Source organism: Protomyctophum parallelum, assembly GCF_964188405.1.
Source record: "Protomyctophum parallelum genome assembly, chromosome: 14".
NCBI classification, from domain to species: Eukaryota; Metazoa; Chordata; class Actinopteri; order Myctophiformes; family Myctophidae; genus Protomyctophum; species Protomyctophum parallelum.
Window position 1 is genome coordinate 33111773 of NC_139709.1, and position 144179 is coordinate 33255951.

The 144179-nt window shown below is 40.5% G+C and overlaps 3 protein-coding genes across 4 annotated transcripts; 2 read left to right on the forward strand and 1 right to left on the reverse strand.

Moving 5' to 3' along the window:
- Positions 1-1356: 1356 nt before the first annotated feature.
- On the forward strand, positions 1357-5588 carry gata6 (GATA binding protein 6). Its single transcript, XM_083781465.1, has 6 exons — positions 1357-2384; positions 2887-3053; positions 3668-3793; positions 3895-3982; positions 4084-4181; positions 5200-5588. Exons 1-6 carry the CDS (start codon positions 1412-1414, stop codon positions 5356-5358), a joined length of 1611 nt encoding a protein of 536 aa, XP_083637591.1. The 5' UTR covers positions 1357-1411; the 3' UTR covers positions 5359-5588.
- A 47437-nt stretch (positions 5589-53025) lies between these two features.
- cables1 (Cdk5 and Abl enzyme substrate 1) lies at positions 53026-93113 on the forward strand. Of its 2 annotated transcripts, XM_083782441.1 has the most exons (10): positions 53026-53945; positions 70030-70101; positions 70613-70705; positions 72804-72881; positions 79462-79561; positions 81428-81593; positions 82165-82268; positions 86999-87105; positions 89456-89663; positions 90934-93113. In XM_083782441.1, exons 1-10 carry the CDS (start codon positions 53188-53190, stop codon positions 91072-91074), a joined length of 1827 nt encoding a protein of 608 aa, XP_083638567.1. In that variant the 5' UTR covers positions 53026-53187; the 3' UTR covers positions 91075-93113. The 2 variants fall into 2 exon arrangements, with proteins under 2 accessions (XP_083638567.1, XP_083638568.1); XM_083782442.1 differs by lacking the exon at positions 72804-72881.
- Positions 93114-99333: 6220 nt separating this feature from the next.
- Positions 99334-102435, reverse strand: LOC310871262 (sarcoplasmic/endoplasmic reticulum calcium ATPase 2-like; the record flags this gene model as incomplete). Its single annotated transcript, XM_083782750.1, has 1 exon — positions 99334-102435. The coding sequence occupies one exon, from the start codon at positions 102433-102435 to the stop codon at positions 99334-99336; it is 3102 nt and encodes a 1033-aa protein (XP_083638876.1).
- Positions 102436-144179: the final 41744 nt, after the last annotated feature.

Below are 144179 nucleotides of genomic sequence, written 5' to 3' on the forward strand. Positions count from 1 at the left end.
AGACCCAACAATTATATAACAATGTTAACCTTGCAACACACGTTCATAATACCGGTAATGTACCTAAAAACGGTTCAAATACCACATGGGTAAATTAATCAAATCATTGCTTTTAAACATAACATTGTCATCAACAACAAAAAATTGCTATAGGCCTATAGGTTTCCCATGCTGTGCCGAATTAATTAATCACTTTCGAAATCAAAAGGAGCCATGATTGCATTATTGTGATTTATTTATTTATTTTTTAGATGTGATCAAGTCTCTGTCTGTGTCTGATTGATTGATTGATTGATTGATTGATTGATCGGGAGAGCCAGCCGTGGCTGCGGCGTGGCTAGCACCCCCATCGTGTCTCGGGTGGGAGAAACACGTCCTCATGATTGGTCCAGGCGGTGCAATGCAACTTCAACCCACGACAAGCGCCTCCTCTCAAAACCCTTCGTCAGAGCCCTACAACGTTTTCAGTATCTCCAAGCAAGCAGCAGGCAGCCACGGAACACTATTGCTAAACTTTTTTTTGCTTGCTCGACCTTATGGCACAGAGCTAAAACAGGTAATGTGGGCCGTGAAACTATACTACTACTCCTCTCTTCGCTTCTTGTTGCTGCGCGGTCTCCTTTTTCTGTCGCTCAAACAGCTGCTTTTATAGAACATCTGTTTCCAGTGGTCCGCGGCGGGTGCCAGCTGCGGCAGCACCTAAATCATTTCGGGTATTGTTTTATCACCCCTTTTGCCTTGCCTCTCTTGGGCCCTTATCTGTTATGAGTCTTATCAAGCGGTTATCTCTTTTTGCTGCGAAGACATATTGCGTTTTGTTTCCTATCTGTAACGGTGTGTGTGTTTTTTGTAATTATGATGAGGCTATCGCAAGGAGGGAGGACAGGGGATTTGACACGGGATGGATCCAGACAGTGCCTCTTTTAACTTAAAGAGCGCCTGCGGCGATTATTTAGAGCGCGTTCAACATGGATGTGTTTTGCCATGAGTCGTGTAACAAAGTCCGTGACCGTGGCGTGAATTCGTTCATTTGTTTTCGTTTGGTATTTGGTATTTGTTTTAGTCATATATGAAATGAACAAGGCTTCAGAACGCTTCAAAACGAAACCGAGCCCGAGGGCGAGAGATGATCAAAAGTATAGGATAATTATTTAAGGCGTTTTTAATGTAAGCCACATCTGTTCTCTTAAATATCAGAGAAGAGCACAGATGTGGTTATTGCGATCATGGACAGATAAATGGCACTATAGCTGTCACGCTACATGTGTTTGTGTATACGGCTGCCGCCCCCCCCCCACACACACAAATCTGAACTTGGATGTCTCCATTCCCTCTTCTTCCTCTACACAGGGGTTAGACTACACCCGCAACCATTTTTCAATCATATACTGTGTATGGAAAGTGCTCCTGGATGGACCTGGGCGAAAACGGCTGGTCCTCCATGGTCAAGCGAGAAGTGTCCAGCAGCCCAGGGTCACCTGCTGAGCAACAACAACAACAACAGAGCTACTTACACGGTGACAGCAGCAGCAGGAGGGACGTCGAGCTGAGGTCACCGGCGCCGGCGAGCGAGCTCGACGCGCTGGGAGTAGGAGGAGGAGGACACCACCACCGACGAGGCTACGAGGCGGGCAGATCTCTACACTCCTACGTCCACCATCACTTCGGACACCACAACGCCGCCGCCTCCCTGCCCATCACGCCGGAGGTGGACATCCCGCTGTTCACGGATCTAGACCAGGCGGGCAACAAGCTCGTCCTCTCCTCCTCCTCCTCCGGCGGCGGAGGAGCGCACATGAAGGCGGGCCTGCTCGTCGACCCGAGCGACATGTACCAGACGCTAGCCATCGCGGCTGCCCACCAGAGCCAGACTGGATATGATTCCCCCTCCTCGCACGGCGGCTACAGCATGCACTCCAACCCCAACTCCCCCGTGTACGTGCCCAGCTCTCGCGTGGGCCCCATGATACCCAGCCTGTCGTACCTGCAGGCCAGCGCCGCCGGCTCGCAGTCGGGCCACGTCGGCGGCCACTCGGTGTGGTCGCAGTCCACTCCGGACAGCCCCGGCTCGTACAACGCCGGGAGCCCGCACGGCCACGCCGTCTCCAACCGCTTCCACTACCCGCCGAGTCCGCCGATGAACAATGGGACGCCCGGCCGGGGGGACACGGCCGGCTACGGGAACGCGCTGAACGGCATGGGCGGCAGGGACCAGTACGGCCTCTCGCGGCCTCTGAGCGGATCCTACCCGAGTCCCTACTCGCCCTACGTCCCGCCGCAGCTGTCCCAGTTGCCCTCGCCGTGGACCGGCGGGCCTTTCGACAACACCATGCTGCACACGCTGCAGAGCAGGGGCGCGCCCTTGATCCGAGCGCCCAACGGAGGTAAGATTATTTATTTTTTAAAGAAAAGAGGGAAAAAAGTGTTTTTTTTTGTGTGTGGAGATGCTCATACAATTATTTATTTATCCCAGTACCTGCTGCAATTGACTATCAATTTAATTATATTCCAAAGTTTGTTTCCCGTTCAATAAAGCGGACGCTGCTGCAATTAAGCCCAATTGCCGATAAGGCCTTAGTGTAGGCATGGGCTACTAATGTGCCATTAATATTTGCGAACAAAGGCATTGTATGATATCAAGAAACATTTTTTTTAACTCAGGGCTAGTACTCCTCAGGGCTAGTACTCACACTTTAAATAAAATTAATGAATGTCAAACGGTTTTAATAGCTTATATCTAAGTCCACATCAGCGCCCTGTAAAGAAATTAATATCACAATGAAGCCAAACAAATTATCATTATAGGCATATGATATTATGGGTGCTTAATTAACCCAATGTTTTAAATGTCACTATAAGTTGGTGTCTTGCTCTTCCCATTTCCAGATATTCTTGACGACATGGGGGAGAGTAGAGAGTGCGTCAACTGTGGCTCCATCTCCACGCCGCTGTGGAGGCGCGACGGCACGGGCCACTTTCTCTGCAACGCCTGTGGACTTTACAGCAAAATGAATGGCCTCAGCCGACCATTAATTAAACCACAGAAGCGCATGGTAAGCTGCAGGAAGACCACTTAACCACTCAATTTCCTGCCTAATTTTCAAACAATGTCTTGAGGTTATCGCTCAAAGATATATTAATAGACTACACACTCAGTTTACAATACGCAGTGTGTAGGCCTACGCACGCCCACTATACATTTTAAAATCATGGCCTTCATAAGGCCTCTATAGGAATAAGTCTGACAGGCGACAGAAAAGGAAATGCACTGAACTTTTCCATGCGGCGCCATTACGCACGGCATTACGCATGAGCGTATTTGATAGGCTCCCTGGTGCCGCATGTATCAATTCACTGACAATTAACCCCACTGAAAAATCAGCAAATATCAGTTGAATAGGCCACATGATGTGACCAATATTATGGTTAGGAAACTTGGGGTGTAGATAACTGCAGGAATTTATTATTAAATGAGCGGAATCGTGGCCCTCGTCTTAACAAACGATTTATGAAGCTCTTGGGTAACTGCCAAAGATTCCATTAGTCACGTAGGCCCGTCTGATGCATCTCGGAATACCAATTGTTTTCGCTGAAATGTTTTATTGTTAATATTATTATCTTGCCATCGTGCACATATTTCATTGCTTTCTATTATCTTTCGCCATAGTCGTCATCCAGAAGAATCGGCCTGTCCTGCGCGAACTGTCAAACGAGCACGACAACTTTGTGGCGCAGAAACGCGGAGGGAGAACCAGTGTGCAACGCTTGCGGACTCTACACAAAATTACACGGGGTGAGTCTTTTCCCTCCAATTAACGAATTGGTGTAAATTAACTCATGTTTGTTTTGTAAATGAATTAATAATAATAAAAAAATGTGTTGTCAAATCGCCAGGTACCTCGACCGCTGGCTATGAAAAAAGAGGGCATCCAGACCAGAAAACGAAAGCCGAAAACACCTAATAAACCAAAGGGATCCTCTGGTACGTAGATTACACATAATTAACATGATAATTAACAGGGGCTAACGTTTCCATTGATGTGACGCTCATGATTTTGTTTTTATTTTATCTTTTTTTAATAGGAAATAGCAACACTGTCCCCATGACTCCTACTTCTACATCTTCATCCAATTCTGAAGATTGTTCAAAAAACAGCTCTCCATCCACGCAGGTGTCTGCGGTAAGTCATTTGTCTCACAACAAGCCATGTTTCATTCATATGTCATATGTTGCATGAAATTAGCAAAAATAGTCAATTAGGCCTACAAGTTCACAAGCTTGCAAGCTTTCAGGTCTACTATTTAAAAAAAGAAAGAGGATTTTGGGGGGGAAAGTGGCTGTGAAAAACATTCTTGAAATCGGGGTATTTTCAGTGAAGATGTAAATACAGGCTTTACACCATGTGCAATGAACCTGTAAACTACAAAATATAAAATAGATCTTTGTAGACCTACATCGTATTGTAACAGAACCCAGTATTTGGTCTAGCCTATAGAAGACGTTTAGAGTGAGTTCATTAACACCATTGGCTAAATAAAATATTGGCACATTTTCCAATATATCATTTTAGATTGATTTTTTACCTGAACATTGTACAAAAGTGTGTGTGTGTGTGTGTGTGTGTGTGTGTGTGTGTGTGTGTGTGTGTGTGTGTGTGTGTGTGTGTGTGTGTGTGTGTGTGTGTGTGTGTGTGTGTGTGTGTGTGTGTGTGTGTGTGTGTGTGTGTGCGTGCGTGCGTGTGCTTGTGCGTGTGTACACCTGAAGTATAGATGTTTTGACTCATGCACTAAAGATGATGATGACTTTTATGGGAGATGTATCATTCTGATGTCATTGTGTTCTAAGCATGTGCATAAAGTTCACGGTGGTCAGATCTAAGTATAGTAACATTCTATAAAAATATATGACTCATAGTCATATCCCACTGAGATGGTGAGACGGTTAACTCATCCCCACACCCAAAAACAATAAAATCCTCAGTAATTGAGGTGGACAATATGTTTTAACATTCTCAGTGTTATACACAAAATATGTTTTGCTGCTTGAAGTTGTAACTTCATAATCCCCATGGGACCCTTGGGTATATTGTATATATATTGTAAGCTCACAGACAGAGTTAAATGAACAAAATGAGCATTGTTACCGTGTAACATTCTTCAGTATTATAATTAATAATGTGTAATAATTGTCCTTTGCAGGTCAATTCTTCTGTGCTGTCGAGCTCAGGGGAGGGAACAGGCTCCACGGTGAAGTATCCCGGCCAAGACTCTATCTACAGCAGCGTGGCTCTTTCCCAGGCGTCAGATGTAGCGTCCTCAGTGAGGGGTGAACCCTGGTGCACCATGGGCTTGGCATGAGGCATATCCACACATCTGGGGTGATGATGACGCCCTGCATCCAGCTCCTCTGTCTCTCTCTCTTTCTCTCTCTCTCTCTCTCTCTTTCTCTGGATGTCAAGCCGTGTGGAAGTATTTGGTGGCCTCGGGTGAGGTCTGCTTCCGCCTTCACGCGGAGAGTTGGACAAAGAAGATGAAGGGTGAGACGACCTTCACTGCCATTGAAAGCTTGAAACGCCTGTGGAATATTTGCGGGGGTTGCTTATACCAGCATGGCGTTTGGGGAATTTCTTTTTACAGCGTTAAAGTCATGGGAAATCCTTGGGACGAGGCCAGATCACGTTTTCCCTATACTGTGTGGCCTCATGTCGTGACGTGGATACACTCTGGACCTGTCCTGCACTCTTTTATTTCTACAGTCCATGGTGCAGAATCAAAACCTTGGTTCTTACATGACCGCCATCTTGTGCATATAATGTTGTTGGATTCCCTCCGAAGAAGAAGCTGATTGGATACCTGCAGTGCTTCATGATGAAGCACTATATCCTCAAAGGACATTTATATTCTTTATGTTTTCATTTTTTTTCCCTTTCTTTCTGCAACTGGAATCAAGCTACAACTACCAAGACAACTTTCAAGAATCAAAAGAAAGTATTTATAAATCTTCCATTGTTAAATATATGGCTATGATTGTTAATAAAGATATAAATATAGAGTAGAATTTAAAAAGAACCTTTCTGATGTCTTCTATTCTCATTATTTTTGTCTTGTTGAGTTGTTGTTAGTAGCATATAGGTTTTTTTTTTATCTGCACATTTTGCCACTGAAAGCTCTTACTGTATCTGACTGAAAACTAGTATGGTTTAAACAGGGTAATATGACAATGGCATCTTAATGCCATTTTAATTTTTTGTTGAATTATTTACTGAAATTTCCAGATAATCAACTCCTTTGGATATAATTTTGATATTAAAACATTGCCGGTTTGTTGGCTAACGTTAAGGTACTATTGTCAAAGCGATGGACGACTTAAAAATAGCTGCAATGAGCTATACAGACATTTTACATGCAAAACAGACGGATACACTGCAGGCTATATACAGTAGGACAGTTTGAACAAAGGACACCTGCAATGTATACAGGCCTCATACTGAGCATTATTTCATTAGAACAGATACCTTCTGAACGCAACTGACTGCTACTGTAAACGACATATACATCTCACAATGTAAAAAACAAAAACAAAAAACAAACATGGATTGAAATATTAATATACAATTAAGCATGAATGCAGGCAAATTAAAAATGAATTCAATGAAGTCAAATAAGATATCGAGTTGATAATATGAAAATAAGTTAAACATTTTACAATCATGTGGATAAGGTCTCTAGAGCGAGTATAAACTGAATACCCATGAAAGGCAACTGACAAACATATACTCCATTAAGGTTTCATTGACCAGAGACACTGATAAAATGTGATAAAAACAGAACTAACCCAGTGGGAGAAAAAGAAAAAAAAAACGAAACAGTGTTTTAATTTGTAGGTTAGCTGCCGTTCACATCAGAGCAGGCTACATGATATTCATCATAGTAAACAGGAGGTTATGGAGGGTCGGGTCCAAAGTCTCATGGGTTTCCACCTCTTTATAGACTGTCCATTGATGAGCTATCATGCTGTGTAATTCTCCCAGCGCTCCAGCAGGGGTGTGAGTGAGAGGCTGCTCAGTGGATCCATATCCCATAATGTTTTCTGTAGTCTGATGAATGATGATGAGTTACATTATAAAACTAAACTGGCGTATAGACGTTGTTTTTATTTTATTTCTTTCCCACAACTTGCTTCATCCAAAAAAAAAAAAAAGGGCCTGTCATGTTTCTGGATTTATTTATTTCCTTTGAAATATAATGTTTATTTTAACATTGTTTTTCCTATAATGTTTCGGTATTGTATTTTTTGTTTTCTTTTTGTTTGTTTGTTTGTTCGTTTGTTTGTTTGTTGGTTGTTTCATTTCTGAGACGGTATAAAAATAATTTTATTTAAATCTTTCAAATAAATTGTTCTTGGTGATACAAGCGAAATTTGATACCGTTGCTGTTTTAAAGACATTTAAGAACAGACAAACTGTTGTGAAATTGTTCCAAAGAGGCCAACATGTTTCCCAACAGCACTCCCCAGCATAGTTGTATACATGGCAGTTCCATCAATCGTTGTTGTAGCCTACTCCCCTGTCTCCCCAATTCCTCTATGATTTAATTCCATCTCCAGGTAGCCTACATTCTTTTGGACATTTAATTCCCTGATTGTGAGGAAAACAAGTGGGTGGGGGAAAAAAGAGTAGACCTCAAAATGCCATTCGCCGCCAGGCTGTTGAGAGAATGTGTTGATTGATCTAGCTGGAATTAGCGCATTTTCATGCCAGAAAAGGATATATACTGCATTTTCATTCATTTATTTTTCAGAAGAGGGGGTTCAGTTCAGGATTGATGCTTTACAGCCTGTTCTTTGGGTGTTTGTAGGCCTTCTTTATTTCACCAAAGTCGCCTTTTATTCACTACACGTTTAGTAGCCTACACACACTCCCACTGGACTTTTTACCCATCTCTTGAGGTCCTTGAGCAGTGAGTACACGTGCTCTCAGTCAGTTCACTTCCCTGTCCTTTTGAACCACCAGTACAAAGTAGGCTACCTGTCGCAGTGTTTGGTGTATGTAAGCGAATATGACCCGTGAGTAATAGCCCACCGCACCGCTTGTAGACGAAAAGATTTTTTAGAGATGGTGAGATTTATGTCTCAGCTTAGCGTTATCTCTCTGCTCTTTGACATATTGATTTAGCCGAGTTTATTGAGTGCTGAGGAATGCGCTCGACTGCACAGCAACTGCCAGATAGTAGCCTACGCCATTTCATTTGGAGTCAACGTTTTTGTCATTGCGCTTCTCTCTCTCTCTCTCTCGCTCCTTTTTTAAAAGCTGCAATCCGGAATTTATAGTAGGCCTGCCTAGTGTCTAATGAAGAAAACGGTATTTATCCATATAACTAGTTAGCCTACTAGCCTATTATGTTTGCAGTGCACGTGGGTGGAGGTGGGCTGAGCTCCCTGCCTAATAGTTCTCAAACCTTTTCATGTGAAGGACCCCCAAATTGTCATTTATTAGCCTGCAGACCCCCATTTGTACGGCATTTCTATCCTATAGCAAATGTTAATTTAACTCTTGAGAGTGTACAAATGGAACCAAATGAACCTGTTACGGTCGATTTGGTTCCATTATTTTGTACACTCTGAGTTACAGACCCATAAGGGTCCATTTGGTTCCTGACTATCATTTTTGCTGGGGACCCCCCTCGAACTTCCCCAAGGACCCTTGGGGGTCCCCGGGCCCCACCTTGAGAACCACTGCCCTACAGGCCTACAGTGCAATATCTCCCAAGGGTTCAACAAAGCCTGGTAAAGAAATAACTTTACGGATTGTATAGCTTTAAATTATTGCGGATTGTTTCTTTTAATAGTTTCCGTGAAATCTCTTTATTTTCACTGCGGCCCTGCATGTCATTTTATAATTACCTTTTTGTTCACAGGTCAATCTTTTCAAACATTGGCCCAAAGACCCTTGCTATTTCAAAGTTGTTAACTTAGCTCTTCACTTAGACAAATGCCAAATACTGGTATGTGTTCATTTGCGGGGCTGGTATATATACTGTTTGAGGTGTTATGTAAAACATAATTTGTATTGAGACCACCAGGCTCAAGAATTGAACAGGCTCCATGTGCTTCCAACAGGACAAATTACAAACCGACCGTAGGGATATGTAAATCCAACCGGGTGTTAAACACAAAGGACGAGCAAATATTTATAGGTTTCTGAATTTATGAGATGGGGCCCATATAGCTTGGCACGGTGTCTGACTGGTATCCATGGTGCTATGAGGGAGGAAACATAAACACGGCATCACAGAAGGTTCTCGTGATTTTAAACTAAAATAAAAATGGACGTGCAACAGGTTTGAGAGAGTCAAACGCACACAAGAACTTACACCAGACATGATCACATCACACTGGTACAGGCCGAGAGATTGTAAGTTGTTGTGTGCCATGAGCCGCTGGTGTTTGTCACTCAGTGCTTGTAGTAGTAGTAGTATACAGCAGGCAACAAATTCAAACTGCCGCCTAGATTTAGAAGAACGCAATCGCAGAGGGAGGGGTCTCTGAGAAACTGATGAGAGAGAGAGCAGAGGTGAAAGGGGTAAGAGTGCGGGAGAAACAGAGACAGAGAGAGGGACAAACGGAGCCAGAGAATGAGTAACAAGGCCTGTGACAAAGACAGAGCGATAGAGAGAGAGAGAGAGAGACGCTGCATACTGACCAGGAAAAAAGTTAAAAAGATAGGAAGTGGGTTAGATCCCAGGGTCAGCGCTATATATTGAAAGTCCTACGGACAGGGGCCAAGGTAAACAAAGTATAGGCCAACAGAGTGAGCAGACTATTATACTTTTACTTTTACTCCAATCCATCTCGGGGGAGCAAATTTTGTACTTTTACTCCACTGCTTTTATTTGAAAACCTGATTTACTGGTCACTTTGATTATTATTACAAAACAATACATTTCGTCCAACTGAAAATAGCCTAGTGAGCTTGTAGATCGGCTTGTAGATCGGCTTGTAGATCTGCCATTTTCAAAAGAGTTTTTAATACATTTGAAAACTTGACATGGGACATTCTGCATAGTGAGTATACTTTCTACTTTTGGTACTTTAAGCACATTTATTTTGCATACCTTTTGCACTTTTACTCAACTTACTGTAACGGAGTAGTTCTACGTTGCAGTATTGATAAAGTAAAACGTTTACGAGTACCTTTTCCACCACTGGCCACTATAGCAGACAGACTGACTGACTGGCTTTGGTGTGGACACGCTGCAGACCCCAGCAGTGTGTGAGCACTGGTGCAGCGAGCAGCGCAGTGTTTGAGCACTGGGCAGCGAGCAGTGCAGTACAATTTACAATTTAGGCATTTAGCAGAGCTTAATCCAGAGCGACTTACATTAAGCAAGAACAAAAAAAGCATGGGAATAGATCACATAAAAACATTCATCAAGAAACATGCGTAAGCTAAGAAAGTAACAGTGGAATATCTATATAATGAAGCTATACATATAAACTATACATCTATACTACTATGCTATACATATGTACTATGACGTGCTATGACCACATTACAATGCAATTATAGTGCTGTCTACATAACATGCCATAAGTCTGTATCAAATGCTATCTAATGTGTGAGCACTGGGCAGCGAGCAGTGCAGTGTGTGTTTGAGCACTGGTGCAGCGAGCAGCGCAGTGTTTGAGCACTGGGCAGCGAGCAGTGCAGTGTGTGAGCACTGGGCAGCGAGCAGTGCAGTGTGTGAGCACTGGGCAGCGAGCAGTCCAGTGTGTGAGCACTGGGCAGCGAGCAGTGCAGTGTGTGAGCACTGGGCAGCGAGCAGTGCAGTGTGTGAGCACTGGGCAGCGAGCAGTGCAGTGTGTGAGCACTGGGCAGCGAGCAGTGCAGCGCTGCACAGTGGCTCCCTGAGGAGATGCCCGTTGATCTTTCCACAGTGCCTTTGAAAGGGGAGCCCAGCACAGCACCGGCCCTGCCTCAGGAAGAGATGGGATCTCTGACTCAGCCCTTTTGGGTTTCCTCGACAGACAAGAGGGCACATTCTAGTAGGGGAGGGGAAAACCATTAACGTTACGCCATTGCTTCGGGGGGGTTAAATTGGAAGGACAACAAATCATTTGATGTCTTTTTTTTTGTTTGTTCAAGACTTCTATTATTATATATTTAGTTTCATTGTACTCCTGGAGTGTATTGTATGTATGTGCCTGGCCAAATCCCTAGAGAGGGCGAAGTCACGAGGAGGTGTTCTATTTTTAAATTGTTTAATTAAATTAAATTTCGCAACTGCACAATAATATGAAAAGAACATGCAATTCCTCAGAAAGGAAGTGCCTTCCTCACACCAGTCATAAAATCTTTCAGAATTACTCACAGGAAGCGCAAGTTTCCCTAAATGGTTAGTTTAAAATCCCACTTTTAGCATTTCATAGGTGACCATTACATTACATGGGATATATTATTATTATTCTGTAACTGTTTTGGAAGTGTACAAGAATAGATCGTAAACCCTGTGTTTTCAGGGGTCCGTATAAGACAACATGAATGTGCATTTGAGACAGAAATGGTGGAGTGCTTCATGCAACTTTAACCATTTAGAGATGTGACGTTTGAGATAATGATGATGAAGGCCAGTCAGCTCAGTGCAGCAGAGAGGAACGGTTCTGTAGTGTATATGCAGTGTATATGAACAGAAACGACTTGGAATGTTCTGGACAGTTGAAACGTGGTGGTCTTTTACACGGAGGGGAAAGTTTGAAGTCTTTAGTGATCACCACCACGCGTCGTCCCGGGGGTTTTAACCTCTCCAAACTCACTTCCAGGTTGGTATGGTCGACGATGAGGCTGCAAGAGTTCAACTTCTGCAATAGTAGGAGGTAGCCTGCATGGTTCCGGATGCTGGGCCCAGTTCCCCCTCCCTGTGCCTGCCAACCCAGGTAATATATTATATAACGTCACCATAGATAGTATCAGGTGGTCCAAGTAATTGTGGATGGACTCCTACAGGCTTACTTTCGCTACTTACTCTCGCTGGAGAGGCAGAAGCAGTTGTTTGTGCAAGTTAGACACACGATTGATTGATTGAAATATTTATTAACAGTTTGCAGAATTACAGTACATTTCAAGCACAAACTCAATACAAAGACTTAACTGTGAGTGGACGACCCAATTAAGCATTACACTTGTTTACAAGATGGTCCACCATGTTCAATTCATCAAAACATTTAGAGACGTACAAATAGACACTTCTATATAGTTAAAGAACAGAACAGGAATTCATCATAAAGGAAGCAAAAAGGGAAAAGAAACATATACAGTGAGGGGAAAAAGGGGTGGTGGTGGTGTGGGGGGGATTCAGATTTTACGGGGGCCAGTTTCGAATTGCAGCCGTCCGTAGGTGCCATTTGAGAGCGTTTTTGAAGGAGTCAAGGGATTCACATGTCTTAATCACTGTTGGCAGGGCGTTCCACATTTTGGTGGCATAGGAGCGAAAATAATTTAGTCCCTGTTTGTGCCCAATCTGGGTTGTACATGGTTTGTTGCGCTCCCTCTGGTGTTGTGGGTGTGGACTTCGTTAACATTACTGTCAAAGCTGCCTGAGAAAGTCACGGGTGTTCTAATAATCTGAAGTACCAACAATGCACAGTAGTCTCGGAACGTCAGGTCAGGTGTGTATTCGATACCATCCTGTCTACTGTATCAGGTGTTTTGTTCACAAACCTTTTCACTCGAGACCCAACGGGTGAATTTGGTGTCTCCCCTGGACTCAAACATAGAAATATAAATTATGAAATGAATCACTTAATTAAACCCTATTTAATAGTGAAAATAGCCAATCAACAAGCTCACAGCGAGAAATGTATTTAAACATTTCTGAACTAAAACAAAAAATCTTTTGGGAAAAAAAGGAAGAAAAAGGTTTTAGTAAATGAGAAAAGTGATACTAGTGGTCCGCAATCCACAAATGGGATACTGACCCACTTTTGTGAGTGACCGTTAAACCATTATAAAATTATATTGTAAGGTTGCGATATCTGTCCCAGTCAGTCGAATGTTGCTCATCACAAAAGCAATGTGGGAGTGAGTCCATGTACAGTAAAGTACTTGTACTTGTTTTTACACTCTTGAATGAACTGTACTATTTTACTGTGCAATGAGGCAAAGAATGAAAAGCACAGGAGTGACACGGGGCCATGGTCGTGCGGGTGCACATTGCGTACACTGCACACTACAGTATATGTGCTCCTACGCCTCTTCCAGGAAGTTGTAGGGAATGAGGCTTTATGGGAGGGGATGAGCTCGAAGGCTGAGAACGGAGGAAGGGCAAGAGAACAGAGCCGTTTTACTTGGAAAGAGGAAAAGTGAATATCAGTCACCGCTGACAACCTACCAAACCTCTGACCTGAAAGTGAGACTTACAGTTACAGTACACTGTAATGTCCTGAGTGTACATTTAGCTCTGAGACTCGCTATTACAGTAACACTCGGGGTTCTAATGTATGTAAGGCCGGTGGTGGAAAAACTACTTGATTGATTGATTGAAATTTTTATTTCACAGTATTTCAAATGAAAGTACAGGTCATTAAAAAAAAACTGTTAATAAAAAAAACAGAAAAGAGACATAAGGGTCTTCCATTTTCAATTGATCAGAACCATTTAATGACGTACACAAATGACGTACAAATATAGACTTATAGGCTACGATTATAAAGTAAAAGTACTCATTATACAGAACGTCCCATTTCAGAAGTTTTCAAATCTATATGAAATGTATACAAATCTTTTGCAAATACCCGATCTACAAGCTCACAATGCATTGCATCACGCCGCATTGTGAGCTTGTAGATCTGCTATTTGCAAATGGCTAAAATTTATATAGGGCTAAAGTGGTATAATGTATGTTTTGTAATAATAATCATGTACAAAGTAACTAATAACTAAAGATTTCAAATAATTGTAGTGGAGTAGAATTAAGTATTGAAAGTTGGAAAGTAAAGTAAAGTAAAGTAAAAAATACCCCACAGATCGTACTTATGTACAGTACTTGAGTATATGTACTTAGTTACGTTACACCACTGCCGAAAACTGTTGGCCATGAGCAAGAGCTTCATTGCAAACATGCACACCTTGTCATTCCTCAATGTTGTTGGTGAGACATTGCAGTTTATAAATAGAATGGCAACTCAACACTAACACAGGCTTGTACTACAAGTATGCACAATAATGTGACGCTTTGTACTACAAGTATGCACTATAATGTGACGCTTTGTACTACAAGTATGCACTATAATGTGACGCTTTGTACTACAAGTATGCACTATAATGTGACGCTTTGTACTACAAGTATGCACTATAATGTGACGCTTTGTACTACAAGTATGCACTATAATGTGACGCTTTGTACTACAAGTATGCACTATAATGTGACGCTTTGTACTACAAGTATGCACTATAATGTGAAGCTTTGTACTACAAGTATGCACTATAATGTGAAGCTTTGTACTACAAGTATGCACTATAATGTGACGCTTTGTACTACAAGTATGCACTATAATGTGAAGCTTTGTACTACAAGTATGCACTATAATGTGAAGCTTAAGTAAACTTAACTGTTATCACATGTAACATGCTTAAAGGGCCACTTAATTCACCCCTTGTTCAACCAGATCTTATTTTAAGGATGTTTGGGAGACAAGAAACACTTTCCTGAGGTTTTTATGTGGATTTGATGTGTTTTTAGATATTTTTAAGATATTTTAAAGATTATAAGTATCTGTGATGTCACAGACACTGGTCTCACTTCCTTCCTGGACTATATGTTGTCTCAGTAAGCCCTCCGCCCTCTCCCTCTCCACAGGAGGGGGGGGGGGGGGGGGGGGGCAGTGCACCAAAGCATTATGGCCATTGTAGTAATTCAGCAATCCAGACAAAGCCTAGTAGTCAAACACACATTATTTTTCTGGCCACAGGGTGCAAATTTGCTACTAAATTGTGCTACTCTTGTCTACAAATACTATTATTGGAAATTGGAGTCCCTATTCATTACAATGGAGGGGGTGGACCGGTGCGGAGCACTTCCTGCTCCGTTCTGTTGTTGTGGTCGGCACTTTGGAACACTTTTCAACACTACAACAAAGCGATTACACCGTTTTTAAAGTGGATTTTCATGACGAGCAACTCAGTGGGCGGTGCAGTGGCTGTTCAAAGGTCACTTTAAACGTAGGCAGCCTAGCCTAAAAGACGGCCGTAAACGGTCCGCAGTTAACCTGTTAACATCAGAGCTGTCGCTATACGCGCACTGCGCGTACTACGCGTAGGGCAACACACGCACTGCGCGTAGGGCAACACACTGAGGGGGGCAACAAATAGTGCCAAGCCGACTTTTTTTTCTCCGCGGCTCCGCCGAGTAATGACAAGCGGCCGTGTGTGCGTCCGCGTAATAACAAGCGGCCGTGTGTGCGTCCGCGTAATAACAAGCGGCCGTGTGTGCGTCATCGCAAACGGCAAAAGTAGCCGATCTATATGAGGAATTGTAGCACTCTCGTCGGGAGTAGGGAAACCAACTGACTAAATTTGACTGAGGGACTGCCATTGGATTTTTTTGAATTTTCAGTTTTCTCATGCCATATTATGAAAGCACAGAATCATAGCTTCAAATTGTTTAGTTTGACCCACCAGTTTTGGAGATATGGCTTTTATAGAGTAATGTCTTGCAGAAAACGGCGAGTTGAGAAAACAGACTTGAAAGGTTCACTTCTGTGGTCTCTAACATTACACATATAGCTACATGTTTAAGCATTTATTTCATATTTACATGTCAATTTCAGCTCTGACACTTATTTCAGACATGCTCTAGTACAGGGGTACTCAGGGGTACTTTCAAAATGAGTTAATAGCACAGGCAGACTCTTCACATACTAGAGTCTAGTATGTGAAGAGTCTGCCTGTGCTATTAACTCATAAAAAAAAGAAAAAACATTTTTCTCCTCTGGTGAAAAGCTGGAATTTGCGCGATGGCAGTCTCTCAGTCAATTCTGTTCACAAATGGTCAGCGATGTCCCTGATTAACATTGAGTGACTGGAGTTTCTTCCAGTGGTGACATTTTTATGTACTTGGAACATTTTCCCCATCACTGAGATACTACCATTGTAATAAACACTTTAAACTACTGCTTTGTTTGCATGCCAAAGGGGGTTAGTGGACTAATTTAATTTCCTGACAGACCTGACAGAGTAATGTTTTTTAGATTAACATAGCACTGGTACAAATATACTGACCGGTCAGTCAATCAAAGTGTCCAGTAGAACTGACTGACCTTTATACCAAGACCCCAGGCATCTGTATCTATTTGGCATGTTTTTGTTTTGCCGTCTGCCATTTTGAAATATCTGGGCCATGGCGTCTCTTCTTCTAAAAGGCCATTTTGGTTGGTGCGTCGCACCTGTCTTGACTGGATTCATTATTTGTGTTGTATTTGGATCACATGCCACAAATCGAAGACGCGTGCGTGCGTGTGTGCGTGGGGGGTTATCCTCTCATGCAAAGGAAGTGCTCTAAACATTCTTGCTGTAAATGAGGAAGTATTAGAGAGACAAATGAAAGTATTCCAGGAGTAACCCAGCCTACCAATGAAGAGACTGTTTGTTTAATGCTTTGTTCCCTCAAACACAGAGGGAACTTTTTGCACTCGATACACACACACACACACACACGCACACACCAGGTGAGTGCAAATGGTGCAGCCACTTCCTTTTTTTGATTATTAATCACACAATAAATCATGACCAAAATAACAAATTACTCCGCTACTGTACAATTATAACTGACTGGTTGTTTGATTTGCATGTGTAGAGCGTCGCAGCATTCCCCTCCCTAGCATTACATGAAAGTCTTACCTTGTGGCATTGTACTAGCTCTGGTCCATAGCTCTATGCCGTTGCCGTTTTAAAGCTATGTTACAGATGACTTCCGGGGCTCGCATAAATGAAGACCAGCCTCTCGTCTTTAGCGTAAATAAAAATAACGTTTTTTTCCCCCCACCACACGGGGAAGCCCCCCACCACACGTATAAAAGGTACTGTTTGGCCAAAAAGCGATTATCTTTCCACCGAAAACCCCCCCCAACTTTGTTACTCCACTGCGCCCTCTACCGATATTGCCAAGAGAAAACCCTCATACAGAATATTTTTCCTCCGGTGGAAGAAAAATACCTTTCTGGCCAAAAAGTACCTTTTTATACGTGTGGTGGGGGGCTCAGAGTGCTGCCACTAAGGAATAACGTGTTCCTTCCCCGCGCTACGTCCAACCAGGGAAACTCCCCCCTGTCAGGTGTAAAGGAGCAACTTGGACACTCAGGCATGAAGGAAGCATGAGTTCAAGTCCGTTGCTCTCCCCTTGTCCCCCATATATGGGGACTAGGTTGGTGGAGGGTGTGTAGAGCCCAGGATCACATTAGATGATTGACACAGGGGTGAAAAATGGGTTACAAAATCGTGGGATAAAAAAATAAATATATATATATATATATATATAAAAAAAAGAGTGCTTCCACTAAACGTTATTTAACGTGCATTTATGCGAGCCCCGGAAGTCATCGGTAACATAGCTCTAAACGGCAACGGCATAGAGCTATGGACCAGAGCTAGCTGCATTGTACAAGCTGTATAGATTCAAAATGTATTTTGCCCCCCCGACTCACGCCAGTGGTATAAGGTCCACACAGACCCTCCTTTTCTGCATAGCGCCCCTTCTCTCTCCCCCCTTTCACTCCCAATGTTATCACCTGAGCTTATCTACAATCCGGGGGAAACATGTTTCCATCTTCGGTAAAGCAAATCGCTTATCGTTATTATCAAGTTTTGAAACAACATGGTGGTACTATGTCGTTTGTGTTATCACTAAAGGGTGAGCTGAGGCCATTCATGTTATATTTTTTTTTTTATATAAATCAGAAAGTGACATGTTTAGAGCCATTCTACAACCCAACAACATATTCTGAAAAAAATCGTGGGATAAAAAATAAAATAAAACATTGTGAATTTTTAAACTACTATACAAAACGGTACTACTCCAGTAAGTAACCTCGGTACCACACGTCCATGGGCCATGGTCACCTCACATCAACTCACCAGAATCACTATTAAATACCCCCCCCCCCACCAGGCATTGTTACTGATCAACCAAACTTTGCATTTCACTTTGTCTCTCAACCGTAGAAAATATCTACCCGTGCATTTTTACCACGATTTGACTATCAAATGGGTTTCAGGCAACAATGTCAAGTTTTTGTCAGCGAGCGCTCTGTTCCTCTGTGCTGGAAAAGCCTTTAATATCACCGAGCTTTTTTTGTCTGCGAGCCTGTCCTTTGAAACCCAGCCACTAAATCACGCAACTCATTTAAGTATGTTTCTGCGGCGTCGATCCAAGGAATACTCGGTGAGTCTTGTTGAGAGTTCAGAGCGAGGTTACCGCTATCTCTCCTCTCGTTTGCTATAGCTCAACGGGCAGCCCCTGCAGTGTCCGAGGCGTTTTTCAATTCAACTCAGAGCGTGCATGAGAACCTGTGCTCGCCGCCAAACGCAATACTTCCCCGAGTATTTCTGTCAGAGCCCCCGGCCTTCTAAAAACAAAACAATAAGTGAAATCACGGCAGGGCCCTGTTTAAAGCAATTAAACGTATGTCAACAAAAGAAAATGCTATAGGCATTCTCTCATCTATGGGAGATCATGTTCTAGACTGATGATGTGCTGAGGTGTCAATCATGTTTGTGGAAACACTTTCAGTGTGATGTGATGTCATGATCTTCCATTTCAGGGTTTCAATTTATCCTGAAGTTGTTCATGGCTGGTTTTTATGGACCTGTGGGCCACTGCACTGTGTCTGCAGTGTCTTTATGGACCTGTGGGCCACTGCACTGTGTCTGCAGTGTCTTTATGGACCCGTGGGCCACTGCACTGTGTCTGCAGTGTTTTTATGGACCTGTGGGCCACTGCACTGTCTGCAGTGTCTTTATGGACCTGTGGGCCACTGCACTGTCTGCAGTGTCTTTATGGACCCGTGGGCCACTGCACTGTGTCTGCAGTGTTTTTATGGACCTGTGGGCCACTGCACTGTGTCTGCAGTGTTTTTATGGACCACTGCACTGTGTCTGCAGTGTCTTTATGGACCTGTGGGCCACTGCACTGTGTCTGCAGTGTCTTTATGAACCTGTGGGCCACTGCACTGTGTCTGCAGTGTCTTTATGGACCTGTGGGCCACTGCACTGTGTCTGCAGTGTCTTTATGAACCTGTGGGCCACTGCACTGTGTCTGCAGTGTTTTTATGGACCCGTGGGCCACTGCACTGTGTCTGCAGTGTCTTTATGGACCTGTGGGCCACTGCACTGTGTCTGCAGTGTCTTTATGGACCCGTGGGCCACTGCACTGTGTCTGCAGTGTCTTTATGGACCACTGCACTGTGTCTGCAGTGTCTTTATGGACCTGTGGGCCACTGCACTGTGTCTGCAGTGTCTTTATGGACCTGTGGGCCACTGCACTGTGTCTGCAGTGTCTTTATGGACCCGTGGGCCACTGCACTGTGTCTGCAGTGTCTTTCCTCGCTATCTCCCTTTGCTACGGTCACAACTTTCACTGCTCCCATTCAAAAACACCGCTTATCTGCAAGGGTCTCGCGGCACACACAGGCACACACACACACACACACACTGGTGTGTTAGGCGAGATAGAGTGTACAATGAAACTATGATGAGTCAGAGAGGGATGGTGTGTGTGCGTGCATACATACATACAAGCTATATATCTGTGTACTGTATATGCGTACATGCTTGTCCATGCAACAAGCGTGTGTGTGTGTGTGTGTGTGTGTGTGTGTGTGTGTGTGTGTGTGTGTGTGTGTGTCGGTGTGTGTGCGCGCACGCTCGTGCACGCACGCGTGTGTGTGTCTTCTTGGCTGGTATCAGTCCTCTGTACAATCCACATGGAGTCATAGCTTGAGTCATTTGGGTCAAGTACAGGCTATGAGGTCTGGTGGGATTTAACTGGCCCCTCCTTCCTGCCCCAGAATGCAACGCTGCGTCCCAGACTCTAGGCCCACACTCTCTTCAGAGCGAGGTATGCCTGTGTAAACATCATTTGGCTCAGCTAGTTGAAGGATAGAAATGCAATAAATTTTCATCTAGCGCTCCCAGATAGCCACGTATAGTGGGGATGGGTGGATAAGACGCGGGACGCTGTGTCCAGTGATCTGGGAGTGTATACCGGCGGTCGGTATATAAGAAGACCCCAATGAGAGCTGTCCAGGGGCCAGCCCAGATTGCTGATTGGATGGGCCCCCTCTCTCTTCTGAGACCTCATATTAAGGGCCCCTGATAACAAAACGAGCAAGCGGAATAAATCAAGTCTGACGCATGGCAAGCTCCCAACCAGAAGATAGCACCACTAGCAAAAAAACAAAAAAAAAGAAAGAAAGAAAAAACACCGGCCACGTGTTTTATTTTTTATCACAACCTTTCTTCAAATGTTCAAACGATGCCTTCTGACGAAGCTGCTTTTAATGTAAATCATCAGTGTGGTTACTTATCAAACGAGCATATCACGGGTTTGAAGTATTTACTATATTTATAATAAAAGATTGAAATGTCTGCATTTCGAGTCGTCGTAAGTCTTGAATCCAAGCTTTATAATGCTTCATTTATAATGCATGAATCCTGTGAATACGGCGCCTTATACAAAATGTATATATATATATCGGCTATTTTTGGGGGGCCGCAACACCGACAAACAAACTAAATATAAATCAGGCCGTTAGTGTGGCAGCCTATCTCCTTCCTTTAAGATCCCTCCCTACCCTCAGACTGACTGACCACGGCAGACCCTTTGGCTGAGGCCACCAATTAATTATAGACATGACTTTAAAACTTCCTGTTTTTCCCCGCTTAATTAAGCCAATCTGCGCTGCAGCCCCGCTCGGACGAGAGGAAATACCTCAAAATAGTTCCCTAAATTTCAGCACGTTCAATTATTTTGTGCCCGCATGTGGCGGCAGATTGCATCGCGGCCCGGGTTAGTGTTCATGTGAGGATCAACAATGTTTGATCACGGGGGGATATTGTGTCCGTCATTTCTTCCTGTTTCTCTCGCGGTATAACGCATTGAGGACGGGAACCCCTTTTGGTGTTCTAAGCATTATGTGATGCTTTAGCTATTGGAAAATAGCAGACGGCTACGATCTTGTAGATCTGCTATTTTTGAAGAATTGTGAAAATGTGTCGCAAAGCTTTGAATATATATTCTTCCAGAGCAAGTGTTTTTAACTCAAATCTTCTCCTTTGGGTGGGGGGGTCCTTGACATGAAAATGGTTGAGCACCATTGACATTGTTTTTTTTTCCCTCAGAAAACTCTTCAGAATTTGGTGTCCGGTCTAAGTGGCATAATGTGGGAACTGTGAGGAGAGCTGGTGTCCGAGGTGGGCACGGCCTGTGCATGGGTAAGTAAGTACGTGCCCTGAGTCAGGCCCATCCGACATCAATCTCCGCCTACGATGTTTATTATTACACTCATACGGTCACTTATTCAGAGGAGAGAGATAGAGAGAGAGAGAGAGAGAGAGAGAAACCCCTCTGATTTATGCCATCGCTCTAACCCTTTCCCGTGCTCATTTATGAACACAAAATTCCAGTGGACTTTCGCAGTATTAACACTGAACAGTTACGAGGACAGGCTTTTAGTTCTTTTTTTTACTTGCATGGCCCAATCGTCTGGCTACAGTTCAAGCCCAAAAAGATGCAGTGGTATTTTGCAGCAACTTTTGCTCCGTGTGTAGGAGCTGCGTTTCTTTGTGCCAAGTATGTTAGAACAGAGCACGACTGTAAAATACGGAGTGTTAACTCCGGGAGACATTAGAAAATGAAATAAATTAACACTCCCGATTCTCACAGTGCACTCAAGCTGACAAACTGACCTTGACACGGCAGACACACACTTCATCTCTCGCTCTCTCTCTCTCTCTCTCTCTCTCTCTCTCTCTCCCCCCCCCCCCCCTTTTTTTTTTCGCTCCGTGTTCCTAATTGCACAGAATCTACAGCCAAACGCTTCGGAGCAACAAGTCAAACTGACTGTTATCATAAAATGTGCCTTACTCGTTGAATACCTGCCAGTGTTTTCGAATGGTGCCCTTTTCAACTTTGAACTGAAACTCGCCTCCTATATAGGCCTCACCCTGTGTTTTTCACGGGGGAAACAGGAAGAAGGAGGAGAAGAAAGTGAAGACTTTTAAAGAGTGCACCACCACCACCAACAAGGGCTGGAACATTTTGGGAAAAGGGGTTTTATGGGGGGAATTTTGAGCAAAACAACAAATAAAAACAATAAGCTGTAACAGGTCGGCCTGATTTTTAGAACGAAGTACAGTAGGAGGTGACAAATTCTTTCACGAGCCATATCCGATGAATACTTTCTATTGTTCTCTCTAGTAGCGGTTATCTGCGCCTCGGATAGTTTTTGGTGGTTGTGGGGCATTTGCTGTGAGCACACAACACACATTGGAGTATATAGTACCAACACAGAGACGCTCTGGCTCACACAGTATTAGAATTAGTTGGAACCATGTTAGGCATGTCATTCTATAGTGAAACCTTTCCGAAAGTCTTCTGAAATCTTCAGAGATTTTCCCGAACCTTTTCAAAATAGCCACGATGTGGGCTTGTATATCGCCTATTTTCGCTATAATTTCTTTTTGTAATTGTCAATAGCTTCAAAGCTTGCATTTCTCTGTTCCTACGCTGTAAAACCCGGAGTGCTCATTTCTCATCTAGGCTAGATATACTGCGTAGACCGTATAGGTAGACCTGCGTGATTGTTTAATAGCGCGCTACACGTCTAAAAGGGTTTACATTGTCTCCTGAGGAGTTCTCCTCAAAGGTCACCCTTTTAGAGTGCAGCTCACAAGCTTGTTGATGGTGCAAGAAGTGATGGAGAAGAGCAGTGTGTGTGTGTGTGTGTGTGTGTGTGTGTGTGTGTGTGTCAGCGTGCGCGTGTGTCAGCGTTGCGCGCGGTGGTTGACGGGTTGATATGACATCATCAGAGAGGAAACCCCGGCAGCCCTCCTAGCTGTGTGTGCTGCTGCCGGCCTCCCCCCCTCAATAAACAGGCTGGTTATCACATCACTAACATTTATTTAACCCCTCTCCCCAGAGCAGAGGATGAGAAAAAGAAGGTGTTGTGTTGGTGGTGGTGGGGCTTGCATGGGGCGGAGGCTGTTCCACAGTCTCTTTGGCTGCATGGACTGTGTCACGTTTCCGGTACCCTGGCGTCTCTCTTAAACACGCACGGAGGGACACACAAGTATGCAGGTATGTGGCGTACGTGTACAAAAACCCCCCATGCCCCCTGGCCGACTTGACGCGTGCGTGCGGGCACGTGTAAACACACGGAATCGTGATATATATATATATATTTTTATTTTGCAGTGTACACATGTGACAATGCATACAGACACGCACATGCACACACACGTTGCATTTGGCAGCAGTAGCTGCTGTCGTGATCAAAATGTAACCGATCTACAAGCTCACAATGTGTCGCATCGCTATACGCATTGTGCGCTTGTGTAGGTCGGCTATTTTCAAAAGCTGTTCAAAATACATTTGAATACTTGAAATGGGACGAGTACATTCTATACTTTTGGTTGGCCTATACTTAAAGTACGGTTAATACTCGATGCCAATACTTTTGTACTTTTGGTCAACTTTGGTACATTTTGAATTCCGGACTATTACTTGTAACTTGAGTAGTTGTTACTGAAGTAAAAAAAAGTACTTCCCCCCCCCCCCAATCAATGGATGAATGTATGATAGGATGAGCTCTTCCTATCCCTGGACACCTCGACATCCCCCAACCCCTCTCCTACTATGGGACGGCGGAGTGCAGCTCTCTCCCACACATCCCCACATCCCCACTGCAGGCCCTATGTTTTCCTAATTCATTATTCAAAGCAAAAAGAAATGGAAGCCCCTACCAAAATAAATACTCTCTCTCTCTCTCTCTCTCTCTCTCTCATTCTCGGATCAGACCGGCATGTTTCGTAGAGCGATAGCTCCTCGGGAAAAAAAAGGGGCTGTTGTTGTTTTAACCAGAGGAGGATGGGACTCCTTTGGTTCTGGAGTGTGTCTGTCACTCTGTTCTCTGTCTCCCTCTCTCACTCTCTCACACACACACACACACACACACACACACACACACACACACACACACACACACACACACACACACACACACACACACACACACACACAGCCCAGGGCAGGGTCCCGTTAACATTACAGCACTCTTATCGTATGATTTAGACCCCGAAATATGCTCTGTATACCGCCTGGCGGCTCCGGTCGTTAAAGCCGTGACGTTGGATTCATTTGATGTCACTCTCGTGTTGAAAAGTGAGTCGTTAATCACGATGGAACTTTTGCACGTTTTGTCACTATATGCGTTTTTGGTCTTTGCGGTTTTGAAGGGTCATAGGCACATTCGTATTCAAGATGTGTAAAATATATTTTTGTAATGTCAATTCACATGCGCTTGAATTACACACACACACACACACAAAACAGCAGGTCTACAAGCCCACAATGCGTTGCAGTGCAATGCATTGTGACCGTGTAGAGCAGGTATTTGTGTTACGACGACACTAGATCATATATCAAAGTGTATATATATATATATATAATGAGGTTTAGATCGTCGTCACTGCTGGTGGGGAGAGCTGCATCAGTCTTGGTATAGCGGTGACGTGACCAGGCTGAATGTGTCGCCAGCGTCAAGAGTTTGCACATAATTTTCTTTTCAAATGAAAGCCATTTTGTCATTGCCTGTATAGAAGAATGTCATGTAACAATACATGGAGGGGGCTATACGGAAATGTATCGGAGGAAATGGAATGACCGTTTTGTGAGTGAAAGTAGGCTCAACTAAAACGTATTTAAGTAATGTGCACGTATCCTTAAGTTACCATGCTGGTCGATCGTTAATAATTATCACACTGCTAACGCCATAGTACTCTTGTCTATACGCAACACTTTAATTGAATCATTCTGATCTGACGTCAATCAATATTCTTCTTCCTTCAAGGCGGAACCCAAGCCCTTGTCATTTGAGCCTGAAGCTAACTTGATGCTGTCTGACTCTGACCGTGGGCGAGTGATGCTAAACGGCCAATTGAATGTTCTGTCAAGCAGAACCTTCCTGTGACCCTAACACACACACACACACACACACACGCACACGTGCGCACATCCACTGCACTGGCACGGTCTAGCACAGGCTTCTGCTAGAGCTAGGACATCAATAGTTTGTTTATAATTAGCCCTGGCACCTCTTGACTACTTAGAGAGAGTGATTGTTTTTGAAAATGGTCCCTGGGGTCCTGTTGACTGATTGGCCCGAGGTGGCTGGGAAGGGGGCGGCCCGGGGGGAAGGGGGCGGGGGGTTTGGTTGGATGGTGGGTTTGGGGAAGCGTAGAGTGAGAGAGAGAGAGAGAGGGGGGGGCCCCGTTTCTGGCCCCCGCAGTTGGAGCGCATTCCACACGAGCTGCTCTGGACCCATGTCTGACAGCCACTCCGATAATAGTCCAGTGAGATAGACTCACAGGGGCAGTGTGTCTGAGCTCTGTACACAATCACTCAATTAGTCCGCCGTGGCGGAAAGTACAACCCAACTACGTTTACTGTAGGCTACTTGAGTACAATTCTGAGGTGTTTGTACTTTTACTTGAGTATTTCCCATTTCCAATACTTTTTACTCCACTACATTTATTTGAAAACTTTAGTTGCTATAGTCACTTTTGATTATTATCGGGAAACATTTCAGCTCTATTTTGGCCACTTGAAAATAGCCGATCTACAAGCTCACAATGAGCTTGTAGATCAGCTATTTTCAGAAGATTTGTATACATTTGAAACGGGATATTCTGCGTAATAACTACTTTCTACTTTTTGGTATTTAAGTCCATTTCTATGCCAATACTTTCTTACTTTTTTTTTTCCTCAAGTACATTTTGAATTCCAGGAACTTTTACTTGTAACGGAATATAGTTTTATATTGCAGTATTGATACTTTTACCTATAAGTAAAATAATTGAGTACTTTTTCCACCACTGCAATTAGTGCAACAGGGAGACAGCTGAGATGGAACGCTCTTCCTCTGCCAGCCCCCTTTTTTGGTTCTCTGCAAAACGCACAGTTCTTCTGCCTCACAAACACAAACGAGCTTCAATTAATAAGCAACGCTAATGTTTACGAGGCCAAGTGTGAGATGTAAATATACAGTTTGTGTGGTCTTGTTATATGTGGTCTCTCGCGCTGTAAAAATCACCAGTGTTGCTTTAACTCTGAGAGTGTACAAATGGAACCAAGCGGATCTTTTTGGACTATACTTTGTTCTATTTGCAGTTATACACTCTCTGAATTAGAAATGTTTAAATAATACCGAGGAGTTTACTGTATACAGCTCTCTCTCTCTCTCTCTCTGTGTGCGTGTGTGTGTGTGTGTGTGTGTGCACGCGCTTAGTTATTCCACACGCATCGAATAAGCATGGTTGGACACATGTTTCACAGCTTATTCAAAGCAAGTGTCTTTACACAGTTGGTGACCGTGCAAGTTAACCGATAACTTTGAAATGGATATATAGTCTGTTCACTTCACCCGCCCAGTGAGTCAGGCTACGGTATATCAGAAACGAGAGATCGGATTATGAATAAATCATGCAAATGCTTGCAAAAAAGAAAAGAAGCTAAGACTTATTGTAATGGCTCCATAAGGATCACTTAACATAATTACTGTTCAGGGGGGGTTCCTACGTACAATCGTACATGCACAAAAACCCCACCTCTTCAGACTCCATCTTAGCACGTAGCACTTGCCGTAGCACTTGCCCTGACGACCTTACAGGCGTACGCAAAGGCTCAACTTATGTAACTTAGATTGCACTATATATACGCATAGTTCATTATAATTATAGATATTCCACTGTTAGGTTCTTAGCATACGTATGATTCATGATGACTTTTTTTTATGTATTATTATTATTATGTCTTTTGTTCCTGCTTACTGTAAATAATTTGCATATTTAAAAAAATTAAGTTTGTAACACAATAAATCATTGTCTTCGTGTAAGTACTCAATTGGGGGAAGTTTCATGGTGATAATCTGATATAGGTTTGGTTTTTCCCATGCACTCAATTCATAATTAACGTTCCAATTGGACCAAGAACCAAAAATAACTGAACCGGTTCCCATTGGGAACCAACCGGTGGAAAAGCGGCCATTGTGTGTGTGTGCGTGCGTGCGTGTGTGCGTGCGTGCGTGCCGCATGCATGTTCTCTATCTGTTTACCATCACCTGTGGGAACTGTTCCCAAGCTCACATCACATGGGTTTGCCAACACCTGCTCTATATGGCTTCCTCACTCCACCCTGTTTGCCAACACCTGCTCTATATGGCTTCCTCACTCCACCCTGCAACATAGAAAAGAGTATGTATGTATGGGCAGAAATGAAAGCAACATTTCTGGCAATACAACAAACGGTGACATTTGTGGTGCCCGTGGAAGTAACTGGCACTGGTTCGAGCGCTTTAACCCATTCAAATCTTTCAATATATATTCTTTCAGAGTGAATGTTTTTAACTCAAATCTTTGAATATGTATTCTTTGAGAGTGAATGTTTTTAACTCAAATCTTTGAATATATATTCTTTCAGAGTGAATGTTTTTAACTCAAATCTTTGAATGTATATTCTTTCAGAGTGAATGTTTTTAACTGAAATCTTTGAATATGTATTCTTTGAGAGTGAATGTTTTTAACTAAAATCTTTGAATGTATATTCTTTCAGAGTGAATGTTTTTAACTAAAATCTTTGAATGTATATTCTTTCAGAGTGAATGTTTTCTAACTCTGTGGGGAGGTCCCTGGAACAACATATTTTCAGATGGTGGTCGGGCGGCCAATTACATATCATTTCTGGGGTTCTTCACATGAAATATTGAGCACCACTGAAATAGAAATATAAGTTTTTCAGAATACCGTCAGGATTACAAGACATTTTCTTTAAATTCGACGTCAGGCCTAAATGGATTAATATGACAATTGTATAGTCAATGGGAGTGGAATGTGTACTGAGTCACATGAGTTGTGGATAGAATAGTAGTGTGTAGTAGTGTGTTTTGAAAATCCACAAATGGGTGTGGCCTGTATGGGGAGTTGTGGCTTCATGATCCAATTATTTTACTACATATTCTTTTAATGTATAATATACATAATATACAGGCTATAACTCTTGAACTTTTAGCCATATTATGGCTAAAAGTTCAAGAGTTATAGCCTTGAGTCACATTTTAGTCACCTGAAATGTTTCAGTGTTAGTCTATTTTTAGTCGACTAAATGTCATAGGATTTTAGTCGACTAAATCTACAGTTGATTTAGTCGACTAAAATGTATTTTGGCGGACCTTGATGGTGTGGTAATGGCTGATTTGACACATGGCTGAAAATAGCCGACGTATACAAGCTCACAACTGCGACGCGTTGTCGTGCTTGTAGATCTGCTATTTTCAGCATGCAAGCAAGTGTAAAATGACGTGTCTTTTACTTATACTGGATCTCTTGTTCACTAGTCCCTTCCTAACATTTTAGTCTAGTTTTTATTTCTTGACAAAATTGTCAATATATACTACTTTTAGTCACCGTAGCTTAGTTTTCATGTAGTTTCCATTTAGTTGGTCAGTGAAATAAGGTAGTCGACGAACATTTTTCGTCATGGTATTAGTCGAGGAAATCAACACTGATATAGACCGTGTTAAGAGGTAAACCCATGTGTCAAACCCACGCAGTACTTGGGCAACCCGTTGATGTGTGCTTTGCCTACTTAATCACGTTAACGTGCCGTGGTCCTGTTTGCTCGGTCATTTCAGTTAACTGCTTGACGTTTTGCCATTATTAGCAGTTGGAGTACGTGGAGTAAAAAACCTCCGGTCCCAGAGAGAGAGAGAGAGAGACCAAGCCCCGTTCCACTCCCACACTAACCAAACCAAAAGCCCTGGCTTCTTTCCCCATTCCCCCGCTCCTCCTTTTTGCTAGACTGCCCTGGCTGTCAGCGACCCTTCACCCTTCGCTGACCTGTCACCTGCAGACACACACTCCCTGGCTGCCTTTGATGCGAGTGTTTACACGTATATGTACAGTAGGGGTTAATCACACACCTTGAGAGAGAGCGACGTGGAATTCACCAACACAATGAGCTCCACTTAGGCCCGTGTTGTCTGAGGGATTAGAGATTAAAGCACAGGGCAGTATGTGAGGTAAACAGTCCCAGAGGACAATTATTTACCTGCTCCGTGTTCGGGCCGGCGGATGTTGATGTCAACCCCTGCTTTCTTTTCTACTTCGTATTTATTAGGCTCTTTGAATGAATGAATGAATGAATGAAAGGCTGGTGGTGACTGGCTGCCCGTGTGTAAGTAGGTGTGTCCTATACATGTACGCGTCTAGAGATCTAGACCCGGGACACACCTAGAATCCACATTGCTTTGTAACCCCCGTAGTACGTGGTGCGTTTTATTGATTGTAGTATACGTTAAAGGTTTCGTGACATTAGTTTTCTTTTATTTTTATTTTCCATTTGTTTATTTGAGATTTCATGACCTCAATTACACCCACACACACACACTATACTTTTCTGTGGTCTGGGGTTTTCTCGGTGTGTTCTGAAGCCTTCTGAGCTGCAATGAAAACAGGCAAACAGGCCTCAACAACAGTGACATCTGCTGGCAAATTGTTATGTCACATATGGGATCCGTGGACTCTTACATCAAAGTCCACAGGCAAATCAGAGCACTTGTTTGAGCCCAAAAAAAAAACAGACCACAGAAACCCCCCCCCCCCCTCCCCCACACGTAGCCTATACGGTAAGCATGCACACAGCAGTAGGCTATGGCTCCAGTACTCCAGTACACAAGAATGCCTCCTCCTCCATCAAAGAACAGATTTCGCTATAGTGTGCAGTAAAGATGTTTGTCTGACTATTTTAAGTCTACTTTTGTGTTTTTGTGTGTCTAAAACGCTCTATACACTATTTAACAAGTAAGACGCGCAAACGCGGGAAGCGAACGCAGCTCGTGAATTGCAATAACAACAATTAGAATAAATTACGTACTTTTCTTTTCTTTTTAGTTAGTAATTTTTTTAAGTTTGTGTGTGTGTGTGTGTGTGTGTGTGTGTGTGTGTGTGTGTGTGTGTGTGTGTGTGTGTGTGTGTGTGTGTGTTACAGCTGCGCCCTCTGGTGGCGGGCGGGTGGTGTCACAGCGGGACAGACAGACACACACAGACATGATCTGCAGGGTCTCATAGTTAGTGCTCATTGCGTTCGCAACAATAGGCTTAGGCAGGCTATGCAGCTGTTCTGTGTGCATGCCGCAAGGCGCACATGCACACGCGTCAGTGGCGTGCACAGATGGACACTAGGGGGTGCTAGAGCACCGCCTGCCCTTGCCCTATGGACAGCAATGTGCCCTTTTTGGAGAAAAAAATTATATATTTTTGTACTACAGTGTACAGTATGTGGACCATGGTGGAATTGATCAATTCTTGATAAAACAAATCTAATATATTATTTATGCCCCAAAATCTATACATTTCACACTATTAAGGCAACCGGCCAGTTGCACAAGGTGCCCTTTTTTCACTTGAGCACCTGCCCCTCTAAATGTCTGTGCACGCCACTGCGCACGTGTGTGAGTGCGACGTTCCGTGGTACCAGAAAAAAAAAAACATGACACACAGGGCACTATACTAGGTGATTTTTCATTATTCTCTTGACTCTTGCTCAATGTCCGCCCCCCAGAATAGGGACACTATAGGGTTCACGTGGTTACACCGTCATCAACAGCAGGCCTTTTATACCCTGAACCCGGTATAAAAGGGATAGTTCAGCAGCTACGTTGAACTTGAACGTGGCCTTTGGTTGCAGCGGTAAACATTCTATCTGTCACACTGCTGTTTCTCCCAGGGTCTCGGAAGGCCAGAGGCAAATCAACATCAAGATCATTGATCATTTAATCTGGGAAATGGCCCAAAGGTTTTGTAATATTTATTCTGTCTTAAATGTCCTTTTGTAACAAAAACGCGGCCACGTTGAAAGACACGCTCGTAAGAACAGGGGGTCAGTATCCCCCATGATTGCCTCCGAGCCGTGCAAAAGGGCCTGGTATTGTGCAAATGTTAATTGAAACAAGACACTCCCTCAAGAACATGGTCATTCACTGGACTAATTGAAACTGAAATATGACTTGTGCTCATAAAAGCCCTCATTAATTTTCATGACCGGGAGAAAATAGAACAAACCAAAATAAGACGGTATAGACTTCCCCCTCACAGGAAAACATCCACGGCATAATGAATGGACGACGTTGAACGCCGTATCCCCCCCAGAAGGATCTTGTTCGGAAGATTCAAAAAGTACATCAACACTGTCATCTCGTTTTTGGACATTAGGCCCCTGAACTTCTCCCTCTGACCCCAGGCGTGCACGTACTGTTCGCTGGTGTCCAATAACGTGGCCTCCCTTCCCCCTGTGGTATAGTAGAGCTCAATACACTGTGGAACATCAGTGGCCCAGAGCCATCTAATAAGAAGAGTTACGATATTGAGGGGGCAGAAACCGAGCGCTGCTCACGCAGCCCTGGAGAACGGGACTGGAAGCTGGGAGTTTGAAATGCATTGTTTTCAACGAGGGCGGCGCAACCACGCGAATAAGGGCAATTTTAGGCACGTGTGCAACATGCCAACTGTTTTAAAAAGTATTGTACAGTAACAACTAAAGTCTCTGTAATGTTTATGTTGTACAATTTACTACAAAACAATCTCAAATAAAGGGATTTAAGATCATTAGAGCCCATGGGTTCAATGCATTTCTGCCTATACTTCCGGTCCAGGACTTATGTCCCAATTTGTTGTCCCCATTCTCAATAGAAGTCTATGTAGGAGAGCCGCCATTGGACTGAAGCCCCATGAAGTGAACAGAGTTTTCGTAACTGTCTTACTCTATGGCTCTGCAATGGCCTATAGCACACCACCACGCACTCCTGGCTCTATGAAGAAAGATATTACCGTCAGGTCTTATAGAAAGGCTCCTTATGGAACCTAAAGCAAGGTGCGTGCGTGGGTGCGCACGTGCGTGCGCGTGGTGGCGTTCAGTCATGAGCGACAAAATATTGCAGTTTGCAGTTGTTACGGAATACATTAACGTACAATACAAATGTCTGTCTCTTCAGAGAACGAGAAAGAGAGGAAAGAGTGTGTGTGTGTGTGTGTGTGTGTGTGTGTGAGAGAGGGAGAGAGAGATTTATTATTGCATTGATTTTCCACATCCAAACATTTTTCAGAGGAAAAAAACGTTTCAAATGAGACTATCAATTTCCCCACAACACAATGTTTAAGGAAGAAAGATGTAATCTTGTGAGCACTGCACTTATCATTTCTATACAGCACGTGGGCCCTGGTCTGTATCAAACGGGCTACACTTGTCTACAACTTACAGAAGGCATATATCACTACTATACATAGTTGGGTACAATTGCAGTGTTTATTCTTGTGCAGTAAGTAGGGATGAAGGGCCGTGATGGCTAATGTAAAGCTATTGTAGTTTATGGCTCGCTAAACACTTTCTCAGTGAGTGTCATTCATCAGCTGGTAATGGACAATTGCCAAGGTCATCACAGAACCATGCAGTAAAGAGGAAGTGGTTCAGGATGGCTTGGTTTGAGCACAGTTTACTAGGATATACTTGGGTCGGATAGAATTGGGCTGCAAGGCTATTTAGATTTCTAGTGTACAACGTGTTGGAGTTGCAGTTTTAATAAGGTTAATAAGGCGCAGTAAAATAATGTAAAACAAGTATAGGACATGCTGTCTCTTCTTTCCAAGCATTTACACACACTGCAGAATCCTGTCGGGAATGCAAAAAGTCAAATTCTACATTTTTACACCCTGAATCTTTGGGGGTGCAGTTACAGTATAGGGTTAGGTTAGTGTTTGGGTTAGTGTGTCGGGACTAATGACTGTCGGACTCTTGGTATGTCGGAAACAAATGTTTGGTTCTATGTCACTACTAACTACTTAAATTAATAAAAGAAACCAGACTCTTGGGATGTTGCGCAAACAAACTCCCCCGAAAACCTCTGAAAGAAAGGGAACAAAGAGCCAGAGAGAGAGCAATGAAACACGGGGTGTTTTAGAAGGGAAGTGCTTCCCTTGGAAGAGAGGCGTCGGTATAGCAGGAGGGAGGGAGTCGGATCCCCTCCGTATACGAGCCGTCCAGGGTTGCTCTTTGCACAACGTCTCCATCCCTCACTCCCACTGGAATCTGATGACAAACTAGGTTTAACCTCCCCAGCTATGAGGCGCTGGCTCCAGCTTCTTATTGCTCTGCACAGGGTGTGGGAGTCAGTTTTCCAAACCGAGAGATGAATTGTTGTATAGTGTGGGTCATGATTCAGGGAACAAGATGGTATAATATGGAGGGATGCTTCTCCCCGGTATGCTGAGTGGAGGTGACTCACCTCCACTGATCATCGGGTCATGAAGAGAGCATTATGCTGTAGTGTTGTTTACTGGTGGTTTTCAACCCTTTTCATATCGAGGCCCATTATTTATTCAGCATTTAAACCACGGACCGTCATTTGATGACATTTACTCGGACCGAAGACGTAGAATATTTTGTATGCCGTTGGGGAGGATTTATCCACAATTCCACGCTGTATTGATGTCGGGAACCATTAGGAGAGATAACAGGGCAACCGGTCAAAATAAAATAAGTCTTTATTCTCTAATTGCGTAGACTTCTTGTATATACATTTAGTAATGCAGATGTTTAACAGTAATTTAACTCTTGAGAGTGTAAAATGAAACCAAATGTCCCATTTGGTACACTCTCAAAAGTTAAAGATCTATAAGGGTCCATTTGGTTAACAAGTCTCCATCATAGCTGGGGACCAGCTGGAACCCTCTCGAGGACCACTGTTTGTTTGAAAACCACATTACATGACAATACAAAAAAAAACCAAAAACACTTTGCTAAGTGGTGTTTTAAAGATCATTCCTAATGTAAAATCTCTGTCAGGTTAATTGGCGTATGTACTGTATTTCGTGAAGACATATGCAGTCGACAATCCATGCATGACGCTGTTATTTATCTTGCATGTGTGATGTGTGCTACCGTTTGCCGATCTCTGAACGTTGCATCTTGTCCAAGAGGATCCAACTAACTCAGGCCAGGGGGAGCACATACAGTACAGGAAAAAACCCAAAAACAAGCCCAATTAGAAGCACTTCAAAGCGTTAGATATTTCAGTGGCTTTTCCCCTGGCATTTCCACTATAGCGCCAGTTCTTTCATCTCGGCCCGCACTGCAGGCCCTCGAGGGTATACAGCACTTTGGATGGAGCCAGGAAGTCATTGGTAATACCGCGTTGCCTTCTGCGATGTGGGACGAGTGGCGGCTATAAGCGTTCACCCCAAGGTGAAGGACCGCTCTCTGCATGACGGCATTATAGTCACCTTCGCCACATGGCGTTGTTTTTCTTGTCGGAGGGAATTTACATTTTCTTTACCTCTGGATTGAAGACTTGTTTATTGAAAATGAGCGGAGAAGCGAATTCCTATTATATATTGGGTTTTTTTTGGGGGGGGGGGTAACCCCCATGCTACTGTATAAAATAAACTCATCCTCTCTCTCTCTCTCTAAACCTCGCCGGCTGGTGCCACGAGCTATCCTTTCACATGACAAATCATTCATATTTCCACCCTCACAGCGTTTCCTCCAAAACCACTCCATAGACAAAAGAAAGTGAAAAGTGCTGATGCTGCGCGAAGGATGGTGTTTTCGTAAAAGGGCTTCGGCGTCTCTGTCACAAAGGCTGTCGCACACACACACACACACACACACACACACACACACACACACACACACCACTATCCATTAGCTTTCTGTGGGACAGAGGAAGTGATCTGGGGGCCTTATTGTGTGCTTGGCAGACCTGTGTGTGTGTGTGTGTGTGTGTGTGCTTGCATGCTCGCGCGCTTGTGTGTGTGTGTGTGTGTGTGTGTGTGTGGTGTCAGGGCTCTAGTCTGGCTTAAGGAGGTGTTGGGGAGCCTGTGTGGGGGTCTCGAAAGGAAAGCTTTGGCTCCATGGGGACTGTCCTACGATCTGGCCCCTGGCTGGCTGGCTGGCTGGCAGGGAAGGCAATAGGATGGGGCTGGGAGACCGGGGGAGGAGAAAGAAGCAGAGAGAGAGAGAGAGAGGAGGCGCTAGGCCCAGCTCTTGCCCTCTCGCTGACAGGATCTGGTCAATGTCCTGCTGCCGGGGGTCGCGGCCTGGCTTACGCACACAAACTTATCTCCAGTGCATCTGCCGGGCCGCCTGCGCAGTCAGGCTGTCTCCGCGGCGGGCCGCGGAGCATTTTCCTGTGCTGGGGGCGAAGGCACGGGAGGGAGGGAGGGAAGATGGTGGGAGGATTGAGGGAGGGAGGGGGAGGGAGGGGGTGGGCTAGGGGGGGGATGCACTGAGGGGGAGAGAGAGAGAGAGAGGCGGGGGGGACAAAGCATGAGGGGAGAGTGAATGGGAAACTGGCTATGTGGAGTCGCTGCCAAGTCGCTGAGCTATATGGAAAACACGAGCCGCCTCCAGGGTAACGGGACCACTTCTGAATTTTCTACAAACAAAAATAGCTCTGATAGTCTGATGGCTGCGACCTTTCTGTTTCTCTCTGGCCCCCGTCGCTCTCTCTCTCTCTCTCTCTCTCTCTCTCTCTCTCTCGCTTGTCTGTCACGAGGAATTCCCACACGAACGACGAGCCCCAATGTCCGAACCTAATACGCCTTTGCAGGATCTTTGAGCTATGATATCCTCTACTGTGTGTGTGTGTGTGTGTGGAGCACTGGGGTGAGGGGGCGGGGCGGCATCGAAATCTAATAATTGAGCGAGAAAGCTCAGTGTATTTATCATTCCTTCTCTCTTCGGACGGAGACGACCTTGTGGTGACCAATTGTGTGAACCTCGATCGAGGTCCCATTGGTGGTGAGCCATTTCATCATTGAAACAGCATGCGCTCCCAATTCTCATGACCTAATGTGTCGTAGAATGCCTGGAAGTTTTGCTGCTTGCTGTGTTTTTTATCGTTCTCTCTCCCTCTCCACTCTTTCTCATCAACAGCACACAGTGAGCCATAACAGATTCTGCTTTAGCAGAAGAGGAAGAAAAAGAAACAGACACTTTTAAGTTGTTCTGACAGCGCAGTCTTCCTACTATAAGTAATTGTGATATAACATAACGGATCATTGGATGATAAAATAAAAAAAAGAATACGTTTGATGGAAAGAAATAACATAAATGAACAAAACTAAAATAAACAAGTACATTTATTTATGAATGGTCTGTGGGTTAGTGTGGTGCAAAGTTTCACTATGGGCTCAGAATTGGCATCAGTAAAAGTGCAGAATTCAAAATATACTAAAAGTAAAAGCACCCATTATGCCGAGTGTCCCATTTCACAGGTTCCAAATGTAGGGTGCGTTCGGAAATGCGCCCTGAACGCACTGGTGTGCTCTCTTGTCGTTCGTTTATTCAGTGCACTCGGTGCGCATTTCCAAGCGCACCTGTATAATAACTTACCGGTACACTATTTTTGCCGGGGATTTTCTTTCAGAATAAAGGCGCTAGAGTGCCAAGCAGATGAGGCACGTTTTACTCTGAAAAGCTCAGCCTTCTAATCCATTTCCCCCCCAAAACCGGGATGTGAAATCTTCCATTACTACCTCGTGCTAAACAGTCTGATCTCTCTTCAGAAGCGTTAATAGTCTAAACATGATTAGATTAGATTTTAGTTTAGTCATAGTCTTTGGAATACACATACACACATTTTAGTCATCTGAAATGTTTTAGTTTTAGTCGACTAAATGACATAAGATTTTAGTCGACTAAATCTACAGTTGTTTTTGTCGACTAAAATTTATTTTGGCGGGCCTTGATCGGTGTCGTAATGGCTGATTTTGCTCAAAATAGCTGATCTACAAGCTCACAACACGGTGCAGCGTGAAGTGTTGTGTGCTTGTAGATCTTCTATTTTCAGCATGCAAGCAAGTGTAAAAATGACTTGTGTCTTACTTATACTGGATCCTTTGTCCACTAGTCCCTTCCTAACATTTTAGTTAGTTTAAATTGTCAATATATTTAGTCTTACTTTTAGTCATCGTAGCTTAGTTTTCATGTAGTTTCCATTTAGTTTTGGATGGACATTATTCGTCATAGTATTAGTCGACGAAATCAACACTGTTATGTAGGTGCATGGCGAGGCCCCAGGGAGCGCTTGTTTTACCCCACCGACTACTACGAGCAGGGCGGAGCTGGTTACAACTGATACGTTCTGCCGATTACAACTGAGGTTAAAAGACTGAGGTTAGTGTTAGATTTACTTGCTTGGTCAAGATGAACACAGCAGAGCGCTCCCTACCCCGCTGACAACCAATCACAGGCCCGCCATCAAAGAATGCAATCGCGTTTTATATCATTAAAACGTCTGAGGCACCCCGCGGTTTAATTTGAGAGGAGTCCGTGTGTATACATCCTAAATGTTAAAATAGCTCATCTATAAGTGTTGTGAGCTTGTAGATCGGCTTTTTTATGTTTTGTAATGATCCAAATCTACAAATTAACGAGTACCTAAAGTTTTCTAATAATTGTAGTGGAGTTAAAAGTTAGATGTTTGACTCTGAGATGTAGTTGAGTAAAAGTACGTATACTTTTTAATTAAAAAATAAACGAAGTAGAGGTACCTTAAAATTGTACTTGAATACAGTACTTAAGTAAATAGTAATTAGTTACTTTCCACCACTGTCCGGACCAGTGGTCCTTGAGGTGGTTCCAGGTGGTCCCCAGGTAAATGATGGAGAGTTGGTAACCAAATGGACCCTTATTAGATCTTTAACTCTTGAGAGCTTCAAATGAAACCAAATGGACCCTCTCAAGAGTTAAATTATTGTTAAACACCTGCACCAATTCATTTTCAAGAAGTCTGCACAATTAGAGAATGTAGATTTTTATGTTATTTTGATCAACGTTTGCTTGTTATCTCTCCTATAATGGTATACCACATCAATACAACATGGCATCGTGGACAAAGTCTTATCCAACGACGACAAAATATTCTCGATTGTTGCGTCTTTAGAGGCTATAAATCTCATCAAATGGAAGTCCGTGGCTCAAACGCGGAAATAAATAATGCAGGGCCTTGATGTGAAAAGGGTTGAAATCCAGCACTGTTTCATGGTAATCCCGCAGCCTCGTAGCATCATAGATTCTGCAAAGCCCTACATGACAGCATACCTGACACTGACACATGCACACACCTATACAGACCTTCTCCGTCCCAGCTCCCCTCATCTGCTCCTCATTGAGAGCACCGTTAAAGCAAAACCTTTAACACGCACCGGCCATGGAAGCTAAAACCCCATGTCTGTTTACAAGACAGTTTAGCCCATGTGACCTCGAATACTAAATATATTCTGGGAGCAGCAGAAGGTACAGTATAGCAAAGATCTGCAAGGTCGCATTGCATTTAATTTGTGACGTGTAAAATGGTTATTTTACTTCATTCGTATCCCCTTTTTCTCCCCAATTTAGTCGTTCTGCCTATTGATTTCTCCCCACACACATTTTTGTGTTGCAGTGGCGTGCGCCGACATTTAGAGGGGCAGGTGCAGAAGTGAAAAAAGGGTACCTTGTGCAGTGCGCGTGGAACCGGCCGGTTGCCTTAATAGTGTGAGATTTATAGATTTTGGGGCATAAATAATATATTAGAAGCTTTTCATCAAGAATTGATCAACGTCACCATGGTCCACACATACTGTACACTGTACAAAAAATAAGAATAAAAAAATCAAAAGGGCACATTGCTGTCCAGAGGGCAAAGGGCAGGTGCTCTAGCACCACCTAGTGTCTATCTGTGCACGCCACTGATGTGTTGTCACTGCTGTTGTATATCCTACCGACTCACCTGCCAGTCAGGAGCCCCCACCGGGAGGATGTAGAGCCTCCCTTCGTCCTACTGACAGGTGCCGCCTCAGCCCGTAGGAGTAATGCGTGGAGTGACAAATGTCACCCTCTCCTCCGCCCTACACACAGTACTTTCCTCCCCCGAACTTTGGCCATTGTGTTCGCATAATAGGCGCCACGTCCAAGACGGATGCACCACGTGGATGAGTCGGTCGTTCTCAAACATTTCCATGTCAAGGACCACCAAAAATGTAATGTAATCGGCCGCCGACCCCCCCCATCTGAAAGCAAAGATTTTAGTTAAAAAAACGTTCGCTCGGCCCAGGCGGTGGCGTAACCGTCTGGGCACCCGACTGGTAATCCAGTCGCAGTGTGCCGCGAGTTCGACTACCGAGCCCGACACGGCCTTTACTGCATGTCTTCCCCCATCTCTCTCCCGTTTCCTGTCAGCCTACTGTCTGTCCCTTAAAAAAACCCAATAAAAGGCGTAAGCCGCAAAAGAATATCTTTTGAAATAATAATAATATATACAATCAAAGATTTGGGCCACATTTTCACGATTTTTCAAAAATAGCAGATCTACAAGCTTGTGAGCTTGTAGATCTGTTCTTTTTCTATAGCCAAAGTATAACGATGCTTAAAACACCAAAAGGGGTTCCCGTCCTGAATTGAAAAGCAACGACAACATGACTTTGACAACAACACACACATACAGTGATGTTGGATTGCCGATCGCAAGTTGCGCATCTCTGCAATTACACACCGTATCAAAATGAATGGAATCCAATGGCTTCCTGAAAACCTAACAAGCCACTGTATGTTTAGTAAATGAGTCAGTCTGTATAGTGATGGTACTGTATAAGTGAGCCTCAGTGGGTGAATAGGTAGATAGACTCCTGACCTATCTATGGGCCACATGGCTCTGGAACCATTCGTTCCTAAGGCTATACTTACTATAAGGCTACTTTACTTATTATTGAATGGCTGTAAGCAATGCTAAACATGCCAGACCCAGACCACAGTAGGTTGCTTTACGAAGAATGCACAAAAGAAAGGAGTACAGGAATAAAGGAGGTGGTGACCTTTTAAATGTGTGTATTCTGTGAGTTGTGATATTATAGGCCTTTAGTGTATTGTGGATATGCGTGTGCGTGTGTCTGTGTGCGTGTGCGTGCGTGTGTGCGTGCGTGTGTGCGCGTGTGTGCGTGTGTGTGTGCCATGACATGAACAAGGTTGAGCACCAACCACTGACATAGAAACATAGGGTTTTCAGAAAACTTTTAGAATCAGCCTCAGGTCTAACGTGTCGGCCATGTCAATCTCCCTTGTTGATTGTGTTGCATTGATTTGAATTGGTGTCTGCCCTGAACAGAGCAGTAGGTCAGTGACAGGTCTGTATTGTGTGAGTGAACGTGTGTGTGTGTGTGTGTGTGTGTGTGAGTTGGTGTGTACGTGATCCTGTGAGGGTGCCATGTATTGTGTTGTGTCTGCGTGTTGACCTACAGCATACAGTAAGTGTACACCAGTGTGTGTGGGTGTGTGCGTGTGTGTGTGTGTGTGTGCAATCAGTGTGTGCACACGTTGAAATGTGTAGCCGCACCAAGCCTCGCCCAAAGTAGGAGGAGAGCACTAGTGCACAGAAAGCACAAGGCAGGGTCAACACTGTCTGAACCAGAGAACAAGCTGTGCCTGGCACCATCATCACACACACGCACGCACGTGCGCACGCACACAAACTCAAATACATGGTATGCACGCGCGCGCGCACACACACACACACACACACACACACACACACACACACACACAAGAGCAACCTTGAGAACTCCTGCCAGGACAGAACAGAATGTACATTAAGGAGGCTCTCTCTCTCTCTCTCTCTCTCTGTCTCTGTCTGTCTCTCTTTCAATCTCTCTCTATCTCTCCCTCTCTCGTCGTTACTCCTCCCATCATCATCATCATCATCTTCTTCTTCCCTATTTCCCTCCCTGCTACAGTATATATGCCCTGCTCTCCACCCTGCTATACATACACATTGCGACAGCAATACCTGGCATTCACCCACTTCTCTCTCTCGTCGTCGGCACAAAGCAGCCACAGCTGTGGCGCTGATTGGGAGGCAAATCCCAGCCCTTCCTCGTTAGGGCTATTGGCTTCCCACCATGCAGTGGCAGCTAGTGGCACTATGCTGTTTGCTGCTGCAGGGTTGTTCCCCAGTGGTACTACCAGTCCACGTACTGTACTGTACTGTAGTGTAGGCAGGACGTGAGAGCAGCCAAGTGACTGAAGTGACATTGGCACCACTTGGTTCGCTGTAATGTTTGCTCCTTTATGTCAATAACGGGTTAAGGTTGAAGAGCATGGCACACACTCTTTCGCATGCACGCACGCGCACACAGACACACGCACACAGACAAACGCACGCGCACACACACACACACACACACACACACACACACACACACACACACACACACACACACACACACACACACACACACACACACACACACACACACACACACACACACACACACACACACGCATAATATGCACAATACACTAAGGCCTATAATATCACAATGCACAGAATACACACATTTAAACCAGAATCAAAGATTTGAGTTAAAAAACGTTTGCTGGGAAAGAATATATATTCAAAGATTTGCGCCACATTTTCACGCTTTTCGAGTGCCGCGCTACGAGCTTGTAGATCTAAAGTATAACTTAATGCTTAAAATAAACTAAAATGAATTAAAACTTAGTTTAATCGCTGTTTTGACTTTGAGAGCATCGGGAGCATACTTTCCTTTTATTGTTAATGATGTTGTCAGGGAGCACTGTTGGATGCTGCGTGTATTATGAACACAGCACGGTGATTTGATGAAGAATGAGGTGTTGAACAGTCGGCACAGGACAATGACTGCTGTGGCAGAGCAGTGTTGTTTTTGGCAGCAAATTTCTATTTTAGTTTAGTCATAGTCTTTGGACTGAAAATTCATTTAGTTTTAGTCACATTTTAGTCACCTGGAATGTCTTAGTGTTAGTCTAGTTTTAGTCGACTAAATGTCATAAGATTTTAGTCGACTAAATCTACAGTTGATTTAGTCGGCTAAAATGTATTTTGGTGGGTCGTAATGAGTGTTTTTACACTTGCTGAAAATAGCCGATCTACAAGCTCACAACGCGTCGCGTTGCGACACGTTGTGAGCTTGTATTTTCAGCATGCAACCAGGTGTAAAATGACTTATACTGGATCTCTTGTCCACTAGTCCCTTCCTAACATTTTAGTCTAGTTTTTATTTGTCGACGAAATTGTCAGTATATTTAGTCTTAGTTTTAGTCATCGTAGCTTAGTTTTCATTTAGTTTCCATTTGTTTTTGTCAGTGAAAATAGGTAGTCGACGAACATTTTTCGTCTTGGTTTTAGTCGACGAAAACCACACTGTGGCAGAGACACCTTGGCTGGAATTATAATGAAATTAATGTCCTGTACCTCTCCTTGTTCATCTTCATCTCCGTCTGCTGCTGTAATAATCGTCCCACACCCTTTGCCATTGAATGCATTCACACACCCGGATGGGGTGGCCTTTCATTGCCCCCCACCCCATTGATTTCCTCAGTATGACAAACATTCATTTTGTGTGTTCAATTAATTGTTAAACAGACTGGGTAGCTATAGCTAGCTGGGTAGTATTCTCATTGGGACCAATACAAATTAAATTACGACCAAAATGTCATGTCTAGAAGAACACAGGAATTAACAAGTTAAACAAAACTCTTTGCAATATTTGAACCCAAAAAGACAAGAAAAGACTAACAAAGAATTACCAAAAAGATTAGCCAAAGATAAAATAAAATAAAAACTAAACTTGCTAATGGAAACAAATAAGGTGTCAGGTTCTCCAAGGACAACACAATAAACAAATTAAATGACTAGCACTTTAAAAGTACGTGCGTCTACCGAATCGCACAACACTTTGCTCCATAACAGGAGGGAGATGGATACAGAAACTAGCCAGTATCTGTATCAAGGTGAGGTCAACGCAGCATTTCAACAATAGAAGCAGCCCCAACCCAACACATCTTCAGACCAAAGCACTGAATGTATATACCATCAGCAGCACCAGTGAGACTGGACATGGCCCTCTATTTAGGACTGAGGATGATTCTAACAAGAATGGCTTCTAAATCCTAAACGTTTTCTGAAAAACCATGTCAGTGGGGCTCAAACTATTTCATGTCAAGGACCCCCCCCCCCCCCCCAGAAGTAAAGATTTTAGTTAAAAACTTTGCCGCGTGTCACTCCCCATCTCTCAAAAAAAAAAACCTTCGCTCTGATTTGCACCACATTTGCCCCGAATTTTCTAAAATCGCAGATCTATATGCTCGTAGCTATGAGCTTGTAGATCTGCTATTTTTCAACAGCTAAACTATCAAAGCATTCAAAGAGGTAGGAGCACGCACCAAGAGTAGAGAGGTGCTGCTGACCACAGGATATATATTTTTAAAAGGAAAGGAGAGGTCGCGCAAACTCGTATAGTCCCGATGCCAAAAAAAACCGTTTTTATTTTACCAATGTTTCGACAAACCGGTTGCCTCTGTAGGGTATGAACAGCTAAAGTATAACATAACGCTTAAGTTGGCTTAACACACCAAGACCCAAGACCAAAAACACTGAGGGATGATACTAGTCCAATCAATACCACTACGGTAGCACCAAACACAGAGCCTATATATATATACAGTATAGCTTTTAAATATACTGTGCGATGAATGAACGATGGTTCCATACCACTACAACAGGTGTACTGCATGTACAAATTACCGTGAGCCCATATAAATGTAAAAATGTTGCACTGTAAAAAGCAGCGGGCGAAGTTGCCATTTTCTTGTTTATTAGCCTGGGGGATCTGGCGAGGACAATAATTGATAGCCATATCAGGATGACTTTGACACTTCATCCTTATCTGCACTGCTATCAGGGATGGTATCCACCACTTCAGGACTGGGCAGTATAGCACTATAGCTTATCCCCAAGAAATACCATTTCACACACGATGAACTTAACCCCCTGTATAGAGGGTATGTGTGCATGCATGAAGTGAATGGTGAATCGAGTGGCAAATCGACAGGCAAAGTGAGTTTAACATTGTTTAACCCATTTTGGTGTTAGCATCATGTTATGCTTTAGCTATGGAAAAATAGCAGATCTACAAGCTCATAGCGCGCCACCGAGTGGCGCGCTACGAGCTTGTAGGTCTGCTATTTTTGAAAAATCGAAGAACCACTGACATAGAAACAGCTTTTTCAGAAAACTGTCAGGATGTAGAAGACATTTTTAGAATCTGATCTCAGGTCAAAATGGGTTAAAGTCATTTAATGCAATTACCGTAGATGGGACTTTTGTTTGAATGGGCTGTCAAGGCCAGAAATTTTTTTTGCCACTCAGTAGGCATTCCTGCATAACTTCCGGGTTTGATGCTGATGTCACGCGCATATACCCTCTATTGGAAATTAAAATGACCGGTAGAATCGGGGAGCAACATTAATGAACCCAGATATTAACGTTGAACGTGGACATGATGAAGTGGTGCTGTAGGTAGGCTATACATAACCAGATATCAATGTGTACGTATTATTGTACGATTGTTAAATTCTACCAATGACATCAACTCGTCATCACTACGATGGAAACGAGCTTTATTGTATAATACGTTTTGCCTTTGTACCTTTTTCAAACGGCTAATAAAGTCTCAATCAATCAATCACTCTTGCTGTCTGATCAACACTCTACTGTCAATAAATGCAAAAACAGCTTAATAAAATAATAGAAAATAAAATGACTTTCACCTCTGGGTGATTCGGGCACAAACGCATCTAGGTCTACTGTATAGCCAGCCAGAGAAAAGCCATTGTGAATGTGTATCTGCGATTCAACGGGTTGTCTGTCTGGGGGTGGGTCTGACTTAATTTAATTGGCAGGAACCCCTTTTTGTGTTTTAAGCCGGCCAAATACAGAAAATTCTGAGGGTCCTTGACATGAAGAACGTTGAGCACCACTGACATAGAAACATTTGGTTTTTCAGAAAACCGTTAGGATTTAGAAGCACATTTTTAGAACCGACCTCAAGTCTAAATGGATTAACAGTTCCCTGTTCCTGTGAAAAAGCCAATGTTGTTGTCCCTTTCCCCCCCCCCCTAGCCTGTTACAGTGCCTGGTGCTATCTCACCACCAGCCCACTCTGTCTGTCTTACCCACACACAACCCCCCTCCAAATGAATACAAATGAGTGTTTTCATTCTGAGCTAGACGCCAAAGTATGTTACCGAAAACACTGGTTTTTCTACTCTTAAAAGGAGCAATCTTCATCACCAAGAAGAATAAATATGGGAAACTCTCGAGGATGCAATCATGTTGTGGCCAATTTGCTTGTAATGTCTGCAATTTACAATTATTATAAAGTGCTCTAGCAGGAGTCATTATAATAACACTACAAGAAGGACCATTTTCTTTTGGTTAGAAAACAAGTCATTGGTGCAGAGCTGCTTGGGTAGTACACACAGTACACAGTATAATTATGCTCCTTGTGCAGGAGTTGCAAGGAACCAAGTTTAAATCCGACTCCCATCATGTCTCGCGTGTCTCTCCTGTCTCTCTCTCTGCCCGTGGTTTTCTGTCTCTATACTCACCTATCTAAATAAAGCGTAAAAATGCCAAATAATAATCTTGAAAAAAACGAAAACAATTCTTTGGTGACATCACTTTATTTTTTTTATTTTTTAATATAATCATTTAAATGTAACACTAAGCTTTACGTCATCAATTGCATTTGTGCAGTTCCACTTTTCTTCACGGCCTATGCCTGATGAACTAGAGATTCCAACTTGCTACTGAGAGCGAGAGAGAGAGAAAAATAGATATACAAGCAGCCAAATAGTTCCCAAACAGTGATTTCCTCATTACAGTGGAATTCTGAACAATGCCAAGAACATGTCAGAATATAAAGGAGGGTTGAATAACTTACACCCTGCCTGCCCCACAGTCTGACTGAAAGTATTTGCTAATGTGTTTATGGTTGATATTGCTGGACACTTACCTCGGTGTCAAATCCCTGACCTCTATAGGTTTACACTGCACGGTAATGGTGTGTGTGTGGAGCTATTTTATTTACAACTTTCTCTCGCTTTAAATCTTAAATAAAAATAATATGCCAAACAGTCACTTATCAAATCTGTGAGCTATTATCTTTTTTTTTTTTTCTTCTTCTTCTTTTTTTTTTAAACACATGTTGATATATTTGTTACTGTACAATACAGTGCAAGGTACCGGCATGAAAACCTGGGGGCGGGGTCCATTTAACATTCTATATATTCTGGAAGATGGCAGACATGCACGGTCAGATGGAGCCGGCCGGCGTTGTCTTGTGTGTGTGTGTTGTCTGCCTATATAATCTGAAGGCTTCAGTATAAATCTCACACACCAAAAGACCTGGGCTGACCCTCGGAGTTAGCCTTTGTTTGGCAGACGCCTTGCCCCCCTTTAATCTTGTGAAGAGATAAATCCTTTGATGGACTCTGGCCTGACTCAGTTGAAAGTGCTGCCCAGCGCTGTCCATAGATCACCGTAATACGCCATGTTTGATGTTTTGGTGGGGGGGCTGTGGCTGTGGCATGCGGGTGGGCTTCCCTCACGACCTGTATAACAGAGTCATCAATCCTCGGCCACAGCCGCAGACCCCGCCTCTCCACCCCTCTTGTCCCCCCCCCGTACTTTAGCCATGTACCCAACCACAGCAGCCCCCCAGACCCTGCCCTCTTGACCACGAGAGCTATCACACACACACAACCTGGATAAGCATAGCATATCTGTCCGTCTCAGACACGGAGACGTCAGGCTTTTCTCACACACACGCACGCACATGCGCGCACGTGCACACACACACACACACACACACACACACACACACACACAAATCTCATTTTTGCCATTATTCCATTTATTATCTATCCACTCTTTTTTCCCCCTGAAAAGGTCTTATACATCAACTGTACCTATACGTGCAATTTTACAATCCATACATTCCCCATAATTATAGATCATCAGACATTTTGACAGGTTGAACGGCACCGTTGCATTTAGGTGTCACCGTGTGCCAGGCCAGGCCAGGCCAGCATGGACAACTCCTGTTACTAAAGATAAATAACTTCATGCTGGCACGCAAACCCAAAACGAGACACACCCACACCGTTAATGTTATTACCTTCATCTGAGGTTTATTATATACCCTTTAACCCATTCTGGACACCCCTTTATGGTGTTTTTAACAATTATTTTATACTTCGCAGATCTACAAGCTCGTAGCGCGGCACTATCGTGAAAATGTGGCGCAAATCTTTGAATATATATTCTTTCAGAGCGAACATTTTTAACATTTTTTTTTGCTTTTTTTTGGGAGGGGGGAATCCCTGGAACAACATATTTTCAAATGGGGGGGGGGGGGGGGGGGTCGGTGGCCAAATACATCTAGTTCTGGGGCTCCTCGACATGAAATAGTTTGAGAACCACTGACATAGAAACATGTGTTTTTCAGAAAACTGTCAGGATTTTGAAGACATTTGAAGAATCGTCGCCAGGCCTAAACGGGTTAAAATGGCTGCTGTGAAAAAAAAGGGGGTCCATATATCACTGAGAAGTAATGAGGAGTCAAGATCCAGTGAGCACATCGTTTGGATTGCGTCCAAGTGTCATCTAAATGAGCCTGATTGAACCGAGGTGAACTTCAGGCAGCTCTTTAGATCCCACTGATAAGAACCTCACTATAGGCCCATTAAGGCAAGCGGTGGCAGAGCGAGAGAGCTCCACATTACATGCACCGGTCCCTCTCTCTCTCACTCTCTCTCTCACTCTCACACTCTTATCTAAATCCTTCATTAACACATGCCTAATCTGAACACCGGCAGCTAATTTTGATAGATTTAGGTTCTCTCCACTGCAGGGGGCCTTATATGGGAGCATAAGTAAAGTATACTCTCAGGGTCCAAAAACGGTAACAAATTAAGGCATTAATGCCTACTTGAGATCGAAATAACTCGTGTTACTTTAAAGGAGTTCACTGCAGATCTTTTCATAATGTTATGTTATAAGACGATGTGTGTGCGTGTGTGTGTGTGGTGTCGCATGCATGCATGCATAGTGTGTCCCAGCAAGACCAGCTATGGCAAGTGAGTAGTGACAATAACACCCCTGAAATAGCATCGAAGGCATTTTAATTGCTTTACCCTGCGATGACTCAAAATGTTATTGATACTGTAGTATGAAAGAAAAAACTAAAGGGTGAAAGCTTTCCCAGTACTTCCCCCACTATCAACAAAAAACATTACAATCATATCCTTTATAGTTGGGAGTGTCTGTCATTGACAACTAAATTCCATGGAAGTAGTTTTAACACACACACACACACACACACACACACACACACACACACACACACACACACACACACACACACACACACACACACACACACACACACACACACACACACAATAGAATAACACCTGAATGCCAGGGCTATAAACTTTACACACGATAACCATCCTTTCCCCCCCCACATTCATCTCTTGAATCTCCTCCTCCACTCCTTCTTTCAATCTTCTCCGGCGTGTTTAATTATCAACACCACTTATTACTATAATAGACCGCTTGTACAGCGAACCTCGTCCATTAACCGCCTCTGCCTGCCATTGTTTCTACCCCGCGGGGGTAATTTATGATTCACTACTTGACATGTTTTTCTTTAATCAATTTGAAAGTAATAGCGGAGTCATGTGCATCCAGACTCCACAATGAGGTGCCGAAGCACTTCATGTGTAGGAAGCTTCACACAAACACAGGAAGCTCCGTGTTTCTCGGCGAGGCCATGAGTCTGAACCGCAGCCAGCGCTGCTCCAGGGACTGATGGAGCGCTCAGATTAACTGCAGTTAAAGGACCTGCAGTTCCCCAATGCAGTGTTGTTGTTGTCCAGGAGCTGAATGCTTTGCAAGTTGCATCTGAGTTGTGCGCTGCAATATAAGGGGTTACCAAACTTTATAATGAATTGCATTTTTATAGCGCTTTACAATGGTTCATTCATTCATACATTGGGAGGTGAAGCGAACAGCGAACAGTCGACGCCTGCAGCGTCCTCACTTCCGACTCATTGGAGGCCATTTAGGGTTCAGTGTCTTGCCCGAGGACACTTCGACATGTGGACAGGAGGAGCCGGGATTCGAACCGCCGACCCAGGGATCTTTGGACGACCTGCTCTACTACCTCCTGAGCCACAGCCGCCCTTTATCAGCTTTAGACACCCAAAAGAAGAGAGATTTGGTGTCTCCTCCGGGACTCAAACTGAAAAGCCCCCAAACCACTGCACCAAAGGGTCGCCATGCACAACTCCTTGGGGTCCAAACGGTTGCAAGGAGTTGCATGGTGACCCTTTGGTGTGGTTTAGGGCCATTGAATTCAACCAGTTGAATCACTTGGGACGACGTGGGTCAACGTGCAACAGGACATATCACACCCTTTGGTGTGGTTAGGGCTTAAGGATTCACCACTTATTACACTAACATGACTGAGAGGTCATTTTGACCTATTTTGATATTTTGAAGTTGATTATCTTTGAGCCCATGAAGCTTTCAGAAGGTTCCCCTTCCACGAGCATCATCATTCCATCATCTCAGAAAGTTTTGACATCTGAAACATTTTCTAAATATGAATTTAAGCACATGCTACTTCTGTCACATTTTACTTCGGTCATGCTAGTGTTGGTGAATCCAAGCTAATAGAAAAAAATATATAGCCTATATATATATATATATATATATATATATATATATATATATATATATATATATATATATATATATATGCCTAACGATGATGTCACTGGAAGGCGGGTTTCTGAACTGCCCACAGCCCTCCTATGAGACACAGACCGAGTAGAAACAAATTGTGCCATTTTATCATGAACATTAGTGAGGACCAATTATATGAAGATAGGTTGAAAAGTGGTGCTTTAAGCTCTATTTAAAAATAATAATGTGAAAAACAGCCAATCTACAAGCTCAAATGTGAGCTTGGTAAAAGTTCGGAATTTCAAAATGTACTTGAGTGAAAGTTATATTATAACCAAAATTATTTATTTAAAGGTTTATTTATGGATTTATTTACTAGTTATGGGACTTTTATATATATATTTTTTGTAAAATTCTGAAATTCTTATGAAATATGGATGAATATTTCTATTTTAGAATACTTTTCCCCCTCAGGACCCATATACAAATGTGTCAGGAACCCAAAGATAGGTACCGACCCATCGTTTGGGAAGCACTGCAGTCCAGTCCATGCAGCATGACGGCTTATTTGAGTCATGCACGGCATTCTGCAGTTGGAGCAGGACTGCAGCGGTCTTCACTGCCCTTTGAGTTAGACTCCTGTTGACCAGACAGTGTGCCTTGTGGTTAGAGTGTCCGCCCTGAAACTGGGAGGTCGGGGGTTCGATCCCCGGCCGGGTCATACCAAAAACTGTAGAAATGTGGACACGGCCTCTCCTCTCGGCATCAATGGGTTGGATTGGGGGTCAAATCAACTAATGATTCCCGAGCGCGGTGCACGCTGCGGCTCACCGCTCCAAAGAGAAATGCGGAGAACATATTTCACTGCTGTAACGTGTGTGACTTTGATGATGTCAAGGGGAGCCAGTTCAGTGTAAAGATACAAGGAGGCTGAGTTGTCCGAACTCTGTGTGCTTACATCACTAGCACAACAGCTGTATACTGTGTAGGTCTTGGTGGATTGACTCATTAAACTCATTAGGGGAGGCTGTGTCATCAACCATAGGGATATTATACTGTAGGTTCAGCTGCACAAGCCACCTAATTTAGCTGTTTATGATGGGTATAGCTACTACTTTAGTTTTGTATATTGTAATGGCCTGAGGAAGGTCACAAGACCGAAACGTTGCTCAATTAATAAAATTGCTCTGAACTAGCAAGTGGCAGTGTGCGGATGTCCCTTCTTCCACATTGTATATTGTAATGGAAAATGCACTTGTTTGCCTAAAAATGAACAATTGTTATCCTTGTGCCTGTTAGAAGTCACTCACTATGACTCAACAAAGCTGAGTTCTTTGTCACCAAAAGAACGGCTGAGAGGCAGATTTGTAGTACAGCAGAGACATCAAGTGGTGAAAAAGAGAACATTAATATGAGAGATTTACATTAAAGCCATTAAATTAAAGATTTACATTAGATTTACATTAAATGTATTAAAAAAAAGTTCAGTAAGAACAGTATTTAGTGTCATTCTGAGACCCAACAAAACCGTATGGTTACAGCACTCAACCCTTTCAGTCTGTGCATAATACCCCCAAAAAGGGCTTGAACTTTCAACTGGGGACCCCCCAAAATGATCATATTTGAACTGGGGAGTGGGGACCCCCTACCCTGACAAGAACTTTGAATTGTAGGAGTTGAGGCATTACATTTAGTTTGACTCTGTTCCACAGATATTATAATATTGTGAACCATACAAGCTTTTAGCTTTTCTTATATTTGACAATTTGGCCAGTGTTTGTACTTGAGTGAAAGTATTGCTATCAAAATGTACTTGAAGTACCACAAGTAAAAGTACTTGTGCAGAATGTCCCCTTTCAAGTTTGTAAATAGCAGATCTACAAGCTCACAATGCGTCGAATCGTGACACATTGTGAGCTTGTAGATTTGCCATTTACAAATGGCCGAAATGCATATAGTGCTGAAGTGGTTAATGTATGTTTTGAAATAACAATCAAAGTCTACAAAGTGTTCAAATACATAGGAGTGGAGTAAAAGTAAAACATTTGGATCTGGAATGTAGTGCAGTAGAAGTAAAAGTAGGCTATTGGAAACACTCAAGTAAAGAATAAATACAAAATAAATACCTCAAAACCATAATTAAGTACAGTACTTAAAGGACCACGTCACCACTTTTCAACCTATCTTCATATAATAGGTCCTCACTTATTTTATCATGAACATTAGTGAGGACCAATTATATGAATATAGGTTGAAAAGTGGTGAAGTGGTCCTTTAAGTAAATGTACTTAGTTACCGGGCGGTAGTTAGTTTTTACACCACTGGGTTTTACAGCCAGGACAGATGTGAAACAGCTGGTTTGGCGTGTAGGAATTAACACGAGCCACGAGATGGCGTGTGTAATCAAATGATTGAGAAAGCGGAACGGAACACTACGCCCATCAAGCCGACAGGTGGCGCCGTTGTTTAAGACTGGCTGACTTGCATATAGGGGGGGATGTAAAAAATATAGTTTTTTTTTTTCAAAACAAACAGCCTTCCTGTCAACATTCATTGATCATTGTGCAGCATCTAACTGATGCATGTGTGAATGTTGCTGCACTACGTTGAGCTGCTTTTAAAGAATATATATATTTATCTTAAAAAGCTTTAGGTTTCAAATTAACTTCCTCATGTTGTAAAGTAAAAAAAAAAAAAACATTGTTATCCGAAATGCTGCTGCTGCTGCTGCTGCAAAAAAATACAGCTAATTGCATTGCAGCAATCGCACCACCACCAGTACTTAATTCATTTAGACTAATTAATGCCATGCATTCAAAGGGACTACGTGTGTACTGTGTTGTGTTATTATGTAAAAAATGTTGGCATACCTCGCAGGCTGTCACAGTCAGAATAGATCGAGGTGGAGGGAGGGCATGGCCAGGCAGGAAAAGAAGAAAAAAACACGTATCCCTCAGAGCCTATTGGTCCATTTTTTCACCCCTTGTGCTGCCACAATACAGCGCACCACGTGACACCCACCCCCCTCCCCTGTTTTTAGCCAGTTTTAACGCATGTGCTTTAAAAGACAACACAGCAGCAGCAGGGCCAACTGACAGCCAGTCATTCACCCAACATAACAATCACGGTTAACACAATCATGGCGTTCTTTTTCATGTCGCCACGGTCAGATAAGATCGCTTGAGGAGTCGAGGTGAGGAGGACTCGCGTTCCTTAAATCAGTGGGAAGTATAGAAGACAGACAGACACTAAAGCGGACCATGGCGGCGGCTGCCACGAGCAGCAGCAGCAGCACCGTAGTCTCCACGATCGGCGCGCTCCAGATCAAGCAGCATTCCAGCAGCATCGAGCAGCAGCAGAGGAACAACAAACAGCAGCGCATAGACCCGAGGCGGAGGCAGGCGGCGCTCTCCTTCCTCAGCAACATCTCCCTGGACGGCCGGCCGGTGCAGGATGACTCGGAACTAGTGGACAATAATCACCACGAGGACAACACGTCCTCCGTTGGCGTTGAGGCCAGTAGGACTACTGCTAGACAGAGCCTGGTTTGTTGTTCCCCGGCGGCGGCGGCGCACGGTGTTGGTGGTGGTGCCGCCCCGCCGCCGCCGCCGCCGCCCACGGCCGCCCAGGCACTCGCCGCTGCAAACCAGGCTCTCCTCGCTGGTACTACCAACACCCACCGGGCTGCTCCTTTTGGCACGGCCGGGGCCGCCCACCACTACCACCACCTCCTCCTCCACCACCACCCACCTGAGGCGGAGGGAGATGCGTTCGCCGCCGCCGGCGGCGGGCCTCTTCTTCCTCCTCCTCCTCCTCCCTCCTCCGCCTCGATCTTCAGCTCGCCTTTCTCCGCCGTGCCGCCCGCGACCAGAGGGAGGCTGCAGACCTACACTCAGGGAGTCGTGCCCGTGCCCTACTCCTCCTCCAGACAACCGGCCCAGCAACAACTGCAGAGCATCTGCTGTCTGGAGGGAGGACAGATAGCAGCCACCTCTGCCATTGAACTGCAGAGGTCAAGGTAAACGCCGTGCCCTGCCGTGACCAAGTTTATAGGCTACTGCACGGTCAAGTTTATAAAGCCTCATTTATACTTAAAGGACCACTTCACCACTTTTCCAACCGATCTTCTTCATATAATTGTTCCTCACCAATAATCATGATAAAATAGCAAAAAAAAAGGGCTGTGGGCAGTTCAGAAACCCGTCCACCAGTGACATCATCGATGGGGAATCCAAGTTAAAAAAGTTGCAATGTGAACATGGAAGCCATCATTTTCACTTAATTGCCCATGGCCCTCCTATATATAGGCTCCTACAGTATGAGACAGACTACCAAAACATTGTGGTATTTTTATCATGAACATTAGTGAGGACCAATTATATGAAGATAGGTCCTTTAAGTTGCGTGACCTGTGTCGAGCTCAGTATAAATGTCAGATCTACAAGCTCACTACCACCACCACGATCTACACGCTCACCAGCATAATATCTGCTATTTACACCATTCAACAAACATCAGCAGACAACTACGTAAGCATAAATGAGGGCGAGAGAGAGAGCGTGCATAGTAGTGCTGAATGTAATTAGCTTAAGAGCAATTCTATAACGTGATTAATGTGCACACACAGACAAATCCTCTGTGTGTTGAGGCTGCAATCCCTATGTTTTACGTCCTACCCACGATTAGAAGCATGCTCGTCTTCCCCGGCCGTGGGAGACCATAAACGAGACGACACATCGTTGCTGCTGGGAGGAAACCTCATAACTCATAATTAAATTTTCTCCAAAAATCTGTGCTATTATTGAACACCCTGTGTGTCCAATGGAAAGTAGTAAAAAAAAAAACGCATTGGACAAAACCTCTTAACTCAATTGGACCCTCAAATTGTCTGCTAAAACAGCTAACTCCACCACCTCTCTCCTTCTTCTCATGCAAGTGATTGACAATATATAAAGTCACAACAACAACTTTGATGAGGTAGTATTGCATCGTTTAATTTCCCTAGTAAAAATGTATATTTTTCATTTCCTGAAAAATGAACATTTTGGAGTTGGGTGGTTTCTTCCCGACAGCAACGAAATACAAGACGGAATCCCCACTTGGCCAGAGGGGAGGTTGCTCTCTCTCTATTGTCAAGCAGTAGGTGTCCTAACCCGACACCATGGGTCTACATTTCTTTGCAATGGAAGACAGGGGAGGCCAACTCCAACCACTGCAGATGTAGCCTATATAGTTCAGTGGTTTCTCAAACGTTTTGTGTCAAGGACCCCCAAATCGACATTTATCAGCCCCCATGTGAAAATCTATGCGAGGGACCCCCATGAGAGAAGATTTTTACGGCTCTAGCAGTGATGCTTCCATTTTAATTCAAAGGACCCCCAGTTTGACATGCATTAGGCATCTCTGGGACCTCAATTTATATTGTAAAATCAACCAAATATTTTGTACACTCCTCTCAGAGTTAGACTCATAATAGTCCATTTGGTTCCTAACTATCATTTAGCTAGGGACCCCCTGGAACTCCCTAAAGTACCCCTAGGGTTCCCCCACTTTGAGAACCAATGGCCTAGTTATAGTGTAATAACTCTACTACCATATTTTGTGTTTGTTTTGTTTATTAATATTGACTAGACCTGTACGTGCCCGTCGCAGTTGGCCACCGGCCTACTTGGGATTTGGGAACGATGCAATTTGGGAACCTAATGATATATGTTGTCATAGCACCCGTTTTAACTGTCAGCCGGTGTCCCACATGGAGATCTGTGTGTGTGTGAAGACTGCAAACTGAAAAGCGTACTTGGCAATCAACTCGGCCCACTGGCAGAGCCTGTTTGGTTGAGCCTCAATTGGCTGAGGCAGAGGCTGGAAATTGCACAGGTGAAAGGAGTTGACCTCATTAGGCCCACTGGCAGAGCCTGGCCCAGGTGAAAGGAGTTGGCCTCATTAGGCCCACTGGCAGAGCCTGGCCCAGGTGAAAGGAGTTGGCCTCATTAGGCCCGACCGACTAGGTCCGACCGACTCGATACCTGGCACTGCACTCCCTGTGGGGTTGTGGAACGCGTGTGTCGAATGTGAAGTCGGTGGGTGAAACGGTTCTCGAGTTACGTGCATTACAACCGTACACACACGTACGCACGCATTTATAGTAGGATGTCTCAAGTTTATCTGCAGAATCTGCATCTGGAAATGATTAATTAAATTTTACTCGTCCCTGATTGTATTATAGAATACCCAGGCTAGGCCGAGTTTTCCCAAGAGGATTGTCATTGCGAACGGTTTTCGAGAAAGTCTTCTAGAGACTGTAGGTGCTCACTAGTTTTGTCAAGATTTGCCGAAAATATTTCTTCAGTTGTCATATTTCATTGCAAACGAATATAGGCAAAATGACTCCTACCATCAAATGGTTCACCACCATTAGTGAGAACAAAAAGCCCATTATGCTTTGTTTTTAGTTATTCATTTTTTTGTTATTTTAGTGACTAAATGAATGAAATGATTTCGGTCTGATTAATCTGACAGCTGTCTGAAGACTTCAAGAGGAATGACATCAGCTGTTTGCGTTTGCTTATTTTCCGCATGCAGGTGCACGTGGCCTTGTGACTCAGTTGGTCCAGTAGAAAGACAAACATGATCACAAGTCTATAATAGCTGTGGAGCCGTAACCTAGTTCTTTGTCAGGCAGTTCTACTGTGTACCTCACATTCCAAAATATGCTGCATCTCTCTCTTCGTCTCCCTCTCTCTAATGCTTGGTCTTTGTCTCATAGCCTCACACATACTGTGTGCATATACAGTACGTGAGAAACACACGCACACGGTGGCAAGAGTCAATTTAAGTTGTTTTTATTTCCTACAGAGCAGATGAGACGGACGTTTCGGCTGTCCATCTTCATCAGTTCATCGGCCTTCATCACTCTGATGAAGGCTGGTTGGCCGAAGCGTCCGTCTCATCTGCTATGTAGAAAATACAAAATCATTTTAATTTACTGTTATTTTCAGCGTGGTGGTCACAAGAAAAGTTATATATACAGAAGGGCTGCACGATATGGGGGGGGAATCATATCTCAGTATTTAGGAAAACTAAACATTATTCAAAAAGTCGCATAATAACAAGTCAATATCACTCTGCAATTTGATGTGTTGTAGCAACAATGAAAACTAGCATGGATGGGATGTTGCTGGCTTTAGAAGTGGCGATACAGTTGCCTTTGCATGTTCACACCTCGATAATATTACGATAAGGATATATTGTGCAGCCCTTAATATAATATACAGCATGTGTAAATATGTATAGCACACTATATGATATATTCTAGCCTGTTAATATATGTCACTTCAAAACATGGCCCCCACACACCTGCTGTCACCTTGGCCTCATAGACAGTAAACATCCTGTAACTGTACACCTACAGATTACCCAGGCTCGTAGCACTGCAGTGTGTGTGTGAAATGTGTATTTTTGTTGTAGCTCTTTGTTTACGCTCCCCATTGGAAGCACAGGTGGACGGACACGCTCGCTATGCCACAGGGGGGGGAGGAATGTACTCGCAGTTTTCTTTTACCTAAAGTATCACTACAAGTGCAAGAGTATTGGCATCAAAATGTACGTAAAGTACCAAAAGTAGTCACTATGCAGAATGTCCCATTTAAAGTTTTCAAATGTGTAAAATAAAAATGTTTTGAAAATAGGCCAAAAAAAAATATTTGCAAAGGGCCGAAATGTGTATATAGGGCTAAGTAACTAGTAACTTAATGTTTTCAAATAAATGTAGTGGAGTAAAAGTACAATATTTGCCTCTGAGATGTAGTGGAGTAGAAGTCAAAGTATTTGGAAATTGGAAATACTCAAGTAAAGGGTTACAAATACCTCAAAATTGCACTTACAGTACTCAAGTAAATGTACTTAGTTACTTTACACCACCGACAACTCAACTGTCACTTGCAGTCAAAGCGTGGCTCCCTCACTGCCAGTACCTCATGACAAAATCCTCTCCAATCCAGTTTTCTTTTTACTGAGAGTCTATTATCTTGTCATCTCTTGTGGGGCCAGACTTCACAGGGAGTTATTGTTTCTCCATGAAGCCAATCAGGAGCATTATTTACACTGATGTAAATAATCAGTGTAAATTGAAGTCCTGCGTGTCGGTTTCGCCTCACTCCGAGAGTGTGCAAATACACTCAAGGGTCCATTTGTAGGCTCTCAGAGATGAATGTAGCACTGTGCTACCCTCCTGACTTCATGGAAATCACATTTACGTAGAATGCCTTCATAAACAATTGCCATACTTGTGAAGAATGGCGCTAATAATAATTGCAATAGAGCTTCACATATATACCATAATGTTTTTTGAATTCCACACAGTATTAATTTATCCATTTGTTTACACATTTAACCAAATGGGTCCATTGGGTTAGACTTGTACACTGTCAGAGTTCAATGAACACGCAGGATTTTACAGGGTTTATTTTAAACAGTTATTCACCATCAAGAATGTATGTTGCACCAAAAACAAAACGCAATATGATACCATGAATCCCCACCCTCCCAACCACAATGTTGCGTTCATGTCCTCTTTGCTCCTCCATGCTTGTTGTACAGTAAGGTAATACTTTTTTTACTGGTCAAATATAACATTGTCCCCGTGTTTTGGAATGTGCTTGGGGGGAGAGGACATCTATTCTATGCAAGCAGAATTCCAAAACCGTGGAAGCAAAACAACCTGTTGATGGAACGCTGCCATATTTATTCCACGGTTCACGCCGCTGCCGTTCCGGCCGCTCCGGCGCACAGTGCCCGGTCTTGTTTTCCCAGGGCAGCTGGTGGAAAACGTGTCCAGAGAGGTCCCTCGCTGGGACAAGGCAGGATGCCCAGGGCTTTCTGAGAAGCTTGCCTGGCTCTCTGCAACGGCACTCTCTGTCCTCGGCTTTCCTCTCCCAGGGGGAATCAGGGACACGCTTTCTTTCTTTTCGGGGGCCTTTTCGCCCCGCACTTCTGCTCCCCATTCAGGAAGTCGACGTGCTTCCGATGTGCTTCCAAGGGGAGCCAATACTCGCTTTGAATGAAACCATCCTCGTCTGATTCTAATGCGCTGAGATAATAGATGGTATCGCAGTTCTTTTCCACTTTAATTTATTCCACTGTGTTATTATTCTACTGTACATATGGTTGCTGTTGGGTGGAAACCTTGTATGTCCAAATTGGACAACTACCACAATCTACCAAATGCTATACAGAGTCTGGAACTACTGTATACACCTCCCGAAATCCGAGAAAGGAAGCTGCCATTTCCGTTCACCAAAATATATTTTAAAATAACTTTACATTTCTTTATTATTCTTTTCCTTTTCTGGTAAGCAACAAGCTATAGATATAGCTTAGATGATACCTATTTATATTAGGATAAATGTGCGCGACTGTAAAGACGAAACCCGAAAGTTGGGAGGAGGAGGCTCCACTTCCGCTTTATATTTTGCTCATGATAGAGCTTCCGTTGCTCCAGACTGTACGACGGAAGCATTTTGATTTTGAAATTGCAAGAGGTCTAGCAGCAGTCTAGCAACACGATACTGCATAGTCACAAGCTCTTGTTAAATAGCTTTTATTGGTTAGACATAACCACTTTGTAACTGGTGTCCCTTATTTTGGGCATGTTATTGATCACAGGCGAAGATTTTCAAACATAGCCGAAAATTGCACATCTATTACTTTTAGATCGGCTATTTTCGCTGCTTTAGTGCTTTTTAGTGAAATGGGGAGATACAAGTTTTCTGCCTGACAGCAATCGTATGTAGCACAATCTACAGTGTTCACAACTGGCCCTGTCAGACAGCAAGGTGTGTTGCTCCCATCTTTGGTTCAAACAATGGCATTCTGCGTCTCTTCACATTCTTGCATGGTTAGGTCATTTTCTTTGTTGCATCATCGTCAGGAAGCACTAAAACATGTACTGTAATTTTAACAACGCTGTTTTAGCTTGAGCCAGCAGAGTCTGAGGCTGTAAAAGCAGGCTGCGCGCAGCGCCCATTATAACGGGTCATTCTGGAGTTTTGTGCATTTGAGTCACATCCTTTCTGGTCGAGGGTTGCATGTTGTCCGCTGAAGTCATGGCTGGCACGACCACAGGATTATATAAGAATGCTTAGTGTTCCTTTTCCTGAATCGTGCAATGCCTTGAACTGTCAGTAAATGGCTTGAGACAGCCAGAGGTTATGTTTAAATGGGCCATAATCAAAACCAGACGGGCAGTTACTATTAAGATAAGATAGAGCTGCACACTTGGACTGGGCTACAGGGGGTTTGTATCGCTTTGTGCTTGTTGACTGGCTCTGTGTCTCACCCTAAACGAAACGACTTGCAGTATATGTCGCTATTTTGAGGGCGCAGTCTGTTTCTCTGTTGCCAGGAAAAATATATCGGGTTTGTTATAAGTTGCACACAACCCAAACCTGTGAGTATACTGATGTTGTTTTAGGCCTAAAAACAACCGGAGAGAGAATTGAAAATCGGTTGATTCATGGTTTCTTTTATTTTTTCCCTTTTTTTTTTTTTCCTTCTTTTTTTAACAATAATTGTATTTTTGTTGGCCCTAGCTGAGAATTGTGAGGAGAAGCTAGAACATTGGATCTTTTTTCCACTCAGCCGACTTGCCAATGAAACGGAAGACAATGTCCATGGCAAGCTGCCAACAGGGAGTGCGTGTGAAACAGTTTAATCTCCAACCTCTGAGTGGTTCACATTAATTCTTGAACTTAGAGAGGCATGGCATGCAAATCAATAGATTTTCGTTTTGATTTGAAGTGTTTTTTCAATCGACTGGAAATCGGGGTGTATATAATAAGAAGAAATGTATACACTCTGGACTTTCTGGTTGACGCGTATGATCATCATGTGTTGTGAATTTGCGCGAATCACCCGAGGCAACAATATTCACCTTGACAGATCCTTGTTGTTGTTGGTGAGGCCATTGAGGCTTTTTTCCGGGCTTCCTTTTTGGAAGCATCCGATCAACTCTCCTTATAATGTCAGACTGTTTGGACAGCGGCGGGGCTGTCTGATGATCCAAACCTCTCTGAGCTGGCAGCAATGCATCAAGCCTCTCTCTCCTCTCCTCTCCAGTCTCAATGTGTATGAGTTAGGTCTGGTCTGGTCCGTGTTATTGTTCCTGTGGTTTTCTTCTTTGCCTGGAAAACATTCTTTGCCCCCCCCCCCCCCCCCCCCCCCCCAAAAAGAGAACATGTCCTGCTGTTCTTCATCTGCAGTGGCTGAATCACAGTCCTAAACTCTTAACCCATTTTTGGCGGGAACCCCATTTGGTGTTTTTTAAGCATTATGTCTTATAGCAGATCTACAAGCTCATAGGCGCGCTACGAGCTTGTAGGTCTGCTATTTTTGAAAAGTCGTGAAAATGTGTCTCAAATCTTTGAATATATATATTCTTTCAGAGTTTCAGTTTTTTACTCCAATCATATTTTCAGATGGGGGTCGGTGGCATATTATATATATTTTTTGGGGTTCTTGACATGAAATATTGAGAACCACTGATATAGAAACATGAGGTTTTTCGGGAAAATAAATAAATTTTAAAGAGCTTTTTTTTTTTAATTTCAATGTCGGGCCAAAAAGGGTTAAGTAGCACTTAGCCAACTAGTGGCCCTGGTCGTGAATTGAAAGGCTTTCCCCACATCATGCCAGGCAGTGTCTTGTTGAACTGGAAGGTCGATCTGCCCCCCCTCCCTGTGCTGGCCAGGTCGTTTTAGTGTGGTCACTCACTGGATGAGAACGACAGCTGTCCAGTGAGGATTTAGATCTACGCCAAGATTTAGAGAATGTGAAAGTCTGAACGTTTACTTTAAATTGAAAAGGATTGATTGCTGTAATGTCGACCCCCCCCTCCTGTGTGTGCGTGTGTGTGTGTGTGTGTGTGTGTGTGTGTGTGTGTGTGTGTGTGTGTGTGTGTGTGTGTGTGTGTGTGTGTGTGTGTGTGTGTGTGTGTGTGTGTGTGTGTGTGTGTGTGTGTGTGTGTGTGTGTGTGTGTGTGTGTGTGTGTGTGTGTGTGTGTGTGTGTGTGTGTGTGTGTGTGTGTGTGTGTGTGTGTGTGTGTGTGTGTGTGTGTGTGTGTGTGTGTGTGTGTGTGCGTGCGTGCGTGCGTGCGTGCGTGCGTGCGTGCGCGCATTTTCAGATCAAACTGAATTATGTAAAAAACAATAGCTTTTGTTGTGTGTGTCATTTGTTTTAATGCAAGAACTTTCCAGGAAGATTATTATGTTGTGCCATCTTATAACAAGCATTTATGATGACCAATTATATGACGATATGTTTGAAAATTACATTTTCTAATATCTTCACTATTTCTTTTTAGATGGGGATTAAGTTAATATAAGATGGTATATGCATTTTGTGTCCTTGGAGGAGAAACCATAATTCTCTTTGAGTTTTGAGCTGAGAAGTCGAGGGTTCCCAGACATGCTCGGCTCGAAAGAGTAATTTTCTAAATCATGAACAACCTTGTCATCCGACCCGTGTTGTTGTCACTGATGGGGGGCGGGTCCATAAATCACATCACACACAATCACATCTCTCTCTCGTCTGACCTTGAGCTAGAGGTCATTCCATACACTTCCACTGGGCATTGTTTTACTACCATGCATTTCATGATTATTAAGGCTGTGATGTAGGGGGGGGGGTCTTCAATATTATAAGCCAAGGACCCCTTAGCTGAGTGAGCGATGAAGTAGGGACCCCCCACTACATATTATTGTATACAATGGTGTTGCAGATTAAACCTTTTTAATAGCTTTCATTGATAGCTTCATTTAAAAAGGGTATCTTTGAAAAACAAACTTTTTTAAGTATGCTATATTGCCCTACGCACCTGTCACTAGCCTTCTGAGGTGTGCATCGGCCTTTTGCTAAAGCATTGATAGCTTCATTGACTTGTTTGACACTATCTTCAGTGTAAATTCACGTTTTATTTGTTTTGCACGTGATCTTTCCAAGTAACATGTTCATGTAATAAAGTTGGATCATGTTAATGTGCATTTTAAGAAGTCACTTAAAACCTTAATAATACATTAAAGGACCACTTCACCACTTTTCAACCTATCTTCATATAATAGGTCCTCACTAATAATCATGAAAAAATGGCACGATTTCTTTCTACTCAGTCTGTGTCTCATAGGAGGGCTGTGGGCAGTTTAGAAACCGTCTTCCAGTGACATCATCATGAGGCAGATATTTTTTTAAACAAGGATTCGTTACAAAAATATTTAGATTTTCATTATCGTGAGAACGATGGCTTCCATTTTCGCATTGCAACTTTTCAGGACTAGTAAGCCTGCAGTTTCTATTATCTTGTATTCCCCATCGATGATGTCACTGGAAGACTGTTTCTGAACTGCCCACAGCCCTCCTATGAGACACATACCGAGTAGAAAAAAATTGCGCCATTTTCTTCATGATTATTAGTGAGAACCTATTATATGAAGATAGGTTGAAAAGTGGTGAAGTGGTCCTTTAATAGTGAACTTGACCTCAGCTCTGTACCTGGGTCTGCTCCCTTTCCCTCTAGTCTATACGCCAAACCTCTTCACCGAAAATAGCATTGCTACGAGCTCACAACGCGTGTCACCGCTAACGCGTGAGCTAATCGATCACACAAACATTTGGTGATCCCCCCCCCCCATCCCCCTCACCGTAGTAACTCTGAGGACCCCCTAGGGGCCCCGGACCTCCTGTTAAGGACCCATGCATTAGGCAAGGATATGGCCCTCTCTCTATATGCTCCTTGCTTCAGCATTGAGATTGCGCCGTCATGTGTAAAACATTATCTCATCTCATGCTGTACAATGTCCACTCAGCTAGTGTTGGTTTACCCCCCCCCCCCCCCCGGGAGATCCTCAAGGACAGTCATCTTTTGTTAATCTGTCCTCCTATCCCTGTCGATCATTAACTTCTAAGTTGCAGCAGCCTGTGGTCTTTCTTTTACCAGCTGGCATTGGCGCACTGACGAGTGGATGGCTCTGGTCACCTGTCATGACCTTTCATGTCGCAGGACAACACATATCGCTTATCATGTCATTACCGGCGACCGATTTAAACCTTTTTTCTTTTAATAATCAAGAAGCACGTGTTTATAGTAAATCCTATTTTACTTCAACGTTGCACAACATTGTTGCACAAAAATAGCACAATGTCGGTTTAACAATATTTACTCTGTAATTGAACCCATTCTGCGCGGGAACCCCTTTTTGTGTTCTAACCCTTCTGGACGGGAACCCCTCTTGGGGTTCTGTACAGTATGTACAGTATTCAAAAATGTAAAAACTTTGATGCTGATATATAAATATTTGGTTAAGTTTTTCAGAAAGCTTAGGTCAGGATTTAGAGGGCTTTTTAGAATCGGCCTCAGTCCAAAATGGGTTAAATCAATTTGTTCGGTTTATCGGTTGCACCTCTAAACACATCCAATCCATCTCAGAGTAAAAGTTGATTGACTTGACACTAATGGAGATGGAGTATTATGCGTATCGTTTTGTTTGCAACTCAGCAGCACTGACTGTACAATCATGTTGGGTTGTTGTTTCTGCAGCAGACTCATGAATTCCTTCACCAAGGTTCACTTTATTTGTCATGTAACATGTTTGCACATATCAAACGAAAGTCGTACTCGGGACCAGCAGTGCATATTTAAAACCTATCAATGAAAAAGAACAAGCATAAAATCCCAAAGTGCAGTGCATTAAAACTGAGCAGCATATTAAACAAATATAAAGCGCCGTACGAAGCCAACTCTTGTCGTGACAAATCATGACAACACACACAATGTTTCGGGCCAAACAAATAATTACAAAGAAGAAAAACAACAAAAGTAACCTGCCGTTTTTTTCTACTTTCAAATTCTTTGTTTGGCCCGAGAAATTGTGCGTGTTGTCATGATTTGTCACGGCAAGAGTTGGCTTCGTACGGCGCTTAAAAGGTCTTTAAATAAATTAAATAAGAAATGCCTATGGGAGAATGCATTGGGTTTTCATTTCCTGGGCCACTAGTTTTTCTGAAAGGGGGAGGGACTGCGACGCTCTATACCCGAGGGGAGCGGGGCAAACTGTTCATGGGCTGGGTGAGTGGGGGTCCTCCATAATGCTGGGTGGGGTCCTCCATAATGCTGGGTGAGTGGGGTCCACCGTCCTCCATAATGCTGGGTGAGTGAGGTCCACCGTCCTCCATAATGCTGGGTGAGTGAGGTCCACCGTCCTCCATAATGCTGGGTGAGTGGGGTCCACCGTCCTCCATAATGCTGGGTGAGTGGGGTCCACTGTCCTCCATAATGCTGGGTGAGTGGGGTCCACCGTCCTCCATAATGCTGGGTGAGTGGGGTCCACCGTCCTCCATAATGCTGGGTGAGTGAGGTCCACCGTCCTCCATAATGCTGGGTGAGTGAGGTCCACCGTCCTCCATAATGCTGGGTGAGTGAGGTCCACCGTCCTCCATAATGCTGGGTGAGTGAGGTCCACAGTCCTCCATAATGCTGGGTGAGTGAGGTCCACTGTCCTCCATAATGCTGGGTGGGGTCCTCCATAATGCTGGGTGAGTGGGGTCCACTGTCCTCCATAATGCTGGGTGGGGTCCTCCATAATGCTGGGTGAGTGGGGTCCACCGTCCTCCATAATGCTGGGTGAGTGAGGTCCACTGTCCTCCATAATGCTGGGTGAGTGAGGTCCACCGTCCTCCATAATGCTGGGTGAGTGAGGTCCACCGTCCTCCATAATGCTGGGTGAGTGAGGTCCACTGTCCTCCATAATGCTGGGTGAGTGAGGTCCACCGTCCTCCATAATGCTGGGTGAGTGAGGTCCACTGTCCTCCATAATGCTGGGTGAGTGAGGTCCACTGTCCTCCATAATGCTGGGTGAGTGAGGTCCACCGTCCTCCATAATGCTGGGTGAGTGAGGTCCACCGTCCTCCATAATGCTGGGTGAGTGAGGTCCACCGTCCTCCATAATGCTGGGTGAGTGAGGTCCACCGTCCTCCATAATGCTGGGTGAGTGAGGTCCACCGTCCTCCATAATGCTGGGTGAGTGAGGTCCACAGTCCTCCATAATGCTGGGTGAGTGAGGTCCACTGTCCTCCATAATGCTGGGTGGGGTCCTCCATAATGCTGGGTGAGTGGGGTCCACCGTCCTCCATAATGCTGGGTGAGTGAGGTCCACTGTCCTCCATAATGCTGGGTGAGTGAGGTCCACTGTCCTCCATAATGCTGGGTGAGTGAGGTCCACTGTCCTCCATAATGCTGGGTGAGTGAGGTCCACAGTCCTCCATAATGCTGGGTGAGTGAGGTCCACAGTCCTCCATAATGCTGGGTGAGTGGGGTCCACAGTCCTCCATAATGCTGGGTGAGTGAGGTCCACAGTCCTCCATAATGCTGGGTGAGTGAGGTCCACAGTCCTCCATAATGCTGGGTGAGTGAGGTCCACAGTCCTCCATAATGCTGGGTGAGTGAGGTCCACTGTCCTCCATAATGCTGGGTGAGTGAGGTCCACAGTCCTCCATAATGCTGGGTGAGTGAGGTCCACTGTCCTCCATAATGCTGGGTGGGGTCCTCCATAATGCTGGGTGAGTGAGGTCCACCGTCCTCCATAATGCTGGGTGAGTGAGGTCCACCGTCCTCCATAATGCTGGGTGAGTGAGGTCCACTGTCCTCCATAATGCTGGGTGGGGTCCTCCATAATGCTGGGTGAGTGGGGTCCACTGTCCTCCATAATGCTGGGTGAGTGAGGTCCACCGTCCTCCATAATGCTGGGTGAGTGAGGTCCACTGTCCTCCATAATGCTGGGTGAGTGAGGTCCACTGTCCTCCATAATGCTGGGTGAGTGGGGTCCACAGTCCTCCATAATGCTGGGTGAGTGAGGTCCACTGTCCTCCATAATGCTGGGTGAGTGAGGTCCACCGTCCTCCATAATGCTGGGTGAGTGAGGTCCACCGTCCTCCATAATGCTGGGTGAGTGAGGTCCACCGTCCTCCATAATGCTGGGTGAGTGGGGTCCACCGTCCTCCATAATGCTGGGTGAGTGAGGTCCACTGTCCTCCATAATGCTGGGTGAGTGAGGTCCACAGTCCTCCATAATGCTGGGTGAGTGAGGTCCACAGTCCTCCATAATGCTGGGTGAGTGAGGTCCACAGTCCTCCATAATGCTGGGTGAGTGAGGTCCACTGTCCTCCATAATGCTGGGTGAGTGAGGTCCACAGTCCTCCATAATGCTGGGTGAGTGAGGTCCACTGTCCTCCATAATGCTGGGTGGGGTCCTCCATAATGCTGGGTGAGTGAGGTCCACCGTCCTCCATAATGCTGGGTGAGTGAGGTCCACCGTCCTCCATAATGCTGGGTGAGTGAGGTCCACTGTCCTCCATAATGCTGGGTGGGGTCCTCCATAATGCTGGGTGAGTGGGGTCCACTGTCCTCCATAATGCTGGGTGAGTGAGGTCCACCGTCCTCCATAATGCTGGGTGAGTGAGGTCCACTGTCCTCCATAATGCTGGGTGAGTGAGGTCCACTGTCCTCCATAATGCTGGGTGAGTGGGGTCCACAGTCCTCCATAATGCTGGGTGAGTGAGGTCCACTGTCCTCCATAATGCTGGGTGAGTGAGGTCCACCGTCCTCCATAATGCTGGGTGAGTGAGGTCCACCGTCCTCCATAATGCTGGGTGAGTGAGGTCCACCGTCCTCCATAATGCTGGGTGAGTGGGGTCCACCGTCCTCCATAATGCTGGGTGAGTGGGGTCCACCGTCCTCCATAATGCTGGGTGAGTGGGGTCCACCGTCCTCCATAATGCTGGGTGAGTGGGGTCCACTGTCCTCCATAATGCTGGGTGGGGTCCTCCATAATGCTGGGTGAGTGAGGTCCACCGTCCTCCATAATGCTGGGTGAGTGAGGTCCACCGTCCTCCATAATGCTGGGTGAGTGGGGTCCACCGTCCTCCATAATGCTGGGTGAGTGGGGTCCACTGTCCTCCATAATGCTGGGTGAGTGAGGTCCACCGTCCTCCATAATGCTGGGTGAGTGAGGTCCACCGTCCTCCATAATGCTGGGTGAGTGGGGTCCACTGTCCTCCATAATGCGAGCCGCAGTGCTCATGCACCTGCTGGTGTACTGTAGATGTCCTCGATGGAAGGGAGACTGCCAGTGCCACGGTCGGAATGCGTCACAGTTTTGTCATTTGCCAATTACAAATTATGGTTCATCATCACCTGTGGTTTGTTCTATTTTGTGGCGCGTGGCTAGTAGTAGCAGTATGTCGGTTATGTTGTTATTGTGGTAATCTGAACACGTGATTACAACTTAGTTTGGAATAGTGCTATACATGTTGGGTTATTTGTGAAGCTGGTGGCTCACTATATTGAGGTGGTCTGATAGAATCATGTGTCCGATTCATCATGCAAAAGCAAGTTGAAATAAAGGGCATCAGTAAGGTAATGTCTTACTTGCACCGGAGGGAGGTGTGTGTGTGTGTGTGTGTGTGTCACACACTGAAAATAGATGATCAACACGCTTGCTCACAATGTGTCGTGGTGAGCTTGTAGATTGACAGGCGTTATTCTCCTCCGTGTCTGATTCTGGAAAATTCTCCGTGATCTTGCATAACATCGGGTGCAGCGATGTTAATTGATGGCAACCATAACTGACCCATTACTCTGTGAGACAGTCGGAGATAGAACACACAGGCAATAAAAGACCTGCACACGCTGGTGTACAATATTTACCCGTGGCCTCCTTACACACAGTTGATGAGCACAAGGTTTACTCATTGCCCACAGTGTTTGTCACTGAATCTTAAATGTCAACCCTCCATCTTGCATGAATACTTAGTTACCCAGTTAGACCTGAGGACGATTCTTTAAAAAAAAAGTCTTCTAAATCCTGACAAAACCTATGTTTCTATGTCAGTGGTTCTCAACCTTTCCATGTCAAGGACCTCCAGAATTATCTGTATTTGGCCGCGGACCCCCATCTGAAAATATGTTGTTCGAGGGACCCCCCCAGAAGCAAAGATTTGAGATAAAAAACATACAGTATATTCAAAGATTTGCGCCACATTGTCATGATTTTTCAAATGCCGCACTATGAGCTTGTAGATCAACAGCTAAAGTATAACATAATGCTTGAAACACCAAAAGGGGTTCCCGTCCTGAATGGGTCAACGGACCACTTCACCACTTTTCAACCTTCTTTCAATCTTCATATAATTGGTCCTCACTCGTAATGTTCATGATAAAATGCCACAATTAATTTTCTACTCAGTCTGTGTCTCACTGCTGTGGGGCAGTTCAGAAACCTGTCCACCAGAGACATCATCGATGGGGAATCCAAGCTAATGGAAACGGCAGGCTTTCTATTCCTGAAAAGTTGCAATGTGATAATGGAAGCCATTGTTGTCACGATAATAAAAGTCTAAATATATATATTTAAAAAATATATATACCGGTGTATATATATCTTGTTAAAAACGAAATCTGCCTAACGATGATGTCACTGGTTTCTGAACTGCCCACAGCCCTGACTGAGTTGGAAAGATATTGCTATATATTATTTCCATGAACATTAGTGAGGACCAATTATATGAAGATAGGTTGAAAAGTGGTGAAGTGGTCCTTTAATGATTTGCTAAAGTACAATGTGAAATATTATGAAGACTATTGACCTAAATAAGTAGCTGACTGGAGAGTTTGGTAGAAATTCCTTCCTTCCTTGAAATAAAAAAGAAAGAAAGAAGAATTGGTATACGATATATACCGCAGTTGTGTTCTTTCTCTTCATATTGCACTTATCTTAAGTTCAGAAGGAAATTCATGTTTTAGAGATTTTCTGTCCGAGTTGCATAGTGTTTACAGATGAAGGCTAAATTGCAACCTGACGAGCGTAATTGCTAAAGTCGTTTCTACAGTACATTGCAATTGTCTTCATGCCACATCATAGCCTTATTAGATAAAGGACTCATCATCTTATTATTTTTTCCAGATTGATAATATATTCAGCTGGATAAACAGAAAGTCCGATCATCCTTTTTGTACATTGTGGGAAAATAAAGTGCTTTGTCGATGTGTTTCTCACCAGACGAAGGCTAATCTCTCAGCGTTCATCACTGGAGACCCTGGAGGACATCGAGGAGAATGCCCCTCTACGCAGGTACTGTTTTCAACAGGATCATCTCATTAGGGTTGTTTGGCAGTCAGCGCTAGAGCCATTTCCATCACCATGGCTTTTTATCATAAACACTAATCCATTCAGGACGGGAACCCCATGTAGGTGTTTTAAGCATTATGTTATACTTTAGCAATTGAAAAATAGCACATCTACAAGGTCGTAGCGCGGCACCGAGTGCCGCGCTGCGATGGTAGGTCTGCTATTTTTTTTTAAATGGTGAAAATGTGGCGCAAATCTTTGAACATATTCTTTCACAGCAAACGTTTTTGACTCAAATCTTTGCGTCTGGGAGATCCCTGCAACAACATATTTTCAGATGGGGGTCGGTCGGCGGCCAATTACATACAATTCTGGGTGTTCTTGGCATGAAATAGTTTGAGCACTACAGAAAACGATGTAAAATGATTTAGAAGACATTTGTAGAATCTGGTCCGCAGTTCACTATGCCCTACTAACTAGTTTCTTTGTTTGTTTGTTTGGTCCACCTTAACAGATGCAGAACCCTATCGGGTTCCCCCCGACCAAAGAGCTACAAGAAGATCCACTTCATAAAGAACATGAGGCAACACGATATGCGCAATGGAAGGTATCGAATCAAACGGCGTCATCCCTCGGTCAATAAGAGCCCTCACTCAGTGGATAATGGCAGGGTGCCCTCAGTCAATGAAGTGCAGTTCGACTGTTTCTCACATTACAAGACAAATCCAATGCCAAAAGCGCTAGTCTATTTGTTGCTCAGGAGATTTGACTTGCAGTGTCAGCCAGTCTTCACGCTGTCGTCCTATTGAAAGGGGCTTTTATCACCCGTCATCCCATGGCTATCGTTCAGTAGGTCCCTATTGGCCTACCACAGGGGTGGGCAACTGGCGGCCCTAGGGGCCACATACGGCCCCCACCTTCACTTAATGCGCATGTTAATATCAGAATACTGATATAGTATTGATTTCAGCTGTTACAATTCTAAACCCGCTTTATTTATTTCATGAATAGTATTAAATGACTAGTACTTAATGACTAGTATTAAAATGTTATTGTCTTTTGTGTTCAATGTAGTTATGTTAACAGTTCATAAAGTTAACATAACTATAACTAAATGCATTTGAAATTCAATAAAACGGTTAATTTTCAGGATTCCAATTAAAAAATAGTAAAAAATTATTCAGGTTTTCAATTCAAATATAGCAAAAATAGCCGTGCGACACGTTAGTACCGTACTTAAGTTTTAGTACTTGCCGATACTGAGTACCGATAAGAGTACTTTTTATTTTCGTTGAGTAACCACTTATTTCACCCCCTTTTCTCCAATTAAATGTCATTGTCATGCCAAAATGTTCTTTATTTTGCTTATTAATAACCGAGTACTCGAGGGTGGTATCGGCCTGAGTAATCGGAAAACAACTCTATCCGCTTCTGACAGTGTACCTCCGATCTGATTCGAACACACGTTAGGACTAAAACTAAAAGTCCAATGATGTGCGGGAATGGGGGTTTCATGCCGTGTTTCAATGGGACAGCACATGCAGTAAGATTGGTCCCAACGGGCTGCCCATAGACAGGCTGATAACAGCCTACCAGACCTACTGAACCATAGCTATGGGATGACGGGTGATAACAAGTCTCCTTGCAATGGGATGATTCCTTTCCTAGGTAGTTCTAGGTGTCCGCTGCAGCGTAGACCAAGAGAGACCGCATGTTCACGGGGAATCCTGTGTGCTCCGATAGATATCCGGATACAGATTTATTTTATTAGTTTCACACAAATGTGGGATAAATGCCACGATGGCAAGAAGAAGAAGAGAACATGGTGGCCTTTCTCAGCGTTCCCACTGGTTCACTCAGAGGTCCCTCACCGCAAACACATCCGACCACGTTGGTATTGAATTCTCCCATCTTCTTCTTGTAGTCTGTCAAGTGCCGTAACGTTTTATCATTGACATTCCTACATTAGTTTATATAAATAGTTCAGTGAGCCATTTATGCAGCACATTACCCATCATTATAATTACATTATTTTAAGAATATATAATGTAATATTGCACTCTGGATGGAGATGGATAAAACTATCCCTTTGATGTACAGTAAGAGGATAGACACATTTTCTAGTCTTTTTGTTTTATCTTACAAGTATGATTGTTATTCATGTTGTGGTTGTTATGGAGCAGTTGAATTGTGTTTTTAATGTAGTACTATTGACCCAGATTGAACCTCTAAGCAGTTGATAATCAGCATGCCTGTTTGGTAGGCCTAAGTGCCATTTGTTAAATTGAACTAATTTTGATTACATTTTGTTTCGGATCGGTTTATTCCTGCATCCTGACGTGGCATAAATGCGACGGGGATTTGCCACGCCATTTAACAATTTCTCGGTTTATTGACGCTGAAACAATTTGACTTAATCCTTACCCAGGTGTTCATGCTTTGATGCAAAACAAATGCCACTGTCAAAACCACTGTCCACATAATGTACTTCTAGCCTTCTTCTAGTTAGAAGTACCACATAATGTACTTCTAACTTCTACATAATATCCTATAATTGTGAACACTGACTCACACCAGAATACACATTCTACAAGTTTCAACCTGACTCTTTAAATTCTGAATGTTTGCTGCTCACTTTCTATACCATTACCTGTAGATGTTTTTTTTTTAGATAATTAGCTTATTTGCCATGTTTTGTTTTATAGGATAGTCCTTATCAGTGGCAGAAGATCCTTCTATAGTGTATTTTCTGTCCTGCCCTATCGAGATTGTAGCCAAGCAGGGTATGTATACCACAGCATGCCAAACCGTATCTTTTTCCAGCCTGCGCTCCCTTCTTTCCCTTTGTTTCCCCTTTATTTTCTGTGGATGTCTCGTCTCCTTTACCTGGTGATAATAATAATACACTGGGAAGGATTGGTTTTGGTTCATGCATTTTTATCCTCAAGTAGACACACAAAAAAACAAACAGCAAATGGGCTGAAGCAGCCTCATAAGTTCCATTGAATGTGTATCTTGTGCAACCTTGGCTTGTAGCCTAATGCTTGTTGCTTGTATCCGTTTTCCATTTTGGCTGAGGTGGCTTCTTTTTATTGTTTGTTTTTGTTTTCAAACCCATTTTTGTCCATTGCTCCTGCTGCTGGCTTTGCTGTTCCCATTTAGGATACACGTTCTGTGAAGTTGTTGCTATCCTTCCCGGTCTGCCCCTTGTGCTTTAACTTCAAAATTTGCTACCCGATATGCTATTGTCATGTGTTGTCAACGGTTTAAGCCTGCAAACAATCCATCATGCTGGACGACTGATGTTTCTGTTTGGGGGGTTATATACAGACACGATGGCTATTCCTCATTTTTGTTTATTCCCTGCCTGGGTAGAGCGTACATTTGTCTTGGCACAAGAAGAGAAAATGTCTCTGGCTTATCTGTAGGAAGAGCTACTGTAAACTTGTTTCCTTCTTAAAGCAACCCGCGTCTGTGTTATGGGAATCTTAAATTGGTTCACAGAGCCTGCAATCTCCCACCTGGCCTGCATGGAGATGGCTCTGACCTGGCCTTGGTTGATGTAACCTCCCCTCCTCCTCCTCAGAGAGTGTATAAAGTCAAACTCCCTTCCCGGGCCTGGCCTTGCATGAACTCTGCATAGCTCTGCTCTGACCTTGCTCTGGTGTTTTTTGGAGGAAATCCGTGAACGACTGAGAAAAGGGAATGGATAAACAGCGGACGATACAATGCACAGGCATAAAAGCACCTTGCTGGGGCTTATTGAAGAAAGAGCATACTGTAGCAGGCTCGATTTGTTTTTGGAATTTCCCTAAGCAAGTCATGCAGTACAGTACAAAGTGAAGGGTTAATGAACACCTATCCAGTAGCCTCGGCCCCAGCCTTACTCATCTGCAAAGAGAAAAGCCTGGTCACAACAACCTAAGGCAGAGAGTGTGACGGTGGAAGTGTCGGGCTGTCAGATGTTGCTGACCAATCACAACACTGGCTTCATTCACGGAGAAAGTAAACAGATTTGTAAAGCGTCAAAGTAATTTCCTTGAGCAGTTCCTTCCGCCGATAGACTCTACAGCTTAGGTCTTGCACAGCGTGTCCACATTTGAATGACCATTAGTGTTATTATGACGGTCGGGTTTTTTGGCTGGCTCGGGGCAGTGTTGTGATTGCAAAATGTCATTTTATTAACAACAGTCGACTGGTTCCAATTCCAGTTTCAAATTGTATTCCAGCTGTTGATAACCAAGTTCCCAGCCGTTTTAAAGGAACATACTGGTGCCAAGACATGTCATTGTCTATTCACAGATTCCTGCAAAACATTGTACATAGACAATGTTCCTGACAATTGTTGGCTAAACATCACACATGGGGCTCTATTTTCATCCATGCTAAACCCCTTATCCCTAAACTACTTTTTTTTCTTTTTTAAAACATTTTTCTACAAGCTCACAACGTGTCAATGTAGATTGGCTAATTTAACTATTCAAAAATGTTTTTCAAAATGGTAAGAAATGGCAAGGTAGTTTAGGGATAAAGGGGTTTAGCATTGATGAGAATAGAGCCCATGGTCTTCATAAATCAATCTTTACTCCATGGACTATTTTCAGCTATACTTTTCAAATTGATCAATGCTTCGAAAAACATTATAATAACACAACTTTGACAAACAATAACTGCACAATGACATTTCGCATGTTGGATTATCTACGTGTCTCAACTAAGCATGTACAGTTTATGAAAATTGATTTTCAAATCTTAACAAAAATCAATGGCATTCAAAGGCTTCCTCGAGAAATCGAACAAACCACAAGAGAATTGGTTTGTAAAATGATTGGCGGTAAAGTGAAGGATAGAGCAATCTGGGAACGCATTAGCAAAACAAAAGAAAAACAGCGGCCAGTCTGTCTCGAGAGACTATAGCTAGAGTAGTACTATGTAATTATGTTATGAAGTGTGTATGAAAGTGTGATATTTATTCTAATTTAAGCAAATTTGGACCTGTATAATGTGTCTCTTAAATACAGTACCTCGCTACAAACATTATTATAGGGGTCCAAATAACGGCAAAAAAAAGCTAATTGTTGGTACAATACCACAAGGGAGTGGTGAGTAAACGGAAAGGTATGTCAATTAAAATGAGTCCTGATTTAATGACAGCCATCGTGCACACTCTTAGCTGCCATTAATTAGCAAAGCTGGAAAGTTTGACCTCACTTTCCCCTAGTGTGGCCTGTACGGGCAGCCATATAGGAACAAGGCTGTTTTTAGTAAACAGGAAATTTTCTCTCTGCTGCAGCAAGCAAAAATTGTTTCCATATCCACTTGTTGTGACCAATTACAATTCATGCAGAAGGAGTGAACAAGTAGCATAACAATAGCCTTTCCCCCCGGGGAGTATTAAAGAAAGTAATTTGTCACTGCTGGAAGTAATTAATGGGTTATTCAGTATGTAGTATATTACTTTTTAAAAGTAAATTGCCCAACACTTGCCCAACTACTGTAAATGGACACAACTTGTGGTCCTTTTAATAGCCACTGCTACCTCTTATGTTTCTCTGTCTGACCCCAAAATAGCAGTTCGGTTCAATTGCTAATTAGATCAGGTCTCTAGAGCATTACCTCTAGACTAGTTATGGGAACTGTTAACGGCTGCTAATTGCACATCTGTCATCCATCTATCTTTTTTTTCTTTTTAGGAAACATAGTCATCTTGTGTTTGAAGCACAGCAGGCCTAATTTTCCTTTTGGCAAGTATCGGCTAACATGGTTGACCAAAAACGGGCTCAACTTTGAGATCACCTCGATGCTTGACTTAGCCCGTAGTCCAAACCTTGGAGCACTGCGGTCACGTAGATTATAACACTACTAACAGAAACATTTGAATTCAGCTGTTCTGCATGCACTTTGGCATCGCAAGCAATTTTTTTTTTTTAAATGATTTCCTCTTCTCTTCCACCGCAATAAGCCTGAGCTCCCTGTTTTAATTTTCCTGCTGGCTTCAAAGAAAGCTTCTTCTCCCATGAACGCTTTTTGGTTTTCTGTTTTTCTCCTTCTTACTTCCTCTTGGCTGTTCTCCTGAGTCGTCCGCTGTCTGGGGATCTCGCCTCTCGTCTGTCAACAGATCGTCTCCCTAATAACACTGTTTCCATTGCAGCACTTTGACCCCCGCATAATATCATTACAACACTGGGCCTGTCATCCAAAACGCCCACTTGTTTATTTGTTTCATTCCTATAGGTGTCATTTTGAATATGAGAAATGAGACCCGGGGTGGAACCAATAAGAAGAGCTCCAACACACTTCACGGATTTCCCGTATCGTTGTTTTGTCAGTTTTATCCCAAAATGTCCCAATTGGAGGATTACATTTATTTATTCATACAACGAGGTGGAATTCACTATCGCGAATCCCCAGGATCATGCTTGAGGTTGAGGAGTTTTGTGTTAACTTATTGGTGTGTAAACTTCTGCAGCTGCTTGTTCCGTTTATTGGTTTGATTCCTCTGGTGGTAGCGTTCATGACTCCCCTGGCAACGGGCCGTGGCCAGAGGAATGATGTGTTTGGGGTTGTCTTTGTCAGTCTTCACTACATGTGAGTATAGACAGACACGGGCGTAAACGGCATGTGGTTGGCATACGACCGTGATGCAGTATTTGTAGTTATTTCTGCAGGTTTTAAAGGTCCATGCTGGCGCCATTGCATATTCACACCTTCGACCGTATAGCCTACTGTACATAAACATAGACCATTTCACGGTTTGGCCTGAGCCTTTAACAGTGTCCTTCACGTTTTGGCCCATGACTCTTGAACCGTAGGTCGCCACGGTCGTACGGTCAAAATCATTTCCCCCCCCCTGGACCGTGGATCCCTTGGATCGTGAATGCGACTCCCCATGTAAGCCCCGGGCATTTGTGCCAAACTCGATTTTCAGTCATTTTGCCCCAAATGTTTTTTTTGGTAGCTGCTGTAGTAATCTCTTAGCTACACCAATATTGTTTTTGAAGTACTTTGTTTATGCTTATTTATTAATGTGATAAAGATCAGTCGCACACTAGACATCAACTTAAATTGACATACTAATTAACTGCTGTATGGGTGTAGTGAATATTAGTTTTTAATTGGCTGTTGTAGACGGACAACTAAACCACATTCAATCTATCGCTAATCCTGCAGGCGCAAAGGAGAAGCAGAGACAAAACCCCACAGCTGGTCTCTCACAGCTTGTTTGTGAACGACCCATTCCTCTTAGCCAAAATTGTATGCCGTTTTTCCAATATTAATTAATATCACATGCTAGTTCAAATATTCATCTTCAAGAAAGTCCTATTTCTTAACCTCTATCGCGGACACAAACATTGACAGGCCGACCCCCGGTATGAGACTGTCCTCTTGGATACTGTAAAACTCATCTGTGACATGCCATGCCGCACCCTAGCTCACTGTTTTCACAGGAATCACTTGATAAGATGTGTAGAATCAACTGTCATGATTAGCCTTTACCCTAGCAAGCGTACCTGAATAACTGAGTCATTGTGGGCTCTACACATCATTGTATGGTTGATACAACGTGGACTTTTGAATTTCGTTCACGTATCAATCATTTTCCCATGCTTTAAAATGCATTGGGATGGGATGCAAAAAATAATAACCATGCAATGGTCTCTGTCTCTGGCTTATCTGTAGGAAGAGTTACTGTACAGCAAGCTGGTTTCCTTCTTAAAGTAACCTGGGCCCGTGTTATGGGAACTTAAATTTGGATCACAGAGCCTGCAATCTCCCCCCTTTTCGTTCACGTATCAATCTTTTTTCCAGGGAAAATAAATCAATCCATGCTTTAAAATGCATTTGGGATGCAACAATAAATTACCTTTGACAAAAATAATAAACCATGCAATGATATAGGATACCTATCTCAAGCAAGTCTCAAGTGTCCACATTCAAGAACACCACAGTACAGTATGCTTGGAAAACAGCCAGAAGTTATGTAAAGTGTACCGCGATAGTCAATGCACTAAACTGTCATACCACCGGTATGGTCCTATAACATGATTTTTTATTATATCGAGTCTATTATATCAGCCAGTCAGTCTGTATGGCAGGGCATTCAAATTGCACAAATGTAAAGATTAACCAACCTTTGATGTTTGTGTCTAAACCAGCAAGGAGGTCACTTAAGTTTTATCACAGTTCTAAAAAAAAAAGATGTCGAACACATCGCACAATGGCCTCATACTGAGGCTATTCAGTTACAGTAAGTACAGCAGTATGACAAACCCTTTTAGATGTTTAGTTGGCTTAGTGATGTGACGGACGCAGAGTTTGTTGACAACAGCAGACGTGGATCACGGGCACATTTGGCCCACGCTGACTTGACTCAGCAGCGTGCAACGAACGCTTTGCTCTACTGACACAGTTCTACTGCAGTGCACGCCCACATAATATACTCTTACTCAGCAAACCATATAATGACCTGTTGGAAAGCTCTCACATCAGTGTGGCATTTCAAGTACTGGTGGTGACGCAGCATCTCCTATAGCTGGAAGAGAGACTGCTGCCCTGCTTGCTGGAGTGAAACCCAACTCTCCCCTTGTCGTCGTCGTCGCCACCCCCCCTCCCCCCCCCACACACCTCCCAAGGGCGCACTTGAATTTAATTGCCCAGAAACATGACAAACGAGACTGGCAATCACTGGAGCTGTGCCAGCTGTGTGGACGAGTGCAGATCGATAGTGGGGGGGACGGGGGGGGGACGACCATCTGTTGATAAGGGAAGCGGCAGATAGCTGTGACAGGCAGCAGTGTTGATTTCGTCGACTAAAACTTAAGACGAAAAATGTTCGACTACCAAAAAAGGTAGACGACGAACATTTTTCGTCAGTGAAAAAACACTGACGAAAACTAAATGAAGCTATGATGACTAAGACTAAATATACTGACAATTTTGTCAACAAATTAAAACTAGACTAAACGCTGCGCTGCGACGCGTTGTGAGCTTGTAGATCGGCTATTTTCAGCATGTGTAAAAACAGTCATTACCACAGCATCGAGGCCCGACAAAACACATTTCACTCGACTAAATCAACCGCAGATTTAGTCGACTAAAATCGTATGATATTCAGTCGACTAAAAACCAGACTAACGTTAAAACATTCCAGGTGACTAAAATGTGACTGAAACCAAATGAAAGCTATTGAAGAGACTAAAATCAATATTTGCTGCCAGAAACGACACCGACGGGGCAGGCATCAACAGTGGGGTGGAGGAAGGGAACGTACTGTACTGTACTGTACTGTATATGAATGACACTGCAGTGTGTGCATCGCTGCATGAGAGAGAGTTGTTAAAGGGTCTTGTGCCCCCCCGACAGGGACATCAAACTGGAAGGAGGAGGACGCCAGCGCCATCCCTCGGGTGCCAAGGAGATGGTGATTGGGCTGGAAGGAGTGGAGCTGGGCGCTGACGGAAAGGTGAGATTAATTTTTACCGTCGTGCTGATTTATTTAACCCATTAAGGTGTGGCATTTTAGATTTTAGCTATAAAATCCTCAGTGCTTTCTATTTTAGTTTTAGTTTTTAAGATTTGTTTTTTTGGGGGAGGCTTTTCTGCCTTTTGTTGATGGTATCAAGTGAAGACAGACAGGAAAGAGGGAGGGTAGAGAAGGGGTTGAGACATGCAGCAACGGTCGTCATGAACACGCAACGCGCTGTCAGGCCAAAGCCTATATGTGGCATGCGCCTGGGAGGGCATTAAGCAACTAGTCGACTATTCAACTAGTCGACTAGTAAATCCACTAGTCAACCTTGTTGGTACTAACTAGTTGTTAAGAAGACGAAAAAATCCCCGATTTTGAAGGCCTCAAGATCAGGTAGATTATAGTTATAGTAGTAGTCAATGTACACAGTTTTTAAATGCACAAATATTTATTTCCTTTTTTACATAATAGGTATTTAAACCATTTTGGGTGTGAACCCCTCTTGGTGTTAGCATTATGTTATGCTTTAGCTATTGAAAAATAGCAGATCGCCACCGAGTGGCGCGCTACGAGCTTGTAGGTCTGCTATTTTTGAAAAATCGAAGAACGACTGACATAGAAACATAGCTTTTTCAGAAAACTGTCAGGATGTATCTAAGACATTTTTAGAATCTGATCCCAGATCAAAATGGGTTAAACAACTAGTCGACTAGTAAACTAGGCAACTTGTCAACTAGTAAAAATGAGTAGAAGTGAATGCCATAGCGCCATGGCCACTTGGCCAACAACGCGCCCCCCAAAATCCTCAAGAGTACCTCTTGAGAGCGTTGGTGTACAAATGTGTCCAGAGTTTACAGACCCATAAAGGTCACTCCCAACTTATCAATGGTTTAGCTTGGGGTCCCTTATGGTAACCCACCAAGGGCCCCTGGGGGGGCCCCAGACCTCATGTTGAGTGCTACTGGTCGGACACGTGTATATGGGGGGGGGGGGGGGGGGGAGTGTCCAGTGTCCAATGTTTGGATTCACTGATTTAACCCATTAAGGTGTGGCATTTTAGATTTTAGCTATATACAGTATATATATATATATATATATATATACTACTTTATATACTATTATAGCACAATGGTTGGCTATTCAAAATGTGCAGATATACGGCATAAAGTAACGCGCTTGCAAGCTTGTAGATCTGCTATTTTAGAAAAAATCATGAAAATTTGTGCAAATCTTTGAATTTATATACATAATTATATTAAAGTGAACATTTTTAACTCATTCATTTAATTCTGGGCGTCCAAAAATTCTAGGGGTCCTTGACATTAAAAAGTTTGAGCACCACTGATACTGTATATATTAACACCTTTCAGAAAACGGAAACGGAAAACGAAAATACGTTTTTTCTGTTATTTTTTTTAACCCATTTAGGCCTGAATAAAATGTCTTCTAAATCCTGACAGTTTTCTGAAATACCCATGTTTCTAGGCCTATATCACTCAATATTTCATGTCAAGGACCCCAAAAATTATCTGTAATTGGCCTCCGACCCCCATCTGAAAATATGGCGTTCCAGGGACCTCCCCAGAAGCAGAAGAGTTAAAAACGTTTGTTCTGAAAAAATATATTCCAAATTTGAGGCACATTTTCACCATCTTTCAAAAATAGCAGACCTACAAGCTCGTAGCGCGTCACTCGGTGGTGCGCTATGAGCTTGTAGATCTGCTATTTTATCAATAGCTAAATTATAACATAATGTTTGAAAACACCAAAAGGGGTTCCCGCCCAGAATGGGTTTTAATCGGCCTCAGGACTCAACGGGCTGACTTTTTTTGGCTAACAAACATACTGTATGTCTTGCAGACGGTGTCCTACACCCAGTTCCTCTATCCCACCAACGTCCTGGCCGGTCCCGGGGGGCGACGGAACACCATGGACTCCACCTCGTCCTTCTCCCAGTCACGGAACGCCAGCCACCGCAGCCTCAGCCTGGGTCGCGCCAACAGCAATCAGAGCAGCATAGACACAGGTTTGCCCCCCCCCCCCCCCCCCCCCCGCGTGAATCAACTTTCATTGTTTCATTTCATTAGATAATTGCCTGCACCTGTAATTATGGGAACTAATGACAATTCTTTTTTTGCACAATCGAAATCGTAATTGCCATTTATCTTAACGGCAGGGCATTTTGGGCATATTTGGGGGACGTTAAGTAGTACTTATTAGTACGTTAGTAGCATTTATTAGTTTAGTTGTATATTTAATCGTCAACTAAATTGTCATGATTGCGCCAGGCCCTAGTCCCCCCCCAAATCACCATGTTCAGATAATTGCGATTCATGGGACTATGCTTTCTTCTTGCTTAACACGTTGTACAGACTGAAGTTGGGAGACACTTTGCAATCACGCAGTACGTTTGCTAGTACCGTAAGCAAATGAAGTTAGCTGCTGTTTCCAATGTGTTCTCCTTCTGTGCAGTGCCACAGTGCACATTAAGAGCTGTGTACAGATTCTGAGAAGATGATGTTTTGCAGGCTGAATTTTGTTGTTGTTGCATCTGGCTCATTTGTCTTTCTCTGTTGTTGTGTTCATGGTCTCGTCAGGGAATGATCTGGGGGACTTTCGTGAGTATGACCCCAATCTGCTGGATGACCCCCAGTGGCCGTGTGGGAAGCACAAGAGAGTGCTCATCTTTCCTTCCTACATGGTGAGAGAGAGAGAGCGTTATCATTGTCAGACTCCCAATTATTTATTTTGCCAAGTATGTGTACACGCAGACAGTACAAGGAGTTTTGCTTGGAGAGGTTGGCGTTGTATAAACAACAACACATTCAAAAGTATTTACACACACAAGTTATGGACGGTTATGTTCTGGGACACTAACGCAAAATGACATCAATGACATCAATGTTTTCCCATTGAGATTAGAATGGAAAATGTGTTGTTTTGGTTGAGAAGCTCACATGCCTCTGTGAATTTAACAAGCATAACATTATTCCGTCCCTATCAAGTTCTGAGATGTTTTTCTTTTCTGTTTATTTATTTTATCATTTTTGTCTGCGGCAATAGAACAGTTATAGACAAGAACAATGTGTGTGCGTGGAAACTCCTTTAAAGAGTTAACGCTTCTGGGTGAAATTATTATTTTAATTATGTATTATTATAAAGCCACATGTGTACATGTATATGTCATTATTCTATCGCTCTCTAATCAACAAGATAATTTGTCCAAAGCCTATTTCTTTTCTCTGGTCTGGTTAAATATATTCACCATATCACCAAGCCAGTGGTCAGTAGCTATTTAATCCATTCCGGACGGGCACCCATTTTGATGTTTTAAGCATTATGTAATACTTTAGCTATTGAAAAGTAGCAGATCTACAAGCTCATGGCGCATGCCTCGCTCTGATCTTGTAGATCTGCTATTTTGTATATATTCTTTCACAGCAAACGTTTTTAACTTGAATCTTTTCTTCTGGGGGGGGGGGGGGTCCCTGGAACAACATATTTTTAGATGGGGGGTCGGCGGCCAATTTCATATCATTTTTGGGGTCCATAGTTTGAGAACCACTGATATAGAAACGTTGTTTTTTTTCCAGAGAACTGTCTTTGATTTAGAAGCCTTTTTTTTTTAATGTTTTATCTGCCTCAGGCCTCAGGTCTAAATGGGTTGTTAATCCATTCTGCGCAGGAACCCCTTTTGGTGTAAGCATTATGTTATGCTTTAGCTATTGAAAAATAGCAGATCTACAAGCTTATAGCGCGCCACCGAGTGGCGCGCTACGAGCTTGTAGGTCTGCTATTTTTGAAAAATCAAAGAGCGACTGACATTTTTAGAATCTGATCTCAGGTCAGAATGGGTTCATCAGACCAGTGTGTGTCCAGTGGAAACCTCGTATGAATCTGATCTCAGGTCAGAATGGGTTCTACTGTGGCCGCTGTACGTCCTCTCTCATGTTCTACTGTGGCCGCTGTACGTTCCTCTCTCATGTTCTACTGTGGCCGCTGTACAGTGGCATGCACAGATAGACACTAGGGGGTGCTAGAGCACCCCCTGCCCTTTTGGCAATGTGCTCTTAAAGGTATATTCAGTGATTTCACTTAATTCAAATATCACTTATTTTTTTGTTTTGTTGTGATAATCCTCCCTACTATAGAGTGTGCTGGCCATATAAGGAGTTCCTCCCTGTCCCCAGTTAACCCCTGGGGGTCAAAAAACCTTAGGTTTCGTTTTTGACTCTCTATCCTGATTGGACGAAAGGCTGGGTCCCACAGCCAAAAACGAAACCTAAGGTTTTTTGAGTGAAATCACTGAATATACCTTTAAAAAAATTGTTAATTTTTTTCTTAATTTGTAATGTGTGACATTGATCTAATCTTGATAAAAAACGCTTCTACTATATTATTTAGGCCCCCACAATCTAAAGCTATGTTTCTATGTCAGTGGTTCTTCGATAAAAAAAAATCACACCTGTGTGAACCGAGTGGTGCAACTCCCCTCTCTCCCCCCCTCCTCTCTCTCTCTCTCTCTCTCTCTCTCTCTCTCTCTCTCTCAGATTAGCTTTATTATGGATATCAATCCGCATCGCTGAGAACTATTTTTTCATTATTATTTTGGGTCGGCCTTTCCTTCTTTAGCATACCTAGACCGGATCGCGCATGCAAGCTGCCGTCCACGGGGGTCGGCCTTTCCTTCTTTAGCGTACCTAGACCGGATCGCGCATGCGAGCTGCCGTCCACGGGGGTCGGCCTTTCTTTCTTTAGCGTACCTAGACCGGATCGCGCATGCGAGCTGCCGTCCACCTCCCATTATACAGGCAGACTAAAAGCTTCAATAACTCCTAATATACGGAGCTCTCCATGGTTTGGTCAATTAGCGCGATGTTCGGAGGTCTTTGCTGATTATCCGGTGGTCTAGATGGAAACATTGGTGCTTTCTAGAGCAAGGATGGCTATATTTTAGCTCGCTAGCATTGACGCTATTTATTTAGCACAAGATGTGAGGCATGCATTGTGCAGGCACGCGCATTGTACACACACGCGCGGATATTGCTGGCCATTGCTGGTTTCACGCATGCGCACACCACTCGTGCTCATGACGGATACATGATGCATACATGAGTGGCGCGCTATGAGCTTGTAGATCTGCTATTTTTGAGTGGTGCAACCACTCCTACAACCAGGAATGTCCGTGTGTATCATGTATCAGTCAAGAGCATGAGTGGTGTGCGCATGCCTGATATTGGAACACAGGGTAATGCTGCGTGCATGCATTTATTAATACCAGTAGGGGGTGCCAGAAACAGAGAGAGGGGTAGTGCTGAGAGAGAGAGGGGGAGAGAGAGAGAGGGGGAGAGAGAGAGAGAGAGAGAGAGAGAGGAATTGCACCACTCGGTTCACACAGGTGTGATCTTCAATAGCTAAAGCACCAAAATGGGTTCTCGCCCCAAAATGCGCTGCACAAGGTGCCCTTTTTTCACTTGAGCACCTGCCCCTCTAAATGTCTGTGCACGCCACTGCCGCTGTACGTCCTCTCTCATGTTCCGGAAAGGAACGGATGCTTTATTGTGTTCGCACAGGGGGGAAAAATACCAGTCTCTGGCTGCTCTCATTCTTTACTGGGCTTCTGTTTTTGTTAACCGTGGAATGGCAGAATACACAGTGAGGGTTGAAATGTTCAGTCCAAGGCCAGACAATGTTTTCTCTTCTCTTTCCTCCAATTGCGAAACCCCAGCCCTCTCACAACAATAGCTATTGTGTTTACTATAGGATTTGAACCAGTGACTTCTGAACATTTCGCTCTGTGACCCCACGGTGCTTAGAAGCCATGACTTTTCCCGGGCTGGATTTTCAGGCTGTACAAGCAGGAGATAACACCTTTTTTTTTTTAGCTTGTCTTACAGTTAGGGACGTTTCCATATGAATCAGAGGGAAATGTTAGCTTCACTTGTTTTAAGTGATTGTAGTGTAGAAAAGTGTAGACAAGTTTTTATTTTTATTTTTTTCCTTTTGTGCCTTTAGTCTGTATGTAGATGTTTGGGAATAACATACTTTGGGTAAAGACCTGTTTTGGTGTGGTGTGTCATTAGTGTTTTAGTTTTCCTGTTTCCCAAGGCCATACAGTGTATTATACAACCGGTCGTTTCGAGGAAGCAATCTGATTGGTTGAAACGGCTTTCTAGCCGTGCTTAAACCGCGATAATAGCACGGCTAATCAAAACAAAGAATTCAGCTGTGCTTTTCTCTCAGAGCGCAGCAGACTCGGTGGCTAGGCTAGCTAGTTTATTGGGACATGTGTGGCCATAGTGGCTACATCTGTTATCGAAAAATTATCATTTTTCTGCGGTTATCTTAGTTTTAAGGCTAACTTGTATAATTGCAATATTACACTAAAGGGTGTTCTTTATCGTCATAAATGCACTTCTCCGATACCTTTCGGAACCGCAGGCGTTCATTAATGATGATAAAGAACACCCTCTCGTGTAATATTGCTTAATTAATTTCACAATGACTCAGCATTATTTCTGCTACATTTTTTTTTTTTTTTTTTTTTTTCTTTTTTTTTGCGGCTTACGCCTTTTATTGATTTTTGAAGGGACAGACAGTAGGCTGACAGGAAACGGGAGAGAGATGGGGGGATGACATGCAGTAAAGGCCGTGTCGGGTCCGGGAGTCGAACCCGCGGCACACTGCGACTGGATTACCAGTCCGGTGCCCAGACCGTTACGCTACGGCCTGGGCCCTTTCTGCTACATTTGACAGATATTTAGATATAAAAAGATCAGAGCAGATCTACACTACAAGCTCACTTGTGAAAAATCGTGAATTGTGAATAATAATAATATATACGATTTATATAGCGCTTTTCTGGGTACCCAAAGTCGCTTTACAGAAAGAAGTACAGACATATTTATTAGAAAACTATTTAAAAGGTTAAAAACTAGAAATAAAAATCAAAATATGTATATTCTTTCCCAGTGAACGCTTCTAACTCAAATCTTTGCTTCTGGTGGGGGTCCCTGGAACAACATATTTTGAGATTGGGGGTCAGCGGCCAGTTTGAGAACCACTGACAATAGAAAACATGGAGGTTTTTCCCGAAAACTGTGACTAAAATGATTTAGAAGTCATTCGTATAGAATCAGTTCTCAGGTCTGAACGGGGTTAAAAGAACAAAGGCCAGCCAAAGCGTTTCTTTTAGAGTTCCCCCGGGTACATTTTGTGTGTGTGCTTGCGAGCCGATATACTCACCACGAGCAGTGTTTATATGAGCCACTCAATGCAATGCAATCAATCAATCAATCAATCCTGTGTGGCGTTGGTCCTGCCTCAGCTTTCAGGAACCCGACACCTGTTGTGTGTGTGGGATCCAGTCACCTTTAGCGCGGCTCCCAGGGTGTCTCTCTGACACCTTTTGTCTCGTTTTCCCTTTTCTAGACCACAGTCATCGAGTACGTCAAACCCTCTGACCTCAAGAAGGACATGAACGAGACCTTTAAGGAGAAGTTCCCTCACATCAGGTTGACACTCAGCAAAATCAGGAGGTATGATTGTCACCAAGTTTGTACCATTAGAGCGTCCCCCTTTCAAAAAGACGAGGCACACGGAAAATAATTTCCCCATGCATTTTCTCCCTTAGACGTTTCAAAAAGTATTATTATTTTTAAGACCTGTAAGGTCAGCCTCAGACAAAGCCTAGGTCAGGGTCACTGGAACAACATATTTTCAGATGTGGGCTCGGTGGCCAGATACATCATCATTTTTGGAGTCCTTGACATGAAATATTGAGCACCACCGATATAGAAACATTTCTTATGGGTATATATTTTTAAAGATTTCGATGTCAGGTCTAAACGGGTTAAAGGTCTTTAAATAAATAACGTCTATGGGCAAAATGCATGGGAAATTATTTTCCGGGCCTCTCGTCGCCATGACAGGGGTGGGGACTGCGAGGCTCTATACCTCAGGTGACCTGAATCCATGCATGTCGTATCGATCCATAGGCCCACGGCAGCCACTTTGCTCTTATGTCACACTCCCTCCCTGTTGCAGAGCGGTGAACCCTTATGTCACAGTACTCCCTGTTGCAGAGCGGTGAACCCTTATGTCACAGTACTCCCTGTTGCAGAGCGGTGAACCCTTATGTCACAGTACTCCCTGTTGCAGAGCGGTGAACCCTTATGTCACAGTACTCCCTCCCTGTTGCAGAGCGGTGAACCCTTATGTCACAGTACTCCCTGTTGCAGAGCGGTGAACCCTTATGTCACAGTACTCCCTCCCTGTTGCAGAGCGGTGAACCCTTATGTCACAGTACTCCCTGTTGCAGAGCGGTGAACCCTTATGTCACAGTACTCCCTGTTGCAGAGCGGTGAACCCTTATGTCACAGTACTCCCTCCCTGTTGCAGAGCGGTGAACCCTTACGTCACAGTACTCCCTGTTGCAGAGGGGTGAACCCTTATGTCACAGTACTCCCTGTTGCAGAGCGGTGAACCCTTACGTCACAGTACTCCCTGTTGCAGAGCGGTGAACCCTTATGTCACAGTACTCCCTGTTGCAGAGCGGTGAACCCTTATGTCACAGTACTCCCTGTTGCAGAGCGGTGAACCCTTATGTCACAGTACTCCCTGTTGCAGAGGGGTGAACCCTTATGTCACAGTACTCCCTGTTGCAGAGCGGTGAACCCTTATGTCACAGTACTCCCTGTTGCAGAGCGGTGAACCCTTATGTCACAGTACTCCCTGTTGCAGAGCGGTGAACCCTTATGTCACAGTACTCCCTCCCTGTTGCAGAGCGGTGAACCCTTATGTCACAGTACTCCCTGTTGCAGAGCGGTGAACCCTTATGTCACAGTACTCCCTCCCTGTTGCAGAGCGGTGAACCCTTATGTCACAGTACTCCCTGTTGCAGAGCGGTGAACCCTTATGTCACAGTACTCCCTGTTGCAGAGCGGTGAACCCTTATGTCACAGTACTCCCTGTTGCAGAGCGGTGAACCCTTATGTCACAGTACTCCCTCCCTGTTGCAGAGCGGTGAACCCTTATGTCACAGTACTCCCTCCCTGTTGCAGAGCGGTGAACTCAACTGACCGACGGCTTCTGACATACATAATGGGGAGGGAAGCCTCGCCACCGTTGTTTTTGGCAGCAAGTTGACATTTTAGTTCAGTCATAGTCTCTGGAATAAAACTTCATTTAGTTTTAGTCACATTTTAGTCATCTGAAATGTTTTAGTGTTAGTGTAGTTTCAGTCGACTAAATGTCATAAGATTTTAGTCGACTAAATCTACAGTTGATTTAGTTGACTGAAATGTCTTTTGCCGTATTTGGCAGATTTTACACAAAATAGCCGATCTACAAGCTCACAACGCGTTGTGTATTGTATTTTGTATTTTTCACTGTGGGTGCTGGGGGCGTGCTCTCTCCTCCGCATCATCAGTGCCCATACCCGAGGCGTGGTTGGCCTCTCTGTGTGGAGTTTGCATGTTCTCCCCGTGTCCCCAATAGGGTAGGTACCCTCACAAAAACATGCAGTAATCCTGGTCTCTAAATTGCCTCCCCCTGGCCAGCCAGGGGGGCCTGATGGGAGGGGAAAGGAACTGGTTGGAATAACGTGTTCCTTCCACGCGCTATGTCCAACCAGGGAAACCCCCCCCCTGTCAGGTAAAAAGAAACGGACTGGACTCCTCATGCATTGAAGGAAGCATGAGGTCAGTCCGTTGCTCTCCCCAGGCTGGCAGAGGGATTGTGGAGCCCACGATTACATCTCAAAGTGAGGGAAGCCTCGCCACTATATGTATGTCAGAAGCCATTGGCGGCTGTGTGTGTGTGTGACACTTTTTTTGTTTTGTCTACTCTTAATTCATTTCTTTCATTTGTGTCTCTCTTGGGCCACAGCTTGAAGAGGGAGATTAGGAAGCTTGCACAGTTTGAGTGTGGCTATGAAGAGCCTACCGTGGCCATGGCCTTTGTCTACTTTGAGAAGCTGGTGCTCCAGGGCAAGCTCAACAAGCAGAACCGCAAGCTCTGCGCCGGGGCCTGTGTCCTGCTGGCGGCCAAGATCGGCGGAGACCTCAAGAAACACGACGTCAAGCATCTGATAGACGTAAGGTTCTTCAATAGCGTAACGTTGAAAATATGAAAACATTGACCCATTTTGGGTGTGGGAACCCCTTTTGGTGTTTTAAAGCATTATGTTATACTTTAGCTATTGAAATATAGTAGATCTACAAGCTCATAGCTTGTAGGTTCTGCTATTTTTGAAAAATTGTGAAAGTGTGCCTCAAATCTTTGAATACCGGTATATATTATTACAGAGTGAACATTTTAACTCAAATCATTGCTTCCGGGGAGGTCCCTGGAACAACATATTTTCAGATGGGGGCAGAGGCCAATTACATATAGTTTTTGGGGTCCTTGACATGAAATATTGAGCACCACTGAATGCTGATACAGAAACAAGGTTTTTCAGAAAACTGTCAGGATTTAGAAGACTTTTATTTATTTATTTCAACGTCAGGCCTAAATGGGTTAATCGGTAAATACAATCTGTTAATCTTCAATTCAATGAATTTCCTTTATTGCTATCCAGGTGCATGACAATTTTGAGTCCAACTCCCTTGTCAATGCATTAAAAAGATATAAATGTCAACCTACAGTATATACACATAGCAATTAGTTAACATTAATTAATGAAAGGTCATAAAGAATCTAGAAAACAAAACAAAAAATGGCTGCTGGTCGCTTAACCCATTTTGGGCGGGAACCCCCCGTTACGTTACGTTATGCTTTAGCTACTGGGCTTTAGCCACTCGGTGGCGCGCTATGAGCTTGTAGGTCTGCTATTTTTGAAAAATCAAAGAACCGCTGACGTAGAAACATAGCTTTTTCAGAAAACTGTCAGGATTTTGAAGACATTTTTAGAATCTGATCTCAGGTCAGAAACTCAGAATGGGTTAATTCTAATCAATGATTTGGTGTATTCTTTTTTGTGCCTGACAAAACGCCCTGAACGCCCTGATTTTCCCACTGCCGTGTGAGGGTTTACAATTCCCCGAAAATAAACAAAACGACGTAGCTACTCACCGAAAACAAAGCCTGCTAGACCTTGGTAAAAAGTCTATTCTCAAAGCTGGGAAGTGTCTCAGTTCCCCAGCTTCTCTCTAAAATGCACTATTTCTGTCATGAAATAAAAATTAATCCAAGTGGATCGGCGGCAGGCGCAAACCCGGAAATGCCACAGTAGAAGAGGTTTACTCTGTCCAATACATTGCTTCGTTAAAATGGCACAAAGTGCATTTTAGAGAGAAGCTGCATGGGGACCTGAAACTGAGAATAGACTTTTACCGGGGCGTCTTCTTCTTCTTCCGTTGCAGAAACTGGAGGAGCGCTTCAGGGTGAACCGCAGAGAGCTGATCGCCTTCGAGTTCCCCGTTCTGGTGGCGCTGGAGTTCAACCTGCACCTGCCGGAGCACGAGGTCATGCCCCACTACAGACGTCTGCTGCAGACCTCCTAGCATTGGTGACCCGTCAGGGGGAAGAAATAAACCCGCTTCCAGGTTTCTCCTCCTGATCTCCGGGTCTCCACCACCACCACCAACCCCTCCTTCCATCCGTCTCTCTTCCACAAGGTCAAGGTAGCCCCATGTTGTTGTCTCACAGCTGTACCTGCTCATCATCATCACAGCCAAACAACATGCTCCCTCCTCCTCCTCTCAGAGAATCCATATTGGCCAAAGTGACGCACATTTCAAAACCGTATTTTTCGAGTTTTTCCGACTTTTCTACATTTCTTCATCGCCGCGTATTCTGATGGACGTGTGTGAACGAAAGGGTTTCAGCCCCGTCCGCGCATAAGTTGATTGTTTTTTTTCCCAGTTTGTGATATTTTCGCATCTCCTATCTCACTTAACTTTTATATCTCTGAGGCCTCTTCTTATCTTTGTGGTTAAGAGGGTTGTACAAAAGATTTGTGTTTGAATACAATGGACTTTTTGTAAGGGAAGCAATCGACGATTGTACGATTTTTTTCATCACCTTTTTCATTACAATCCTTTTTCCTTATCGTGAACTTTGGCATGGTTGGTTGCCTTCTGACTTTGAAAACAAATTGATCGAAGCCGCAAAGCGGCTGCTTTTCGACTGGACTGTTATTTCTCGATTCCTCCCAGTTCTTCCTCCTGCAAGTCATTCTCCAGTTCCTCTTCACTGAAAGTGCACTTTTTGTGGCAGCCATTTTGAAACAAGTAATGTGTTTTTTTGGGGGGGAAATAACCCTGAAAAAGAAGCCGTGTTCATAAACACCAAATCAGACAAGAGATCTGATTGGAACTCGGTTGATTTATTTTTCTTTTCTCATCGCTAAATCACTCTTTTCTAGCAAACAATCCACCATCTCCATGGGAATTCGTTTTCAAATGCAAACACAGTACATTCTTTCCTACAGTGTAGTCATTACAGCTTAAAGGACCACTTCACCACTTTTCAACCTATCTTCATATAATAGGTCCTCACTAATAATCATGAAAAAATGGCACGATTTCTTTCTAGTCTGTGTCTCATAGGATGGCTGTGGGCAGTTTAGTAACCGTCTTCCATCATTAGACAGATTCTTTTTTTAAACATGATTTTTTTACAAAAATGTTTAGATTTTCATTATCGTGAGAACGATGGCTTCCATTTTCGCATTGCAACTTTTCCGGACTAGAAAGCCTGCAGTTTTTCTTAGCTTGTATTCCCCATCGATGATGACACTGGAAGACAGTTTCTGAACTGCCCACAGCCCTCCTATGAGACACAGACTGAGTAGAAAAAAAATTCACCATTTCTTTCATGATTATTAGTGAGGACCTATTATATGAAGATAGGTTGAAAAGTGGTGAAGTGGTCCTTTAAGTATTCCTTGTTTTCTACCTGTTGAATGCTTACTCCGGACATATGGAGACGGTGTGTCTTTTCCTTTGCTCTATGTTAGAGTGTATTGCTAGCACGTTTACAGTGCTATACTCTAGGGTGGGGAGGGTCGTTCCGAAGAGCTGATCACAAGAGTAAAATGCCATTCATTCACTAATGATCAGTATTTGGGTATTTAGAAATACAACTTGAATTTCATTCATTCATATTTGAATTCAATATTAATACACCAGTGTGACCAATTACAGTAATTTTCCACTACATTTATGCCTAATGTCTGGCATGTATTTTGACTTGAATTCTTTGTATAACCTTGATTGAAAGCAGATGTTATTGGACTGAATAATTTAGTATAATACGAGAATCATCTAGTATTGAGAGGCCACAAATCAGGAACATAGGCCTTCGTATGAAATTGTATTCAATGCTGCACAGATGTATTGATTGTAAAAAAAAAAAAAAAAAGAAAGACGGAAAGAAAAACAAGTCTTAATAAGAGGAAATGGACAGTTGTGACTTGAGGTGAGGTTCGGCTGAGCTACGTTCTGTTCGTAAGCCCAAAGAGTTTGCTGTATGACACATTAGAAAGCTTTGTGAAAGCTTCAAAACTGTTCAAACTGATTTCATGTCTATGTAAATAAGCTGCTTTGCTTGTTCAATAAAAACAAGATTCAGAAATGTGGAGAAAATAGGTTTTTGATCATGTCAAAGTATAGTCAATGGATGAATCAAAGTTTCTTTACCAAACTTTATTTTGATTAATTTGTCCTTCTTTACAGTTGATACTTATTGTGTTGGACAGAATTAAGTAAATTCAGTGCTTGAATTTACTAGTGGAAAGTCGATTGTGGTCTCATTCCTTTCTCTGTCTTTCATAAAAACAACACCGCAGTTCTGTTCAACAAACACAATCCGATGTGACTTTAAGGGCCACTTCACACCTTTTGCAACTTATTTTAATGATGTTTAGGACACAAGAAACTCTTTCCTGGGGGTTTTTATGTGTGTAATATGTGTTTCTTTTTAAAATATAATGTGTTTTCACTTCCTTCCTGGACTACAAAGTGAAACCTCCATGCAGCCTCCCCCATAGATATTAAAACAATAGATGCCTCATTGGCTGCTGCAGTTCGTTGGAGCCATGCGTGTCGACGGGAGGGCGGAATAATTTACACTGGCACGCCGGAAGAGCGGACGGCACACTACGTCCCGCTGCCACTCAAGTGTCTACTGGCCAATCACAGCGCATCTTTTCCGGGACTTGTGAGACCCGAACATGCGCTCTGTGACGCACGCTCATGCTTCCGCGGGCCTTCGCAAGGAATCTCGGGATTTTTTTTTTGCCCTCCCTTGAGCACATGTACGCTCCAGAGCCCGAAAGTGGCGCGTCTACCTTATACGTCTATGGCCTTCCCCCCTCTCCACAAGGAGGAGGCATTGCAGCAAAGCATTATGGTCATTGTAGGAATTCAGCAATCCAGTCAAACCCTATAGAACGACACACAGACTTCATTATTTTTCGGGCCATATAGGGTGCAAAGTTTCAAATAATGCTACTGCCATCTACTACAAATACTACTAACATTATGTGACTGCCGTTTCTAGCAGCGGTCCGTGAAATGTGTCCCTTTTTACGGAAAGCTTGACGTTCTTGCATTTTGCAGTCACTGCCTCTGGCTCTGATGCAATCTGAGAGGGCGATTTCACATAGCTTGTGTCTGTGTGTGTGTGTGTGTGTGTGTGTGTGTGTGGGGGGGGGGGGGGGGGGGGGGGGGGGGGGGGGGGGGGGGGGGGGGTTGGGGGGTACATGTATCCGATGTAAACAAGGCTGAGAGTCACGCCAGTCTCGTGCTGCCATCAAAACAAACAGACCACGCCAGAGGGAGAGCGTGGACACGGCGTCCATGGCTTAGTCCCTTCCATTGACCGCCTAATTCCCCCCTCGCAGCCCTCATAATGGGGGCTATTGATTGGCCTTCCTGAGCCCGCATGCTCACACATAAGTGACTGTCATTGTGAAAATATGTGCACGGTCGTTTGGGGGGCATGCTTCAGTCTATTGCCCTTACTTTTAAAAAATAACATTTGGCTGAAACGGCAGTTTGCCCCGATTCCCCTAGCTCACGAGACTGTGACTAAGGGCTTTTTCCTCCCGGGGTCAGGTCAGACAGACCCCATCCATCCACCACTATTTATGGCAGTTTGTAAACAAGGAAGTGTTGAGCGTTGCGTGGGTTTAGACTGAGCAGCTCCCCCGCTTTGATTTGATGTTATTTTTTTGGGGGGTCTGTTTCTCTGTATCGCCCACAATATTGCATTCCCAGATACACGATGTATACAGTTAAGCAGAGTGAGGGATGGGTGTGTGTTTATTTGGTTGACTAATAAGACTACAAGACTGAAAGATATTTAGTCGACTAAACAATTAAAAAAAACACAAGACTAAATCACAATTATGCTGTCAAAATGAACACTGGTCTGGCCAGCTGTTTAAATCAGCCGTCAACCGTCACACACAAGTCTAATATGCAAGCACAAGTCTAATACGAGCCAGCTTGTATCTATCTGGCAGAAAGCTTAGCGCCTCCTTGGAATGTTTTTTCTGCAGTAACTGCTGTCTGTTGGGTGAGGAGGTGGAAGCACTGCAGGTGGACCTGAAACTGTGATCCTCAGTCCCTGCTTGAGACGGCTATCTAATCCCATTGTTATATAAGAGTCTGAGTCAAAGACAACCGAGCACCGGAGTAACCGAAAACCAATGACGCAAGACTAGACCTTATAAATGCCTCACGCGCTTATTTATTGATGAACTTTTTAATAAACGCTCAAGTCCCGACGGTGTTTGTTTTGTTTAAGCTGATTTAAGTTTAAGTTTTAAATGTGAATGTGAACAAATGTGGGAGAAATACAGACAGTAAAAAAACAGACTGTTCCTTGATGAAATCATGTGCGTGCATTAGGGGTGTAGCGATACACTTTAACAGCGATATGATACGTATCACGATACATGGTTGACGATACGATATACGATACGATTCAATGATTTCAAATCGATACAGTAACTATTTAGCAAATACATTAAATATGTGTGAAACTTGTGGTTAGTGCATGTTTTTTAAGGGAAAAATGTATTATGGATATAAATAAGTAAACACAGTGATTCTCTGGCAAATAGATGGACATTGTATCGCCTTGACATTGAAAAATACATACATTTTTCAATTGTAAGCTATATGGAATGGAAAAGTAATTAAATCCATCTTTTTCTGTTTTCTTCTTAAAATTGCTATATACAGTACTTAGTATTGATAAAATTGATTATGTACATTGCAAGAAATAAGATACCGATTATTTCCATTGTAAAACAATATGATGCAAAGTCAAACGATACGATATTTGCTGTTTAATTATTATTTTCTTTTTAATTAAAAATCGATATTTCGATAGTTAATAACTATAATTGTTACACCCCTAGCATAAACGCTGACAAATGAGTTTTGAAGGTGTGTCCATGTATGACTTTCAGAAGTTACTTTCAGCATTCACAAGTTCAGCTTGTGAATGCTGAGAAATGTAGATTAAATCATATGAAGCCACAGTTGTGAAGTGAATGTATATATATTCATCCATGATAGTTGAACAGTACATGCTTGTACAGTAGGTACTATTTACTCCCATCTAGAGGTACAACCGCAGCAGGTGTTAAACATGCTATAATAGTTGTATATAGTGAATGGCATTTTTGTCAAATGCCAAGAGTGTTTTGAAATTAGTTTTAATTTCCTACATTGTAGGACAGTACAGGCCTTCTTCATTTGACTACGTTTAAACACATTCTTGGTGAAGCACGCCTGGACACAGAGGTCTGTCTTTGTTGGTTCAGTACTTGTTGGTGATTTGAGCCCACATGCTCATTTCCACAGGTGTATAGAGTTCCAGTTGGTGCACCTCGTCAGTGCTTCTGCTGGAAGCAAAGGAGAAGAATCACACTCCACTAATTAGGAGCTTAAATACTGTAAAATAGCTTTGTCTTGCAGAAGAAGAATCCATGGTACTGCATGCATCTTGGCACTAGAAAAGTCCAGTATACAGTAAGGCGTCTATATAATAGTGCAGTGTACAGTAGTTGTATACAATTTCATTTTCTGACAGACTTGTGCTCTTGAAATGTATTGTCATGATATTGATGATGGCTGCTATTTGTGTGACAATACTCTCTAGGCCAATTTGAGATCAATATCTGACTATAGAAGCTGACAGGTAATGTCTGGAGGAAGGCTTGAACCTCAGTTCATGACACGGGGCACTGGTTGTACAATGGCATTAGATGTATATGGTGCAATGGGTTTGGGACCAAAGCCTCTGGGCGCACACGCACGCACACACACACACACACACACACACACACACACAGAGATGGCCTGTGTGGTGAAATAAGGCATTCTCAGAAAGCTTGCCTAATGTCCCCATGGTTATGAGTTCAAATATTACTCATTTCAAAACGATATGTTTGAAAGCCAACTTCTGGATGAAACAAGTCGTAACATCACAACTTGCTGCCAAGGGACACACTACTGTGCTGTGGCGCTTGTAACAGTACTTGGTACTGACTGTCGGGTTTAAGACCACTTTAATTCTGGGATGTTTAACAATAATGTAACTCTGTAAAATGAAACCAAATGAAGAGAGAAGAGAGAAAAGATGTGAGAGGGTGGGGGTGAAGCCATACTATGCTACCATCTCACCCCCCCCCCCCCCCCCCCCCCCCCAAAAAAAAATATTGTGGCATTCAGGGTTGTGCCAACTCCACTGGGCATAAATTATCCCAGCATGAATCCAAGGGAACAGCCACAGTAGGCTGTGTATTAGTGTGAAATTGTCCTAGTTCTTTAGTAAACAAAACACTGTGTTCCGGTTGGACTCTAGACACCAATTTTATTCAATCAAGAGAGAGAACTCATAGCATAACAAAAAAAGAACTGGGAAACGATGAAACAAATGAGCGGACAAAATTGAACTTACACTACAGCTATGATTACTATCAGAATAGAGCTTTAACTTTTAAATAATAACGTTTGAAATCACTTTCAGCGGTGTATTTGAACCATGATTTGAACGTCTACTCCCAAACCTTTCATATCTATCCTGCCATATACGCTCCACATCTCTCCAACTTCCACTGGTCGGAGAAGTTGTCTTATTTGGGTTATGATGTAACCTATGACGCACTGTATCTATGATGTATGACCATATAACGTTTCAGTGCGATCCAGCCATTGTTGAAAAAACCCTGTGTGAAGTGAGGGGCGCTCTTATCATTGTACATCATCTAATGAACAACTGAATCTATGTGATTGGTTAGCCGATTTGCTCGTCTACATATGATGTACATTTTCCCTTCACTGTCAATGGCATTTCATGTTTGTGTTGCCTCAAATTGATGTCATATTTGGCGGACATTTGACCAAATTTCTCCTTTCATCGTCAATGGCAAATATTGAGGCGTGTGGGGACAAAAAAAAACATATTTGGCATTTTTCACATTTCACATTTAAAATAAAATATATAAAGGAGTATTGATAATCACACCTGTGTGAAGTGAGGGGTGCTCTTATCGTCGTACATCATCATGACGTAAAATAGACATTTGCTCAGACACTATGACATAAAATTCTCCGTTCATTGTCAATGGGAATTTAATGTTTGTGTAGGACAAAGTTTGTGCGCACACACCAAAAGCTGGATATAGGAGGGGCTATCTATCGCCCCTAGAAATAATTACACCTGTGTGAAGTGAGGGGCACTCTTATCATCGTACATCAATACATCAATTCACAAACTTCAATGTTTGTGTTACGCAATGTTTTTGTTAGCACGAACACTCAAAATTGTCCATCTATTGTCAATGGCATTTTAATGTTTGTGTAGGAGGACAACGTTTGTGCATACACACCAAAAGCTGGATATAGGAGGCCCTCAAGAAATAAAAGATTCAAGGAGTTTGGCCGCATACTGGCAGCATTTGCAACAAATGTGACAGTAGTACATAATTGCCATGATTGCCTTCAGCCTGGGGATAATGAGAAAAAAAACACATGAAATATCTCCTTCAGGTCAAGCTGCTGGTGGTCCCCTGTGGTGAGGGTCTTCAGTAGCCAAACCCCCTCCTTATATAAAGCTGCCCCCATGTCTCCCCTCCTTTAAAACTGCCCTCAAAACCCCACCTCTTCACAAATGCCCTTCCCCTCATTTTTTTAAATTAATATTTTGTCTTTATTTAAAATTATAATCAATTTAAAGCGAGTGATGATATAAATCAGATTTATTATATAAATGATGTATATCTATCTATAAATGCACCGAAGCCCCTGCCCAGGGTCCATATACGGAGCTGGCCTGTTCTGACATCTGCATATACTCCACATTCGGGCACGCCTGACAAAGAACTCCATATATGGGCATAAAAGGGACACAGGCATAATATCTGGGTGGGGCATTAATTTCCACCTTGCATCGTTCCAAGTAAGCCAGTGCCCAACGGGCACCGCTGTAGAGGCCCCACGGGCACCGCTCTAGTATAATTAATTATGTATATATTCAGTGATTTCACTTAATTCAAATATCACTTTTTTTTTTTTTTTTTGTGATAATCCTCCCTACTATAGAGTGTGCTGACCATATAAGGAGTTCCTCCCTGTCCCCAGTTAACTGCTTGGGGTTAAAAAACCTTAGGTTTAGTTTTTGGCTAGGTGGCCCAGCCTTCATCCGATCAGGATAGAGAGGGGCCTTCCGCCAATCATGATCGAGCGGGGGCGGGCCTTGGTGTGCATGTGCACATCTTGTTACAGCCAGAACCTTCCATGTTAGTGCCAGATCCAGAGCAGCAAGGGGAGGAAAATGGCTACCGAGAGCCAGGAGATTCCGTCCATACATGCAAACAAGGAGGAGCCTTTGTTGCTGGCAGGCTTCTCCAGCTCTTCACCGGGCTCCAGGTAGTTCCTGGCAATGAACTTCAGCACCTCATCCAGAAGAATTACGGGCAGCGAGAACTTCAGCACCATCCGCCACTGGGCGAGGTTCAAAGATGTGATCTGGAAGATGACAGACAGAGGCTCCACATAGAGGATGAGGAAGTGAAGGCCCATCGAGAGGCTGATGGCTCCCAGCAGCCACATGTTCTTCCAGGGAGGCATACGCAGCAGCGACTGATTCTCTGACACACTGTTGAGGGCATTGCACATCTCAATGGTGACCAGGACAGACAGGGCTATGGTCATTGGAATGGGAGACCGAAACAGACCACAGTCCACACCCGCAAACTGTGGATTTTCTGGGCTACACTTCAGGAAGTGGCTCAGCTGGTAATAGGTGATTCCGGGACCATCTTGAGCAGAAACAAACCACCAGGCAGCAGCACCAACAGTAGCAGCACCCACATAGCAGCCAATGACCATATATCTGAAAAAGAGCCATCCAGAGATGAGCGGCTCGCGGGCATTACGTGGTGGCTTGTTCATGATGTCCAGATCTGGGGGGTTGAAGCCCAGGGCTGTGGCAGGTAGACCGTCGGTCACCAGGTTGACCCACAGCAGCTGAACTGGAATCAAGGCATCGGGGAAACCCAGCGCTGCAGTCAGGAAGATACAGACAACCTCTCCTATATTCGAGGAGATGAGGTATCGGATGAACTGCTTCATGTTGTTGTAGATGGCTCGTCCTTCCTCCACGGCAGCTACGATGGAGGCGAAGTTATCATCCGCCAGCACCATCTCAGAGGAAGACTTGGCCACCGCAGTGCCTGAACCCATGGCGATGCCTATCTCCGCTTTCTTCAAGGCAGGAGCATCGTTCACTCCGTCCCCGGTCATAGCAGTAATCTCATCGTGCGACTGAAGGAACTCCACGATCTTTGACTTGTGAGAGGGCTCGACGCGGGCAAAGCAGCAGGCTTTAAGCACGGCTTCTCTTTGCGCAGCGGGCGACAGGTCGTCGAACTCGCGGCCCGTGAAGGCCACGCTCGAGAGGTCACGCAGGTCATCCCCTCCAAAGATCCCAACTCGCCTGCATATCGCCATCGCCGTACCCTTGTTGTCTCCGGTGATCATGATCACTCTGATGCCTGCCCGGCGACACAGCTTGATGGCGGCCGCCACTTCTGCCCTGGGAGGATCCAGCATGCCCACGCAGCCAACAAACGTCAGATCGGTTTCATACTCGACGAAGCGGCTCGAGTCCTCCAGCGGCAGCTCCTCTTTGCCCACGGGGTTGTCGAGCGTGGCCATGGCCAGGCAGCGTAGGCTGTCCCCGCCTGTTCCGTACTCCCTGAGCACAGACATGACCTTTTCCTTAATGGCAGTGGTCAGCGGTACCCGGTTCTGACCAACACGGATGTGAGTGCACCTGTCAATCACTCCCTCCGGGGCGCCCTTGACAAACATCTTGGAGGACCTTGTCTGACTGGCCTCGTTTGGCGTACAGTACACGGACATGGACTTCCTGTCCCGGGAGAATTCCAGGGTAAACTCCTTTTTCATCTGCTGCTTTATTACGGCGTTACAGGCGTTGGCCCTCTCAATCTTGGACAGTTCCTCGACGTCCGTGTCAAAGACGTTCATCTTCTCCACCAGACAGGTGAGAGCTGTCTCCGTGGCCTCACCAACCTTCTCATACACACCTTTGGCCTCATTGTAGTCCAGTGAGGAGTCATTGCATTGAGCACAAATAGTGGCCAGCTCCACTAAGCCGTCATACTGGGAACACTTCACTAGGACACCTTTGTGGAACACTTCTCCGTCAGGGGCATAAGTAGAGCCAGTTACGGTAAATTCTTTCAGGGTGCAGCTGTCATCTGTAACCTGGTCAACTATGAACATCTTGCAGACCGACATCTGATTGGTGGTCAGTGTTCCGGTCTTGTCAGTGCAGATGACGGAGGTGCAGCCCAGGGTCTCCACGGAGGGCAAGCTGCGGACGATGGTGTGCTTCTTGGCCATGCGGCGAGTTCCCAGAGCAAGGCAGGTGGTGATGACAGCAGGCAGACCCTCCGGGATGGCGGCCACGGCCAGGGCCACGGCGATCTTGAAGTAGTAGACGGCCCCGCGTATCCAGGAGCCCCCATGGACAGGATCGTTGAAATGGCCGATGTTGATGATCCACACCGCGATGCAGATCAGCGTGATGACCTTAGAGAGCTGCTTTCCAAACTCGTCCAGTTTCCGCTGCAGAGGCGTGCGCTCCTGTTCCGTGGACGCTATCTCGTCACAGATCTTTCCTATCTCCGTGTTGACCCCCGTGGCCACCACGATGCCTACAGCTTTGCCTGCTGTGATGTTGGTGCCGGAGAAGAGCATGTTCTTCTTGTCCTGGTTGACGGCACGTGGGTCAGGCACAGGGTCCGTGCGCTTTATCACCGACAACGACTCCCCTGTCAGAATCGACTGGTCAACTCTCAGCGTCGTGGACTTGATAGACGTAAGCCGGACGTCTGCGGGAACTTTATCACCGACAGCCACTTCCACGATGTCCCCAGGCACAATTTGACTTGCTTTGATCCACTGGATACTCTTTCTGTCCTGACGGTACACTTTAGCCATCTCTGGCTCGTACTCCTTGAGTGCCTCAATAGCGTTCTCCGCATTTCGCTCCTGCCAAACTCCGACGATGGCATTCGCCACGAGAATCAGTAGGATAACTAAAGGCTCTACAAATGCCGTGATGGTCTCTCCCTCTTCAAACCACGCCAGCGCAAACGATATGCAGGCGGCGAAAAGGAGGATCCTCACAAGTAAATCTTCGAACTGTTCAATCACCAGTTCCCAGAGAGATTTAACCGCCTCAGGTGGTAATTCGTTAGGTCCATATTTCTCTCGTTGTTTCGTCACTTGGTCTAACCCCAGACCGTTGCTTTCATCAACGTTAAAAAATCCATGAACTTCTTCCGCCGTCTTTGTATGTCCGTTGTCCATGGTCAAAGGCTTCTTGAGGACACCGCTCTCTCCTTCCCTCTGTCTTCTCTCTGCCCACCCCTTTTATTACAGCTTGAACGCTAACAGGGTATAAGCAAAATAGTTGAGATTTAGTCGTTGCTATATCCTCCGCTTCGGTGTTCTACATGCTTATTTCAGACGACATGTGTTTTAAGTTGCAAGCTGCTGTTCACAACGCCTGACATCATGTATTTCTCCCAAACGTTTGTCCAAATATGGAGTGTTTGCCCAAATATGGAGCTGACCGACTGTCATATTGGTGCAGTCAGAATACTGAATTTGTCCCAAATATGGTCTGCCTGCTGACTGCCCAGGCCATGCTGCTCCTCAAGAACCATGCTGTATGTCAAGAACCGTACGACGTACCAACGACTGCTCCCAGCGTCGAGTCGGTCCAACAGGCAGTTGTTTCCGCCGATACGACTGATACGCGATAAACAGGCATACAATTTAATTAGGGGTGCACGATTATGAAATTATGACCGATATCCGATCTACGATTATTTGCAGCGTCATATCTGCCGATACCGATTCTGACCGATTCCGATATTATACAGAGGACCACAATGGAAACAAGCCTAGTATAGGCCCTATAGGGGCTTGGCCCATGCAAAGCCTGTTAATAAAGTATTCAATCAATCAATAAATAAATAGCATAATACTTTTCCAAGTGTCTGTTTTCACAAATTAAATGTAGATTTATTTTAAAATGTATTTATTTTTGCTGTTGAAAACCGATTAAATAATCTGTATTATTTTGAGACCATTCCGATACAAATATGGTATTTTTATGGCCAATTTGGCCTATTCCGATTATGCTACCGATTAATCGTGCATCCCTCCATATATAATTATGGAGATTCAGCTGTCCAGGACGACCGATCCAACCGATATGCAATTATAGTAAGTATCACGGTTACTCACTCAAATGTAAACAATTTTCTCACCCGGTGCCAATTGCCTAAGATCAATTGTAACCCTGGGCGCTACTCTCCCGCTGCCAACCTGGGGAAAGCTTGAGATCAGTTTCCCCAGTAGGTTGTATAGTTCCTTTCCAATCCATCAGGGTGACCAGGAGGAGGCAGTATAGAGACCGGATTACTGTATGTTCCTTAATAACCTATACCTGGGCAGGGATACTTAAATAGCTGAACCTGTGGGCCACATTACAAAAATGGCAAGGGGGCGGTTGATAAAATGAGAACATTAATTATACTTAATAACTTCTATATTTTGTTTGCTTTAATGCATAAAGACAAATGCAATGTGCATTCTGGATTGTCAGATATTGTTATTTTACTAGTATATTACTATTATACTACTACTATACTACCACTACAGTATACTACTGGTTTTGAAGTTTTTGAGTTATTTCACTTAAATGGTAAATGGTGCATTTATATAGCGCCTGTATCCAAGGTGCTTTACATTCACCCATTCACACACATACACATACACCGATTGCGGCGGAAGCAATGCAAGGTACCAACCAGCACATCGGGAGCAATTTGGGGTTCAGTGTCTTGCCCAAGGACACTTCGACATGTAGACAGGAGGAGCCGGGATTCGAACCGCCGACCTATGGATCATTGGACGACCTGCTCTACCTCCTAAGTCATGTTTGCCAGAAAAGGAAACTTTGATGCTCAATGCATTCTCTATGGCAATAGCACAAACTTTGGCATGCTACTAGTCCTACATACTTACACCTATAGCAAACCCATTCTAGCCTATTTAGGTCATAGTTTTAGAAATATAGTGCTTTCAAATTTGAGACGTTTAACATGGGGCTCAATGGCAGGCATTGGCACGTCAAAAAAGCACTTTCACTTAGAAACTCCATTCACACTTTTTATTATTCAGCTTACTGTGGAGACACATGCTGGAACTTTTTACTTTGAAATGTTTTGTAGTTTCTGAGTTATTTAACTTAAACGCCCAATGCATTCTCTATGGCAATAGCACAAACTTTGGCATGCTACTAGTCCTACATATTTCCTTTATTATATATTACTGTACATACTGTACATTCTGTACATTCAACAACAAGTGTATTTATTCCCATTATTGCATTACTGTATTGCACTCTGGTTGGACGCTACTATTAATTTCATTGTCAAAGTATTTGTATACTATGTGCAGTGACAATAAATTGAATCTAATCTAATCTAATCTAATATACTTACACCTAGCAACCCCATTCTAGCCTATTTAGGTTCATGTTACGGTGGACATGTTTGCCTGAAAAGGAATCTTTGAAATGTTTCATAGTTTTAGAAATATAGTGCTTTCAAATTTACAATGGGGCTCAATTGCAAAAATGATGAAAAACGGCGTGCTATTGTATGCCGTACGATATGGTCCAAAATGATGAAAAACGAGGATACTTTTTTTTTTTTTTATTCAAAAAACTATGGGCTATAACCCATCGTTTTTTTTCATTTTTTCATTTTTTTCAAATCCTCAAAAATGATGAAAAACGGCGTGCTATATTATGCCTTACGATATGGGCTATAGCCCATGGTCCAAAATGATGAAAAACGACGAAAAAATAAAATCAAAAATTAAAAAAACGATGGGCTATAACCCATCGTTTTTTTCATTTTTTCATTTTTTTCAAATCCTCAAAAATGATGAAAAACGGCGTGCTATATTATGCCGTACGATATGGGCTATAGCCCATGGTCCAAAATGATGAAAAACGACGATAAAAAAAAATTCAAAAATTCAAAAAACTATGGGCTATAACCCATCGTTTTTTTCATTTTTTTCAAATCCTCAAAAGTGATGAAAAACGGCGTGCTATAGTATTATTAAATTATCATTACCGAAACAGACGTTCTCTCTACCGCAACATTAAAAGTATAGCGGTGTATGAGAATGGGTGTTGTGGAGGATGAGAGGAATGATCCCCAATGCATATTCTCTATGGCAATAGCACAAACTTTGGCATGCTACTAGTCCTACATACTTACACCTAGCAACCCCATTCTAGCCTACTTAGGTTCATCTTACGGTGGACATGTTTGCCTGAAAAGGAATCTTTGAAATGTTTCATAGTTTTAGAAATATAGTGCTTTCAAATTTGAGACATTTAACATGGGGCTCAATGGCAGCTCTATAGGCACGTCAAAAGTCACTTTCACCTAGAAACTCCATTCACACTTTTTATTATTCAGCTTACTGTGGAGACACATGCTGGAACTTTTTTTTATTTTTATGTTTTGTAGTTTATGAGTTATTTAACTTAAACGCCCAATGCATTCTCTATGGCAATAGCACAAACTTTGGCATGCTACTAGTCCTACATACTTACACCTAGCAACCCCATTCTAGCCTACTTAGGTTAATCTTACGGTGGACATGTTTGCCTGAAAAGGAATCTTTGAAATGTTTCATAGTTTTAGAAATATAGTGCTTTCAAATTTGAGACATTTAACATGGGGCTCAATGGCAGCTCTATAGGCACGTCAAAAGTCACTTTCACCTAGAAACTCCATTCACACTTTTTATTATTGTCTCCACCAGGCCGAAGGCATGTGGGGAGAGTATGTTTTGCACTCCGTCCGTCCGCGTGTGTGTCCGTGTGTCCGTGAACAGCTAATCTCGGCCACCGTTAACCCGTTCGATGCCATATTTTGCACACACACTCCCTGGATGCCAACCATGAACCTCTGCCCCAAACTTTCCAGAACGGCCTGTTATAGCGCCACCAGGAGGCCGCTTTGTGCAAAACAAGTTTTTCGATGCCATATTTTGCACACACACTCCCTGGATGCCAACCATGAACCTCTGCCCCAAATTTTCCAGAACGGCCTGTTATAGCGCCACCAGGAGGCCGCTTTGTGCAAAACAAGTTTTTGCACAGTACACCTACATATTTTGTCCAAACATCACGCAAATTGGTACACAGTCTCTCTAGAGCCATTCAACGAAACGGGTCTTTCAGATTTATCAGACTCCATCCTGATTGGTTAAGATTGGCTTCCAAAGTTCACAGGAGTGCTCAGTTTCAAACAAAATGCTGCAAATCATGAACACATCGCGTGATTTCCGTGAAATTGTGCACCCACATTCCCACTAGGCCGAGGACGAAATGCCACATGAACAATTTCAACTCAGCCTCAAGGTGGCGCTATAACTGGCCGAAAAGTGTTTTTTTTTCATCATTTTTGAGGATTTGAAAAAAATTCAAAATTTCAAAAAACATGGGTTATAGCCCATCGTTTTTTCAATTAAAAAAATAATTAACCTCGTTTTTCATAATTTTTGAACATGGGCTATAGCCCCTACCGTACGGCATACTATAGCACGCCGTTTTTCATCATTTTTGAGGATTTGAAAAAATTTCTAAATTTAAAAAAACATGGGTTATAGCCCAACGTTCTTTGAATTTTTGAAAAAAGAAATTAACCTCGTTTTTCATCATTTTTGAACATGGGCTATAGCCCCTACCGTACGGCATACTATAGCACGCTGTTTTTCATCATTTTTCATCATTTTTGAGGATTTTTTAAAAAATCAAAATTTCAAAAAACATGGGTTATAGCCCATCGTTTTTTGAATTTTTGAAAAAAAAAATTAACCTCGTTTTTCATCATTTTTGAACATGGGCTATAGCCCCTACCGTACGGCATACTATAGCACGCCGTTTTTCATCATTTTTGAGGATTTGAAAAAATTTCAAAATTTCAAAAAACATGGGTTATAGCCCATTGTTTTTTTAATTTTTGAAAAAAAGATTAACCTAGTTTTTCATCATTTTTGAACATGGGCTATAGCCCCTACCTTACGGCATACTATAGCACGCCGTTTTTCATCATTTTTGAGGATTTGAAAAAAATTCAAAATTAAAAAAAACATGGGTTATAGCCCATTGTTTTTTGATTTTTTGAAAAAAAAATTAACCTCGTTTTTCATCATTTTTGAACATGGGCTATAGCCCCTACCTTACGGCATACTATAGCACGCCGTTTTTCATCATTTTTGAGGATTTGAAAAAATTTCAAAATTAAAAAAAACTTGGGTTATAGCCCATTGTTTTTTGATTTTTTGAAAAAAAAATTAACCTCGTTTTTCATCATTTTTGAACATGGGCTATAGCCCCTACCGTACGGCATACTATAGCACGCCGTTTTTCATCATTTTTCATCATTTTTGAGGATTTTTTTAAAAATCTAAATTTCAAAAAACGATGGGTTATAGCCCATTGTTTTTTGATTTTTTGAAAAAAAAATTAACCTCGTTTTTCATCATTTTTGAACATGGGCTATAGCCCCTACCGTACGGCATACTATAGCACGTAGTTTTTCATCATTTTTCATCATTTTTGAGGATTTGAAAAAAAATCAAAATTTCAAAAAACATGGGTTATAGCCCATCGTTTTTTGAATAAAAAAAATAAAAAAATAACCTCGTTTTTCATCATTTTTGAACATGGGCTATAGCCCCTACCGTACGGCATACTATAGCACGCCGTTTTTCATCATTTTTGAGGATTTGAAAAAAATTCTAAATTTCAAAAAACATGGGTTATAGCCCATCGTTCTTTGAATTTTTGAAAAAAGAAATTAACCTCGTTTTTCATCATTTTTGAACATGGGCTATAGCCCCTACCGTACGGCATACTATAGCACGCCGTTTTTCATCATTTTTGAGGATTTGAAAAATAATTCAAAAAAAAAAAAAACATGGGTTATAGCCCATCGTTTTTTGATTTTTTGAAAAAAAGAATTAACCTCGTTTTTCATCATTTTTGAACATGGGCTATAGCCCCTACCGTACGGCATACTATAGCACGCCGTTTTTCATCATTTTTCATCATTTTTGAGGATTTTTAAAAAATCAAAATTTCAAAAAACATGGGTTATAGCCCATCGTTTTTTGAATTTTTGAAAAAAAAAATTAACCTCGTTTTTCATCATTTTTGAACATGGGCTATAGCCCCTACCGTACGGCATACTATAGCACGCCGTTTTTCATCATTTTTGAGGATTTGAAAAAAATTCAAAATTTCAAAAAACATGGGTTATAGCCCATTGTTTTTTTAATTTTTGAAAAAAAAATTAACCTAGTTTTTCATCATTTTTGAACATGGGCTATAGCCCCTACCTTACGGCATACTATAGCACGCCGTTTTTCATCATTTTTGAGGATTTGAAAAAAATTCAAAATAAAAAAAAACATGGGTTATAGCCCATTGTTTTTTGATTTTTTGAAAAAAAAATTAACCTCGTTTTTCATCATTTTTGAACATGGGCTATAGCCCCTACCTTACGGCATACTATAGCACGCCGTTTTTCATCATTTTTGAGGATTTGAAAAAAATTCAAAATTAAAAAAAACATGGGTTATAGCCCATTGTTTTTTGATTTTTTGAAAAAAAAATTAACCTCGTTTTTCATCATTTTTGAACATGGGCTATAGCCCCTACCGTACGGCATACTATAGCACGCCGTTTTTCATCATTTTTCATCATTTTTGAGGATTTTTAAAAAAATCTAAATTTCAAAAAACATGGGTTATAGCCCATCGTTTTTAGAATTTTTGAAAAAAAAAATTAACCTCGTTTTTCATCATTTTTGAACATGGGCTATAGCCCCTACCGTACGGCATACTATAGCACGCCGTTTTTCATCATTTTTGAGGATTTGAAAAAAATTCAAAATTTCAAAAAACATGGGTTATAGCCCATTGTTTTTTTAATTTTTGAAAAAAAAATTAACCTAGTTTTTCATCATTTTTGAACATGGGCTATAGCCCCTACCTTACGGCATACTATAGCACGCCGTTTTTCATCATTTTTGAGGATTTGAAAAAAATTCAAAATAAAAAAAAACATGGGTTATAGCCCATTGTTTTTTGATTTTTTGAAAAAAAAATTAACCTCGTTTTTCATCATTTTTGAACATGGGCTATAGCCCCTACCTTACGGCATACTATAGCACGCCGTTTTTCATCATTTTTGAGGATTTGAAAAAAATTCAAAATTAAAAAAAACATGGGTTATAGCCCATTGTTTTTTGATTTTTTGAAAAAAAAATTAACCTCGTTTTTCATCATTTTTGAACATGGGCTATAGCCCCTACCGTACGGCATACTATAGCACGCCGTTTTTCATCATTTTTCATCATTTTTGAGGATTTTTAAAAAAATCTAAATTTCAAAAAACATGGGTTATAGCCCATCGTTTTTAGAATTTTTGAAATAAAAAGTTAACCTAGTTTTTCATCATTTTTGAACATGGGCTATAGCCCCTACCTTACGGCATACTATAGCACGCCGTTTTTCATCATTTTTGAGGATTTGAAAAAAATTCAAAATAAAAAAAAACATGGGTTATAGCCCATTGTTTTTTGATTTTTTGAAAAAAAAATTAACCTCGTTTTTCATCATTTTTGAACATGGGCTATAGCCCCTACCGTACGGCATACTATAGCACGCCGTTTTTCATCATTTTTCATCATTTTTGAGGATTTTTAAAAAAATCTAAATTTAAAAAAACATGGGTTATAGCCCATCGTTTTTTTAATTAAAAAAAATAATAATAACCTCGTTTTTCATCATTTTTGAACATGGGCTATAGCCCCTACCGTACGGCATACTATAGCACGCCGTTTTTCATCATTTTTGAGGATTTGAAAAAAATTCAAAATTTCAAAAAACATGGGTTATAGCCCATTGTTCTTTTAATTTTTGAAAAAAAATTAACCTCGTTTTTCATCATTTTTGAACATGGGCTATAGCCCCTACCGTACGGCATACTATAGCACGCCGTTTTTCATCATTTTTCATCATTTTTGAGGATTTTTTAAAAAATCTAAATTTCAAAAAACATGGGTTATAGCCCATCGTTTTTTGAATTAAAAAAAAAAAAATTAACCTCGTTTTTCATCATTTTTGAACATGGGCTATAGCCCCTACCGTACGGCATACTATAGCACGCCGTTTTTCATCATTTTTGAGGATTTGAAAAAAATTCAAAATTTCAAAAAACATGGGTTATAGCCCATTGTTTTTTTAATTTTTGAAAAAAAAATTAACCTAGTTTTTCATCATTTTTGAACATGGGCTATAGCCCCTACCGTACGGCATACTATAGCACGTCGTTTTTCATCATTTTTCATCATTTTTGAGGATTTGAAAAAAAAATCAAAATTTCAAAAACATGGGTTATAGCCCATCGTTTTTTGAATTTTTGAAAAAAAAAATTAACCTTGTTTTTCATCATTTTTGAACATGGGCTATAGCCCCTACCGTACGGCATACTATAGCACGTCGTTTTTCATCATTTTTCATCATTTTTGAGGATTTGAAAAAAAATCAAAATTTCAAAAACATGGGTTATAGCCCATCGTTTTTTGAATTAAAAAAAAAAAAATTAACCTTGTTTTTCATCATTTTTGAACATGGGCTATAGCCCCTACCGTACGGCATACTATAGCACGCCGTTTTTCATCATTTTTCATCATTTTTGAGGATTTAAAAAAAAATCAAAATTTCAAAAAACATGGGTTATAGCCCATCGTTTTTAGAATTTTTGAAAAAAAAATTAACCTAGTTTTTCATCATTTTTGAACATGGGCTATAGCCCCTACCTTACGGCATACTATAGCACGCCGTTTTTCATCATTTTTGAGGATTTGAAAGAAATTCAAAATAAAAAAAAAACATGGGTTATAGCCCATTGTTTTTTGATTTTTTGAAAAAAAAATTAACCTCGTTTTTCATCATTTTTGAACATGGGCTATAGACCCTACCTTACGGCATACTATAGCACGCCGTTTTTCATCATTTTTGAGGATTTGAAAAAAATTCAAAATAAAAAAAAACATGGGTTATAGCCCATTGTTTTTTGAAAAAAAAATTAACCTCGTTTTTCATCATTTTTGAACATGGGCTATAGCCCCTACCGTACGGCATACTATAGCACGCCGTTTTTCATCATTTTTCATCATTTTTGAGGATTTAAAAAAAAATCTAAATAAAAAAAAACATGGGTTATAGCCCATCGTTTTTTGAATTAAAAAAAAAAAAAAAAACTTGTTTTTCATCATTTTTGAACATGGGCTATAGCCCCTACCGTACGGCATACTATAGCACGCCGTTTTTCATCATTTTTGAGGATTTGAAAAAAATTCAAAATTTCAAAAAACATGGGTTATAGCCCATTGTTCTTTTATTTTTGAAAAAATAAATTAACCTCGTTTTTCATCATTTTTGAACATGGGCTATAGCCCCTACCGTACGGCATACTATAGCACGTCGTTTTTCATCATTTTTCATCATTTTTGAGGATTTGAAATTTTTTTTAAATTTCAAAAAACATGGGTTATAGCCCATCGTTTTTAGAATTTTTGAAAAAAAAGATTTACCTCGTTTTTCATCATTTTGTAACATGGGCTATAGCCCCTACCGTACGGCATACTATAGCACGCCGTTTTTCATCATTTGAGGATTTGAAAAAAATTCAAAATTTCAAAAAACATGGGTTATAGCCCATCGTTTTTAGAAATTTTGAAAAAAAAAATTACCTAGTTTTTCATCATTTTTGAACATGGGCTATAGCCCCTACCTTACGGCATACTATAGCACGCCGTTTTTCATCATTTTTGAGGATTTGAAAAAAAATCTAAATAAAAAACATGGGTTATAGCCCATTGTTTTTTGATTTTTTGAAAAAAACATTAACCTCGTTTTTCAACATTTTTGAACATGGGCTATAGCCCCTACCTTACGGCATACTATAGCACGCCGTTTTTCATCATTTTTGAGGATTTGAAAAAAAATAAAAATAAAAAACATGGGTTATAGCCCATTGTTTTTTGATTTTTTGAAAAAATAAATTAACCTCGTTTTTCATCATTTTTGAACATGGGCTATAGCCCCTACCGTACGGCATACTATAGCACGTCGTTTTTCATCATTTTTCATCATTTTTGAGGATTTGAAAAAAATTCAAAATTTCAAAAACATGGGTTATAGCCCATCGTTTTTTGAATTTTTGAAAAAAAAAATTAACCTCGTTTTTCATCATTTTTGAACATGGGCTATAGCCCCTACCGTACGGCATACTATAGCACGTCGTTTTTCATCATTTTTCATCATTTTTGAGGATTTGAAAAAAATTAAAAATTTCAAAAAACATGGGTTATAGCCCATCGTTTTTAGAATAAAAAAAATAAAAAAATAACCTCGTTTTTCATCATTTTTGAACATGGGCTATAGCCCCTACCGTACGGCATACTATAGCACGCCGTTTTTCATCATTTTTGAGGATTTGAAAAAAATTCAAAATTTCAAAAAACATGGGTTATAGCCCATTGTTCTTTTAATTTTTGAAAAAAAATTAACCTCGTTTTTCATCATTTTTGAACATGGGCTATAGCCCCTACCGTACGGCATACTATAGCACGCCGTTTTTCATCATTTTTCATCATTTTTGAGGATTTTTTAAAAAATCTAAATTTCAAAAAAACATGGGTTATAGCCCATCGTTTTTTGAATTAAAAAAAAAAAAAATTAACCTCGTTTTTCATCATTTTTGAACATGGGCTATAGCCCCTACCGTACGGCATACTATAGCACGCCGTTTTTCATCATTTTTGAGGATTTGAAAAAAATTCAAAATTTCAAAAAACATGGGTTATAGCCCATTGTTTTTTTAATTTTTGAAAAAAAAATTAACCTAGTTTTTCATCATTTTTGAACATGGGCTATAGCCCCTACCGTACGGCATACTATAGCACGTCGTTTTTCATCATTTTTCATCATTTTTGAGGATTTGAAAAAAAAATCAAAATTTCAAAAACATGGGTTATAGCCCATCGTTTTTTGAATTTTTGAAAAAAAAAATTAACCTTGTTTTTCATCATTTTTGAACATGGGCTATAGCCCCTACCGTACGGCATACTATAGCACGTCGTTTTTCATCATTTTTCATCATTTTTGAGGATTTGAAAAAAAATCAAAATTTCAAAAACATGGGTTATAGCCCATCGTTTTTTGAATTAAAAAAAAAAAAATTAACCTTGTTTTTCATCATTTTTGAACATGGGCTATAGCCCCTACCGTACGGCATACTATAGCACGCCGTTTTTCATCATTTTTCATCATTTTTGAGGATTTAAAAAAAAATCAAAATTTCAAAAAACATGGGTTATAGCCCATCGTTTTTAGAATTTTTGAAAAAAAAGTTAACCTAGTTTTTCATCATTTTTGAACATGGGCTATAGCCCCTACCTTACGGCATACTATAGCACGCCGTTTTTCATCATTTTTGAGGATTTGAAAAAAATTCAAAATTAAAAAAAACATGGGTTATAGCCCATTGTTTTTTGATTTTTTGAAAAAAAAATTAACCTCGTTTTTCATCATTTTTGAACATGGGCTATAGCCCCTACCGTACGGCATACTATAGCACGCCGTTTTTCATCATTTTTCATCATTTTTGAGGATTTTTAAAAAAATCTAAATTTAAAAAAACATGGGTTATAGCCCATCGTTTTTTAATTAAAAAAAAAAATAATAACCTCGTTTTTCATCATTTTTGAACATGGGCTATAGCCCCTACCGTACGGCATACTATAGCACGCCGTTTTTCATCATTTTTGAGGATTTGAAAAAAATTCAAAATTTCAAAAAACATGGGTTATAGCCCATTGTTCTTTTAATTTTTGAAAAAAAATTAACCTCGTTTTTCATCATTTTTGAACATGGGCTATAGCCCCTACCGTACGGCATACTATAGCACGCCGTTTTTCATCATTTTTCATCATTTTTGAGGATTTTTTTAAAAATCTAAATTTCAAAAAACATGGGTTATAGCCCATCGTTTTTTGAATTAAAAAAAAAAAAAATTTACCTCGTTTTTCATCATTTTTGAACATGGGCTATAGCCCCTACCGTACGGCATACTATAGCACGCCGTTTTTCATCATTTTTGAGGATTTGAAAAAAATTCAAAATTTCAAAAAACATGGGTTATAGCCCATTGTTTTTTAATTTTTGAAAAAAAAATTTACCTAGTTTTTCATCATTTTTGAACATGGGCTATAGCCCCTACCGTACGGCATACTATAGCACGTCGTTTTTCATCATTTTTCATCATTTTTGAGGATTTGAAAAAAAAATCAAAATTTCAAAAACATGGGTTATAGCCCATCGTTTTTTGAATTTTTGAAAAAAAAAATTAACCTTGTTTTTCATCATTTTTGAACATGGGCTATAGCCCCTACCGTACGGCATACTATAGCACGTCGTTTTTCATCATTTTTCATCATTTTTGAGGATTTGAAAAAAAATCAAAATTTCAAAAACATGGGTTATAGCCCATCGTTTTTTGAATTAAAAAAAAAAAAAATTAACCTTGTTTTTCATCATTTTTGAACATGGGCTATAGCCCCTACCGTACGGCATACTATAGCACGCCGTTTTTCATCATTTTTCATCATTTTTGAGGATTTAAAAAAAAATCAAAATTTCAAAAAACATGGGTTATAGCCCATCGTTTTTAGAATTTTTGAAAAAAAAATTAACCTAGTTTTTCATCATTTTTGAACATGGGCTATAGCCCCTACCTTACGGCATACTATAGCACGCCGTTTTTCATCATTTTTGAGGATTTGAAAGAAATTCAAAATAAAAAAAAAACATGGGTTATAGCCCATTGTTTTTTGATTTTTTGAAAAAAGAATTTACCTCGTTTTTCATCATTTTTGAACATGGGCTATAGACCCTACCTTACGGCATACTATAGCACGCCGTTTTTCATCATTTTTGAGGATTTGAAAAAAATTCAAAATAAAAAAAAACATGGGTTATAGCCCATTGTTTTTTGAAAAAAAAATTAACCTCGTTTTTCATCATTTTTGAACATGGGCTATAGCCCCTACCGTACGGCATACTATAGCACGCCGTTTTTCATCATTTTTCATCATTTTTGAGGATTTAAAAAAAAATCTAAATTAAAAAAAACATGGGTTATAGCCCATCGTTTTTTGAATTAAAAAAAAAAAAAAAAAACTCGTTTTTCATCATTTTTGAACATGGGCTATAGCCCCTACCGTACGGCATACTATAGCACGCCGTTTTTCATCATTTTTGAGGATTTGAAAAAAATTCAAAATTTCAAAAAACATGGGTTATAGCCCATTGTTCTTTTATTTTTGAAAAAATAAATTAACCTCGTTTTTCATCATTTTTGAACATGGGCTATAGCCCCTACCGTACGGCATACTATAGCACGTCGTTTTTCATCATTTTTCATCATTTTTGAGGATTTGAATTTTTTTTTAAATTTCAAAAAACATGGGTTATAGCCCATCGTTTTTAGAATTTTTGAAAAAAAAGATTTACCTCGTTTTTCATCATTTTGTAACATGGGCTATAGCCCCTACCGTACGGCATACTATAGCACGCCGTTTTTCATCATTTGAGGATTTGAAAAAAATTCAAAATTTCAAAAAACATGGGTTATAGCCCATCGTTTTTAGAAATTTTGAAAAAAAAAATTTACCTAGTTTTTCATCATTTTTGAACATGGGCTATAGCCCCTACCTTACGGCATACTATAGCACGCCGTTTTTCATCATTTTTGAGGATTTGAAAAAAAATCAAAATAAAAAACATGGGTTATAGCCCATTGTTTTTTGATTTTTTGAAAAAAAAATTAACCTCGTTTTTCATCATTTTTGAACATGGGCTATAGCCCCTACCTTACGGCATACTATAGCACGCCGTTTTTCATCATTTTTGAGGATTTGAAAAAAAATCAAAATAAAAAACATGGGTTATAGCCCATTGTTTTTTGATTTTTTGAAAAAATAAATTAACCTCGTTTTTCATCATTTTTGAACATGGGCTATAGCCCCTACCGTACGGCATACTATAGCACGTCGTTTTTCATCATTTTTCATCATTTTTGAGGATTTGAAAAAAATTCAAAATTTCAAAAACATGGGTTATAGCCCATCGTTTTTTGAATTTTTGAAAAAAAAAATTAACCTCGTTTTTCATCATTTTTGAACATGGGCTATAGCCCCTACCGTACGGCATACTATAGCACGTCGTTTTTCATCATTTTTCATCATTTTTGAGGATTTGAAAAAATTTCAAAATTTCAAAAAACATGGGTTATAGCCCATCGTTTTTAGAATAAAAAAAATAAAAAAATAACCTCGTTTTTCATCATTTTTGAACATGGGCTATAGCCCCTACCGTACGGCATACTATAGCACGCCGTTTTTCATCATTTTTGAGGATTTGAAAAAAATTCAAAATTTCAAAAAACATGGGTTATAGCCCATTGTTCTTTTAATTTTTGAAAAAAAATTAACCTCGTTTTTCATCATTTTTGAACATGGGCTATAGCCCCTACCGTACGGCATACTATAGCACGCCGTTTTTCATCATTTTTCATCATTTTTGAGGATTTTTTTAAAAATCTAAATTTCAAAAAACATGGGTTATAGCCCATCGTTTTTTGAATTTAAAAAAAAAAAAATTAACCTCGTTTTTCATCATTTTTGAACATGGGCTATAGCCCCTACCGTACGGCATACTATAGCACGCCGTTTTTCATCATTTTTGAGGATTTGAAAAAAATTCAAAATTTCAAAAAACATGGGTTATAGCCCATTGTTTTTTTAATTTTTGAAAAAAAAATTAACCTAGTTTTTCATCATTTTTGAACATGGGCTATAGCCCCTACCGTACGGCATACTATAGCACGTCGTTTTTCATCATTTTTCATCATTTTTGAGGATTTGAAAAAAAAATCAAAATTTCAAAAACATGGGTTATAGCCCATCGTTTTTTGAATTTTTGAAAAAAAAAATTAACCTCGTTTTTCATCATTTTTGAACATGGGCTATAGCCCCTACCGTACGGCATACTATAGCACGTCGTTTTTCATCATTTTTCATCATTTTTGAGGATTTGAAAAAATTTCAAAATTTCAAAAAACATGGGTTATAGCCCATCGTTTTTAGAATAAAAAAAATAAAAAAATAACCTCGTTTTTCATCATTTTTGAACATGGGCTATAGCCCCTACCGTACGGCATACTATAGCACGCCGTTTTTCATCATTTTTGAGGATTTGAAAAAAATTCAAAATTTCAAAAAACATGGGTTATAGCCCATTGTTCTTTTAATTTTTGAAAAAAAATTAACCTCGTTTTTCATCATTTTTGAACATGGGCTATAGCCCCTACCGTACGGCATACTATAGCACGCCGTTTTTCATCATTTTTCATCATTTTTGAGGATTTTTTTAAAAATCTAAATTTCAAAAAACATGGGTTATAGCCCATCGTTTTTTGAATTTAAAAAAAAAAAAATTAACCTCGTTTTTCATCATTTTTGAACATGGGCTATAGCCCCTACCGTACGGCATACTATAGCACGCCGTTTTTCATCATTTTTGAGGATTTGAAAAAAATTCAAAATTTCAAAAAACATGGGTTATAGCCCATTGTTTTTTTAATTTTTGAAAAAAAAATTAACCTAGTTTTTCATCATTTTTGAACATGGGCTATAGCCCCTACCGTACGGCATACTATAGCACGTCGTTTTTCATCATTTTTCATCATTTTTGAGGATTTGAAAAAAAAATCAAAATTTCAAAAACATGGGTTATAGCCCATCGTTTTTTGAATTTTTGGAAAAAAAAATTAACCTTGTTTTTCATCATTTTTGAACATGGGCTATAGCCCCTACCGTACGGCATACTATAGCACGTCGTTTTTCATCATTTTTCATCATTTTTGAGGATTTGAAAAAAAATCAAAATTTCAAAAACATGGGTTATAGCCCATCGTTTTTTGAATTAAAAAAAAAAAAATTAACCTTGTTTTTCATCATTTTTGAACATGGGCTATAGCCCCTACCGTACGGCATACTATAGCACGCCGTTTTTCATCATTTTTCATCATTTTTGAGGATTTAAAAAAAAATCAAAATTTCAAAAAACATGGGTTATAGCCCATCGTTTTTAGAATTTTTGAAAAAAAAATTAACCTAGTTTTTCATCATTTTTGAACATGGGCTATAGCCCCTACCTTACGGCATACTATAGCACGCCGTTTTTCATCATTTTTGAGGATTTGAAAGAAATTCAAAATAAAAAAAAAACATGGGTTATAGCCCATTGTTTTTTGATTTTTTGAAAAAAGAATTTACCTCGTTTTTCATCATTTTTGAACATGGGCTATAGACCCTACCTTACGGCATACTATAGCACGCCGTTTTTCATCATTTTTGAGGATTTGAAAAAAATTCAAAATAAAAAAAAACATGGGTTATAGCCCATTGTTTTTTGAAAAAAAAATTAACCTCGTTTTTCATCATTTTTGAACATGGGCTATAGCCCCTACCGTACGGCATACTATAGCACGCCGTTTTTCATCATTTTTCATCATTTTTGAGGATTTAAAAAAAAATCTAAATTAAAAAAAACATGGGTTATAGCCCATCGTTTTTTGAATTAAAAAAAAAAAAAAAAAACTCGTTTTTCATCATTTTTGAACATGGGCTATAGCCCCTACCGTACGGCATACTATAGCACGCCGTTTTTCATCATTTTTGAGGATTTGAAAAAAATTCAAAATTTCAAAAAACATGGGTTATAGCCCATTGTTCTTTTATTTTTGAAAAAATAAATTAACCTCGTTTTTCATCATTTTTGAACATGGGCTATAGCCCCTACCGTACGGCATACTATAGCACGTCGTTTTTCATCATTTTTCATCATTTTTGAGGATTTGAAATTTTTTTTAAATTTCAAAAAACATGGGTTATAGCCCATCGTTTTTAGAATTTTTGAAAAAAAAGATTTACCTCGTTTTTCATCATTTTGTAACATGGGCTATAGCCCCTACCGTACGGCATACTATAGCACGCCGTTTTTCATCATTTGAGGATTTGAAAAAAATTCAAAATTTCAAAAAACATGGGTTATAGCCCATCGTTTTTAGAAATTTTGAAAAAAAAATTTTACCTAGTTTTTCATCATTTTTGAACATGGGCTATAGCCCCTACCTTACGGCATACTATAGCACGCCGTTTTTCATCATTTTTGAGGATTTGAAAAAAAATCAAAATAAAAAACATGGGTTATAGCCCATTGTTTTTTGATTTTTTGAAAAAAAAATTAACCTCGTTTTTCATCATTTTTGAACATGGGCTATAGCCCCTACCTTACGGCATACTATAGCACGCCGTTTTTCATCATTTTTGAGGATTTGAAAAAAAATCAAAATAAAAAACATGGGTTATAGCCCATTGTTTTTTGATTTTTTGAAAAAATAAATTAACCTCGTTTTTCATCATTTTTGAACATGGGCTATAGCCCCTACCGTACGGCATACTATAGCACGTCGTTTTTCATCATTTTTCATCATTTTTGAGGATTTGAAAAAAATTCAAAATTTCAAAAACATGGGTTATAGCCCATCGTTTTTTGAATTTTTGAAAAAAACAAATTAACCTCGTTTTTCATCATTTTTGAACATGGGCTATAGCCCCTACCGTACGGCATACTATAGCACGTCGTTTTTCATCATTTTTCATCATTTTTGAGGATTTGAAAAAATTTCAAAATTTCAAAAAACATGGGTTATAGCCCATCGTTTTTAGAATAAAAAAAATAAAAAAATAACCTCGTTTTTCATCATTTTTGAACATGGGCTATAGCCCCTACCGTACGGCATACTATAGCACGCCGTTTTTCATCATTTTTGAGGATTTGAAAAAAATTCAAAATTTCAAAAAACATGGGTTATAGCCCATTGTTCTTTTAATTTTTGAAAAAAAATTAACCTCGTTTTTCATCATTTTTGAACATGGGCTATAGCCCCTACCGTACGGCATACTATAGCACGCCGTTTTTCATCATTTTTCATCATTTTTGAGGATTTTTTTAAAAATCTAAATTTCAAAAAACATGGGTTATAGCCCATCGTTTTTTGAATTAAAAAAAAAAAAAATTAACCTAGTTTTTCATCATTTTTGAACATGGGCTATAGCCCCTACCGTACGGCATACTATAGCACGCCGTTTTTCATCATTTTTGAGGATTTGAAAAAAATTCAAAATTTCAAAAAACATGGGTTATAGCCCATTGTTTTTTTAATTTTTGAAAAAAAAATTAACCTAGTTTTTCATCATTTTTGAACATGGGCTATAGCCCCTACCGTACGGCATACTATAGCACGTCGTTTTTCATCATTTTTCATCATTTTTGAGGATTTGAAAAAAAAATCAAAATTTCAAAAACATGGGTTATAGCCCATCGTTTTTTGAATTTTTGAAAAAAAAAATTAACCTTGTTTTTCATCATTTTTGAACATGGGCTATAGCCCCTACCGTACGGCATACTATAGCACGTCGTTTTTCATCATTTTTCATCATTTTTGAGGATTTGAAAAAAAATCAAAATTTCAAAAACATGGGTTATAGCCCATCGTTTTTTGAATTAAAAAAAAAAAAAATTAACCTTGTTTTTCATCATTTTTGAACATGGGCTATAGCCCCTACCGTACGGCATACTATAGCACGCCGTTTTTCATCATTTTTCATCATTTTTGAGGATTTAAAAAAAAATCAAAATTTCAAAAAACATGGGTTATAGCCCATCGTTTTTAGAATTTTTGAAAAAAAAATTAACCTAGTTTTTCATCATTTTTGAACATGGGCTATAGCCCCTACCTTACGGCATACTATAGCACGCCGTTTTTCATCATTTTTGAGGATTTGAAAGAAATTCAAAATAAAAAAAAAACATGGGTTATAGCCCATTGTTTTTTGATTTTTTGAAAAAAAAATTAACCTCGTTTTTCATCATTTTTGAACATGGGCTATAGACCCTACCTTACGGCATACTATAGCACGCCGTTTTTCATCATTTTTGAGGATTTGAAAAAAATTCAAAATAAAAAAAAACATGGGTTATAGCCCATTGTTTTTTGAAAAAAAAATTAACCTCGTTTTTCATCATTTTTGAACATGGGCTATAGCCCCTACCGTACGGCATACTATAGCACGCCGTTTTTCATCATTTTTCATCATTTTTGAGGATTTAAAAAAAAATCTAAATTAAAAAAAACATGGGTTATAGCCCATCGTTTTTTGAATTAAAAAAAAAAAAAAAACTCGTTTTTCATCATTTTTGAACATGGGCTATAGCCCCTACCGTACGGCATACTATAGCACGCCGTTTTTCATCATTTTTGAGGATTTGAAAAAAATTCAAAATTTCAAAAAACATGGGTTATAGCCCATTGTTCTTTTATTTTTGAAAAAATAAATTAACCTCGTTTTTCATCATTTTTGAACATGGGCTATAGCCCCTACCGTACGGCATACTATAGCACGTCGTTTTTCATAATTTTTCATCATTTTTGAGGATTTGAAATTTTTTTTAAATTTCAAAAAACATGGGTTATAGCCCATCGTTTTTAGAATTTTTGAAAAAAAAGATTTACCTCGTTTTTCATCATTTTGTAACATGGGCTATAGCCCCTACCGTACGGCATACTATAGCACGCCGTTTTTCATCATTTGAGGATTTGAAAAAAATTCAAATTTTCAAAAAACATGGGTTATAGCCCATCGTTTTTAGAAATTTTGAAAAAAAAAATTTACCTAGTTTTTCATCATTTTTGAACATGGGCTATAGCCCCTACCTTACGGCATACTATAGCACGCCGTTTTTCATCATTTTTGAGGATTTGAAAAAAAATCAAAATAAAAAACATGGGTTATAGCCCATTGTTTTTTGATTTTTTGAAAAAAAAATTAACCTCGTTTTTCATCATTTTTGAACATGGGCTATAGCCCCTACCTTACGGCATACTATAGCACGCCGTTTTTCATCATTTTTGAGGATTTGAAAAAAAATCAAAATAAAAAACATGGGTTATAGCCCATTGTTTTTTGATTTTTTGAAAAAATAAATTAACCTCGTTTTTCATCATTTTTGAACATGGGCTATAGCCCCTACCGTACGGCATACTATAGCACGTCGTTTTTCATCATTTTTCATCATTTTTGAGGATTTGAAAAAAATTCAAAATTTCAAAAACATGGGTTATAGCCCATCGTTTTTTGAATTTTTGAAAAAAAAAATTAACCTCGTTTTTCATCATTTTTGAACATGGGCTATAGCCCCTACCGTACGGCATACTATAGCACGTCGTTTTTCATCATTTTTCATCATTTTTGAGGATTTGAAAAAAATTCAAAATTTCAAAAAACATGGGTTATAGCCCATCGTTTTTAGAATTTTTGAAAAAGAAATTTACCTCGTTTTTCATCATTTTGTAACATGGGCTATAGCCCCTACCGTACGGCATACTATAGCACGCCGTTTTTCATCATTTGAGGATTTGAAAAAAATTCAAAATTTCAAAAAACATGGGTTATAGCCCATCGTTTTTTGAAATTTTGAATTTTTTTTTAACCTCTTTTTCATCATTTTTGAACATGGGCTATAGCCCCTACCGTACGGCATACGCCGTTTTTCATCATTTGAGGATTTGAAAAAAAATCAAAATTTCAAAAAACATGGGTTATAGCCCATCGTTTTTTGAAAAAAAAATAATAATAATTTACCTCGTTTTTCATCATTTTTGAACATGGGCTATAGCCCCTACCGTACGGCATACTATAGCACGCCGTTTTTCATCATTTTTGAGGATTTGAAAAAATTAAAAAATTTAAAAAAACATGGGTTATAGCCCATTGTTTTTTTAATTTTTGAAAAAAGAAATAACCTCGTTTTTCATCATTTTTGAACATGGGCTATAGCCCCTACCGTACGGCATACTATAGCACGTAGTTTTTCATCATTTTTCATCATTTTTGAGGATTTGAAAAAAAATCAAAATTTCAAAAAACATGGGTTATAGCCCATCGTTTTTTCAATTAAAAAAAAAAATTAACCTCGTTTTTCATCATTTTTGAACATGGGCTATAGCCCCTACCGTACGGCATACTATAGCACGCCGTTTTTCATCATTTTTGAGGATTTGAAAAAAAATCGAAATATCAAAAAACATGGGTTATAGCCCATTGTTTTTTTAATTTTTGAAAAAAGAATTAACCTAGTTTTTCATCATTTTTGAACATGGGCTATAGCCCCTACCGTACGGCATACTATAGCACGTCGTTTTTCATCATTTTTCATAATTTTTGAGGATTTGAAAAAAATTCAAAATAAAAAAAAACATGGGTTATAGCCCATCGTTTTTTGAAATTTTGAAAAAAAACTTTAACCTCGTTTTTCATCATTTTGTAACATGGGCTATAGCCCCTACCGTACGGCATACTATAGCACGCCGTTTTTCATCATTTGAGGATTTGAAAAAAAATTCAAAATTTCAAAAAAATGGGTTATAGCCCATCGTTTTTTGAAAATTTGAAATTATTTTTTTAATCTCGTTTTTCATCATTTTGTAACATGGGCTATAGCCCCTACCGTACGGCATACTATAGCACGTCGTTTTTCATCATTTTTCATCATTTTTGAGGATTTGAAAAAAATTCAAAATTTCAAAAACATGGGTTATAGCCCATCGTTTTTTGAATTTTTGAAAAAAAACTTTAACCTCGTTTTTCATCATTTTTGAACATGGGCTATAGCCCCTACCGTACGGCATACTATAGCACGCCGTTTTTCATAATTTTTGAGGATTTGAAAAAAATTCAAAATTTAAAAAAACATGGGTTATAGCCCATCGTTTTTTTAAATTTTGAAAAAAAACTTTAACCTCGTTTTTCATCATTTTTGAACATGGGCTATAGCCCCTACCGTACGGCATACTATAGCACGCCGTTTTTCATCATTTGAGGATTTGAAAAAAAATCAAAATTTCAAAAAAATGGGTTATAGCCCATCGTTTTTTGAAAATTTGAAATTATTTTTTTAATCTCGTTTTTCATCATTTTGTAACATGGGCTATAGCCCCTACCGTACGGCATACTATAGCACGTCGTTTTTCATCATTTTTCATCATTTTTGAGGATTTGAAAAAAAATCAAAATTTCAAAAACATGGGTTATAGCCCATCGTTTTTTGAATTTTTTAAAAAAAACTTTAACCTCGTTTTTCATCATTTTTGAACATGGGCTATAGCCCCTACCGTACGGCATACTATAGCACGCCGTTTTTCATAATTTTCGAGGATTTGAAAAAAATTCAAAATTTAAAAAAACATGGGTTATAGCCCATCGTTTTTTTAAATTTTGAAAAAAAACTTTAACCTCGTTTTTCATCATTTTTTAACATGGGCTATAGCCCCTACCGTACGGCATACTATAGCACGCCGTTTTTCATCATTTTTGAGGTTTTGAAAAAAAATCAAAATTTCAAAAAAATGGGTTATAGCCCATCGTTTTTTGAAAATTTTAAATTATTTTTTTAATCTCGTTTTTCATCATTTTGTAACATGGGCTATAGCCCCTACCGTACGGCATACTATAGCACGTCGTTTTTCATCATTTTTCATCATTTTTGAGGATTTGAAAAAAATTCAAAATTTCAAAAACATGGGTTATAGCCCATCGTTTTTTGAATTTTTGAAAAAAAACATTTACCTCGTTTTTCATCATTTTGTAACATGGGCTATAGCCCCTACCGTACGGCATACTATAGCACGCCGTTTTTCATCATTTGAGGATTTGAAAAAAAATCAAAATTTCAAAAAACATGGGTTATAGCCCATCGTTTTTAGAAATTTTGAAAAAAAAAATTTACCTAGTTTTTCATCATTTTTGAACATGGGCTATAGCCCCTACCTTACGGCATACTATAGCACGCCGTTTTTCATCATTTTTGAGGATTTGAAAAAAAATCAAAATAAAAAAAAACATGGGTTATAGCCCATTGTTTTTTGATTTTTTGAAAAAAAAAATTACCTCGTTTTTCATCATTTTTGAACATGGGCTATAGCCCCTACCTTACGGCATACTATAGCACGCCGTTTTTCATCATTTTTGAGGATTTGAAAAAAATTCAAAATAAAAAAAAACATGGGTTATAGCCCATTGTTTTTTGATTTTTTGAAAAAAAAATTAACCTCGTTTTTCATCATTTTTGAACATGGGCTATAGCCCCTACCGTACGGCATACTATAGCACGCCGTTTTTCATCATTTTTCATCATTTTTGAGGATTTTTAAAAAAATCTAAATTTCAAAAAACATGGGTTAGGCCTATAGCCCATCGTTTTTTGAAAAAAAAAAAAAAAAAAAACTCGTTTTTCATCATTTTTGAACATGGGCTATAGCCCCTACCGTACGGCATACTATAGCACGCCGTTTTTCATCATTTTTGAGGATTTGAAAAAATTTCAAAATTTCAAAAAACATGGGTTATAGCCCATTGTTCTTTTAATTTTTGAAAAAAGAAATAACCTCGTTTTTCATCATTTTTGAACATGGGCTATAGCCCCTACCGTACGGCATACTATAGCACGTAGTTTTTCATCATTTTTCATCATTTTTGAGGATTTGAAAAAATTTCAAAATTTCAAAAACATGGGTTATAGCCCATCGTTTTTTGAATTTTTGAAAAAAAAAATTAACCTCGTTTTTCATAATTTTTGAACATGGGCTATAGCCCCTACCGTACGGCATACTATAGCACGTCGTTTTTCATCATTTTTCATCATTTTTGAGGATTTGAAAAAATTTCAAAATTTCAAAAAACATGGGTTATAGCCCATCGTTTTTAGAATTTTTGAAAAAAAAATTTACCTCGTTTTTCATCATTTTGTAACATGGGCTATAGCCCCTACCGTACGGCATACTATAGCACGCCGTTTTTCATCATTTGAGGATTTGAAAAAAATTCAAAATTTCAAAAAACATGGGTTATAGCCCATCGTTTTTTGAAATTTTGAAAAAAAAATTAACCTCGTTTTTCATCACTTTTGAACATGGGCTATAGCCCCTACCGTACGGCATACTATAGCACGCCGTTTTTCATCATTTTTGAGGATTTGAAAAAAATTCAAAATTTCAAAAAACATGGGTTATAGCCCATTGTTTTTTTAATTTTTGAAAAAAGAAATAACCTCGTTTTTCATCATTTTTGAACATGGGCTATAGCCCCTACCGTACGGCATACTATAGCACGCCGTTTTTCATCATTTTTCATCATTTTTGAGGATTTTTTAAAAAATCTAAATTTCAAAAAACATGGGTTATAGCCCATCGTTTTTTGAATTAAAAAAAAAAAAAATTAACCTCGTTTTTCATCATTTTTGAACATGGGCTATAGCCCCTACCGTACGGCATACTATAGCACGCCGTTTTTCATCATTTTTGAGGATTTGAAAAAAAATCAAAATTTCAAAAAACATGGGTTATAGCCCATTGTTTTTTTAATTTTTGAAAAAAAAATTAACCTAGTTTTTCATCATTTTTGAACATGGGCTATAGCCCCTACCGTACGGCATACTATAGCACGTCGTTTTTCATCATTTTTCATCATTTTTGAGGATTTGAAAAAAAAATCAAAATTTCAAAAACATGGGTTATAGCCCATCGTTTTTTGAATTTTTGAAAAAAAAAATTAACCTTGTTTTTCATCATTTTTGAACATGGGCTATAGCCCCTACCGTACGGCATACTATAGCACGTCGTTTTTCATCATTTTTCATCATTTTTGAGGATTTGAAAAAAAAATCAAAATTTCAAAAACATGGGTTATAGCCCATCGTTTTTTGAATTAAAAAAAAAAAATTAACCTTGTTTTTCATCATTTTTGAACATGGGCTATAGCCCCTACCGTACGGCATACTATAGCACGCCGTTTTTCATCATTTTTCATCATTTTTGAGGATTTAAAAAAAAAATCAAAATTTCAAAAAACATGGGTTATAGCCCATCGTTTTTAGAATTTTTGAAAAAAAAATTAACCTAGTTTTTCATCATTTTTGAACATGGGCTATAGCCCCTACCTTACGGCATACTATAGCACGCCGTTTTTCATCATTTTTGAGGATTTGAAAAAAATTCAAAATAAAAAAAAAACATGGGTTATAGCCCATTGTTTTTTGATTTTTTGAAAAAAAAATTAACCTCGTTTTTCATCATTTTTGAACATGGGCTATAGACCCTACCTTACGGCATACTATAGCACGCCGTTTTTCATCATTTTTGAGGATTTGAAAAAAATTAAAAATTAAAAAAAACATGGGTTATAGCCCATCGTTTTTTGAAAAAAAAAAAAAAAAAAAACTCGTTTTTCATCATTTTTGAACATGGGCTATAGCCCCTACCGTACGGCATACTATAGCACGCCGTTTTTCATCATTTTTGAGGATTTGAAAAAAATTCAAAATTTCAAAAAACATGGGTTATAGCCCATTGTTTTTTAATTTTTGAAAAAAAAATTAACCTCGTTTTTCATCATTTTTGAACATGGGCTATAGCCCCTACCGTACGGCATACTATAGCACGTCGTTTTTCATCATTTTTCATCATTTTTGAGGATTTGAAATTTTTTTTAAATTTCAAAAAACATGGGTTATAGCCCATCGTTTTTAGAATTTTTGAAAAAAAAAATTTACCTAGTTTTTCATCATTTTGTAACATGGGCTATAGCCCCTACCGTACGGCATACTATAGCACGCCGTTTTTCATCATTTGAGGATTTGAAAAAAATTCAAAATTTCAAAAAACATGGGTTATAGCCCATTGTTTTTAGAAATTTTGGAAAAAAAAATTAACCTCGTTTTTCATCATTTTTGAACATGGGCTATAGCCCCTACCTTACGGCATACTATAGCACGCCGTTTTTCATCATTTTTGAGGATTTGAAAAAAAATCAAAATAAAAAACATGGGTTATAGCCCATTGTTTTTTGATTTTTTGAAAAAATAAATTAACCTCGTTTTTCATCATTTTTGAACATGGGCTATAGCCCCTACCGTACGGCATACTATAGCACGTCGTTTTTCATCATTTTTCATCATTTTTGAGGATTTGAAAAAAATTCAAAATTTCAAAAACATGGGTTATAGCCCATCGTTTTTTGTATTTTTGAAAAAAAAAATTAACCTCGTTTTTCATCATTTTTGAACATGGGCTATAGCCCCTACCGTACGGCATACTATAGCACGTCGTTTTTCATCATTTTTCATCATTTTTGAGGATTTGAAAAAATTTCAAAATTTCAAAAAACATGGGTTATAGCCCATCGTTTTTAGAATTTTTGAAAAAAAAATTTACCTCGTTTTTCATCATTTTGTAACATGGGCTATAGCCCCTACCGTACGGCATACTATAGCACGCCGTTTTTCATCATTTGAGGATTTGAAAAAAATTCAAAATTTCAAAAAACATGGGTTATAGCCCATCGTTTTTTGAAAATTTGAATTTTTTTTTAACCTCTTTTTCATCATTTTTGAACATGGGCTATAGCCCCTACCGTACGGCATACTATAGCACGCCGTTTTTCATCATTTTTGAGGATTTGAAAAATTTAAAAAAATTTAAAAAACATGGGTTATAGCCCATTGTTTTTTTAATTTTTGAAAAAAGAAATAACCTCGTTTTTCATCATTTTTGAACATGGGCTATAGCCCCTACCGTACGGCATACTATAGCACGTAGTTTTTCATCATTTTTCATCATTTTTGAGGATTTGAAAAAAAATCAAAATTTCAAAAAACATGGGTTATAGCCCATCGTTTTTTCAATTAAAAAAATAAATTAACCTCGTTTTTCATCATTTTTGAACATGGGCTATAGCCCCTACCGTACGGCATACTATAGCACGCCGTTTTTCATCATTTTTGAGGATTTGAAAAAAAATCGAAATATCAAAAAACATGGGTTATAGCCCATTGTTTTTTTAATTTTTGAAAAAAGAATTAACCTAGTTTTTCATCATTTTTGAACATGGGCTATAGCCCCTACCGTACGGCATACTATAGCACGTCGTTTTTCATCATTTTTCATAATTTTTGAGGATTTGAAAAAAATTCAAAATAAAAAAAAACATGGGTTATAGCCCATCGTTTTTTGAAATTTTGAAAAAAAAATTAACCTCGTTTTTCATCATTTTTGAACATGGGCTATAGCCCCTACCTTACGGCATACTATAGCACGCCGTTTTTCATCATTTTTGAGGATTTGAAAAAAAATCAAAATAAAAAACATGGGTTATAGCCCATTGTTTTTTGATTTTTTGAAAAAATAAATTAACCTCGTTTTTCATCATTTTTGAACATGGGCTATAGCCCCTACCGTACGGCATACTATAGCACGTCGTTTTTCATCATTTTTCATCATTTTTGAGGATTTGAAAAAAATTCAAAATTTCAAAAACATGGGTTATAGCCCATCGTTTTTTGAATTTTTGAAAAAAAAAATTAACCTCGTTTTTCATCATTTTTGAACATGGGCTATAGCCCCTACCGTACGGCATACTATAGCACGTCGTTTTTCATCATTTTTCATCATTTTTGAGGATTTGAAAAAATTTCAAAATTTCAAAAAACATGGGTTATAGCCCATCGTTTTTAGAATTTTTGAAAAAAAAATTTACCTCGTTTTTCATCATTTTGTAACATGGGCTATAGCCCCTACCGTACGGCATACTATAGCACGCCGTTTTTCATCATTTGAGGATTTGAAAAAAAATCGAAATATCAAAAAACATGGGTTATAGCCCATCGTTTTTTGAAATTTTTTTTTTAATAATTTACCTCGTTTTTCATCATTTTTGAACATGGGCTATAGCCCCTACCGTACGGCATACTATAGCACGTAGTTTTTCATCATTTTTCATCATTTTTGAGGATTTGAAAAAAAATCAAAATTTCAAAAAACATGGGTTATAGCCCATCGTTTTTTGAAATTTTGAATTTTTTTTTAACCTCTTTTTCATCATTTTTGAACATGGGCTATAGCCCCTACCGTACGGCATACGCCGTTTTTCATCATTTGAGGATTTGAAAAAAAATCAAAATTTCAAAAAACATGGGTTATAGCCCATCGTTTTTTGAATTTTTTTTTTTAATAATTTACCTCGTTTTTCATCATTTTTGAACATGGGCTATAGCCCCTACCGTACGGCATACTATAGCACGTAGTTTTTCATCATTTTTCATCATTTTTGAGGATTTGAAAAAAAATCAAAATTTCAAAAAACATGGGTTATAGCCCATCGTTTTTTCAATTAAAAAAAAAAATTAACCTCGTTTTTCATCATTTTTGAACATGGGCTATAGCCCCTACCGTACGGCATACTATAGCACGCCGTTTTTCATCATTTTTGAGGATTTGAAAAAAAATCGAAATATCAAAAAACATGGGTTATAGCCCATTGTTTTTTTAATTTTTGAAAAAAGAATTAACCTAGTTTTTCATCATTTTTGAACATGGGCTATAGCCCCTACCGTACGGCATACTATAGCACGTCGTTTTTCATCATTTTTCATAATTTTTGAGGATTTGAAAAAAATTCAAAATTAAAAAAAACATGGGTTATAGCCCATCGTTTTTTGAAATTTTGAAAAAAAACTTTAACCTCGTTTTTCATCATTTTTGAACATGGGCTATAGCCCCTACCGTACGGCATACTATAGCACGTCGTTTTTCATCATTTTTCATCATTTTTGAGGATTTGAAAAAAATTCAAAATTTCAAAAACATGGGTTATAGCCCATCGTTTTTTGAATTTTTGAAAAAAAACTTTAACCTCGTTTTTCATCATTTTTGAACATGGGCTATAGCCCCTACCGTACGGCATACTATAGCACGCCGTTTTTCATAATTTTTGAGGATTTGAAAAAAATTCAAAATTTAAAAAAACATGGGTTATAGCCCATCGTTTTTTGAAATTTTGAAAAAAAACTTTAACCTCGTTTTTCATCATTTTTGAACATGGGCTATAGCCCCTACCGTACGGCATACTATAGCACGCCGTTTTTCATCATTTTTGAGGTTTTGAAAAAAAATCAAAATTTCAAAAAAATGGGTTATAGCCCATCGTTTTTTGAAAATTTTAAATTATTTTTTTAATCTCGTTTTTCAACATTTTGTAACATGGGCTATAGCCCCTACCGTACGGCATACTATAGCACGTCGTTTTTCATCATTTTTCATCATTTTTGAGGATTTGAAAAAAATTCAAAATTTCAAAAACATGGGTTATAGCCCATCGTTTTTTGAATTTTTGAAAAAAAACATTTACCTTGTTTTTCATCATTTTGTAACATGGGCTATAGCCCCTACCGTACGGCATACTATAGCACGCCGTTTTTCATCATTTGAGGATTTGAAAAAAATTCAAAATTTCAAAAAACATGGGTTATAGCCCATCGTTTTTAGAAATTTTGAAAAAAAAATTTTACCTAGTTTTTCATCATTTTTGAACATGGGCTATAGCCCCTACCTTACGGCATACTATAGCACGCCGTTTTTCATCATTTTTGAGGATTTGAAAAAAAATAAAAAATAAAAAAAAATGGGTTATAGCCCATCGTTTTTTTAAAATTTGAAATTATTTTTTTAACCTCGTTTTTCATCATTTTGTAACATGGGCTATAGCCCCTACCGTACGGCATACTATAGCACGCCGTTTTTCATCATTTGAGGATTTGAAAAAAATTCAAAATTTCAAAAAAATGGGTTATAGCCCATCGTTTTTTGAAAATTTGAAATTATTTTTTTAATCTCGTTTTTCATCATTTTGTAACATGGGCTATAGCCCCTACCGTACGGCATACTATAGCACGTCGTTTTTCATCATTTTTCATCATTTTTGAGGATTTGAAAAAAATTAAAAATTTCAAAAACATGGGTTATAGCCCATCGTTTTTTGAATTTTTGAAAAAAAACTTTAACCTCGTTTTTCATCATTTTTGAACATGGGCTATAGCCCCTACCGTACGGCATACTATAGCACGCCGTTTTTCATAATTTTTGAGGATTTGAAAAAAATTCAAAATTTAAAAAAACATGGGTTATAGCCCATCGTTTTTTGAAATTTTGAAAAAAAACTTTAACCTCGTTTTTCATCATTTTTGAACATGGGCTATAGCCCCTACCGTACGGCATACTATAGCACGCCGTTTTTCATCATTTTTGAGGTTTTGAAAAAAAATCAAAATTTCAAAAAAATGGGTTATAGCCCATCGTTTTTTGAAAATTTTAAATTATTTTTTTAATCTCGTTTTTCATCATTTTGTAACATGGGCTATAGCCCCTACCGTACGGCATACTATAGCACGTCGTTTTTCATCATTTTTCATCATTTTTGAGGATTTGAAAAAAATTCAAAATTTCAAAAACATGGGTTATAGCCCATCGTTTTTTGAATTTTTGAAAAAAAACATTTACCTCGTTTTTCATCATTTTGTAACATGGGCTATAGCCCCTACCGTACAGCATACTATAGCACGCCGTTTTTCATCATTTGAGGATTTGAAAAAAATTCAAAATTTCAAAAAACATGGGTTATAGCCCATCGTTTTTAGAAATTTTGAAAAAAAAAATTTACCTAGTTTTTCATCATTTTTGAACATGGGCTATAGCCCCTACCTTACGGCATACTATAGCACGCCGTTTTTCATCATTTTTGAGGATTTGAAAAAAAATCAAAATAAAAAAAACATGGGTTATAGCCCATTGTTTTTTGATTTTTTGAAAAAAAAATTAACCTCGTTTTTCATAATTTTTGAACATGGGCTATAGCCCCTACCTTACGGCATACTATAGCACGCCGTTTTTCATCATTTTTGAGGATTTGAAAAAAATTCAAAAAAAAAAAAAACATGGGTTATAGCCCATTGTTTTTTGATTTTTTGAAAAAAAAATTAACCTCGTTTTTCATCATTTTTGAACATGGGCTATAGCCCCTACCGTACGGCATACTATAGCACGCCGTTTTTCATCATTTTTCATCATTTTTGAGGATTTTTAAAAAAATCTAAATTTCAAAAAACATGGGTTAGGCCTATAGCCCATCGTTTTTTGAAAAAAAAAAAAAAAAAATCGTTTTTCATCATTTTTGAACATGGGCTATAGCCCCTACCGTACGGCATACTATAGCACGCCGTTTTTCATCATTTTTGAGGATTTGAAAAAATTTCAAATTTTCAAAAAACATGGGTTATAGCCCATCGTTTTTTGAATTTTTGAAAAAAAAATTTACCTCGTTTTTCATAATTTTTGAACATGGGCTATAGCCCCTACCGTACGGCATACTATAGCACGTCGTTTTTCATCATTTTTCATCATTTTTGAGGATTTGAAAAAATTTCAAAATTTCAAAAAACATGGGTTATAGCCCATCGTTTTTAGAATTTTTGAAAAAAAAAATTACCTCGTTTTTCATCATTTTGTAACATGGGCTATAGCCCCTACCGTACGGCATACTATAGCACGCCGTTTTTCATCATTTGAGGATTTGAAAAAAATTCAAAATTTCAAAAAACATGGGTTATAGCCCATCGTTTTTTGAAAAAAAAAAAATAATAATTTACCTCGTTTTTCATCATTTTTGAACATGGGCTATAGCCCCTACCGTACGGCATACTATAGCACGCCGTTTTTCATCATTTTTGAGGATTTGAAAAAAATTCAAAATTTCAAAAAACATGGGTTATAGCCCATTGTTTTTTTAATTTTTGAAAAAAGAAATAACCTCGTTTTTCATCATTTTTGAACATGGGCTATAGCCCCTACCGTACGGCATACTATAGCACGTAGTTTTTCATCATTTTTCATCATTTTTGAGGATTTGAAAAAAATTCAAAATTTCAAAAAACATGGGTTATAGCCCATCGTTTTTTCAAAAAAAAAAAAAAAAATAACCTCGTTTTTCATCATTTTTGAACATGGGCTATAGCCCCTACCATACGGCATACTATAGCACGCCGTTTTTCATCATTTTTGAGGATTTGAAAAAAATTCGAAATATCAAAAAACATGGGTTATAGCCCATTGTTTTTTTAATTTTTGAAAAAAGAATTAACCTAGTTTTTCATCATTTTTGAACATGGGCTATAGCCCCTACCGTACGGCATACTATAGCACGTCGTTTTTCATAATTTTTCATAATTTTTGAGGATTTGAAAAAAATTCAAAATTTAAAAAAACATGGGTTATAGCCCATCGTTTTTTGAAATTTTGAAAAAAAACTTTAACCTCGTTTTTCATCATTTTTGAACATGGGCTATAGCCCCTACCGTACGGCATACTATAGCACGCCGTTTTTCATCATTTTTGAGGTTTTGAAAAAAAATCAAAATTTCAAAAAATGTGTTATAGCCCATCGTTTTTTGAAAATTTGAAATTATTTTTTTAACCTCGTTTTTCATCATTTTGTAACATGGGCTATAGCCCCTACCGTACGGCATACTATAGCACGCCGTTTTTCATCATTTGAGGATTTGAAAAAAATTAAAAATTTCAAAAAACATGGGTTATAGCCCATTGTTTTTTTAATTTTTGAAAAAAGAAATAACCTAGTTTTTCATCATTTTTGAACATGGGCTATAGCCCCTACCGTACGGCATACTATAGCACGTCGTTTTTCATAATTTTTCATCATTTTTGAGGATTTGAAAAAAATTCAAAATTTCAAAAAACATGGGTTATATATAGCCCATCGTTTTTTCAATTAAAAAAAAAAAAAATAACCTCGTTTTTCATCATTTTTGAACATGGGCTATAGCCCCTACCGTACGGCATACTATAGCACGCCGTTTTTCATCATTTTTGAGGATTTGAAAAAAATTCGAAATATCAAAAAACATGGGTTATAGCCCATTGTTTTTTTAATTTTTGAAAAAAGAATTAACCTAGTTTTTCATCATTTTTGAACATGGGCTATAGCCCCTACCGTACGGCATACTATAGCACGTCGTTTTTCATCATTTTTCATAATTTTTGAGGATTTGAAAAAAAATCAAAATTTAAAAAAACATGGGTTATAGCCCATCGTTTTTTGAAATTTTGAAAAAAAACTTTAACCTCGTTTTTCATCATTTTTGAACATGGGCTATAGCCCCTACCGTACGGCATACTATAGCACGCCGTTTTTCATCATTTTTGAGGATTTGAAAAAAATTCGAAATATCAAAAAACATGGGTTATAGCCCATTGTTTTTTTAATTTTTGAAAAAAGAATTAACCTAGTTTTTCATCATTTTTGAACATGGGTTATAGCCCCTACCGTACGGCATACTATAGCACGTCGTTTTTCATAATTTTTCATAATTTTTGAGGATTTGAAAAAAATTCAAAATTAAAAAAAACATGGGTTATAGCCCATCGTTTTTTGAAATTTTGAAAAAAAACTTTGACCTCGTTTTTCATCATTTTTGAACATGGGCTATAGCCCCTACCGTACGGCATACTATAGCACGCCGTTTTTCATCATTTTTGAGGTTTTGAAAAAAAAATCAAAATTTCAAAAAATGGGTTATAGCCCATCGTTTTTTGAAAATTTGAAATTATTTTTTTAACCTCGTTTTTCATCATTTTGTAACATGGGCTATAGCCCCTACCGTACGGCATACTATAGCACGCCGTTTTTCATCATTTGAGGATTTGAAAAAAATTCAAAATTTCAAAAAACATGGGTTATAGCCCATCGTTTTTTGAAATTTTGACTTTTTTTTTTAACCTCGTTTTTCATCATTTTTGAACATGGGCTATAGCCCCTACCGTACGGCATACTATAGCACGCCGTTTTTCATCATTTTTGAGGATTTGAAAAAATTTAAAATTTTCAAAAAACATGGGCTATAGCCCATTGTTTTTTTAATTTTTGAAAAAAGAAATAACCTCGTTTTTCATCATTTTTGAACATGGGCTATAGCCCCTACCGTACGGCATACTATAGCACGTAGTTTTTCATCATTTTTCATCATTTTTGAGGATTTGAAAAAAATTCAAAATTTCAAAAAACATGGGTTATAGCCCATCGTTTATTCAATTAAAAAAAAAAATTAACCTCGTTTTTCATCATTTTTGAACATGGGCTATAGCCCCTACCGTACGGCATACTATAGCACGTAGTTTTTCATCATTTTTCATCATTTTTGAGGATTTTAAAAAAATTAAAAATTAAAAAAAACATGGGTTATAGCCCATCGTTTTTTGAAATTTTGAAAAAAAACTTTAACCTCGTTTTTCATCATTTTTGAACATGGGCTATAGCCCCTACCGTACGGCATACTATAGCACGCCGTTTTTCATCATTTTTGAGGTTTTGAAAAAAAATCAAAATTAAAAAAAATGGGTTATAGCCCATCGTTTTTTGAAAATTTGAAATTATTTTTTTAACCTCGTTTTTCATCATTTTGTAACATGGGCTATAGCCCCTACCGTACGGCATACTATAGCACGCCGTTTTTCATCATTTGAGGATTTGAAAAAAATTCAAAATTTCAAAAAACATGGGTTATAGCCCATCGTTTTTTGAAATTTTGACTTTTTTTTTTAACCTCGTTTTTCATCATTTTTGAACATGGGCTATAGCCCCTACCGTACGGCATACTATAGCACGCCGTTTTTCATCATTTTTGAGGATTTGAAAAAAAATCTAAATTTAAAAAAAATGGGTTATAGCCCATCGTTTTTTGAAAATTTGAAAAAAAAAATGTAACCTCGTTTTTCATCATTTTGTAACATGGGCTATAGCCCCTACCGTACGGCATACTATAGCACTCCGTTTTTCATCATTTGAGGATTTGAAAAAAATTCTAAATTTCAAAAAACATGGGTTATAGCCCATCGTTTTTTGAAATTTTGACTTTTTTTTTTAACCTCGTTTTTCATCATTTTTGAACATGGGCTATAGCCCCTACCGTACGGCATACTATAGCACGCCGTTTTTCATAATTTTTGAGGATTTGAAAAAAATTCTAAATTAAAAAAAACATGGGTTATAGCCCATCGTTTTTTTAAATTTTGAAAAAAAACTTTAACCTCGTTTTTCATCATTTTTGAACATGGGCTATAGCCCCTACCGTACGGCATACTATAGCACGCCGTTTTTCATCATTTTTGAGGATTTGAAAAAAAAATTAAATTTAAAAAAATGGGTTATAGCCCATCGTTTTTTGAAAATTTGAAATTATTTTTTTAACCTCGTTTTTCATCATTTTGTAACATGGGCTATAGCCCCTACCGTACGGCATACTATAGCACGCCGTTTTTCATCATTTGAGGATTTGAAAAAATTTCAAAATTTCAAAAAACATGGGTTATAGCCCATCGTTTTTTGAAATTTTGAAAAAAAACTTTAACCTCGTTTTTCATCATTTTTGAACATGGGCTATAGCCCCTACCGTACGGCATACTATAGCACGCCGTTTTTCATCATTTTTGAGGTTTTGAAAAAAAATCAAAATTTCAAAAAATGTGTTATAGCCCATCGTTTTTTGAAAATTTGAAATTATTTTTTTAACCTCGTTTTTCATCATTTTGTAACATGGGCTATAGCCCCTACCGTACGGCATACTATAGCACGCCGTTTTTCATCATTTGAGGATTTGAAAAAAATTAAAAATTTCAAAAAACATGGGTTATAGCCCATTGTTTTTTTAATTTTTGAAAAAAGAAATAACCTAGTTTTTCATCATTTTTGAACATGGGCTATAGCCCCTACCGTACGGCATACTATAGCACGTCGTTTTTCATAATTTTTCATCATTTTTGAGGATTTGAAAAAAATTCAAAATTTCAAAAAACATGGGTTATATATAGCCCATCGTTTTTTCAATTAAAAAAAAAATAAATAACCTCGTTTTTCATCATTTTTGAACATGGGCTATAGCCCCTACCGTACGGCATACTATAGCACGCCGTTTTTCATCATTTTTGAGGATTTGAAAAAAATTCGAAATATCAAAAAACATGGGTTATAGCCCATTGTTTTTTTAATTTTTGAAAAAAGAATTAACCTAGTTTTTCATCATTTTTGAACATGGGCTATAGCCCCTACCGTACGGCATACTATAGCACGTCGTTTTTCATCATTTTTCATAATTTTTGAGGATTTGAAAAAAAATCAAAATTTAAAAAAACATGGGTTATAGCCCATCGTTTTTTGAAATTTTGAAAAAAAACTTTAACCTCGTTTTTCATCATTTTTGAACATGGGCTATAGCCCCTACCGTACGGCATACTATAGCACGCCGTTTTTCATCATTTTTGAGGATTTGAAAAAAATTCGAAATATCAAAAAACATGGGTTATAGCCCATTGTTTTTTTAATTTTTGAAAAAAGAATTAACCTAGTTTTTCATCATTTTTGAACATGGGTTATAGCCCCTACCGTACGGCATACTATAGCACGTCGTTTTTCATAATTTTTCATAATTTTTGAGGATTTGAAAAAAATTCAAAATTAAAAAAAACATGGGTTATAGCCCATCGTTTTTTGAAATTTTGAAAAAAAACTTTGACCTCGTTTTTCATCATTTTTGAACATGGGCTATAGCCCCTACCGTACGGCATACTATAGCACGCCGTTTTTCATCATTTTTGAGGTTTTGAAAAAAAAATCAAAATTTCAAAAAATGGGTTATAGCCCATCGTTTTTTGAAAATTTGAAATTATTTTTTTAACCTCGTTTTTCATCATTTTGTAACATGGGCTATAGCCCCTACCGTACGGCATACTATAGCACGCCGTTTTTCATCATTTGAGGATTTGAAAAAAATTCAAAATTTCAAAAAACATGGGTTATAGCCCATCGTTTTTTGAAATTTTGACTTTTTTTTTTAACCTCGTTTTTCATCATTTTTGAACATGGGCTATAGCCCCTACCGTACGGCATACTATAGCACGCCGTTTTTCATCATTTTTGAGGATTTGAAAAAATTTAAAATTTTCAAAAAACATGGGCTATAGCCCATTGTTTTTTTAATTTTTGAAAAAAGAAATAACCTCGTTTTTCATCATTTTTGAACATGGGCTATAGCCCCTACCGTACGGCATACTATAGCACGTAGTTTTTCATCATTTTTCATCATTTTTGAGGATTTGAAAAAAATTCAAAATTTCAAAAAACATGGGTTATAGCCCATCGTTTATTCAATTAAAAAAAAAAATTAACCTCGTTTTTCATCATTTTTGAACATGGGCTATAGCCCCTACCGTACGGCATACTATAGCACGTAGTTTTTCATCATTTTTCATCATTTTTGAGGATTTTAAAAAAATTAAAAATTAAAAAAAACATGGGTTATAGCCCATCGTTTTTTGAAATTTTGAAAAAAAACTTTAACCTCGTTTTTCATCATTTTTGAACATGGGCTATAGCCCCTACCGTACGGCATACTATAGCACGCCGTTTTTCATCATTTTTGAGGTTTTGAAAAAAAATCAAAATTAAAAAAAATGGGTTATAGCCCATCGTTTTTTGAAAATTTGAAATTATTTTTTTAACCTCGTTTTTCATCATTTTGTAACATGGGCTATAGCCCCTACCGTACGGCATACTATAGCACGCCGTTTTTCATCATTTGAGGATTTGAAAAAAATTCAAAATTTCAAAAAACATGGGTTATAGCCCATCGTTTTTTGAAATTTTGACTTTTTTTTTTAACCTCGTTTTTCATCATTTTTGAACATGGGCTATAGCCCCTACCGTACGGCATACTATAGCACGCCGTTTTTCATCATTTTTGAGGATTTGAAAAAAAATCTAAATTTAAAAAAAATGGGTTATAGCCCATCGTTTTTTGAAAATTTGAAAAAAAAAATGTAACCTCGTTTTTCATCATTTTGTAACATGGGCTATAGCCCCTACCGTACGGCATACTATAGCACTCCGTTTTTCATCATTTGAGGATTTGAAAAAAATTCTAAATTTCAAAAAACATGGGTTATAGCCCATCGTTTTTTGAAATTTTGACTTTTTTTTTTAACCTCGTTTTTCATCATTTTTGAACATGGGCTATAGCCCCTACCGTACGGCATACTATAGCACGCCGTTTTTCATAATTTTTGAGGATTTGAAAAAAATTCTAAATTAAAAAAAACATGGGTTATAGCCCATCGTTTTTTGAAATTTTGAAAAAAAACTTTAACCTCGTTTTTCATCATTTTTGAACATGGGCTATAGCCCCTACCGTACGGCATACTATAGCACGCCGTTTTTCATCATTTTTGAGGATTTGAAAAAAAAATTAAATTTAAAAAAATGGGTTATAGCCCATCGTTTTTTGAAAATTTGAAATTATTTTTTTAACCTCGTTTTTCATCATTTTGTAACATGGGCTATAGCCCCTACCGTACGGCATACTATAGCACGCCGTTTTTCATCATTTGAGGATTTGAAAAAATTTCAAAATTTCAAAAAACATGGGTTATAGCCCATCGTTTTTTGAAATTTTGACTTTTTTTTTTAACCTCGTTTTTCATCATTTTTGAACATGGGCTATAGCCCTTACCGTACGGCATACTATAGCACGCCGCTTTTCATCATTTTTGAGGATTAAAAAAAACAAAAAACAAAAAAAAACATGGGTTATAGCCCATCGTTTTTTAAATTTTTGAAGAAAAAAAACTTTAACCTTGTTTTTCATCATTTTTGAACATGGGCTATAGCCCATACCGTACGGCATACTATAGCACGCTGTTTTTCATCATTTCTGAGGATTTGAAAAAAAAATCAAAAAATCAAACAATGATGGGCTATAACCCATGTTTTTTTTTTTTTTTTTTTCAAATCCTCAAAAATGATGAAAAACTGCGTGCTATAGTATGCTGTACGGTATGGGCTATAGCCCATGTTCAAAAACGATGAAAAACGAGGTTAATTTCTTTTTTCAAAATTTCAAAAAACGATGGGCTATAACCCATGTTTTTAGAAATTTAGATTTTTTTTCAAATCCTCAAAAATGATGAAAAACGGCGTGCTATAGTATGCCGTACGGTAGGGGCTATGTTTTTTTAAATTTAGATTTTTTTCAAATCCTCAAAAATTATGAAAAACGGCGTGCTATAGTATGCCGTACGCAGGGAAACTGGAAGTACCCTCACTAAAAACGCCGGGACAACGCTCCACACGTCCCAAACTCTTCTCCCTTCTGGCTCCAAAACTGTGGAATGCACTTCCCATTGCAGTCAGAACTGCAGCATCACTCCCAATCTTCCGCCGTAGCCTGAAAACCCACCTTTTCAGACTCCATCATGGCCCATAGCACTTACCCTAACCCCTTAGATAGCATTTCTGTTGGCTTAGATAGCATTTGACACAGACTTATAGCATGTTATGTAGACAGCACTATAATTGTATTGTATATAGTCATAGCACGCCATAGTACATATGTATAGCATAGTAGTGAATATGTATAGTTTATTATGTATAGTGTATGTATAGTTTCATCATATAGATATTCCACTGTTACCTTCTTAGCTTACGCATGTTTCATGATAAATGCTTTTATGTGATGTATTCCCATGCTTTTGTTCTTGCCTAAATGTAAGTCGCTCTGGATTAAGAGCGTCTGCTAAATGCCTAAATTGTAAATTGTAAATTGTAGGGGCTAAAACCCATGTTCAAAAATGATGAAAAACGAGGTACTTTTTTTTTTTTCAAAAATTCAAAAAACGATGGGCTATAACCCATGTTTTTTTAAATTTTGAATTTTTTTTTAATCCTCAAAAATGATGAAAAACGGCGTGCTATAGTATGCCATACGGTAGGGGCTATAGCCCATGTTCAAAAATGATGAAAAACAAGGTTAAAAAAAAATTCTTCAAAAATTTAAAAAACGATGGGCTATAACCCATGTTTTTTTTGTTTTTTTGTTTAATCCTCAAAAATGATGAAAAACGGCGTGCTATAGTATGCCGTACGGTAGGGGCTATAGCCCATGTTCAAAAATGATGAAAAACGAGGTTAATCTTTTTTTTCAAAAATTCAAAAAACGATGGGCTATAACCCATGTTTTTTTTTTGTTTTTTTTTGTTTTTTTTTAATCCACAAAAAAGATGAAAAACGGCGTGCTATAGTATGCCGTACGGTAGGGGCTAAAACCCATGTTCAAAAATGATGAAAAACGAGGTACATTTCTTTTTTTCAACCCATGTTTTTTTAAATTTTGAATTTTTTTTAAATCCTCAAAAATGATGAAAAACTGCGTGCCATAGTATGCCATACGGTAGGGGCTATAAAAACGAGGTTAAAAAAAAATCAAAAATTAAAAAAATGATGGGCTATAACCCATGTTTTTTTTAATTTAGATTCTTTTTCAATTTTTTTTAAATCCTCAAAAATGATGAAAAACGGCGTGCTATAGTATGCCGTACGGTAGGGGCTATATCCCATGTTCAAAAATGATGAAAAACGAGGTTAATTCTTTTTTCTTTTAATTAAAAAAACAATGGGCTATATGGCCATGTTTTTTGAAATTTTTCATTTTTTTCAAATCCTCAAAAATGATGAAAAACGGCGTGCTATAGTATGCCGTACGGTAGGGGCTATAGCCCATGGTTTTATAGTTTCATAGTATGCAAACACAGTAAAGAACCTAGAGGCATCTATCAAAAGGCAACAGAATGAGCAGAAAATAAAAATGAACCATGTAAATACAACAAATTGAGCAGAGCACTGCAGGGAGTCGAACCACATTCCGGTAAACCAGAAGTACCACAACCAGTGCCTTGGTTTTTGTTTTGTTGTACAAAAGGTCCATTCGTTGAAATGTAAATTTTGCATTTCAACAGTAAGGTAATTTCACAATTTACATTGTAGGCAATAATTAATAACGGTATGGCACCAGGCCAAAGCCATGGGGAGAGTGTGTGTGAGTCAGTTTGTTAACAGCTAATCTCCAGCACCATTAACCCGGTCGATGCCAAATTTTGCACACACACTCCCTGGATGCCAACGATGAACCTCTGCCCAAATTTTCCAGAACGGCCTGTATAGCACCACACATTTTTTTATGCCCTCCGAGACTATAGCCTTTCGCTTTTCCGTGATTTTTCAAATCCTCCGAAATCGTGAAAAACAACATACTATAGTATGCCCTCCGTGACCCTGGACTATAGCCTTTAGCTTTTCTGCGATTTAACCTTTTTTCAAATCCTCAACAATGATGAAGAATCGCGCACTATAGCGTGCCACTTAATGACCTTGAGCAGAATAAATGACCTTCAATAAGACTAGTAAATGACCTTGACCAGTATAAATGACCTTGACAAGTACAAATGACCTTGACCAGTATAAATGAACTTCACCAGTATAAATAACCGTGACCAGTATATGACTGTGACCAGTATAAATTACCTTCATGAGACTAGTAAATGACCTTGACCAGTATAAATGACATTCATAAGACTAGTAAATTATCTTCACCAGTATAAATGACCTTGACCAGTATGCGGTCCGTGACCATGGACTATAGCCTTTTGCTTTTCCTTGATTTTCACCTTTAAAAAATCCTCAACAATGATGAAGAATCGCGCACTATAGCGCGCCGCTCAATGACCTGAGACCATGGACCAATGAATGAAATACAACACATTGAGCAGGGCACTGCAGGGAGTTGAACCCCGTTCCGGTAAACCAGAAGTCCGACACCAGTGCCTTAGTTTTTGTGTTGTTGTTCATTTACAGGTCCAGGTGTGCATACGCATCACATGACATACTGGCAGAAATGATACAGCACCTGGAACCTAACGCAAAGACCTGGCTCGTGGGGATGCTGAATACATGCATGGCACAGAAAACAATCCC

Coding starts and splice junctions, on each gene's coding strand:
- cables1 (XM_083782441.1), top strand. CDS start 53,188: ATGGCGGCGGCTGCCACGAGCAGCAGCAGCAGCACCGTAGTCTCCACG. Junction 53,946..70,029: donor ATTGAACTGCAGAGGTCAAG/GTAAACGCCGTG, acceptor GTTTCTCACCAG/ACGAAGGCTAATCTCTCAGC. Junction 70,102..70,612: donor GAGAATGCCCCTCTACGCAG/GTACTGTTTTCA, acceptor CCACCTTAACAG/ATGCAGAACCCTATCGGGTT.
- gata6 (XM_083781465.1), top strand. CDS start 1,412: ATGGACCTGGGCGAAAACGGCTGGTCCTCCATGGTCAAGCGAGAAGTG. Junction 2,385..2,886: donor GATCCGAGCGCCCAACGGAG/GTAAGATTATTT, acceptor TCCCATTTCCAG/ATATTCTTGACGACATGGGG. Junction 4,182..5,199: donor CATCCACGCAGGTGTCTGCG/GTAAGTCATTTG, acceptor TGTCCTTTGCAG/GTCAATTCTTCTGTGCTGTC.